Raw genomic sequence first — 144,179 nt, 5'->3', positions numbered from 1 at the left:
AAACGCTCAACGGGATTCATGTTGGGCAATATGGGTGGGCAAATCATTTGCTTGAACTGTTCTTCAAACCAATCATGAACTTCTGTTTGCTGTTTTGCCTGGTCTTTCATCAACTAGCCATCTGAGATATCTCTATGCATCTTCACCCGTTGATGATCTTTGCAAGCTGATCTATGTTCATATGATCCACAGGTACACAATACACCCGAACATCAATTGGGGAGCAGATCCTGCTGGGCATGTTTGTGAGTTGATCAGCCTCTGTCTCCAGTCTTTCTGGCTACTAAGTGAGACCAACAACACTACAGCATACACCACAAGGAAACATCCTCACTTTTCACAGGTCAGACCTACACACAAGCCTCAGCACTCAAAGGGCAAGGATAGGCTGCAATGTACACACACAGTGAAATGCAACTGCATTCAAGGCCTCCATAAAGAATAAGTTATCTACTATCAATCATCCATTCAAGTCAAGTCTCCAATGCACACCATACAATGGTCTACTCTCCTTATTTCATTAATGATGCATTTATTCGTGTTAATGTATGTGGTTTCATATTCTCCTTTTCCAACCCAATTTTTCTGCTCACTGCATTGTTGCCAACTCTCATTTATTTTACAGTAAAGGCCAATTCACACTGGCTATCACGGCACCATCACATCAAGGAGTATTCACACTGTCCATCACATCACAGAACATAAAGTCAGTTCAAGTCACGTGATCTCAACTCACATGGCTGTCCTCAGCCCTTTTTCTCTCTCTCTTCTAGGAATTGCAATCTTCGCAAGATGATTTTCAACTATCTTTGTGTATGAAGTACAACATGCAGGAACAGCTTCTATATTAGAGAAGGAAGGCAGAAGGGTAAAACAATTACATGGAACAGAAGGGGAATATCACACGCTATACAAGGAGTGCAAGGAAGAGGAACCTATGTTTTATAAGTATTTTAGGCACTCAACATACCAGTTGTTTCTTTTTTTGTATATTGAATAGCACCCAGAATTACTATAAAGAACACAGTTTTATGAGCTACCATTACATTCTGTGAAAAGTTGGTTTGTGTAAGGTTAAGTTTATTTGTCAGTCAACTGCAAATTTTTGTGCAATAGTTGTATCTCCCACAATACCTTTCCCTTCAAGATTTATAGTATTTCTTTACATCTTGTATTTAGCTTTTAATAGTTCAGATGCCTTATTTGTACTGGGATTAGCTAGTGAAACCACTTAAATATCGACCACTGATGTTTGCAATACTGTTTCACACACAATCTAGACAGCTACTTAACTATAAATTAGCCTGGCACAAACACATATTTAAACAAACAACTCTAATACATTACTAGATGTACATTTCACAAAAAAGCATTAAGTTACTGTTCCAGTGCCTGAAGGTTTCGGTCCATTTCTTTATGGAACATTACAAATACCTGACAACACATAAATAAATTACACTTACAAATCAATCTGATCCTACCCACAGTATGTTTTTCACTTCAAGTTGCAGCCATACTGCAAGCCATCTCGTTGTAAAATATTAAATACAGCACTGGTATGTATAAAACTGAACTCTATAAATATCATAGAGTGCAAGTAATTTAGTACACTCATGTCATACAATTCAGACTGCTGCCTCATTTCTTAAGATAATCTTTCATCATTTATTATAAAATTATAACTTGTAACAAAATAATGAAACAAAACAATTTCTAGCAAATAAAAAAACAAATAGCTGACATCAACCATGAAAATCACTACAGAACAAAGTATAGAGATGTACACATGGTCATGTATCGAGGGAAATGAGCTTTGGGGTTATGTGATCAACAACGAATAGATGACATCAGCTGTCAAAATTTTCTTCCTGAGAAAACTGGATGGTGCAATGATGTGACATGATCAGACAAGATGGCTAGTGTGGATGTCATCATTTGAAATGCATTTCAGAATGTTTTGATGGGAAATGATCTGACATGGACAGCATGAATTCGCATTAATGGGAACATCTGACATCAGAACTTCAGTGGAAAATTATATTGTCAGACATAGTCTGACAGTGGATCCAAAAGAGTTAAAGTGTTTTTGCTTCATGTAAACAGTTGCAAATTTACTCTAATAGCTGTCTTCAATGGTCTGACACCCAACAATCATTCGAAACAGCTGATAGGCGAAGAGCACTACAACATAACTAGCACTCAGCAGGCACTGCACCTCCTAATGCTCAAAACATTTGATGATAGAACCAGCAGATCGGATTTTTTCCACAATTGAGAGAATATCCTAAAAATCATTTTTCAGGACAGATTGCCACTGCTAACACCTGCTTGTAAGAACATATTTTAACAAAGAGCTACGTTCATGATAGATCAGCTGTAAGGGATGTAAAGATATCACATTGCACCACTGGCCTCTGAGGTTTGATGGTATGAGATCATTTTTGGTGGTAGTTAGTGGAAGATTCCATCTAAGTGAACTGTAACACAGCAATGCAACAACAGCAAATGCGGTAACCCCAGATATACTCACAAAAGGATGGGATGAATTTGTAATGTATTTAATGGAGGGTACATTGAACATTTGTGAAAGATAATTTAAAACTTTTATCCTAAATGTAATTGTAAAAAGTACTCAAATGTGTATGTATATGCCTTTAAAATATATACCTCTGTAAAACTGGTTGGTTTGAAATGTAGCCAGTATGAATTACTCCACTTGCTGCCACTATATTGCTCTAGATAACAGATTTTCTTTTCCTTTTAATTAGTAGAATGGTAGCAGACATACCTTGTTTACCTAAAATGTCAAATTCATATCTACACAGCACTTTATTAAAATTTGTAATTTAATGCTGCTAATTCCCATGGTACAATTTTCCATAAAACATTTTCCGTTAACTGAAATCTGTAAGTGAAGTTGGTCCAGTGACTGTAAAAATGCTATGAGCTAATAACTAATAACTTGGAAGCCATTGGTGCAATGTTAGATCTGTACTTTGGTAAAATATGTTCTTAGAAGCAGGTGTTAAGAGTGGTGGCACTCTGCCCTTTTGAAAAATGATTTTCAGAATATTCTCTCAATTGTGAAAAAGCTGACACCATCACTGAATGCTTTGAGCTTTTGGAAGTGCAGTACTGTGCTATGGATGAAAATCATGTCTCACACTTGTAACTGAATTGCACTTGTTGAAACACGGAATGCAAGTCCTTTGTTGCGCTTTTACTGACAGCTCAACTTGATGCACATTGGGAAATAAGAGAACAAATAAGTTAATTGCACTTATGAGTTACCTGCTAGCAACAATATTGTGTTCTGCCCACTCGTCTAATATAAGGTGCCTAGGAAAGCTGCTTTCTCAGCTTGCTAGACAACAATTCAAGCAAATCATATTAATAGATTTTTATTACAGTAAGAGAAATGACAATACTTAACTTTGTGTATTCACAAAGGTGTCTTGCAAGCAAATGGCAACATGTAAAAAATCAATGTCCTTTGGTATACGTAATTCCAATGCACGCAAAACAATACAGTTCACAAGTCACTGCTGTAGTCTTCGAAGGAGATCTAGTCATCAACCCGAGCGTGGTCAGGTGGAGCGGCACTTATATTCTCTTGGCCTAGATGCCGCACCTGTCTGTGTCATCCTAGAGGAGTCTGACGGTGTCTCTCAGCCCTCTCTGCTCTTCTGTTATTGATCATTGTGCTGGTACTAGATGTTACGCAATATTCAAGGGAACTGCACTTTTAAAATGTGGAATGTTTAAAGATTTTGTTGGGTGGAATGCTGTATTTGCAATTGACTTTAATAATAACAGTAAAAACTCACCGAAATGCTGTAAGACTTTGTTAGGGAACAGTGGGTCAGAGTAACTGTACGGTACGGGGGATCAATGAACTGTAGTAAAAATGCCACTTGGCGAGTAGTGGCTCCCCAGGGAATTCGTTAAAAAACATTATTGAAAAAGCCAAAAGAAAACCGTAAGTATGAAAAGCAATAGAAATTCATACAGCAACATGAGAGGGGACATGCAAAATACATTACTGCCAGTTGAGAATACATGTGAAAATGAAACTTCCTGGCAGATTACAACTGTGTGCCAGACCGAGACTCGAACTCGGGACCTTTGCCTTTTGTTGCCAAGTACTCTACCAACTGAGCTACCCAAGCATGACTCTCGCCCCGTCCTCACAGCTTTAATTCTGCCAGTACCTCGTCCCCTACCTTCCAAACTTCACAGAAGCTCTCCTAAGTTCACAGGAGAGCTTCTGTGAAGTTTGAAAGGTAGGAAATAAGGTACTGGCAGAATGAAAGCTGTGAGGATGGGGCGTGAGTCATGCTTGAGTAACTCAGTTGGTAGAGCACTTGCCCGCGAAAGGCAAAGATCCCGAGCTCAAGTCTCGGTCCGGCACACAGTTTTAATCTGCCAGGAAGTTTCACATCAGTGCACACTCCACTGTAGAGTGAAAATTTCATTCTAGAAACATGTGAAAATGCTTTTTGTGTCACTTGTTTAAATCAAAGTGAACTAAGTTCAGTAGTTGGTAAGACATTGCTTTTTCATTCAAATGTGTCACAGTACTGCTATCCAGACCAAAAATCAAGAAATATGAAATAAGTAAGGCTGCCTACAGTAATATTTACTGAGAACAAAACTTTTAACTGTGTAGCCCTTCACGCTTCAGTGAAGAGAAATACATTTGTGAAGGTGAATTAATGCACGATTTCACTGATGTTTTGTCTGTTATAACTACAAGTAAAATTTTTCCCATGATATGGTTAGTTGCTGCTACGGAGTCTCATTCTTTAGAATAAAATAAGAGATTTTGATATTTAATGATTATGTAATGGAGGAATATGTCATTTCACCACGACTCAATTGAGTCCAATGAACTGTTCCTGTGACACTCAGAAAAATGATGCCATACAGAGGGAACCAAGTGTCAGCCTGATGTCCAGACACGATTTCACAAGAAGGTGTATTCTGAAGGGAAGAGTGTTTATACAGGATGATCAAGAAGCAGAAGAAGTTAGTCAATGTCTCTGAGGGGTGATGTTAGGCAATACTACAGCTCTGAGTAGGCTCCTGCAGGTGCTGGCTACAGAAGAAAACCAGTACAAATGAAAACACCACCACCCAATGGTGACATCTGACCACTACAGTCTGTTTTTCCTGCCGTTGTGCGGTGCTACAGTTGAAGAAGTACTGGCCAGCAGACTCCCGTATGCAACTCCCCACCCCCCACCCCAAAAAATAAATAAATAAATAAAAATAAAAATTTCAGACCCTCTCTCTCAGATGTTCTATGACATTCTCTGTAAACAGCTGTATCATCATGTCAAACACCACTGTCTTCAGCTGCAAATTTTGAGGTGCAGAACACTCCAGTACTAGATGAAGCATCCAGTCACCTTCTACAGTAGCTCCAGGCATCTCCTGAGCTGGGGCCGTCAGACAACTTGGTAACTTCATGCCGCTGGGTCACCTGCCCAGTAACTAAAATGTTTTATAACTAAGGGTGCATGTTTTAGAATCAAAGAACCCACTGATGATGGGGATAAACAAATAATAAAAGCATTTTGCATAAAGCTGGGCCCACAATACCCATACTACTGTTTTTGAATACAGGCCTATTGTAATCAAGGATGGTTTACTAACATTTCGCCATGCGACTTCAGTCACACCTGCCTCTACAAGCCACGTCCAGGCTGAAACTACAAATTGCTGATTCTTCTGCCACTGTCAGGGTCAGCTCTCAGCCCCAACAACTCACTGAAATATATGAAATGATGTAATGTAGTGAACAAATATAATGAAGTATTTCTAATAATAAGGTAAATAATGAATATGAGAGGTAGTATATGATGCAGTGACAATAAGGGAACCTGTCTTTGGCGTAGTTTATTTTGAGAACGCATTTATTCAGTCATCAAGTTTGTAGGAAAATAATTCAATGTGGAAACAGGCATTAATAAGTGGTAGAATATGACAGGCAAAGTACAACTTTTACTGTGATAAAACACCTGTGTGGCACGAGGCAACATTTTGAAAGCCTATATGAACATTGTGGCAGTAGTTAGAAACACTTTACTATCTTCAAGAAAATAATGGTAACACTGAAGGAATATAACAACTTATGTGAGAAGACTGAATGAAATCCTGATTTGTGTAACAACTCAGTACATATATACTGTTATGAACTTTATTTCCATTCATTTGTGACCTTAATTTAGTTAAGATCTTTCATGTGGAATTTTGTTGTATGTGTGTTCTACATACAATTAATCAATATTAGTTAAGATTCATCACCACATTTTCAGGTTTTTGTAAAAATATCCTACTTTACCACAATCACTTAAAAAAAAGAAGAAAAACACGTACAACACCTGAGGGTTGGGTAATTGGAATAATGGACACTGAAAAAGGGTAGCTGTGCCAAGGAAGTGAATCCTCAGCTAGGACTACTGAAAGCTTGGGGTCAAGCTAGGGTAAGGATAATATGCTTCCCAGGACCCCATGCCGCAGTCAGTTAAAATATGTAGTAGAGTGATTTTTTTAAAATTGGTGCCTCACATTAAATGAAGAACATATTGAATGGCGTTAAATTTCTTGCAAAAAATTAGTAAAAATTATTCAGGCATCAAAAATTGTGAAAAACTTAAAAGTTATCTATGCAACTACTTACAACTTTGAACAGGTAATATGTACTCTGAAACTGACAATTATCTGAAAGTCTATAATTTTGCAGTGTAGGTCAATGGCCAGCTTCAGCCTCATGTTCGTACTTACTATTTCGGATTTATATTGTATGGAATTTTTGTATTTGACATTCATTGTTCATTTAAAAATATCTGTGTAAAACATAAATGTTTAAATATTGGTTGTTTCCTAGCCAACTCTACGGCCAGCATCGGAGTACACTGCAGAGTATGCACTGCTGTCCGTGATGTTCACACACACACTATTAAGAGACATGTCCCACCTTTTGCAGTTCTGGGAGACCATCATAAATCCTGGTGATTTCAGTGGAATTATTGTCTTTGAGTAAGAGTAACATTCCTGTTTCTCTAATTGCGTATTTGATTTAGTTCCCTTCTGTACTATAATGTAGCAGCTCTTTCTATCTACGGTCCAAGTTTAATCTTGATATGTTATTTGGCAGTGACACATCATGCTGGAGTTACTTTCATCCTTAAGTTTTGCACACTTGTGAGTATATTTTTGTGAGGGGTAGTAAAAGTTTTAATTACCATTTCAAAAAATGAAAAAGGTACAACATTTTTTTCATTTGTTTGTGTGCAGGTACACTGAAATTGCCATGCCACAGTACAATAAGGATGCTGCTACAGGAGCCAAAATACAATGTTGCATTTGATTGATAAAGTGGAGTCTTGTGCAGTAATTGGTTTCTGCATTTGAAGTGGAACAATGCTGCAAATTTTCATGCTCAGATGGTGGAAGTGTACAGGGATGATGAATGCACTATCATATGACATAGTGGTCAAACAAGTCTGAATAATGAAGAATGTAGTAGCAGAGAATCTTTCTGTGAAGAACCAGGAAACAGAAGAAAAGTTCAAGTCTTGGTGCTTCAGGAGCAGTATATCACAACTGAGTGATAGTGGAAAAAATAAATTTCAGTCATGAAATAGTTTTCAGCTTTTTCACAACTTTTGAACATGACAAAGGTTGCCACCCACTGGGTTCCTCGACTGCTCACACCCATCCAAGAAGTCTGCCAAACCAAGGAAGCAATGGGAATATTGCAGCTATTGCACAAGACTAACCCTCATGTCTTTTTTAGCTGCCTAATCACAGCAGACAAGTGCTAGGCATACTAGGATCCTGAGGCAAAGGAGCAAAGCAAGGATTTGGATGTCCTATCACCAACAAAAACTGTCATCACAGTAAAGGTCATTTTTGGGATTGCCATGGTGTGGTGTTAACGGATTATGATAATAAAGGGCAAACAATGTCAAGAGCATACCACCAACATCTCTTGACATGGTTACAGGAGGCTGTGTAGGCAAAGTGCCATGGTAAGATGTCAAAGGGGTTGTCTTTGATCCACGACAACAAATCTTCTCATAACCCCTTGTGCTGTTGAGTGAATTACATTTTCTGTAAATTATTTTCGATTTAATGTTTTGTGTTTGTCTTATTATGACTATATTTTTACTGGTGTATGTTGGAACGATGTTAACTGGGTGCGAGTTGGATGTATGTTGTCTGGTGGGAAGGAAGGAAGGAGAGATGTAAAGTTTTTCGGGAGTTGCATACTATTGGAATTCATTTCGCTGAGTGAACATTGTAATGGATGGCAGCAAGGCATCTAGAACTATTAAAAATGCAAATTACATACAAATCAGTTTGTTGTCTGTTATTTAAAGGAACATGTCAACCTATAGGGTTTCCAGATCTACAAGAGAATCTGGGTTCTAGACAGGAGAAATTCAAACAACAGATTGAAGGAGATCCTTAAAAAAAATAAAAAATAAAAATGATGTGGTGCCATTGTGGCCAGGATACTTTTACGTTTGGATTTTTGACAGTGTTTAAGTTTCAGTTGACCAAAAAGCATATAATTGTGTTGCAAAATGGAATGATTTTAAACCAGATATAGTTTGTCATAGTACATGTGGATAAGTTTTGGAATGATGCAACATTATGGATGTACATGGTAGTAAAAGGTTGAAGCACTATTACCAAAGTTGACACCACCTACCCAATCCAGGACAATAATAAGCTAAGTACCAATTAAAACATTTATTTTTGTATTTTCTTGGTGCAGTGTTGTGTGAACATTTTCACCAGTTATTTAGCACTGGTAATTTACAAATTTATAAAAAATGGATTGTGATCAGAACAATGAAATAAATATGCCGACGCTACCAGCTTCAAATAGTGACTTTAAACAGGACGTAGCCAATAAAGACATGTTTCAGGACGTGTTAGATGATAGTCAACCAAAACAGTTAAATGAAATCAGTGCAGACTCAAGATTTTTAGACAGTAGTGTGTTACATTCGAGTCCTAACCATGAGAAACAAGTACAGTTGTACGTAAGTGAAATAATGTTGAGTGAAAAACCCCAAACAGTTAAATTTACACGACATGTTTTCTGCATTAATGTTATAAATGGAAAAAATAGTGACAGACTTGAAGAATAGTGAAAAACTTGAAAAAAACTGTCATCAATGGGAAGAAATAGTAAGAAGCTTGAAAAGAAACTGTCAATGGAAAAATTTAGTGAAAAACTTGAAAAATTAAGTCTCACACTGTAATCTCACTAGAGCAGAGCTTAATGCACAAATTTCTAATGTTAAAAAAGACTTAGTTGGTGTGTTTTCTGAAGTGAAAGCTATAGATGACCGTATGAAAAAAAGTAGAGGGGAAGGTAGAGTCTTCAGAGTCCAAAATACAATCTTTAGAGGCAAAAATAGGGGAAATAGACAAGGATCTCAGATCTGAGATAGGTGCTGTTGAAGTTAGGTGTAAAGATGCTGTTGAAGACAATAGTAAACAAGCTGTAACCTTTATAAATAAGCTAAATGAAAAAAATAGATAGTGCTGCCTCAGATGTAGATGAAAAAGTTCAGAAGATAGCTGAGATAACAGACTCAAATGTGTCAAACTTACACAGTGATGTCACTATTATCAAAAAATTAAGTAAAACAATTACAAGATGGGGCTTATCTAGAAACATTCTGTAATGTAGGACACGCAAGCTATCCTATTATGCCACTAAAGTGTTTCCCCGCTGACAATCATTTTCATCCAGTTGAATTTTTGTATTGCCTTGATAGTTTTCTCCCTGGTATGAGTGATGAGTTAAACATTTAGTTTATTAAAAGATCATAAGAAGGGGAAGCCTTGTCATGGGCCAACCAACTTGACTGTAGCAATTTATCCATGGATGAACCTGAAAAGAGTTTCTTGAAAAAGTTTTGTTCCGTCACTGAACGGGCAAGTATAAAGAGTGAGTTTTTAAATGGTCCAATGTACAGGGAGCAAAGAGGGGATATGGAAGAGTTTTGCAAAGACCAGATCATGAAACTTGCACACTTAAACCAATCTTTTGATGAATTAACTCAAATAGATGGACTTAAGAGAATGCTACCAGAAAGAATTCAAATGGGCCAGATGATTCTGTAGACCAGTTCCTATGTTATGTAGAAAAGTTGGACAGAGCATATAACGAGTTTGGTCAACATAGTACTGATTTCAGGAGGCCAAAATGGAGTTATCACAATCATAATAGAAATACAAATCATAATGACAATTTTAATTAAGGATGTAACAACAGGAATGACAGGAATCCAAATAATTTTAAATATTATGAGGATGAGAAGAAAAAAAATTGTTTGGGTATACCAAAAAGGTAAGATAATTGAATTTTACAAAATGTACAAGCATATCAAATTATATTGAACATGTAAGTGTAAAAAGTTGTATAATTGCTGGAGTAATGAGATAGTACACACAGAAGTTTTGGTAAATTTTGAGGAAGTATATGCGATATATATAGCTATTAGTAGAAGAGTACACTTGAGATATTTAGTGTCATGCACTAGTTTTCAAAGTGTTTGTATAATGTAACAAGTGAAAATACAGTTGCCTAGTGAAGTGTATTTGAAAGTAATGAAATGATTTTAGGGAGTGTTACCTTTCTAACCTGTAAGTTGTAGTAATATGATTGTTTACAGTAATGAGTTGTGCAAGCAATGGAATGATTACACACAGTAACATAAAAAAACATATTAATAGTGTAATGTCAGTTTCTATTGTTAGAGGAAAAGCTATACCGGTTGTAGTTTCTGCTGCTATGTGATGTTATTTTGTGAGGTAGATATATTGTGTGAGATGAAGCACGTGATTTTTCTTAGTTGATGATTATTTAGTGGAGTAATGAGTTGATATTATGAGGATATGAAGTGGAGTTATTGTGTTGAGGCAATGATGAGATATTTGATGTATTTAATGAAGTATTGATGTATTACTGATGTAATGAGGAGAATGATGTTAGGTAGGGGCTGGTTAGGGAACCGGTTTTTTCTTACTGTGGAGAAAGTTTATGAAAGACACACACAGACAGCAAGGTTTGGAATGCAAGTTGTTTTTTTTTTTATTTCAAGTAGCAGATGCAAGTAAATACTCAGTTATATTTATGCAGAAAGGTTGATTCTATGTGAAGTGCGACATCTTTTGTAATTAGGCAACATGTCAGTAATCTGCACACTGAAAAGTGATTAAGCATCTTGTTGGTAATTAATGTGAAGAACATGACACTTGAAAATAGGAAGTAAACTGGAGAGTGTCTTTAGTGAATTAACAACTATACCTATACACCACTACTTACTTGTACGCTGTTGAAAGGTAATGAGAAGTGAAAACTGTTTATTTCTGAACTTATGAAATTTTTTATACATAAACTGAATCATAAAGGGCAAGTCAACACATCTGAACACTTGATGGTTAATGTATTCAGTACTTAAAAGTCTTTGTAGTTTAAACTACTTATTGTATCAGACTATATACTTAAGACATATAACTGTTTTGTCACTGTTTCTGAACATCTAATGAGAGGTGGGAGTTATACTGTTATTTTTCTGAAAGCATGATGAGGTATATACTAAGTTTTTGAAACATTTTACCCCAGATGGGAGACTTTATACTGAATTTTCTCATGCTTGATGTGCACCTAGTGTTACAACTACACAGTGACTTATTGAAACATGTAATGAACAACATTTATCTGTACAGAAATTCTAGTTTTCAAGTGTTTCAACACAACCATATCCCATACAAGGACTGGTAAGTATCTTAGTGCTCTTACATATATTTTTTGATGTTTTTGTTATTTATGTAACCCACTATGAGTATGGGGGTGATTCTTGAATGATACTAACAGGTACAAAAATTACTTTGCCATTGAATACTGTGCCCACACCCATAAAAACTGTATAACATTTTGTCATTTTTGTAAATACCTTGAAGATACTGTCTGATATATGTATACTATCCTTTTTCTTTGAACTACTTGTAAACACTGCAGAGTGCACCATGCAATTTTACGTAGATGTCTATGACACAGAACAGTTAAACAAATCCTATTATCACTGAAGTGTGTAAAAGATATTGGGAGAGTTATTGAAATCTGTGGGCATCTGCTTCCCAAAATCTGATACATAATATCATCTGTGTATAGTATATAATTGTGTGTATTACCTAATTGAACATTTTCCAATTATATCTAGTTTTACCTGAGTTTTCAGCCAGAAATGGTATGCAAATTTCAGACAACCCTATGATCTGGGGAGGACATTTTCATTTTTGTGCTTTAATTGTTAGTAACATGACGTGTTTCTATGGACATGCACCATAGTGCTTATAAATATGTTATTTCATTGATGATGTACAGTATCTTAAGCCATGAGTTGAATCAAACTGATACTGAACTTGGCTGTGTGTTTAAAAACACTACATGGTATCCTCAAATGGACTTGAACTTAAATTGTCACAAGAACTTTTAGTTATGTGATGGATTTTACTGTATGGTATTCCCAATTGAAGTTGTGCCATGTTAGCACTCCAGACTTATATTTGATCTACTATACGCATAATCTAGTATCGTGGAACTAAGTAGTGCTTATGTATCACGCAGAACTTTATCAAATGCTTCAACATTTTACTACTGTCTATGCTGCACGCAGTATTTCATGAGCTACTGACAATGTAAAATGGTTTTGTAAGCCATGGTAGTGAAAAAAAGTCACAGAGGACTTGCTTCTGAGATATTGTATCCAATTTTTCGCTAGTGAAATTGGTATCGTGATCTACAATACTGCAAGTGTAATTGTATTTCACAGTTATGATGAAAGTAACAGAAAATACCTTTTTCAAAATAGTATAAACTTTTCAAAAAATTGAGTAACTTTAGGAAGTCAAGTGTATAAGAGAACAAATCATTTATCCTATTATTTTCTCCATCCAAGTTAATATTTACTGACTGTTAGTTTTAGTCTTGTTACCCCTTGTACATAAATATTTGCTTTACAATTTTGTCTTAGTATAAGTATTTTTTTGTTGAATATTGCTAATTAGTATTTGTTCAAAATTCAACAGCATAATCAGGTAGCGGCACCACCATTTAAGATAGGAAAAAGATTCGGTGCAATATTTCAGAGCGCACAAGTTACAGCCCGGCACAGGCCTGTTGACAGTAAGTTACACTTACCAGTGGTTGCAAAGGAGAATGGAGGCCACAGGGCCATAGAACCACTGAAAAGAGTGAATGCAGCAGTTTGCATGGCGCGAGTTACTGGCAGAAAGGGCCTACTGGCCCAACCTAGGTGTTAAGTGTACATGACTCGAAGCAGTGCGTTAGCAAAACAGAGGCTCCCAGTCGCCTATAAATAGGTGCCGGTTTTCTAATGAGGGGGATTCAAGGGTAGCAGCTCTGCTGGATGGTGGGGCGTGGCGTACCACCAGCTACAAGCAGCAGCAGATGGGGCACTAGCATTCCAGTCCACAGCTGGTTGGTGGTTCGACCCTCTGAGGCCAAAGCAGGGTCTGTAGCCAGCCAGCGGCGGACTACTCGACGGCTCGCTACCGCGGGCAGTCTTCTTGGCTCCCGACACATGCCGGAAGCATCTTAAGGCGAGGGCCACAGATGCGGCTGTCAGATCGCAGGTGGTTGTTGTTGCTCATGATCTTAACCACAAGGCAAAGAAGCATACAGCGTGTCGCCCTGCAGCTCCCAGAGAGCAGCACTGAGGCAGTGGGGACAAAGGCCACTGAGTCAGCTGCCAGCATTTCTTGACGTCGTCAAAACACCACGGCTGTACACGGCCGCCATGCAGCAGTATGTTGCATGGGTTGCTGAGGTAGCCCTTCCATGCCAAGCTGTTTTGCAGACAACAAAGTGGCATCCTTGGCATCAGAAGACCCTTTGACGCAAACAGAGGGGGACACGGCACTGTAGCTGGGAATAATAAAACACTTGAAGATCATGGCCGACTTTTAATATGGTGCATTCTGACAGTTTCCATCCACATCCAACATTCCTCCACCGCATGCCAACAGCTACATTTGGCGTCAGAATAGTGGGCGGCGTCTGTACAGTATGACGTTTGAGCCCACCACCTGCATTACAGTCACAGAATGTGGTGAGCGTTGACAAATTTTTCTTTTTGAGTGTTGGACGTTTTCTTTCTTTGAGTTGTCAGAGTAAGTATTACTGTGCTTGGGGCAGTAAGATTTTTTCTTTCCTGGCATTTAATTGCTTTTGTATTGGGTTGAGTATGATGTTTTATTTATCTCCTCCTAAAACGTAAGATGAGATACTGAGCTGCAGGAAGTCAGTTTATTTTTGTACTTAAATGTTTTGTTTCCATGGGATTTTATAAGTTGAAATGGGGCTAGCTGGGAACAAAAGGAACACAATGGCAGAGTCAAGGACATAAGGCGTATCGGAACCAGAAGCGGTACGGATTTTGTTGGAAAAGGTAGCACAATTGACAGCGCACAATACACAGTTGAGAAGTCAATTACCATCTAGGAGTGAGTGGGAAACCACATCTGATCAGTCGTTGTTGCCTAGAGTGCTGCAGCAGGAGATTGATCCAGCTGCCATGAGTTTGATTATTCCGTTTTCTGACAAGGCATCTGGCGATGTGCATTCGTTTGTGGAGGACTTGGAATCTTCAGCTGTGATGAATGGTTGGTCTGATGAACAGTTGTTACATGTAGCCAAGATTAGATTAACGGGTGACACGAATACATATGTAAGGAGTTCTCAGGCCTTAATGAAGGCAAGACAGTTTAAGCAGTTGAAGGAGGGGCTTTTACACAGGTACAAGAAACAGAATAGCACTCAGTACTTCAGGGAGAGGTTGAGTACAATGACGAAGAGACAGAGGGAGATGGTAGAGAAATTTGCGGACAGTATAAGAGAAATTAATGAGTATACTTACAAGTTGGGTCAGAGCAATGAAGCTAAAGGTGTTCTGTTGCAGGAGGCCGAACAGAGTGCACTTGATGTATTTTTGAGGGGGTTACCAGCACATATGGCGTGGAAAGTGCGTGAAGGGACTTCGAAAGGTTTGTATTCGGCCATTCAGCTGGCAATCCAATGTGAGGAAATAGAGGTGGTAACAGGGGTACGTGATAGCCAAACAGTGTTTACAGGGGGTATAAAATGTTATGAGTGTGGTCATATGGGGCATGTGCAGAGGCAATGTACCCAGTCACCGAGGAATAGAGAAAAGGGTGGAAATCAGCAGTGTGGAGGATGGAGAAGTGGAGTTACTAGAGGTGGACAATCTTTAAATGGCAAAGGGGGCCCAAGACCCACCTAAGGGAGTTCCTGTTTAATTTCAACGCTACAAATATGTATGCAGAGGTGGAATGTTCAGTGGTAGGATGCATAGGAACTAAAAAGTTTAAGATTTAGTTCGACACAGGGGCGCAAGTGTCAGTGGCTACTTCGAGTTTAATGGGACAAAAGAAATTAGACCCACCACGTTATAGGTTGTGTGGAGTGGTGGGGGATAAGGTCACACCTTTGGGGTCAATGCCGGTTGACTTTCGCATAGGGAAAGTCCAATTTGATTCATGCTTGGAGGTAGTGCCATGAGTAAGTGAGGGCTATGACATGATCCTAGGAGTAGATTTCTTGCATCAACATCATGCCAAAATTGACCTTGGACAACAAACTGTGGAAATTGGTGGAATGTTATTTCAGCTAGGGGAAGCTGTTGTCGATTCAGAACTGTTGTGAGAGGCGTTCAACATAATGAAAAAAACAATTGCGCCACGTACATTAACACTAAGGCTTAATTCGCATGAGTGAGAGTCTAGTGGCACTGGGAAGTCGCTCTGGGTAAGTGTAGAGTGAAATCTACCTGTCGGTATGGTATGTGTTATTGAACCATTGGAGGATAATGAAGTTTTGGATCCATTAGGTTGTTTTGTGAAACATAGTATTGTACGCATACAAGAGGGAAACAATGGGTGAGTAGTTCCCGTGAACGTGGATAATTTTAGTGCTGTAGACGCGAATTTGGGAAAAGGAGTTTTAGTAGTGAATTTGGATGTACCAGATGACGAAGACTGGTGTTTGAGAAGTAAGCGTAGTGATCAACCACTAACTGCCAAATAGAACTGCATTAATTATAATAAATTGTAACTGTAATTATAATAAATTAAGCACTCAAAAGGGGGAGAAAAAGAGCATATGGAAGAATTGTTGTGGGAATTTAAGGATTTGTTTTTTCCAGGAGGGCCATTACTAGCAACTCCATTAGTTCCGCATAGGATACCAACAGGGAACAAAGCACCAGTTTACCATAAACCATACAGAATACTGAGGTATTTGCAGCCAATTGTGTAGGATTTCATTGATCCGCAGTTTGCGGACTGATTTACAGAGCATAGTAATAGTTGCTGCGGAGTGGATGTTGTCATTGTGCCTAAAAAATCTATGGATGGAACTAGGAAATACAGGTGCTGTTGTGACTACCGATATCTCAATAATAAGAAACTAACAGATGCATATCCCATTACAAACATATCGGAGACATTGGCTCACTTAGCACAGTGCCAGTACTTTTCTACGATGGATTTGACAAGTGGTTATCATCAATTAGAGGTGGCTCCAGAGGATTGTCCAAAAACTGCTTTCTCTACTCCTGGAGGCCATTAACATTACATCAGAGTGCCATTCGGTTTGAAAAACGCTCCAGCAACATTGCACAGGTTGCTACACAGTGTGCTGAGGGGTTTGAAAAGACGGCAGTGTCTTGTCTATTTGGATGACATTATAGTGTTTTCAAGTAGTATGGAGCAGCACAGACAGCAGTTAAAGGAAGTCTTTATGAGGTTAAGAGCAGCTCGTTCGACGTTGAGCCTCGAGAAGTGTCATTTTGCGTTGCAAGAAGTGAAATATTTAGGTCATATCATCAGTAAGGACGGAATGCAAACAGATCCGAAGTTGGTACAGGCTGTAAGGGATTTTCGGGAGCCAAAAACAGTTAAGGAAGTGCAAGCATTCATAGGAATTTGCAATTTCTATCGAATATCCGTGAAGGGTGTTACAGATTTAGCACAGCCACTGACGCGATTGTTACAGAAGGGTGTGAAATTTGAGTGGACAGAAGAGTGTCAGAAAGCATTTGACAAAAGGAAAGAAGTGTTAACATCAAGAAATTGATGGGAAAGAACATTCTGTAGCCTATGCGTCTATGCAACTAAATGCAGCAGAGAGGAAATACTCAGCAACAGAGAGGGATATGCTTAGTGTAATCTATGGAATCACATATTTTAAATGTTATTTATATGGGAGAAGATTTCGGGTAGTGACAGATCAAGCTGTGTTGAAGTGGTTGTTGGGGTTGAAGGATCCATCCACTAGACTCGTTAGGTGGACTGTGAGGCTTAGTGAATTCGACTAAGAGGTGATACACAAGCCTGGAAAGAAGCACGGTAATGCAGATGAACTGAGTAGAAAGGTGGAAAAAGTAGAAGTCATAGGTTATGAACTAGCAATATGGCAAGAATACAGGACGCAGACAAAGATTGTAAATTGTATCAGACACAGCCACAATTTAATACGTACAGCGGTCTTCTGTGCAGGGAAACGAAGTTAGGGCCAAGGGTAGTAGTGCCAGCGTAGCTGAGAGATGAGGTTTTAACAGAAGTACATGATCATGTGTTATCTGGTCATGGTAGGGGTAGAACGACAAATAGGAGAGTGGCGGAGAGCTATTGGCAAAGAGGTAGGAAAGTAGATGTGGATCAGTATGTCAAGAATTGTATACCATGTGCATAGAGAGCAGATTTGCGCCGGAAACAGATACAGCTACAGCGATTGCCAGAAACGACATGTCCATTTTCTGTGTTGGGAATTGATGTCTTAGGACCTTTCAGTCAAACACCATTGGGGACCAGATTTGTTCTGACAATAACAGACCATTTTTCGAGGTATGTGGAGATGGTGGCTATGCCAAACCAACAGGCAGCAATGGTCACACAAGTGTTAATAAATAACTGTATTTTGAAGTTTGGTGTACCGGAGACAATAATTACTGACGAAGGGACTAACTTCACGTCGGATTTAATGAAGGAACTGTGTAAAGAAGTTGAGGACGCACACGTTGCATCCACAGGTGAACGCAAGGAAAGAACAGGTACACAGAACAATTGGGAAGATGCTGAGTTTTTATGCGGATTCTCATCACCGTCAGTGGGATGAGTATTTGAAGCATATTGTATGTGCATACAGTGCAAAACTCCATACCAATACCAATTTGTCTCCATTTGAGGTAGTGTATGGGCGAAAAATGCTGTCACCGTTTGATTTAGTGAAGCTACAGAAAGGAAGGACCAGTGAATCTGTACGTCAATTCGCGAGGACAATTCGGGATGTTTGGAAACGGGTACAAAAGGCGAATATGAAGGCTTTGGAAGGCCAGGAAGACACAGTGAAGCAGAAAGGAAGTTTACTGCAGTATAGAGTAGGGCAATGGGTAATGCTGTGCAGCCCCTATACACCGAAAGGGAAAACGATGGAGTTCATCACGTGGTATCAAGGGCCATACCAAGTAGTTGAAACCACATTCCCCGTTAATGTTAAGCTTCATCTACCAAGTAGAACAATGACAGTACAATTTGGACAGTTGTGGCCATTTAAGGATTGTCCGGATGTGATTCCAGGCATGTCACAGGAAGGAAAGAGGAAAAAACAGAGAGAGGAGAGAGGTGTTAAGTGCAGGGAAAACTGGATCCTTTGCGATCCAGAAAGTAGTAGAGTATTTGTAGTACTTTGTTTTCTTGTTATGTATCATTGGGTTTACGTAGATTAATTAGGCATTGTATACATGTTGTGCATGTTTTCGTGTATTGTTAGCCTGCTGAGGACAGCAGTCTTTTCAAGAGGGAGGAAGGGTGGTGGTTATCACTGTCCTCAGGTCATTAAAAGGGGAGCGTCAAACAGGTTGGTAGAAGTAACAAACTGAGGAGGTATTGCTGCAGTTAACAGCCGGTACACCAAGATGACAAGGGAGGAATTACAAAGCTGCCATACAGGGAAGGTAAACGGTATGTCCAGCCAGGGTAATAAGCACCAATCCTGACACATGCACGGTGCATTTATTTTTAGCCAGGAGGAAAGAAATAGACTGTCCAAGGTACATCGTAGAGCCAAGACTGAACTTACAAGGGGTCGGGATGCACTGGATCTTCTCCACCTACAAAAATTTAATAGTAATAGCAAGTTGTTTTGAACAGGGAGTACTTACAGAAGCGAAACATATAGAGCCCAAGGGGAAATGAATTTTAATCAATGGAACTGTGTGTAACGTAATAGGACCAACTTTCTATCTGCCAGCATCAATTTCAGGAGTCACACAATTCTGTCAAGGCAGAATCTAACCTTGTTAAATCAAACCCTGGAGTCAGGTCTGTTGAGATCCATAAGCTAATTCATTTCAGAGCAAGAGGGGCGCAAATCAGCTTGTGCAGCATGTCGCTCAATATAGGGAAAGGCAACGACAAGTAACTACCATTTTGAGCACCTTTGTGCCAAGTGCCTTCACAGCTTTAACTTTTTTGTGTGTTGTTTCAATTCTGATCAGGCAGACAGCCAATTCCAAGAGGGAACCGACGGTAGTCCAAATCCTAGTGGATTGGATACCCAGGGCGTAAGACAGGTAGGTAAGGGGTTGATGGAGCATTAAGTGGAGTAATCATCCTGTAAGGAATTTTTATGTTTTCTCATGTCATGTGTTTTAAGAGGACTAGACCACATTTAAGTTTTAGTGGTAGTAAATATGTCGTAAGTACGAGTCGACCCGGGGACCGGGTCTTTCTGAAGGGGGTATCTTGCAATAAACCGTTTGGACCATGTATATTCTCAAATTTATGACATCCTTTTTCAATCTTATTTGAAATGTTTTAAACTCCGACTGTATGATATGTCGTACTAACACAATTAACCCCTGTGGGGGGGAATCATATTACTGTACTACAAAAAGATATACTTTTGTTTATGTGAAGAAATGTTATCGTAAGTGTTTTATTGTGCTGCTGAGTGATTTACATTTTCTGTAAATTATTTTCTAGTTAATGTTCTGTGTTTCGATTTTCGTAAGACTATATCTTTACTGATGTACTTTGGGACAATGTTAACTGGGTGCGAGTTGGTTGTATGTTGTCTGGTGGGAAGGAAGGAAGGAGAGGTGTGAAGTTTTTCTGTAGTTGCGTACTAATGGAATGTATTTCGCTGAGTGAACATTGTAACTGATGGTGTCAAGGCATCTAGGACTATTAAAAGTGAAAATTACGTACAAATCAGTTTGTCGTCTATGTTATTTCAAGGATCATGTCAACCTATAGGAGGGTTTCCAGATCTATAAGAGAATCTGAGTTCTAGACAGAATAAATTCAAGCAATGGACTGAAGGAAAACCTTTAATTTTTTTAAAAAAAGAAAAGGAAAGAAAAAGAAGAAAAATAAAAAGAAAACACACACACACACACTTTGAGACAGAACAAATTCAAGCAATGGATTGAAGGAGATATTATATATTCAGCCATTGTTTTTACTTCATGAACATTTAATTTCAATTAAGTCATCCAGTTGTGGATAACAAAGGAGGTCATTTAAATTTCTACCTAGCAATTTCTTCCTCTTCCCTTGAATAAACAATCCATTGTGCAGCATGCATTTCCAGAATGAAAACTAGGTTATTTTTGAGGTGGAATGTTTCCTGAACAGCCAAAATTCAGACTTCACGAAGGACTCTTCAAAGTCACCCATTGTTGGGAAAGAAGTGTTGCACGAAAGGTAAAAATGTAAAGAAAGACTAACACCTGCATCAATACCTTGGTCAGAGCTTGATTTTTTTCCAGGGGATAATTAAAACTTTATAACTACCCTTGCACATAGTAAAGTGTCCAAAAACCATTACAGTCCATAGCACAATCTGCACAGTCCCAGTAAAAAATTTGGTAATGGTAAAAGTGAACAATAAATAAATTTAAAATGCCCTTGTTAAGAGTTTAACTGATTCTGTCTACTATTTCTAAGCCCATGAGATGAAGTAAAGGTGCTGGAGTGGTATGCTCTCATTGCCAAATACACTCAGAACATCTTTTGCTCTCTCACTGCCATGTTGCCCTTTTTGTATAGGGCATCAGGATCTTTAATGTACGTTTCCTGCACACACATACCTAATTGTTTTTTTGTGTCTGTTTTTATACTGCGGTTTCCCACAGGAATGTGGCAAAACATGTAAAGCATGGATTCATAATATTGTGTCATTTCAACACCCATATAAAAACCATGTTTTATGTTTCACAAGCAATGAGACAGACATCCAATTTTTTTCCACCTTAAACTATCTTGTAACCTGCAATAGTCTTAACCATAATAGTGCTGTTATGCAGTATCATGGTATATTTTAACATACCTGCTGCTTCTTTTAATCCTCCTGACTGTAAAATGAGCAAATTTTTATAAAGTTACTTTGCTCACATCTAACAACAGTAAACTGATTTTTTTTAAGTGCCTTATTACAATTCTTTGCTTTTACTTTATTTAATGGGTGTACCAAATGGCTTCACTCTTATGCTCTTTTGGTGGGTTAGATGTTAGCCCTTGGGCATCCACCCAAGCTATTGGCAGTGTTAAGAGTTTTAATCGTTGAATTACATGGAATTCCTATGTGCAGCTAGAGATGATGGGGGATTTGAATCCCACCCCTCCTGAATGTGGGTCCAGCGTCTTAACAATTGTGCCACCTTGGTTAGTAATACTCACTAAGTTCATTAATTCTGGGCAGCTTTGTGACAACTTGATACAGCCGATTTCACAAGTACAGTTCGTCGCAATATCTCTACACTCCCACAGTATCCCTGACGGATTCAAAGTCTTTCTACACATGAAACTAAGACAGTGTCACACCAGTGAAATAATTATGAACATGCTTCAACACACCAGATGTGTCCCATTCCTTGTCTTTGCCTTTTGTTCAGCTTATCAACTAACATCATGGACACATGAAATTAAGTGTTAGTATAGTCTGAAGTGGCATACTAATACAGGGTACATATACAGTTGGCAAGAAAAAATCCAAACAGTATCCAAGGAGTCTCCAACCCATATTATTTTATGTATGTGGCACAAGCATGCACACAGTATTTTTTAATGCCACATTTGGGGAAAAAACATTTCAAACAAATTTCATGCTTTTAGAATCAAAGAGTTTGTGCTAAAATTACACAGTATTCACAATATTGGTTTCATAAATTCAAATACAGAATAGTCATATATTCAGACCAAATAAACCCTGAACACTCATTATGTGCCAAGAGCACATCAATTTTTTTAAGTAAATTGTGAAACGGGAGGGGGGGGGGGGGGGAAAGGCTCTGTACATGAAAAAATATGGTAATTCAACTTCTAAAATTTATTATTTTACAACAGCAATAATCAGTTGAGCTCTTTTGTATGTATCATATGTTTATTTTACTTTCTCTATGAAGGTGAATCCTATTAATTTCATTATGTTTATGAAAAATTCAAAAGGCAACATTACTTTTATTCAGGTAAGAAATAAGTCCACATTTTCTACTCTTGAATATTTCAACTGAATCATAGATGTAATACAGAAAATATGAATCAGTAACAATAACAAAAGGAAAGTCATCTTTGTATTCCATACTTCACAAATTACAATAAATGATAAAACAGGATACAACATACAAAAGCAACATATAACTGAAAACAAAAAATATTGGAAAACGTATATAGAACTACTATTAGAGCAGAAGTATGTGCTACATGAAACAATATATTATAGCTTATTTGTTACTTTGAAATTATTTGTTTATTCTCTCTCTTTTTTTGTTTATTTTTTGCAGACTGCCTCAAGCTATTGTTTATTGTTAACAAAGTCATTATGTTGCTTCTGTCTGGTCAGAAAACTCATCTGCACATTTTGTAAGGTCTTGTATGTAACACCGTATATACTTTTTCTTTTTAAATTCATTTTCATCATGGTCATCAATCAGTCTTCATTTTTTGTTTAGCATTTTTTTTTCCATCTTCAAGGTACTGAGTATAATGATGTCTTGCTATTAAAACAAAGTTGCGCAAATCTTCAACAACAATTGTAGTTATGTCACCATACGTATAAGCACAACAGAATCTTAAAGCTATGTATGATTGTTGTTTAAGATTTTAAACTTTTCTTTTTGTTAACGCTAAAACCTCTTTCCACGACTGCTTGGCCATGGCTTAATAGAAGAAACTTCTGGATACATGGCTAAGCTTTTGTGTGTTTCGTTTTTAAATGACATGAAAAAAAAATTGCCCAGCCTCATTGATTCTTTACGAAAATTTAAAAATTCTACAGTTTTTAGTGTCACTGACGAAATCTGCCTGAATGTAATCATAATTTGCAATTTTCACAATACTGAAATCTGAAAAGCTACTTAGGTGTCTTGTCTTCCTCATACAATTTTGGTCCCCTTTCACTACAGTTATTGATACTGAACATGATAAATTCCTTTCAATGCTGAAGACTGCTGGTGATTTTGAAATAATAACTGATATCATTTTGGTTAGCTTAGATTTTACATCCCTACATAAAGTATTTCCTCACTGAAAACCTTTTTAGAAGAGTATAGTACTTTAATCTGGTTTTCACCAACAAAACCAAGGTCAACTTTTATTGTGGGAGGTTGGTTCTAAGAGTTATTGAGTTCAACTTTTATTGAGTGGACTACAGTTAAATTATTCAACAAATATTGTTTCAAAATTCTTTGCATTAATCGAATAATCACTTTTTTAATATCGTCACTCATGTAAGGGTGCATAGGTTTATCAGTCTGATATGAGTTAAGGAAAAGCTGTGTAATGTCTGCAATATCTAAAGAAGTGTTAAGTTTTACAAGAAGCAAATTTTTTTGGTACTATACCAAATATTTTCAAATGATTTGGCTGGTGGCTCTTAAATTTCCCCTCCTCTACCTGTTTAAAATATATTTGCAGTGCTGGAAAAATTTTTGGTACTCTCTCACATACAGACATTTTCTAACCATTTGTGGGAAACAAATTTCAAATGGAAGCATGTCACATCAATGGTAATAAAAGCCTCTCCTAGCTGGAGAACATTTGAATAATTGTTAAGTGACATGTCTTTTCAATGTCCCAATCTAATGATTCAAACTATAGTTTGAAAACATGTCTAATGCACAAGCCCCCTTATTCATTAGCTGATTGTTATAATAATTGAGGATGTGTTCTATCGGTTTATATGATTTTAAGTTGATGTTTGAGCTGTTCATAGACAATTTTAACACATTTTTAAATCAAAAGGTCAAAACTCAATTTAATAGATTTTCTAACATGTCACTAGCAACAGCATGGCCAAGGAAAACTGATGTTTTGGTATCTTCATTTAACTGAAACCTTACATAAATGTCCATCTGCTTCATTAAACTTTAGGATTCAATGTTTCATCACAGAGGAGAACAAATTCTTTACTTCTAAATCTTTTAGCAGAATACTGTTAAAGCGTGGCGCCAGCCACACACTGCTATGTAAGCGGTTTACTATCCACCACATGTGAAGTTGCAGCAGCAACACTGTCAGGAAACACAATTCTGAAGACTTTATGAATGTCTATATTTGATTTGTATGACTGATAGCATTTGATAGTTCTCAACATGCACAGTATTGCTGTATCCAGCATCCCTGATATCTCCAGGTAAGTCAGCATTTTCGTTTACACTTCTTTTCCAAGTGGACCATCATCCTCTGTTGCATCCAGCTGCTCGGAAGTAGTTGCTGGCTTTGAAACAAATTTAAATGCATTTTTTTTTCTAGAAGACAACATTGCTTTTAAAGTGTCTAGATGTTTCTCATAACGCACGCACAATTTCAAGGCCAGATTCTGCCAAACTGGCAATGGAAGAGTCTTTGTTGCACGAAATGCATTTTGCTGTATGTTTATCCGTGTCATATGCTAAAAGCCGATTATACAATTTATATTCTAGCCAGTTTAAATTGAAGATACATTTTCCACCCAGTGCTATATCATTTAAATTGAGGCAATATTCCTGTGGGGAAGGGGGGACCATCTAGAAACATAAGCAGATAATAAAATATCACACATGGATCATTCCTTATGAATACACCCAGTTTTAAAAAGTTGTTGCACCATGGAATGGATTATTTCTCTCTCTCTCTCTCTCTCTCTCTCTCTCTCTCCTTTTTTTCCACCACAGACATGCATAACAGCTCTATTCTTTCATAGGTTATCATCAGAAATATGTGGCATTACAATTCATTTGTTGAAAAATTTTAAAGGACTGGCAATAAAAAAAATTATTATTAATACTATTGCAATAGTAGTGGTCCGACATGAGCTTAAAATAAAACATTTTAGAAGAAGCTTTAAATACAGATTAGTGATTTCATGAGCTTTTACAGTGTTTATGAAAAGCAATTTAAAAATTGTACTTACCAGTAAAAAAAATTAATCAACGGATCTTTTCATTTACCAGTGAAACACGTACACAGAGTGATTGTATCAGTAGAAAGATGGCGGGAGGAAATAACAAAACAACACTGCTGATCTGAAATTTCTTATTTACCCTCTGACTACAACAAAAATACCCACAAGTTTAAAGTTCTGTATAAACAATCCACTGATGTAATATGTAATTTATGTACAGCCCCAAAGCTCACAAAATACCCTAATTCTGGGTAATTACCCACAATTTGGCAACACTGCTGCTAACCACTTTATGGAGCTTCACAGGAGAGCGAGGAGGGAGGGGTGTGTCTTTCTCTTCTGGCTGTAGATGAGTAGGTGTTGTTATTAGGGTCATATGAGCCAGTCACCACTGTGCTTGAGCTGAATGACTAAGGGACTTAACAGCTGAGGTCATCAGTCCTCTAGACTTAGAACTACTTAAACCTAACTAACCTAAGGACATCACACACATCCATGCCCGAGGTAGGATTCAAACCTGCAACAGCAGCAGCAGCAGCACGGTTCCGAACTGAAACGCTTAGAACCGCTCGGCCAGAGTGGCCGGCCACACTAAGAGCATTGCCATTCATTTTGTGACCATGATCCATTGAAAATAAATTCTGTAGTGATAATACACATGTTTGAAGGCACACAGTTTTTGCATCATGATAATATAAGGAGTTTTTAAGGGGGTATTGAGGAGTTCCAAGCAGTCCTTGGAATTTTTTTCACAGTCAAGGTGGTCTAAGGGGTCTGTACACAACCTGCCAAATAACAGGCAGCATATTCTCTTTATGACTATTTTAGGCGTATGATAAGTTATGGCATGAGAACAAACTCAGATTCCCTCACACCTGAGATGTGTGGCAGGTCTCTCATACATGGTACACTAATGTTTCATGTGTGTGAGTGAAATAAGATCCAGTTCTCTCTATCCATGATTCACTGTTGCAATAAACTGCAGTCACCAAAGTGAACATAATGCACATGGTAGAAGAGGGCTGTTAACACCATTCAGCCACCAGCATGAAAACCTTTTGTTTGCCACCGTAACCAGGCTTGAATAATCTCTATGAGGTGCTCGTAATTGGTCATCTCACTCACTGGACAAAATTAGTTCCAGAAAGCCTACAGATCAGTGAACAAAATAAGCAACATCAAACAGCTAGCAATTCTAATTTCACAAAGGCCTTAAAATAACCACTATCAAGCCTTCTCTTCGGAATCCCTACTCACTACAGTGAAATGAAATTAACTGCAAGTAATGTGAACAAGAAATTACACAGAATTATTACAGAACATAAACATTCCACACAGGGCATGTGGAAAGCAGATTCCACAACATGAACAGGTGAACTGACAGAAGGAATCCTGTTGTTGTACACATCACCTAACACAAAATATTATAGAATTTATCAGGATATTTAAGAGTAACAAAGGAACACAAAATACTTTGCATAACTAAGAATAATATCTGCAAACTGGAAACCTAGTTACAAGTTCTCTGATAATTGGATGTAGCTAATATCTCCAATCAATCAAACTGAAAGTGTACTATTTGAAAGTATAGCTATAACAGCAGCTACGGAATGAAGCCTGAGAAGACAATGAAAAGATCATGAGGACATTACTACAGCGTGCACAAACAAAAGATTGTCAGTGGAGGAATGACCAAAGTAAAATTTTCAAGATGTCTCAGCACAACAGAAGGTGAACAAAACGCAAAGGTAACTATCACACACACAAAATAAAACTGGATTTGACACCAAATTGCCCCTGAAAACAGGAACTGAACACATGAAGGCAAATGGACAGAGTAGGTCAGTTCCACAACACATTTGTACATTAATACTAATTTGCAGCAATCTACAAACACCACAGCACAAAAAACCAAAACCACCACACATCAGGAGATTGTTATGGAGTCCCCATCTAATTAGAAATTATTGTATGTACACATGAGAACCCAAAAATACAAAAGGCAGAACATGGTATACACTCAATTTTCCTAACACATGGCTCACTTAGTACACAGATACAGCAGACAGTATGCATTACCACGTTAAATATCAAAAGTTTCAAATGCTGTGCTTGAAATACACATATAAGGATTTCAAAACTGTGTATCAAAAACACTTTTTATGCTTCAAATTTGAATCCACATCCACAAAGACATCACATTTCATTATTTCATTCACCATTGTCACAAAAAGCTTCCAGTCAAAAGACCACCTCCTAAAGTAGAACACACACACACACACACACACACACACACACACACACACACACACACACACACACACACAAAACCACCTATGCTGAACTACAAACAACAGCAACTGCCAACGGGCTGTGTGTGTGTGTGTGTGTGTGTGTGTGTGTGTGTGTGTGTGTGTGTGTGTGTGTGTGTGTGTGTGTGTTCTAGTTTAGAAGAAGGAGTTTTGGCCAGAAGCTTAACTATACAGCACTATTTTTGTTGTGCATGTCTGCAACTCAGCACTACTCTATATGGTGAGAAGCAATCTATCCTTTTCACAATAAATGGTATTAACAGTCTTGACAACAATGGACACCAGTAAAAGAAAGCATCAACATACATAAAAATATTGTTGTGTAGCTGCACCTTTATCATTCAATTCGAGTTTTTGTGTGGGCTATACAGAGTATTGAAATTTTATAAGTGTTAAAGAGAAAAATTTTACATCCACAAACAATAATCTTTATTTTCAAATTAACAGTTTTGTGGGGACATCACAAATAATTTGCTTGGAACTTTTTCCTTTTTATCTTTTTTTTGCTTTAAGAACAAAATGTCTCACAGTAAATAAATAATCTTAAAATTTGTGTGTGTTCACAAAACCATTTAAAATTTGTTTTGTTATGCTCCAGGTAAGTAACTGCAGTCTGTGGATTGGTTTTCATAATGACAAACAGGTATCGAGACACAGTTTGGTTTCCTTCTACAATCTTCAATTTAGGCCCTTGAAGTTGCAAGTTTTTGTTTTGTTTTTTAATTCTTGTGTTCCAAACAAAAAATCAAAGTCGGCTCATGTTTACAAGTAAGAATTAACACACAAAATTTTTTGAAAACACCGAACAAGAACACTGAACTACTACATTGAACAACTACAATGAACAGTTACACTGAATAGTTACATTGAACAACTACATAGAACAGTTACATTGAACAAGAACACATAACTGAATTGAAACTGGAATTCAATGTAAAATTCAAACACTGGATTTCATCTCATTTTACATTTATAATTAATTTCAGTTTGCATGAGGGGTCTCAAGCATCAAAACAGGTAATACAAATTTCAAATTTCATTTGACTTCGTCTTTGGATTAAGTGCAGTTTGAATAATGGCTGTTTGGCACAGACAAAAAACATTTCTTTGTAACTTATTATTAATATCACATTCATATAAGTTATGCTTTGACTCCTTTGCATCAAATATTATGAAAATATAGAATTCACATTAAATTAATCAGTCTAAAATTGAAAGTAATTAAACAACAAATTTTGACAAGTTAGGTTTCTAATTGTCCTTAGTAGTTCCCTGTAATTTCCTTAACAATTCTTCAGCACAAGCATTCAATTTTTCCAGAAGCTTGTGTCGTTCATCACTTGCTGATGACGGTGCACCAAAACTAGATGCAGCTACGTGCTTTATGTGTTCCATAATTTGAGCATTTGTTGTTACAAGTAGCAATGGTTCATCCCAATCTTTACCATCAAAATCCCACATGCAAGTTCCCAGGGCAACAAGAGCCCGGAAGCTAGCTTCACTCTCTCTGATGTGCGGAAAAACGGCCCCAAGGGTCAGTGCTACACCCGTCAGTGTAGCAACATCTCTGTCATGATTCGCTGCCACACTCAGATTTAGCAAAACGGTGGCCACGGCCATCTAATAATAAAAGATACAATTCATGTAAAAACAATTGGTCTATAAATCCATGAAAACAACTCTAAACACCACAAATGGAACATTAAAATAGAATCCCAGTTTGAATATACAATACACATGAAGACAGATTAGATGTGCTGGAACAATGATTTTATAGAAACATATAGTGTCTTGTAGGTAATACCTATTTAACGAATTATTTAGGAATAAAAGAGAGAACTCACCTAACGGCAGAAACACTGCGTTGTTGACTGATACACACACAAAAGGTACAGAGCTTTGCTTTGCTAGCTTACAGAATGGAATTGCTTCCACCTACAGCTTGAGAAAGCAATTCCATTCTTAAAGCTAGCCGTGGGTGGGTGGGTGGGTGGGTGGGTGGGTGGGGGGGGGGGGGGGGGTGCCAGCACCCATGCATGTTTCTCCTACAGCTTGAGAAAGGAATTGCATTCCAAAAGTTAGCAAAGTAAAGCTCCGTACTGTGTGTGTGTGTGTGTGTGTGTGTGTGTGTGTGTGTGTGTGTGTGTCTCGAGTACGCAGTGCTTCTGCCTTTAGTGAGTCGTCATCTTTATTCCTAAATAATTCGTTATTCACAACCAGAACTTTTCATATATTTCAAATTTGGCAAGGACGAGAAAAGCAGCTTTACATGTGCATCCAAGCATCTTGCCTTCTGTTGACAACAGCAAACGCATTACACCAATAATGTGAGATGTACTCCCTTTGAAAAATGTGATTACATGAAATGTTATTAACTAAACAGAAGAACTGATAAACGACAGTCAAAGACACTCAAATGTCATTATAAATGCCACTCTGTGAATATGCACATCAAGTAAAATGATAAAAGACTGAAGATCATCTTGGGTGTAATGGTACAAATTGGAAAATGCTTGGGTCATAAAGAGTATTACTCTCCGTCACTTCAGAATAAAATTCAGGGAAACTTATAACATAGAAATTCATAGTAATTTGCATATTGTAGAAACTTACAACACTTTTCAAGTCTAAGTAATTTTTTTAAGATAATCCAGTTACATTCCAATCCTATTTTAAAGTTGATAAATGCATTGAAATCTTCCATACTGTCTCTCACAGATAGAGGAATGCAAAAAATAAAATTCTATATTTCAAAATGCCTTCACAAAAGAGCATCCTACTTCCTCCATTTGACACCATACAAACTTTGAATTGGGTTATATTTAAATAGAATTTGTAAGTATTCTGTTACCATAACTGTATATCAGTAAAATGAATTCAATAGACTGAAGAACTAAGTGTTGAGAGAATACTAGTCCATCAATCCAAATTTTCTATGGACTGTTCTGGGATTATTCATTAATACGTCATGGTTGACACATCCCCTTGCCTTGTCCATTGTAAGACCATTAAAATGGAATGAAGTCCTCTCTAAATTTCCCTGACACATCCCAACATATGCCTTATGGGGCCATTTCCTTCCTGATTTCCCCCAATTTGTACGTGTTTCCTGAGGTCTATAAGCCTGTACACACAAAATGTACCTGTTTTTGGTGCCCTCACTGGAAGGATCTGTGCACTGGTGGCTGAACACATCCAACTCATTTGTCACAATATGTTATCCTATATCTGAAACACAAACCACTTCCTACATTGTTTCTCCACAGTTCCTCTCCCCTTATCACCTAGTATTTTACCCCTCACAATTAATATCACCTTCCTCTGCTTCAAAATTGATATTTAAATTTACAAACAAATCCATAAAACTATCATGGGCTTTTTTATGGCATTGTCTAATGCTACCATGTTCAAGGTCATCTGTAAGAATCCTACATATCCATCAGTATTCTAAATCTTTCATTTGGTTTAGTTTCATTGATAATATCATGGTCTTAGTACAGGCAATGAAATCTTATCCTCTTACTTCCCTTTGTTCCACCTTGTCTTCTTCAGTTAGCTAAGACTATTTGCATATGATACTACTGTTATTATAAATCCCATTAGAGAGAAAGACGTGTGGCTTATTAAGTGGTTCTCTGAAAATTGACTCTCCCTACATTTTGAAAAACACGCTAATTCAGTTCTGCACAACTAACAGTCATAACAACAATTTATTTAGCACAGGAACAGGAGTCAGTAAGCAGTGTAGAATGCCTCAAATATTTGGCTGTATGTACTGATGAAAACTTGAATTAGAAGAAGCACATTATTGAGCTTATCAAATAATTATGTCAGCTATTTTCGCTATTCGTAAAATTTCTAGCCTTGGAAACAAACATGTGACCATCCTGCCATTTTGCACATTTCCAGTCAACAATGTCTCATGGAATAATTTTCTGGGGTTAACTCACCACTTAGAAAGTACTGATTGTACAAAAGCAAGCAGCAAGAATAATATGTGGTGTTCACATGCGGTCATCATGTAGGTATCTTTTCAAGGAGTTAGGCATTTTAACTGCAGCATCACAATACATATATTTGCTAATGAATTTCATCATAAACAGCCCACCATAATTTGAGAAGAACAACTATGTCCACCCCTAGAACATTAGAGAAAACAGTGACCTTTATTACCCATTATTAAAGATGCCACTGGCTCAGAAAGGACTTCAATACGAAGTAACAAAATTGTTAATCATATTCCCAATAACTTAAAAAGTCTGACAGGTAGCAAAGCAAGTTTTAAGTCAGTTTTAAGTCAATTTCAAAATCAATTTCTCCTAGACCACTCCTATTTCATGGATGAATTTTTATTTGAAGACTGGTAGCCAGTATATTTAAAAAAAAATTAAAAATTCTTATTTTTCAGTGTAGCTGCACAAGTAGGACTAAAACACAATAGCCTCATTGATTTCGTTTCCCACAAACTGATTCATTCCACAGCATTTCAATAATAAAATCATTCTCTCTCTCTCTCTCTCTCACACACACACACACACACACACACACACACACACACACACACACACATCATACCACACAGTACTGGAGAAAGTAAACCTCACACTATGCCAGAGCTGTAAACAACAATCACTGTGGCCAGGAATGAGCCACTGTTACTGAAATTCCCTCACCAATAAAGAGTCTTCTCACAAAGTATTACGAGCTTTCTGCTCTGACCTGACCACGTGCATTCAGTTATAATCCCTTGATCTGTTACCCTATTTACAGTACTTCTATATGCCTTATATTTACCAGAGTCAGATTACTTAACTTCGCTGTCTCCTACTCTACTGTATTTTACAAAGCAGACTCCTTTGTTTCCAAATTTTATGTTTTTACATTCTCGCAAGTTCTATTGTTCAATTCCTGGTTCCAACAAACTTAGTGCTCTACTTACCAAGTGGCTCAGAATATTAATCTAAAAAAGACCAGAATGTCAACATTGAAGATACTGACCTGCATGTGTTTAGAATAGGGTTTCCTATATCTTTTGATTGCGTCGAGGATACTATCTCTCTGAGCCAGGAACAATTTTCTCCCTTCTTCATGAACCATTATATTACATATTGTACGTAAAGAAAGCACACGCAACACATCAGAACCATAGATTGGTTGCATGTATTTGTCAATTACATTCAGGATGTCGTAACCATTACGGATACTGAATAGCCTTTGGAAAACAGGTTTTGAGCGTACCGCCACCCTCAACAGGTCCAACGCAGGAACAAGACAGTCTGTAAACATATAACACTGTGTTATAGCAGTTAACAAAAGAAACTAAAGTATGGTTAAACATGGATGTAATGTGTTTTGCCACTAACTAACAAAAGAAACACCAATACTAATACATAAGTGTCACACAATACACATTTTGACTATTTTCTAGGTCTCAAAACAAAAACATGATCACTCTCTAGAGGGATACAGCACTGCTGGAGACAGAGATACATTGAACATTAGATTACACACCACTTATTCTGTTACGACATACTAGAAGCATTTATGGTAAGATGTAACAAGGATAAAACACCACACCTAACAGGAAATAAATGAAAATAAATTGGTTCCTTGCAGAGAACAGAGGACAAATATTAGTTAATGTCTCTCGCCCATGTTAACAACCCTTCAAGCTCACGTGTGTAATTCATCAATATTGCTTGGTACCATACACAAAGGGGCAAAATGACAATGAAAACATTCTTCCATCACACACTATACAAGACATCAAATATAAAGTTCATCTTCCACATTGCAATGAATATTTGAAACACAAATGACACACATTTCACCATGAAACATTATTGAACATGGGGTTCCACAGCAGACAACCCCCACATGTTCCTATGCTGACATGACAACATCATCAGCTACGATTGCAGTGGGCAGGGGATCTACATCTATATCCATACTCCGCAAGCCACCTGACGGTGTGTGGCGGAGGGTACTTTGAGTACCTCTATCGGTTCTCCCCTCTAGTCCAGCCTCGTATTGTTCATCGAAAGAAGGATTGTCTGTATGCTTCTGTGTGGGCTCTAATCTCTCATTGGCACTGGACTGTGTATCAATGGAAATGTGTTGCGTGGTTGGAATAATCATGTTTCTTGTTACACCATGTTCATGGTCTTGTCCAAAATAGCTGCTCAAAACTTGCACCATGCCATGGATGCGGGCCAGCTGGGGTGGGGGGGGGGGGGAGGGGGGAGGGGGGCAGTATTATGCTATGTGTGAGAGTCAATTAGGCCTCCCACAGTACCACAGTAATCGATGGCATCATGACAGCTGTTGGTTACATGAACATTATTGCAGATCACCTGTATCCGTTCATACATGATGTCTTCACTGACAATGGCATGTTCCAGCTTGATAACTGTATGTTTCACTTATCCACAATCATGGTACTGTGGTTTAAGAAACATGATAGTGAACAGGCATTTCTGTTGTGGCCACCAAATTCAGCTTTTTTAAACCCAGTGGAAAATGTCAGGATGCTATCGAGTGACAGTGCCATACCTACAAACCAATGGCCTGTAATTTATAGGAGCTGTATGACCTATGAGTAATCATCTGCTAATACAAACCTATCGAATCTTTAAGAACTTGATGAAGCCATGCCATGCAGAATTGCTGCATTGCATTCACACACACACACACACACACACACACACACACACACACACACACACACAGAGCAATGGGAAATTACAGGCTGTACCAGATTCAGGTGAATGTGTGGAGCAAATCATCATCAAGCTTCTCATGGGGGAAAAGGCCTGTGATTGAGTGGAGATCAGTTTTTTTAAATCATCAAATCTCTCTGCATTTTCCTAATATATACTAGTTCCCAAATTTTCCCTCTATATTTTCAACAAAAAACTCAAGGTTTTATGGATAAAAAGGACACACCAACCATTCAGGTACAAACTAAGTACTGAGGGGATTACTTCTCACCATTTCATTTGAATCAACTTTCCACCCTGATGTGGTCCAGAAGCATGAAGCCTTTGTGTCACAACATTCTGCACTGAAACAACTGTGGTGTCATCCGAAGAATGGGTTGCCAAAGCAAGGTTGGCTTCTCACAACGAAACCATAAGAGAGCACAATCTCTGCATGCCCCACCAATGAATGTGCAACACTGGCATTGCCATGCCTCCTAGTGCTTTGCTGGACCTCTGCAATCAATATTTTATTTACAGCTGAGCAGAGGAATGCTCACTCCATTTCGCAGTCACTGATCAAGACAACAGCATTGTTTTAGATCAGCCACCTGAATATTAAATGTCAGGCAGAAAATGATATAAACATTATGTCAAACCTCAGGCAAAGACTGTTGTAAATTTGTGGATTATCAAGTGATACTTTAATACCCCAAAACATCTGCAAATACTCAGAACATTTCTGAGGAAATCGAGTCTATTAAGTTCAGTAATCATCTTATTCATACTGTAATTAAGTAAATTAATATTTTGTGTGTCATAGTTCCACTCAATCTCCCCCACCCCCAAAGCTAGCCAATGAACCCACCCTTGTACTGCCATGTGTATTTTCATTAGACACAACAAATGGTGATGAAATTGTTTGCAAAATAGACTTGCTTTTCCAGCTGCACGGTTACTGTGTGCAAGTAAGGACGTGCTTTCACTGCCTGGTCTTGCCAACTTCCTGTTCTTGAAATCTGTGTATCATATCAAGTGTTTCACCATGTCTGAACCACCACAGGAAATATGTCTAACCAAATTCACTCCATTTCAAGCGCAGCATATTGAATGCCGGCTTCTTGGCATTCAACAACTGTTGTTACTACTCTCGTGCAAAGCACCACCGCCACTGGTTGCTCCACCTAAATTTCGCCCATACCATAGTCAGGAAGCAGAATGGTCAGAATATTAGGCAAAACTGGAGGCCCATTTCACTGCATACAAAAGAAAAGGTATGGAGTTCAATGCTTTCTTCTTGTAGACAGTCTCGAGACTAGAAATCTACTCTGTAGGAATCAGCATCGGTTTCGAAAATGACAGTCGTGTGAAACCCAGCTCGCGATATTCATCCAAGAGACTCAGAGGGCCATAGACACAAGTTCACAGGTAGATGCCGTGTTTCTTGACTTCCCCAAGGCGTTCGATACAGCTCCCCCAGTCGAACAAAGTAAGAGCATATGGACTATCAGACCAAATGTGTGATGGGATTGAAGAGTTTCTAGATAACAGAACACAGCATGTCATTCTCAATGGAGAGAAGTCTTCCAAAGTAAGAGTGATTTCAGGTGTGCCACAGGGGAGTGTCATAGGATCGTTGCTATTCACAATATATACAAATGACCTTGTGGATAACATCGGAAGTTCACTGAGGCTATTTGCGGATGATGCTGTAGTATATCGAGAGGTTGTAACAAGGGGAAATTGTACTTAAATGCAGGAGGAGCTGCAACGAATTGACGCATGGTGCGCGGAATGGCAATTGAATCTCAATGTAGACAAGTGTAATGTGATGCGAATACATAGAAAGATAGGTCCCTTATCATTTAGCTACAAAATATCAGGTCCATAAATTATCTGGGAGTACGCATTAGGAGTGATTTAAAATGGAATGATCATATAAAGTTGATCGTCGGTAAAGCAGATGCCAGACTGAGATTCATTGGAAGAATCCTAAGGAAATGCAATCCACCAACAAAGGAAGTAGGTTGCAGTACGCTTGTTCGCCCACTGCTTGAATACTGCTCAGCAGTGTGGGATCCGCACCAGATAGGGTTGATAGAAGAGATAGAGAAGATCCAACGGAGAGCAGCGCGCTTCGTTACAGGATCATTTAGTAATCGCGAAAGCGTTACGGAGATGATAGATAAACTCCAGTGGAAGACTCTGCAGGAGAGACGCTCAGTAGCTCGGTACGGGCTTTTGTTAAAGTTTCGAGAACATACCTTTACCGAAGAGTCAAGCAGTATATTGCTCCCTCCTACGTATATCTCGCGAAGAGACCATGAGGACAAAATCAGAGAGATTAGAGCCCACATGGAGGCATACCGGCAATCATTCTTTCCACGAACAATACGAGACTGGAATAGAAGGAAGAACCGATAGAGGTACTCAGGATACCCTCCGCCACACACCGTCAGGTGGCTTGCGGAGTATGGATGTAGATGTAGACATTAGTCCCAAATCCATCAACTGCGACACCTTGTTAGATACTAGATAGATTAGATAGATACTAGATGAACATCATGATAGTCAAGTCCATGTTGCAGCAGCAAAGTTTAAATTTTTTTCGTCTCTTGAAGCAGCCTGCACAAACACAAGATGGAAAGACAACCCATTTCTACACGTCACTGGGTATCATCCTTGGTCATTCTAAAGAAGGTATCTGGTAGCTTACATCCATGTGATGACTTTAAAACAACATTCATTTTGAGTCAGTCGTATTGTCATATTGGCTGTAGATTCCTCTTCTTACACAATCGGAGCTGTGCTCTCCCACAAAAGTGGTTCTTCTGATAGAACTATTGCTAATGACTCAAAAACTCTTAACAAAGCACAGTGTAACTATGGTCAGCTTGAAAAAGAGGCACTCACCATTATCTATGGTGTTAAAAATCCACCAATATCTGTACGGTTGGAAGTTCTATTTGCTGACAGATCATGGGCCTCTGATGGCCTCATTCAATGCTGCCAAGCCTGTCACACCTCAGACAGCCCAAAATTTGAAACATCTGGCTCTGATATTGTATAATTATCAATCTGAGCTGTTGTACAGGCCCACTGCCCAACATTCGAACACTGACTTGTCCTCTTCGTTATCAGCTGGTACTGTCACAGCATATGAGTCATCTGAGGAATTATGGTTTCACACTGATTCTCACAATTTTGAATGTCGTCAAAATTTCCCTTTTGATTTTCAGTGTGTTGCTGCTCTGCAGGTTGTTTTCCAATAAGTGTGACATGGATGGCCATGCAGTTTGAAAGAAGCTTCTTACTCAGTGACACGTGACTTTTTCGCATCATCACGCACTACCCACACGATCAGGTGTTATGCTGTTGCATGCACATGTGCCTGTTGTGATTCTTTTGTCTTTATTGCACCAAGATCACTGGCACATAGTTCACGCGAAGCAACTCACTAGACATCATTGTGCTCAGCAGGGGATAGATGTTCAGACTGAGCAAATGACATCTCTTTCCAAAGTTTGAGGAAGACATTGGTCAGATCTGTCTAACCACAGTAATATTGATTTCCACGAGTCTGTTCTGGATCAAGATGTGGTTGTTAGTGTTAGACACTTACAATTCATCACTACTGCAAGTATGATATTGGCTTTGTCTTCTATTTTTGTCTTGAATGTCATCCAGAGGTCACTGTCTCAGACAATGGACCACAATTCAAGTCAGTCGATTTCCGAAAGTTTTGTGGCACCTATGGCATACACCAAGTGCTCGCCGCATCTTTTCACCCTCAGTCTAATGGCGCCACTGAACAGTTCAGTTCAACGTTCAAAAGTCAAAAGGAGAAACTCCAGACCAGCAAAGCTTTGATGATTTTCCTGTCTGCCTGCGACCGCCGCAGGAATAATACGTTCCGCCAAGTTAAATTAAGTTTCAGCTGCAATATGAAGTCGTCTACAATTTGTTTTGGAAAGAAACAGCCCTGGGAGCACAGTTATTAAAATAACCCCATTCTTATTGCAACATCAGATGTTCTGCATGGCTGCAGCAGCACCACCAAAACCAGCTGTGGCGCACTTCCGAGTATGTCAGTGATTCTGCCACAGAATGTCTGTTCACAGACCCAGCATGTTGTTGGGGCCCACACCAGCAGTCAATTCCAACAAGGTTGGCTTTATCCATGGTGGTGCCCATAGAGGCTGCCACCGGCGTTAGTGCCTTTCCAGCTGCCTGACCCAATGTCCATGAACGCTCCATCCCCCACATCATCATCATGCTGCCCCAGAACATCACTTCGCAGTTCAACTCACCACTGCATCTGCATCTCTGGATATGGGAGTGCACTCTGATTATTTTTTTGGTCAGTGTTCCCAGTCACTTTCAAGGTGGATACTGTGTTTTCTGAAGAACAGCGTGCCGAATCAAGATTGGCACCTCGCAACGAAACCACAGAAGAGCATAGTCACTGCATGCTGCCCCAATGAATGAGCAACACTGGCATAGCCACACCTCTTAGAGCTTTGCTACACCACTGTAATTGACAGTCTACTTACGGCTGTCACTTAATCAGACTCGTGCTATTGTGGTTTAAGGAACATGATAGTGAACAGACATTCATGTTGTGGCCACCAAACTCAGCTTTTTTGAACCCGATAGAACACGTCAGAATGCTATCGACTGCCAGTGCCATGCCTAAAAATCAACAGCCTGTAACTTATACGGACAGAGACTTATGTGTAGTTAGCTGCTGGCACTTACCTCTGGAAATTTCAAGAACTTAATGAAGCCATGGCATGCAGAATTGCTACAGGTTATACCAAGGAGAGATGGTAGTGAGAAGTGATGACAGTAATGTCAGCAAGCTTCTCATGGGAAAGAATGCCTGTGACAGAGGAGATTTCCTTCAATATTTTCAACAAAAAATTAACTTTTTTTGTGGGAAAATAGGACACATCATCCATTCAGGGTCAAACTAAGTACTGAGGGGATTACTTCTCACCATTTCATTTGAATCTACTTTCCACCCCAATGTGGCCTGGAAGCAGGAAGTCTTTGTCTCATAACATTCTGCATTGTCAGCCAAACAACAAGGTGTCAAAGCCAAGTTTGCACCTCGCAATGAAACCATAAGAAAGTATGGTCACTGCATGCTGCAATGAGCAATGCTGGCATAGCCACGTCACTTAGAGCTTTTGCTACACCACTCTGTAATCGATGGTCTACTTAAGGATGAGCAGAGCAACGCTTGCCTCAGTACACAGACACCAATCAAGACAACAGCATTGTCTTAGGTAGGCCACCAGAGTATTACACGCCTTAGGCGGAACCTGATGTGAACATTATGTCAATTATACTTCAGGTGAAGACTCTTGTAGATTTGTCTGCATCAAGGAATGCTTTAATATTCGAAGAAATGCAGTGTGTAAAGCTAAGTAAATCATCTTATCCACACTGTCATAAAGTGTACTAATATTTTATGTTTCTGTATTTCTGACTAGCACAATACAATCAATCTACTCTCTCTGCCAAGATCGCAGGGATCTTGCAACCAACAGTGTGAGTAAGTTCTATCATTTTCATTGTGGATCATCCATAAGCATCACCCTCCCACAGTAAACCATCTATCTCACATGTTAACCATTGACTAGAAGCCTCATGTCAAAGATCTGACATGCAGTACCACTCGGCATGTATAGAAAGTTTTCATTTCAGGTATCAACAGTGTGTTCCCTGCACTGTCAGGGGGCTATGACTGGGCAGGTACCTAATGCTCTCTTGACAACAGATTATCAAGACAGGTTTTATGAACGTAATTTGACCCACTTACACAAGAGGTGCTTAAGCTATGATTGTGTAGCAGGTGGAATGTATACAACCTTGAGCGATCTTGCCTGCATGACCTGCACTACTACACTGATGGGAAAAAAAAGGAAAAAAAAATGCATTACCTTCAAGGACTCCGATCAGCAGCACCAAGGTATGATATGTGCATAATACAGAGGGGTTGCAGTGTTAGCAATCATTTGTCATGGACATCAGCAATCAGACACTGCTCAGGAGGTCTGTCTGCGCACCTTCTGCTTTGATGCTCCAGGCACTAACTTTGCTGAATTTGGAGGTGAACAGCATTTACAACACTCATTCTAGAGTACAACCATGCTCCATCGACAACTATGTACTCCTATTAAACAGCTTCAGCCACTTGAATGAGGTCACATAATGGGACTGCAGCAAGCTGAATGGATGTATTGAGAATGTATTGAACACACACACACACACACACACACACACACACACACACACACACACACACACACGTCAAGATTGATGCATTGTGTGAGCAGCAGTGGCAGAATGAACTTCATCCAGGGACAAAATCTAGCCACACTTTGCACCTGCTGTTTCTTCAGGGACTACTGGAAACAGTCTGCTTCAAGCTGGATTAAGATCACACACATCGCTGGCCAGGCTACCACTGACACCACAACAGCACCAAGCATTGCTACTCTGATGTCAAGAAAGAGTTACATGGGGGGGTGAAACGGTACTCTGTTGTCTTCGATAATGAGAGTAGGTTCTGTATGTACACAAATGATGGCTGTACACAAGTTAATTGTAAGACGTGCTCAGCTGTCTATTCCAAACTGCATTTGCCCATGACAATGTGTCCCATCCAATGCTGCATTTTGTGGGGGGTCATCAGTTACAATTCATGGTCGTATCTGGTGTTTCTCCAGGTAAACTTAACCTGTGCCTGCTACATTGTACAGGCTATAATCTCCATGCTATTACCATTTCTTTGACAGGGAAGGGTACAACACAGTCGGGACCCAAGGGCTTTTAGGTGAACACTCAGAAGTCACCAAATGCAAGCAAATGCCAGAGATCATGAAATCTATGCTATACTGAGAGATAAGATATGCAGTGTCAGAACACTTCACAATGGCCTACCTCATGGTTCAGTGCTCGCCTCCTCACTTTTCAACTTTGTATTATATTATCAGATTTACACAACACAACATCACATAAATTTTCCCATAGCAATCATTTAGCAATTACCACACCATCAAAATCACGAGTATTATACCAAACAGCACTTGAAAGCAAATTCTAAATCTGTATCACTACACACCTCAACAATAAAGAAGCTAACAGGAAGTTGAGCCTGAAACTCAATCTAGGGTCAATTAAACATGGAAACACCTATAAATAGTTAGTAGTTAAACTTGACCATACATTTCCATACAAGCATGACCTGCAATTAGTGAAGCAAAAACTGAAATCCAGAAATAATATACTAGCCAAATCAACAGCAACCCATGGAGAAATGATGCAAACACACTGTGCCCATCAGCACTGGCACATAGTACTGCAGAATACTGTGCCCCAGTGTGAGAAATGAGTGTCCACACAAAAAAAGTTGATGTGGAGCTCAGTGAATCGATGATGATCATAAGTGGCTCACTGAAACTGCTAGCCACTGTCCAGTCACCAACATCACACACAAATGATGCAATAAAAAAGAAGACAAAAAAGATATCAAACCAATGCAGTCTCCAAATTCTTCATTATTTACACACAAAGGATCAACTGAAGTTGAGGAAACCTCACCAGAAAATCTTCCAAAGATTAGAAGTTTTTGAGGTAGAAAGGGATTGGCAGGAACATCTGGTGAACAAATACCCTACAAAATGGATTCCTTACTGCTGACGTGATCAGACAATATTCTGGACAAGAATGAACAGAATAAGAACTGGAACAGGTCACTGTAAAAGCTTAACGACAAAGCAGGATATTGCAGATGATCCTTTTTGTGAGTGCAGTGAACTTCAAACTGTAGCTCATATTTTAAATTGTGTAATTTATGTTTTCAAAGAAGAAGGGATTAAAGAAATCCACGTCTCCAGAGAAACCCTTCAGTGGTTTGGTGATCTTCAGTGTGCTATTTGACTGTAGTGTGTATAGGGTATATCTTCCCTCATTAATAGACACTTTTTTCTCAGATTCATGGGATCCTGTACTTTGCAGTTCAGATGTGCTATCTGCTAGCCACAAATAAGTTTGGTAACCATAGGCTGAAACCTCATTTTACACAGAAAAGTGATAGCCCTATATGTTTCACAGGTGTCAACATGTCATTATTAGACTTCCCCTCCATGCATTCAAAGAATGCTTCAATGACATGTGATATCTTCATTAAGTAGTTTCATGAAGAATTTGTTCCATCAGTGATAAAGCACCTGCAATCACTTAAGTTGAAAAAAGAAGCTCTATTAACCCTTGATCATTGTACAGTGTATCAACCTGCTGATGTGTTGTAAACAATATATATATATATATTGTTTACAACACATCAGCAGGTTGATTTTACACTTCTGATTGCAACGCAACAGCATTAATTCAGCCACTGGAGCAGAGCATCCTACGAGCTTTCAACCCTTTTGCTGCTACAGATGTGCTCTCTGTATTCAATGCTGAGCGCAGCTTTGTTGTGGCTATGCTGCTTGCCAAATGCTGGTATTGGTATCTGTACCAAAAAGGGGTCTTCTGGCCTCTATGAAATACTTACCAACCAATTTTTAAAGAGAACTAAATGTAGATAAGATATCAAAATGATACTTGCAGCAAAGAGCAGTTCAATACCTTATTTCATTCTCAAGTTATTGATTTTTATATCCGATGGATGGTCACATGCAACACACCCATTTCTGTCCCTGTGAATCAGGAATTACGTGGTCATAACAATCACCATATTTCATAAACAGTTCAAGATATTGAAAGAAATTTTTTTTTTTTGCAAATGATAGTATCCAAAGGGGCACACATGCCATATGATAAACACTTGAAACTCTTGTTCACCGAGATGTGGAAGTAACTCATCTGCAGCACTGAGAGACTGGTGGCTTGGGATGCATACAGATGTCAATAGCACTGTGGGAAAATCCAAGTGCAACAAGTTACACGCCCACAGCACCTGGAGAGCAGCAGAGCAGGACATGTAGACACACCCACAGCAGCGAAAGACTCAACACTCACTGCCGTTGTGAACTGCTCATTCCAACAGTAAATTCACATGGAAAAATGTAAACCAGTTTGAAATCTGACAACTGTTATGCATTCGGTAAGTCTGGCATAGCAAAGCAGTCTGAAGAAAATCGGCAATTTCTGGATAAAATTATAAGTTTAGGAAAACACAACAGATGAAAAAGGAAGTGACACGGGTTTCAACATTAGTGACATCAGGTCTGCATGTGGTGTTCGCCAACACAATGTTGATCTTAAAAGACCTGAACCACTGGGCAGGCGTCAACAACAAGGAACTGATTTCAGACACCATAAATGAAGAACACATTACTGATGCCGTAGAAAATGAGGACATAAAGTGGTTGAAGATGAGGAATCATATATGATGTTTCCAGTACATACGAGATATATTGGATAACAAAGTGTCAATGTGAATGAAGAGACCAAGTGAACCAAACCATAATGAGTTGTTGAAACTGATGCAAATAAAACAATTTGCATGGAAAAAAATGTGTGAAATACCGCGTAAAAAAGGAAAGGAAAACTGACTTATTTAAAGCAGTGAAAAAATGAACCTACAATAACTTGCAGAGTGCTGTAAATATTTGTGTATTTTTTAGTTTATTTCATATACTGTAGTGCAGAATAGTATTTTATTTGGAGCTCTAGTAGAGTTACTGTTTCGTTTATTAAAATGTATTACGTCTTATATGCTTCAAAGTTAACTGCTGTAGCATATATAGTACAGTATAACATTGCATTTTGTGCTTTCTGAAACTTTCTGTGCATTGCAAATATACTTCCTGGGTTTGCTGGCGGATCATATTGTGTAAATCGCACAACATTTCATCTATGCAACTGCTTGACATATTCAGGTGGTGGTCGTTGCTGCTGAGCATTGTTTTTCATTCCACAGTTCACTCTCTCTATGCTGCGATGCGGGGGTAAAGCTTTCCCATGACAAATATATTATATCGCATGGTAGATAAGCAACTACGGCTAAGCAAAGACTACTTAGTATAAGAGACAAAAGGCATTTAAGACATACCTTCTGGCCAATGCATCATTTCAATCAAAGCGTTCATTTGAGTCTCATCGAGGAGCCTTTCATTAAGTAGCATTGTCACTTGATCAACATGTTCAATATCCAGCTTATGTTCTCCCGCCAGGTTATTGTTAAGGAAAAGTTTATCTGGAAACAAACATGCAGATAACTACATTAAAATTATGATATTTGTTATTTTAACAAAATGCACATCAATCATGAATTATTTGCAGTATGTTTCAATTTCTTTAATGGAGATATTACAAAAGATAAAAACAGACAATGAAAACTGAACACTTCTAAAAACCTGATGTAGAAACAAAATTTTCATGTGTCATTGACAGAGGGTAGGTGAAGTATAAACCAATATACCGAGCACGAAAACATTGAGCCAATAAAACCACATTTGACTAGGTGAAAATATAATCTCTTGTTCTGGACATCACACTGGGCTAGTAAACATTGCAGAAATGATATGATACAATGCCTGCAGTTAATTGACTTTGCACATCAACATATTATGAGCCTGCAGGAGGCTGACTACCGCTTTTACAAAAATGTGAGAGTTAGCTGTGTATCGATGCTGGACATGGTGCAAAGGAGATGCACATCCATGTAGTCCTGATTCCAGATTGAGTATGCATACAGATTCACACTTAGACTACATCATCACACAAGAAGACATGGCTGATTGAAAGGTGACCAGAGCACAAGTTAAGGGCAATTTTGCACACACCGGGATTGGTAGTAAGTTTACTGAAAGATAGGCAACATGCAAAGGTGCTGCTTGCCTCACTTCCTGTCACAAAGTTGTGTTTAGTGATGAGAGAAGGTTCTGTCTTGCTTCAGTGATGGTTATTTGCAAGGACAGTTTCAAGCAGTAGGTACCAAAAAGATCATGCAGTACTATGTTCTTAAGACCAGTCACGGAAGATGAATTTCGGAAAACTATACAGAAAGGGTATAAGGATGATCCCAACAATTGTAGACCAGTTTCACTAATATCAGGTTTCTCAAAAATCTTAGAAATGCTTATGTATACCAGATTAGTTAACTATTTGGACAAACATAACATTCTCATACCCTCATAACATGGTTTCAGAAAGGGTAAATCTACAGAATCAGCAATTGCCAGTCTAACAGTCTAAATTTTACAATCCTTAGATGAGAAAAAGGTTGTCTCTGCAATGTTTCTGGAGCTTTCAAAGGCATTTGACACAATTGGCCATGAAATGCTGATACAAAAATTAAGCAACTATGGCATTCAAGGGCAACCTGGTGAATGGATAAAATCATACTTGTGCAACCGCAAGCAGTATGTATCATTAGGAAACTCATACCAATCAGACACCAAACCCATAAAATATGGAGTGCCGCAGGTTTCGGTAATGGGGCCATTGTTATTTAATGTGTTTGTTAATTATATAGGTGTTGAGGAGGAAGAACAGAAAATATTGTATGCTGATGACATGGCAATACTTAATAGTGACCAAAATAAGAAACAGCTTGAGAGAAGAGCATAAATATCTGCAAATGTCACAGCTCAATGGCTGTTGGAAAATGAACTGGTTATAAATCTAAAAAAAAGACTATGTATGCAGTGTTTAAAAACAAGGAAAAGGCTGTAGACATGGATTTGGAGGTTGATGAAACAAGGCTGGAAGAAGTAGAATCTGCTAGATGCTTAGGTATTCTTGTGGATAATGAACTGAAATGGAAAAAACTATTAATAATGTCTGTAAGAAACTGAGCTCTGTCATATTCTTAATGATGCAGCTATCACAGTATTCAGACAAGAACCTTCTATGTACAATGTATCATGGACTTTCCGAACCATACTTACAGTATGGAGTGACTGTGTGGGGAAACTCAAACAAACAAGAAACAAAACGAGTGTTCACATCACACAAAAAAAAAAAAAAAGCAATTAGGACCATTTTAAGAAGAAAGACCTCTGAAACGTGCAGAAACTGTTTCAAGAATTTAGGTATCTTAACTTTCTCATCATTATATATATACAAAACAATAACGTACATCACAAAAGGTAGTGAGGACTGGATTACAAATGCTAGTGTACACACCCACAATACCAGAAGGAAGAATGAAGTATGGAGCATACCCCACAAACTGGCAATGCTAGAAAAAGGACCCCAGTGCTATTATATCAGACTACTAAGAAGTCTGCCCAAAAACCTGCAAGATAGTGTACTTTACAATGACTTTCCAAAGAAACTTAAAGACTATCTCATTGAAAAAGAGTTTTACAGTGTTGCAAAATACTTATGCCATAAAATTTGTATATATTGTTATTCATTATCAGTGACGTAAAAAGGTAAGCTAAAGGTGTAGAAAAATAAGTGATAATGAATGTTAATACTTTGACATGTCCTATATTACACGTACGTTTACTGTACACAATGTAATCTTGCAAGATCAAATAAAATTCAATTCAATTCCAGAAGAGTGACAACTACTGGAACCTGCCATTCAATGAGATACAGGACCAATTCCATGCAACATACAAAGGGAGCAACATCTTACAATGACCACACACCGATGGTTTTGAGGAGACACTGAACAATGCAAGACTCCCATTGCCTATTGGCTTTTGTCTTGGGATCTTCAGCTGACTTGTGAAAGCATTTTTTCTGACATTCCATCAGCACTAGTGACTGGCACTGTCAAAGCTTCACCCTCCATTGTTGGTGGCTACCAGTGTCAGTTCACCACCAGCAATTAAGACTACACTATGTGATCAAAGGTATTCGGACACCTGGCTGAAAATGACTTACAAGTTCATGGTACCCTCCATCGGCAATGTTGGAATTCAATATGGTGTTGGCCCACCCTTAGCCTTGATGACAGCTTCCACTCTTGCAAGCACACGTTCAATCAAGTGCTGGAAGGTTTCTTGGTTACTAGCAGCCCATTCTTCATGGAGCGCTGCAGTGAGGAGAGGTATCGATGTCAGTCGGTGAGGCCTGGCAAGAAGTCAGCATTCCAAAACATCCCAAAGGTGTTCTATGGGATTCAGGTCAGGACTCTGTGCAGGCCAGCCAATTATAAGGACGTTATTGTCGTGCAACCACTCTGCCACAAGCCATGCATTATGACCAGATACTTGATCGTGTTTAAAGATGCAAACGCCATCCCCGAATGCTCTTCAACAGCGGGAAGTAAGAAGGTGCTTAAATCATCAATGTAGGCCTGTGCTGCGATAGTGCCATGCAAAACAATAATGGGTACAAGCCCCCTCCATGAAAAACACGACCACATTATAACATAACCGCCTCCGAATTTTACTGTTGGCACTACACAAGATGACTGATGACGTTTACCAGGCATTCGCCATACCCACACCCTGCCATCGGATCGCCACATGGTGTACTGTGATTAGTCACTCGACACAACGTTTTTTCCACTGTTCAATCGACCAATGTTTACGCTCAGTACACCAAGTAAGACATCATTTGGCATTTACCGGCATGATGTGTGGCTCGTGAGCAGACGCTTGACCATGAAACCCAAGTTTTCCCGCCTCCCGCCTAACTTGTCATATTACTTCAAGTGGATCCTGATGCAGTTTGTAATTCCTGTGTGGATAGATGTCTGTGTCTTACACATTACAACCCTCTTCAACTGTCGCTGATCTGTCAGTCAACAGCTGAGGTCAGCCTGTATGCTTTTGTGCTGTACGTCTCCCCTCTAACCCCGACCCCCCACCACCACCACATTTCCATTTCACTATCACTTCAGAAACAGTGGACCTAGGGACGTTTTCTGCATACAGACATATGACAAAAGTGACACCCTATCACCTGACCACGATCAAAGTCTGTGAGTTCCACAGAGCACCCCATTCTGCTCTCTCAAGATGTCTCGTGACTACTGAGGTCACTGGTATGAGTACCTGTCAGTAGGTGGCAGCACAATGCATCTAATATGAAAAACTGTTTTTGGGGGTGTCCGGATACTTTTGATCACATAGTATGTGTCACAAGTTCATGACTAGTCAAACTCATTAACTCCAAACTCATACACAGCTATGAAATACTGTCCCAAAACAGCCAAAACAGTTCTACCACTTGTGCGATTGACTGCATGCCAAAGACAATGCCCATTGCTACCACAAAGGCTTGGCGAATATACTAATATGGTTGTTTCAGCATTGTTCCATACATAGTACCTCAGAATTATTTGACTATCGATCTCTAAATGTAATGATTTTATGTAGCCTACTTCACATGTATTGTTTCTACAATAGAACAAATAAATTGGGAGACACTCAAAAAATGTTCCAATTTTTATTTCCAGCAGCACCAGGGACAGAGAAATTGTGGTAGATTTTATTTATGTTCACAGTACAATTCATAATTGATGTTACTGATGAAGCTCAAATGGTAAATTCCACACACTGTCGACATCTGAAGGAATAAGAAGTTTTGATATAAATATTTAATACCATCAACATTTATTTGCTCATGGAAATAAATATCTAGGAACAGAATAACAAGGTTTAGAAAGCAGTGCATATAATTCTTTTCTTTTCCTATTACATCTTGTTGCCTTTATAAGTATCAAATAATTTAAGAAACTGTGTTTTCCTTCCTCAATGGAGGTGACTATTTCATTGTTGAAGAATCTTATTTATGCATGGAGCAGAACTTTTCTTTGTCAAGGTATTATGAAACCTGCATAATTTTTTGCTTTCAGGTATTAGGTCACCAAGCAATAAATAAAACAGAAGAACACAACCCACTACCATAACAAAGGAATATGGTGGTATTATGTTATCTTCAGATGTTAGCAGATAATGCTACTACTTTGTTAATGAAAACAATTTGTTCCAGAACACCATTCACATTGACATTCTGTGCCATTCCTTTACATTGATTGGTGTCAAGAATGCCACCATTTAAAAGATGTTTTAGCATGTTTTGACACGACATTGAAATGACATCCAGAATGACTCGGCCTTAAGTGTACAGAAATGGAGAAATAAGTTAATAACATAAATGAGAAGTTGTGTACCTAAGTGGAACTTAACCTGACTATGAGAAGTGCGACTTCCTCTTGAAGAATTCTCAGATGAATCCAAGATGTTTCATTAATGACATCAGCATCTACATGCAAATGATGTTACTTGCCACTCTTCATAGAACGCTGGAATGTGTTTCACACCAATATCTTCATAAAGCCATTAATAACATAATGGAGAGGACAATGTCCATATCTGTCTGTCATTTCCAGAATCAGTCTAGCCTCTTCATACGCATTATATGAAGCCACAAAAATGAGGATGACATTCTCTCTCTGAAGACCAGTTCTCATTAATACCTTGAAAATTTTCTAGACTTATGACAGTTATTCTGAGCTCTTACACTTGCATTGCGAAACTTATCCACAATACTGTTATACTAACCAATATGCCAGATAAAAGGTCTGTTCAAACTCAGTCTATTTCTCTTCTTCATACAATATTATGAATTGAACTAAATATAATGGGCACATTGTTGAAATTCAAGTTAAATACGTCATATTATGAATTTTTGAACAGTTGACATAATAAGAAGGTACAGTCAACATTTGCTGTTTTGAGAGGTGTAACTATGCACGAATAATTCCTGCAAGGTACTACTGAAGCAATATTAACCATCAAGAACAGAAAGTAAAAATTGTCTATTACATAACAACATATCTGGAGTAACTGCTTACCTTCAATAACTGTCTTATTGAAGACATTGAAAGCAATGCAAGTCCGCTGGGGGAAGTATCCAGTATTCTCATTATCTGGAAAAATACACAAATTGTTTCAGTGCTCACAGTATTTAACAGTGACTTTATCATGGTGATAACAGCAACAATGTGGATAGTATCAACAATGGTGGCAGCTGTGATGGTGGTGGTAGCAACAGAGTGTCAATAACATAATCATAACACTATCATCAAACCGAATTACTTTCATAAGAGAGGGAGGGGGGTATAAAATGGGTTTCAGTTATAAACAACAGGTACAAATGATGTCAGTAAACGTGTCACACCTTACAATAAATACTTAAGCTTTCACGAGCTATTAACATTTACAATACGCCAAATTGAAGTGCGAGGAAGTTTAAACAATGGACAGTTCAGATTGGAATGTCAACAATATTATGAAAAACACAGCTACTCACCGTAAAAATAACACGTCAAGTTCCAGACAGGCACAATGAAAAGACTGTTGCAAAAAAACTTTCAGTCAAAGCCTTCTTCAGAAAAGAGAAAAATGCACACATTTACACAAGCAAGCATACCTCACAAACACACGACTGCTACATCCGACCACTCTGCCCAGACTGCAACAGAAACATGTTGAATGAGAGCAATAATCCAGAGTACAGCAGGGAAGGGAGAGGGATAGCAGGGTATGGGAGGGGAAGAGGAACTGATGCTGCAGGTACTAGAGGTAGCGAGAAGAGAAAGAGAAAGAGAAAGAGAAAGAGAAAGAGAAAGAGAAGAGCAGAATATGTTGCAATGATAACTCCACATCTGCACTGTTCAGGAAAACTGGTGGTGGAGAGGGATATCCAGATGGCCTGGGTCGTGAGGCAGTGACTGAAATCAAGAATGTTCTGTACTGCTGCATGTTGCGCCATAGGGTGGTCCACTTTGCTCTTGGCCACAGTTTGGCAGTCTATGTTAATCCTCATGGACAGCTGCTTGGCAGTCGTGCCAACATAAAAAGCTGAATAATGATTGCAGCAGAGCTGGTATATGACATGCTTGCTTTTGCAGATAGCCTGGCCTCTAATGGGGTAGTATAAGCCTGTGACAGAACTGGAGCAGGAACGGGAAAGCGCTGGTAGATAGACACAATAAAAAAACACACACACAAAATTTCGAGCTTTCGCAACCCACGGTTGCTTCATCAGGAAAGAGGGAAGGAGAGGGAAAGATGAAAGGATGTGGGTTTTAAGGGAGAGGGTAAGGAGTCATTCCAATGCCGGGAGCGGAAAGACTTACGTTAGGGGGTAAAAAGGACAGGTATACACTCACACACACATACACACACATATCCATCCACACATATACAGACACAAGCAGACATATTTTCAAATATGCATACAGAAAGTACATGCTATGGACTTTTACCTCTGCAAACTCTTCAAAATTTCGTGCAATGGTTTACTACATCTAATGCTGCACAATAACTGTGTGAAACATCGAAACAAAATTAAGTCATTTATGGGGGGAAGGTATCAGTCAAAAAGATGTGTAAAAATCAAAATTTTGGGCCAAATTTTTTTTATGAAATCTAATGATAAAGTGTGTCAAAGCAGTCGAAACACCACGTGTCTGCACAGGCGAGCAGTGCAATGATGAAAATATCGCGCACATCGTGGAATGTGGGGAGCACGCCTCTGTAGCAGTGGGTGAAAGGGTTAATGCGGCCGTGGTGGCTTTACTTCATAAACTGTGCGCTCCCCCCTAAACGTAAGTTTGCAACCTGTACTATGGCGCTGCTTCTCTTGGCGCGTACAACTGGCAATGCAGCAATCTCCCGTGTCTGGGCGGGCATGCGCGAACCGCCAAGATAAAAGAATTGAGCTATAGATGAATGGATATCAACTGCATTTTTAAAAAATAGGAACCCCCATTATTTATTACCTATTCAAGTAGTTCGTAAATAAATATGAATGTTTTAGTTGGACCACTTTTTTTGCTTTGTGACAGAAGGCGCTGTAATAGTCAAACATATGGCTCACAATTTTCGATGAACAGTTGGTAACAGGTAGGTTTTTTTCGATGAACAGTTGGTAACAGGTAGGTTTTTTTAAATTAAAATACAGAATGTAGGTATGTTTGAACACTTTATTTTGGTTGTTCCAATGTGATACATGTACCTTTGTGAATCTATCGTTTCTGAGAATGCATGCTGTTACAGCATGATTACCTGTAAATACCACATTAATGCAATAAATGCTCAAAATGATGTCCGTCAACCTCAATGCATTTGGCAATATGTGTAACAATATCCCTCTCAACAGCGAGTAGTTTGCCTTCTGTAATGTTCGCACACACATTGACAATGTGCTGAAGCATGTCGTCAAGCGATGTTGGTGGACCACGATAGCAAATATCCTTCAACTTTCCCCGCAGAAAGAAATCCGGCAATGTCAGAGCCGGTGAATGTGAGGGCCATGGTATGGTGCTTTGACGACCAATCCACCTGTCATGACATATGCTATTCAATACTGCTTCAACCACGCGAGCTATGTGCCGGACATCCATCATGTTGGAAGTACATCGCCATTCAGTCATGCAGTGAAACTTCTTGTAGTAACATTGGTAGAACATTATGTAGAAAATCATCATCATACATTGCACCATTTAGATTGCCATCAATAAAATGGGGGCCAATTATCCTTCCTCCCATAATGCCGCACCATACGTTAACCCGCCCTAATGTTCCACTTGTCGCAGCCATCGTGGATTTTCCGTTGCCCAATAGTGCATATTATGCCAGTTTACGTTACCGCTGTTGGTGAATGATGCTTCGTCGCTAAACAGAACGCGTGCAAAACATCTGTCATCATCCCGTAATTTGTCTTGTGCCCAGTGGCAGAACTGTACACGCCGTTCAAAGTCTTTGCCATGCAATTCCTGGTGCATAGAAATATGGTACGGGTGCAATCGATGTTCATGTAGCATTCTCAAACCAACATTTTTGTGATTCCCGTTTCTCACGCAATTTGTCTGCTACTGATGTGCAGATTAGCTGCGACAGCAGCTAAAACATCTACTTGGGCATCATCATTTGTTGCAGATCATGGTTGACATTTCACATGTGGCTGTACACTTCCTGTTTCCTTAAATAACTTAACTATCCAGCGAACGGTCCGGACACTTGGATGATGTCGTCCAGGATACTGAGCAGCATACATAGCGCACACCCGTTGGGCATTTTGATCATAATAGCCATACATCAACACAATATCAACCTTTTCCGCAAATGGTAAACTGTCCATTTTAACACGGGTAATGTATCACAAAGTAAATACCGTCCGCACTGGCGGAATGTTGCGTGATACCATGTACTTACACGTTTGTGACTATTCCAGCACCATCTATCACAAAGTGAAAGAAACATTCATATTTCTTTACGTACTAAACGAATACGTAATAAAAAATGGGGGTTCCTATTTTAAAAAACGCAGTTGATATCCGTTTGACCTATGGAATCGCTACCTAGCAGGTCAACCATAGCGCCACCTGGTATCCCCCTTCAAGCAAGTTTGTTCTTTGTAGTTTTTTCGTTTGATCCTTATTTTGTGAGATATTTGGCCCGCCCTGTATATTTGTAGCAGCTATCTAAGCTTGCATCTGTTTAATGACTGAAGTTGTAATGACAAATTATGAGCCTCAGTGTAAAAGTATTTTGATTCATTTTTGTACAGGCTGCTGCTGTTTTATTCCAGTGTTCTTTTGTAAAGCTTTTGTTTTCCTGTAGATAAGAATATTTTTACTGCTTAAAAATGGCTTTAGGGCTGGAATTTAAGTAGAGTTAGAGTAACGTCAATGGAGAAAATATTAGGAAAATTTAACGACACTGTGAAATCAAATTATGAACAATACTTAGGATACTCATCTATTTATGCGTAATCCATTAGATTTGACTGTATTGAAGGTGAACTGCCATGTCTGCTTCAGTGTCAATCTTCTGAAAGGTTTCCCTGCTGTTAACTACAATTTTCTGGCTTTGTGACTTCCCTAGATAACTCGCCATTCCTAAATAGCCTCATGGAGCATCCAACACTATCCAGCAATTCATATACAAGTTGTAAACATGTACATTCATATGACAGTTCCTTGGGGTACCACCTGAAGTTACTGTCACATCTGATGATACCTCCCTGTTAAGAACAACAAGCTGAGATACATGTGTTAGAAAACCTTCAATATGACCACAGACCTGGCATAACATTCCATAAGCTCATTTTTTTTTACTAGGTGTGTGTCTGTAACTGCAACTGATTGCCTTCCAGAACACTGTAACTATTATCCATCGTCCCCTGGAAGTCAAGGAATGTGGCATCAATCTGGTTACCAACATCTACTGTCTTCTGTGCCTCATGTATAAACAAAGTTTCACAAGGTCACTGTGTTTCAATTTCTGCATCGATATATATACTCCACAAGCCACATACGACGCATGGTGGTGGCTACCCAGTGCCACCACTAGTCACTTCCTTTCCTGTTCCACTCGGAAACAGAATTAAGGGAAAATGGCTGTCTATATGCCTCTGTACCAGGTCTAATTTCTCGTATCTTACCTTCATCGTCCTTGTGCGAAATTTATGTCGGGGGCAGTAAAATTGTTCTGCAGTTAGTTTAAAATGCTGGTTCTCTAAATTTTCACAGTAGTGTTCCTCGAAAAGAGTGTCACCTTTCCATCAGGGATTCCAATTTGAGTTCCCAAAGCATCTCTGTAACACTTGCACGTTTCTTGAACCCACTAGTAACAAAATAAACAATAATCTCCACAGAGGATATTTTCGTTTTCCAAGAAGTCATCATCACAGATCACAGATCTCCAAGGCTGAGGTCCGTGACGTACTTTTATAGTTGTCCAAGGCCCATTTTTGAAAATGGGAGTGACGTGAGCCTTATTCAACTGCCTGCAATACTTCGTTGCTCTAGCAAACTTATGATAAACTACTCCTAAAAACAGGGAGTGGGAGGGAGCTAGCCTCTAAAAGTACATTTTTTAAAAATATAAATGAGTTATTCATTTTCTAGGCTTGTCATGCTGATAACTCATTTTTATATGTGACATCTAAAATTTATTATATCCCACAGAACTGATAGTTATTCACACAGTACATGAATAACTCTGTACTCCAGATTCCATGAGAACAGAAGTTCAGTGTTCATCTTCATTTCGCAATTATAAAAATCTAAGTGAATGAAGGTATCAAATTTCCTCCAGAACGAATCTTTAACTCAGTAGTGGAGTGTGCGCTGTTACATAACTTCCTGGCAGATTTAAACTGTGTCTCGACTGGGACTACATCTCTGAACCTCACCTTTTGCAGGCAATTCTCTTGATGATAGTGACTCATGAATGACTCACAGTCCACCATCATAGCTTCTCCTCTGCAATAACTCCTATTCCCTGAACTTCACAGTTCTGTCGCATACCCTGCAGGAATAGCATTCCCAAACAAAGGGTATTATGGAGAAAATGGCTTAGTCTCAGCCTCAGGGATTGTTCCTGGAAACAATTCCTTGTAAGTTGTGGCTAAGCTATTTTCACCACAATATTATTTTTTCCAGATCTGTTCTTGGACGATATTCAGAACTGTGAAGTTTGAAATGCAAGAGAGAGATACTCACAGAAATCAAGCTGTGAGGGTGGATTGTGAGTTATGCAGTCAGTCAGGTCACTGCCCATGAAAAGCAAGGTTAAGGGATCAAGTCCCAGTCAGTGCACACTATTAATATGCCAATAAGTTTCAGTGGATTTCTGAATTGCAAACGGTACATTACACTAACATTCACCAATTCACTCACCTCTGGATAAGGTTAACACATTATCTATATCACCAGCTACATGAATCTCATCCTCACGATTATGCTCTCTAGTACTTGGTTCACCGGCAGGGGGTGGAATATAGCGTCTATCTCCTGAAGAAAAATTGAAGAAAGAAAGAACAGATTAGTTAATAAGAATGACAATTTGTGCTTAATGTTTAAACACACTGAACACATACCTTATTGGTGCAAGCAGAATGTATAATAATAATAATAATAATAATAATAATAATAATAATAATAACAACGAAGATAATAACTCCACCACTGCTGGTCCCAAGCCCGGCGCCTCATCTCGCAAGTGATGAGGAAGGAGGAGGGGGAGGGGTAACACCTCGTAAAAAAAACCTGGGTCTATCTGACTCCGGATCGTAGCACACTGCAAGGGCCCTTGCCTAGGGTTACAGGTGAAGCCCGGTCAACAGTCTCAAAGGCAGCAGAGGAATCCTAACTCCCAACTGCAGAGAGAGCAGAAGAACCTAATGGAGAAAACCATGAAAAATAATCATTTCAGGCTAACAATCCAATCTTACCTTGGAATTTATTTCCTACCATGTACAATGTACAATTTCAATTGCAGAATGGAAAGCCCGCTACAAGAAAGTACTACTCCAGGTGGTAACTCTTAAGAGGAATCCACCATTGCTTTATGCAATGCATTGGGACCAAGGGTTCTGGGAAGTTCCAACATCTGCATTAAGAATAAGTCGGAGCATCCTTGGTATCCTCCCAAACTCAAGTTCGAAAGGAAATTCTTTGTAGGCACCTTGAACGTAAACTCATTACTAAAAATTGGTAAACAAAAGGAACTTTATATTTCTCTTAGATAAGCATAAAATACAAATTTTAGCAGTTCAATAAACAACATTTTTGGATGAAAATGTTAGAAAAACCAAAAATCATAGAATTTTTAAGGGTAATCCAGCAATAAAAATCATGAAAGGCATGCCAATACTTGGTACCACTTTCTATGTTCATAAAAATTTCGTAGGCAACATTACAGAATTCAAATCCAGTTCTGAAAGACACTCTTCTCACAGTTAAATGCAAAAATAAACATTATACCTTTATTGATTGTCATGCTCCAATCAATGACAATAAGAAAAAGCTGAGTTAAGTAGAAGCATTCTGGAACTTCTAGAAGAAGACGTCAAAAATTCCAAAATCAAATGATGATATACTAACGGTGGATTTCAGTGCACAAATAGGGAGCGAAAAATAGTTTCGAAAAATACACTCCTGGAAATTGAAATAAGAACACCGTGAATTCATTGTCCCAGGAAGGGGAAACTTTATTGACACATTCTTGGGGTCAGATACATCACATGATCACACTGACAGAACCACAGGCACATAGACACAGGCAACAGAGCATGCACAATGTCGGCACTAGTACAGTGTATATCCACATTTTGCAGCAATGCAGGCTGCTATTCTCCCATGGAGACGATCGTAGAGATGCTGGATGTAGCCCTGTGGAACGGCTTCCCATGCCATTTCCACCTGGCGCCTCAGTTGGACCAGCGTTCGTGCTGGACGTGCAGACCGCGTGAGACGACGCTTCATCCAGTCCCAAACATGCTCAATGGGGGACAGATCCAGAGATCTTGCTGGCCAGGGTAGTTGACTTACACCTTCTAGAGCACGTTGGGTGGCACGGGATACATGCGGACGTGCATTGTCCTGTTGGAACAGCAAGTTCCCTTGCCGGTCTAGGAATGGTAGAACGATGGGTTCGATGACAGTTTGGATGTACCGTGCACTATTCAGTGTCCCCTCGACGATCACCAGAGGTGTACGGCCAGTGTAGGAGATCGCTCCCCACACCATGATGCCAGGTGTTGGCCCTGTGTGCCTCGGTTGTATGCAGTCCTGATTGTGACGCTCACCTGCACGGCGCCAAACATGCATACGATCATCATTGGCACCAAGGCAGAAGCGACTCTCATCGCTGAAGACGACACGTCTCCATTCGTCCCTCCATTCACGCCTGTCGCGACACCACTGGAGGCGGGCTGCACGGTGGTGGGGCGTGAGCGGAAGACGGCCTAACGGTGTGCGGGACCGTAGCCCAGCTTCATGGAGACGGTTGCGAATGGTCCTCGCCGATACCCCAGGAGCAACAGTGTCCTTAATTTGCTGGGAAGTGGCGGTGCGGTCCCCTACGGCACTGCGTAGGATCCTACGGTCTTGATGTGCATCCGTGCGTCGCTGTAGTCCGGTCCCAGGTCGACGGGCACGTGCACCTTCCGCCGACCACTGGCGACAACATCGATGTACTGTGGAGACCTCACGCCCCACGTGTTGAGCAATTCGGCGGTACGTCCACCCGGCCTCCCGCATGTCCACTATACGCCCTTGCTCAAAGTCCGTCAACTGCACATATGTTACACGTCCACACTGTCGCGGCATGCTACCAGTGTTAAAGACTGCGATGGAGCTCCGTAAGCCACGGGAAAGTGGCTGACACTGACGGCGGCGGTGCACAAATGCTGCGCAGCTAGCGCCATTCGACGGCCAACACCGCGGTTCCTGGTGTGTCCGCTGTGCCGTGCGTGGTATCATTGCTTGTACAGCCCTCTCGCAGTGTCTGGAGCAAGTATGGTGGGTCTGACACACCGGTGTCAATGTGTTCTTTTTTCCATTTCCAGGAGTGTAGCAGGATATTATCCAGCCCATAAAAGAACAAACAAAAATGGCACAAGACTAATCAGTCTTCGTAGAACATTTCAGTTGAAGGTAATGTCAACCTTCTTCAAAAAATTACCAAGAAATGCAAAAACATGGATCTCTCCAAATCCAATGCTAGGGGAGTTCCAGTTAGATCATGTGGCTATTTCTAAATGCAATTTTAAAGAAGTCATCAATGCAAAAGTGGCAAGAAACTGGGAATTTGATTCTGATCAATACCTGACTAAAATTAAACAAAAATTGCTCCACAATAAAAACCAGAAGAGACAGCACAAATTAATTAAATATAACACAGACAGGCTCAACATCACCAAAGACTTAATAAAAAAAAATTCAGGAAGAAATTCAAGTAACTAAATCAGGGAAATTGGAAGAAATATCGAAAGAAATCAACAGGGCAGTGAAAAATGTATTTGGAACAACAAAAATGAAGAAGAAAGTCTGGTGGAATGAAATCAGTGAAGAAGCAGTTACAGAAATAACAAAACAGTGGAAGGAATGGAAATGTTCTGGCAAGCCTAAACACCTCGATGAATTTAGAATGCAAAGGAAAGAAATGGCAAGAATAATAAAGAGTGCTAAAATATCTTTTGAGAAATCACAACTTTTGGACATACAAAACCAACTTTATAAAAAATAACTCCCGAAATTCCGATGTTTAAAAGTCATCTAAAGGGCTACCAAGCTCCAAGTATTTGCTTCACGGATGAAAATGGCTAAGTAGGCCTAAGCAACAGCCAGAATGGTGAAATACTAAGGAAGTACCTTGAAAAAATATTGAACTGTGAAGAGCCAAACTGTAAGCAAGAAATTACATATCTCTATGAAAATACAAAAGCAGATTCACCACCTACAGCTGAAGAAATTAAAAAGTAATAAATACCCTGAAAAACAACAAAGCCAGTGGAGAAGACTATTACAGTGGGTTATAAAGTATTTTCAATAACGCTGCTAAACAACAAGGTAGAAGCAACACTTAATAGCCATTTGGGAGAAAATCAGACTGGATTTAGAAAGGGCAGATCTTGCTCAAAACAGATTTTCAACCTGAAGTCTATAATTTGTCACAGACTCACAAACTCCAAAGATATAGTTGTAATATTTATAGATTTTAAAAAGGCATTTGACTCGGTTGATAGGGAAACACACTACATAAAGTGATCATAAAATTTGGCATCAAATCTAAATTAGCAAACCTTATTCGTGAAATGCTCACAGACACCATCAAAAGTAAAGTTTTGGGGTGAAATACCGAAGGCATTCAACACAAAAACAGGTGTAATGCAAGGTGATGGTCTGTCTCCATTCCTCTTTAACTGTGTACTAGAGAAAATAGTAAGAGAATGGAAACAACAACTGAAAGAACAGAAGCTATCATGAATCAGACTGAGAACTAAAAACAAAGGTATTGAAATTTACTGTTTAGCATTTAAGGATGATTTTGTAATTATTTCTGAAAACCTAATAAATGCTGGAATACAAATCAATCTCTTAGAAGAAATAGACAACAAAGAAAGTTTAAGAATATCTGTAGGAAAAAAAATTATAAAATAAAAAATAAAAATATTACAAATAAAACAAAAAAAAATGCTCTGGAACCCCCAAGCAACAGATATTGACCAGATAAAAAGGGTAAATAAATTTAAATATTTGGGAGAAATTATCCAATAAAATGGCTTAGAAAAATTCACTGTAGAAGAAAGATTACATAAAATGGAGAGCACTTATGGAATAACTAGGAATGTCTACAACAAAAGGTGTCTGTCTAAAAATTTGAAGATTCAGCAATACAACACAGTAGTAAAACCAGAATGTCTTTATGCAAGTGAATGTTTAGTACTGAACTACAAATTACACAAACTTGAAGTACTGGAAAGGAAAACCATTCGAAAAATACTTGGGCCACCAAAAAATAAAGAGGTATGGAAACTAAGAAGCAATGAAGAAGTTTATCCCAACACAGAAAACGTAAATGAAACACTATGAAAGAGGAGACTGCTATTTTTTGGACTGTAATACAGAATTAACAGCAACAGGTTAACCAAACATTTGTAAATATATTTGGGACAAGAAGCCAACAATAGCCCGGATTCAAGAAGTTAGGAAAGATTTGGAAAGAAACAACATAAGTGAAAAAGATGCAAAAGAAAGAGAGATTTTCAAGAAGGAAGTGTTTAAAATGGAAGGAGTCCACGAGGGAGAAGAAGACAGGGTCAAAATGGACTGAAGAGAGAAAAAGGATACATAGTGAAAAAATGAAAGAGTACTGGAGGAAAAAGTAAGAACAACAAAGAAGGAAGCATTGAAATTGGTGCGTGGTCCTTAGATGACAGAAAAAAAGAAAGAAAGAAAGAAGAATGAAGATAATGATATCATCAGTACGCTTATTAGAATATTCTAATATAAATGTGGTTAACGTTTTCGAATGTCTAAAACCGTAACGTCTTTGTTGTAACCCAGCTTACTCCCACCTCTTTCTCCCATAGTGTGTCCACTATCACCAATGCGTCACTCTCTTAAAATTTACTGTTGAAATACAAATGCACCAACACACAAGTTTAAAAGCATTAACCCAGTATCTTGCAACTAGCTAATCTCTCACCAGAAGATGTATGAACCTGTGACCCTTAGTAAATGACAAATTTTTTCTGACAAGAAGGTAACATTAATTGCAAAACCTTAAAACAAATTCCACATTTGCCTCACTGTCATTTAAAATACAATGAATTTCAGTTGCCAAACCTGTTGCTGTCATAGTGTCACGATTTACGAGATTCACCACACAAAGGTGGGTTCTCTCACTGTAGGGCGAACACAGAAGTGAAAGGAGAATACTCTGTCTGGTAGTGCATAAACATTATTTCCTCACACCTCACCTAAGTGGTTGAAAGGAGGCATAACACAACCAGACTGTTGGCTTGACCAATCACAGCTTTTTGTTCCACTTTTTTTGCCCTTCTTCCCATTGTTAACATATTGTACATTATGCCATAGGGTAGATCATGCAGACATCCTTGGCTCTCTCATCTACCATCTCATTTTCCCAAATTCCCACATCACCCGAAACCCATCAGAATTACAACTCCTTTCCTGATACTACAGGTGAATAGGAGAGTTCTGGATGGTATATATCTGTCTGATGGGCACAACTACTGAACAGATTGAAAGGAAAAACCTCTGTCTTGATCACAAATTCAAGGAATATGACAGAGCAGCCATTGGATATCCCCTACCCTCCACCCTTGGATATCCCCTACCCTCCACCCTTGTTGGAGTTCCCCTGCTTCCACCCATTCACATAATCTCCAATGTAGCTGCAGCACTATTATAACAAGTAGGTTTAAAAAGCGGTCTAGAACTCTTCCTTTAGTTCAATACAGTATAATCCCACTTTTACATTCTTAGAATTAATATTTTTCCCACCATTTTTATAGTTCCTGTCAAATTTTCTACGTGCACAGTGTTAATTGCACCTGGTTTTTGCATCTACAAATTTATATTTTTCCCACGATTTACACATTATGAAAAAATATTTGTGGAGAAAAAATAACGCTGGCATAATGTTGGCCATCCAGTAGAGTTTACAAACATTACGTGATTAAGTTTCTTGACACCAGGCCACTCTACTCAGATGATTAGAACTGGTAAACGTGAAATAGTTGGAACAATTCGTGCTGTATCTCCCACCGCTGCCAAGCTCTACTTGGTGTGGTGGCTGATGGGAATAATTAGGTTCATTCAAATAAAGATATAGTGACCAATCACAACCATTTCCAAACTGTCTCTACAGCACAAACGCAGTTTTGTGATTGTTGTGATCACTGAGACACCTTTGTTGAACCATATTTAGCACGTTTCAGCATTTGGGCACTTGCAGCACTAGTTGAAACTGTCATTCACTTTGCATTGCTCAAATGTTTTCAGTTTAATTGTAGCACTGATTACACATTTTTCTCATGCTGAGCAAAACTTGTTTCCAGAAATTATTCTCATTGTCAAGTGCAGTGTTAACGTATGTATTTTTTTTTGTGATGTTACACAAACAATCAATGCGAGTGATAGTTTGCGTGCGTGCGTGCGTGCGTGCGTGAGAGAGAGAGAGAGAGAGAGAGAGAGAGAGAGAGAGAGAGAGAGAGAGAGAGAGAGAGAGAGCAGCTGTCTCAAGATTGGAGGAAGAACTAAAGCTTGAAAAACCATCCACAAAAAGAGATCATCAGACAGAATTTCTAATTGTGGCCACTACGCACTGAGAAAGCATTGCAGACTCTGAACTGAAAATACCACACTGAAGGGCAAGATAGCACTAGAATGGGAAGAAGCCCCATCTGTACAGTTGTAGGATGATATTTTATCTCCATGCAGTGTCATGCCTTTTCATTCTCAAAAAATATTCCTATCAAGTGCAGCCCACGTAAAAAAAAAAGAAGAAAAAAAAGGTATCTTATCACTGCCTTGAGGAGTATCAGTGTAGAGTGGTACCTATGGATGCCACACCAAAGGCGACAGAAGATTTTTCTGGTTTCTCAAAGCCATATTAAGTGGTTGCAAATTAGGATATACAATACTATTTGTAATTATTATGCTTCATAAGCCTACATTGGAAATTTAGAAAAGTTACATATTTTTGAATGGTTCTAATATTAAGATTCAGTTAATTTCTAAAAAGATACCACCAGCTAGGATCGCCGTTTTTACTGACAAGATGTAAATGAAGGTAAACAGCCACATCTTTTTTTACAGAAGCCACTGAGTAGGTGCATTAGCACAAATAAAGATGTGAATTCAGAAAGAATAGTCACCTGTAAAAGGATCCGATGCTACTGCTGCTGCTGCCGCCATTCTAGTCGTCACATTCCTGTCCTGAGTATTTCTTATAATAAAATTTGCCACTTGGTCAAGGTATGCTTGGCTCAAGTTATGTTCATGAATAAATTTTTGGGCAATCACCCATGGGTCTTCACCAAGGTTATAGGGTAATTTCAGTGGTGGCTTTCCATCTTCCACATCAATGTTGAAAACATAATCATATTCCTGTAACACAAAAACAGCATCAATATAAAATTACTAAAATGTATTTAATGCATGGGTACCAGTCTTCTGTAGTAGGCATCAGATGCCAAAAACTAAAAAGAAAATGTCAGCAAGTTGTGAAACAAAATAATATCTATAATATCTATGTTAACTGCATGAAGTTTGTCAATTCCAAACAGCTTTGTTGATGTACCATTTTATCTAATGAAATAAATAACAAGTAAATGATGAAAGTGAATCTGAACACACTTTAAATGACTATGTGAAGTGTTAATTTGATTATTGGATTCATTTTATTTTAATACTCCAGTTTAGCACATTTGTTTGAAGTTTAGAATTCAGTAGTCTCAGAAAGTTATTTTTGGACATAATGCGTTTCACATGACAAAATGGGTATTAATCATAAGACACCAAATTCTTAAAACACCCGAACAGTGCCATTTAAATACCAGACCTTTTTTGTCTAAGGAACAGGAAGAAAATTCAAGACTTATATCAGAGAAGTAGCTACACTAACAGCAGGTAATTGCAAGTGGATGGTTTGCCAAATGTACACTGTTAATGTGGACTTAAAATATCCTCGGGTGATAAAATGTTACTTATAGTATCACTCTATACAGAACTGGATTCTTTAGCAAAAATACATTATACTTATCAAGAAGCTTTCTGTTATGTGACTGAGTTAGTGCTAAAATACTTTTGTAGAAATTTTGAAACATACAACTACATTTAGAATAAGAAATATATCCCTCCATACAATAAATGTATTTAGTCACTTTTCGGAAGGGGAGGGGGGGCGGCAGGGGGGGGGGCTTGAACATGATGATCTTGTGCGACTTTGGAGTACAACTTCGTAACAACGCACATAATACCCTCTACTATTTGAGGCTTGACAGGACTGTGGCACCCTATTTCTTGTTTGGTATACTGTTAATGTATTACAGAGCAGGATACATTATCTACGAATCTGAAACTGATTGAACTGCTGTGCACACACTCTACATGCAATTTGTTTACATACATTTGTAAGGTGGTCGTTCTATAATTCTTGCCGAGTGTTCTCAGTGGTAATATGGTTTTCATATTTTTTACTCAATCTGTATATGCTAACAACTGTTTAGTAGCAGAAAATGTTACATGTTCTTGCAATTTTTAATAAATAAAATTCTTTAATTTTAAGTCCCTTCAAGCCTACAGCTTTGAGTATTAGCATTATAGAATACGGTGAGAAAGTTGAAAGCTGGGGCAATTTTTGAGGTTTTTTGGAGGATTTCTTGTCCCACATTGATACATCACTTGAGTAAAGTTGTGATTCTGAGATATAATAGATTCTTGACCAATCCAAACTCAACAAAGTACAGGCCAAACAAACAAAGTGAAACTACAGCATCAATCAGTCAACAATAGAATAATTCTATTTATTCTTAATAAGGTGAAGAAACTCAGTTTCTAGACAGCAGTGTTTTCAAAACTAACAAGCTAAATCGAACGTCAGAAAGCAACTATATATGAGTACTAGAGTAAGAAAACAGAAAAAAAAAATTGGTAGTTGAGAAGATTACATAAACTTCACAAACTCTAACTCTGAAGGTAGTGCCAAAAATGAATCATAAAAAAGTGATGTATTGATTACTTTATACACAGTGCAAAGAGGGAAAAAGGTACTATCCATAATTAAAGAAGAGTTTCATGGATTTCTTGGGCTTCACTTCCTGTTCACTGGTGTTTTGACAGTGGTCTGGATGTTCCACTTGTGACTTATGCTATGACACGGGAGAGGAACAAACGTATTTTGTCCATCATTCATCCGAATGACAATACTAGTATGTCTATTAACAACACATACAAATTGTATTAGTACACTAATGGACAATTTGTTCTCCTCTGTGGAACTTAAATATATTAAGTTCATGGTTTTTATCATAGTTTTGAGTGTGCATCCACATTGACTTGACCTTCATGAGCATGAGAAAGGGTTAATGAGGCATGAATTTGAACCAGGCCTCCCTGTTGTCCTTTCTCTTTCCGTAATAATAATTTTACTTGTCTTTTTCTTATGCATCGTTGTCAATTTTTAACTACCATATGGTTCTGTGTTTTATTTCCACTTTTTAAGTGTTTTATCTACTGTTATCTCATATCTTGACTGTCCCTCCTCATCTACTTGCCCTCCCTGTAACTTGCCACTCCTCTTTTCAAGTACCACCTCCTGGCACATCTCATCCATCATCCTGTGTCCTCTCTCAATACCTAACATTACGTTCATGTTAAATATATCTATTTCTTACATTGTAAATGAGTTTATATAAAGTTTTTATAGTGTTTCTATGATGTTCATTGACAAGTTGGTTTTAACATAATTTAATTTATGTAATGTGTATTTTTTTAATAGCAGAAGAGTTCACATAACTTTTTTATTTTTTGTTTTTATAACGTATGTGGTGGATGAGGTGTTTTGCAGAATTTATTTATTATGCTGCTGCTGCTGTTGCTGCTGCTGCTGCTGCTGCTGATGATGATGATGATGATGCCTGTTGCTACATTCTTTTCTGTTTGATTAATTCTACTGTACCTTTTTCGATACTATGTAGATACCACTGGGTAATAGCTAGAGCTACGTGAAATTCGTTTATGCTATAAATGTGCAATAAAATGCAAAATCAATGCAAATTCATTAAAATTTGCATATTTTAGTGAAAACTCTCACGATCTGATACACTTCAAAATCGGTTGTGTTTATATTAGGTTTGTTTGAGATAGCCTACTTCAGTCCACTCCAGTAAGATCTGACTGTTGCTTCTGCGCATGCGCGAGTTGGATTCTACTCCAACGCTTTGGCACCAATGTTAGTTGGCCGCAGTGTTTGGATATGGCTCTATGGTGTAAACACGTGTATGTAACGTTTTGCGAGTGTTGCGAAGAGATAATAGTGCATTAAAAATGGGTAGGCATAAAGTCAGTTTGCAGGAGCGATGCAATAGCTATCCCAAAGAAGGTTTTCATGTTCACAATAAAAACACTTATGTGTTGCTTTTGTAATGAGAAGCTCAACTGGGAGAAGGACAATTTAGAAAAACACATTAATAGTGCTAGTCACAGGGCAAAAAAAGCGTCTGTAGTGGTTGCAGGAACTTCAACAAAAAGGCAGGCTGCAATTGTGAGATGTTAGACAGAGCCAAAAAAGTGAAAACTGAAATGAATGTATGCACCACAATATAGTTAAAATGTGTTTAAAGGCCAACATACCATTGACAAAATTAGATAATGTTGAAGTTAGGTCCTTTTTTAACAAATGTGTACCCAGTGCTGGTTGTATACCAAGTTCAGATAGACTTCAACGAGAATATGTCAGTAAGTGCAGTGATGAAACGAAAGAAGAAATCAGAGATTCTGTGAAGGATGTACCTATTGTGATTATCACTGACGAAACAAGTGACAAAAATGGAAGGTGCGTATATGCGGTTTTATTTCAGACAATGACCTCAACTTCCGAACAGAAACTGTATCTGGCTTCATGCAACTTTTTAGATGTTGGTAACAGAAGTACCTGTGCCCAGGCCATAGTGGATGCCCTAAAAGACTACAGCATTAAATATGAAAATGTTGTGGGTTTAGTATCAGACTCTGCTGCATACATGGGATGTTGTTTTGAGACACTTCAAGTACTGATTGGAGACCATTTAATACATTTCAAGTGCTGGGCCCACAAAATGAACTTAGTCGGTGACGTCTTTATGAAAGAACTAAAGGAGCTAAATTTTATTGTGAGTAAAGTGAAAATGGTGTTCCTGCACTTTCACAAAATGAAAAGCGCCTACCTTCAGTTTCTCCAAGAAAAATATCCTCACCTGCCAAAAAACCTTTTTCCCGGCCCGATAATCACTAAGTGGAATTCTTGGTTCCATGCAGTGAAGTACTTTGATACATATTTAACAACTATCATCGAATTTTTCAGATCACTGCAAAACAAAAATGCTGCCATTGAGCTCATTCTGGATCACTTAAAAAATGAAGCTGCCTCAGATATAGTCGTCCTGCAATGCAACTTTGTAAGTGACATATGTGCTAGCATTGTTAGTTTCATCACAACACTAGAGGGATTTGCACAATTGTTATGGGAGGAACTTGAGAGTATTAAATCAATACTGAAAAGAAATTCTGAAGGTTGTTTTCAACAGGCACTATTAATTATATAAACATACTCCAAAGCAAGGCACAGAAAGCACCTGCAAAAAAGTTGTCTTAAATCTGCTGCTATGAAAAGTTTACTAAAGCTATGTAAACACACAGCATCAGACCCAGCTAATATTTTTTACGAAAACAATGGCAAGCTCTTCAACACTGCAGTTTGTGGTGCGAAGTTAAATTTGGACAATTCTGCTGTTGTTAATATAACAAAAACAGTTCCACAGTTGAAAGCATTCCAACTGACTGTTTTATTGAGGCATATTCATCATTCCATCAACACCTTATTGACTGTTTGAGGCATGATGAGAAGCCTGATATATTGCAACATCTACTAATTGAAAAGCTTAAATATGATGAATTTGGAAATACTGCTTTATCTGTAATAGTGTGGATGCGGAGAGGTACTTCTCAACATACAATTTAATTGTAAGTAAGGAGGTCAATGAAGCCAGACACTATTGCAACAACTTCAATGATTGCATTCAATAGATAAACATTTTTACATTGGTGTATAGTAAGTGGTAATTTGAATGAGAAATAAAATTAAGATGATGTGATCCATAAACAATCAATTTCCTATTTTCTTCTTCTTTTCGTTATTATAAGAAAACGGGGAATAGTGAAAAAGAAAAATCAAACTTCAAGGTACGAATTATGTCATTTAACTGCATAAAGAAACCAAAAAAGTGAATGCTAAATTTTCGAAATTTGCTAATCTCACGTAGCTCTAATAATAGCCTTGGGGGCCGAAACCTGTTGTGGTTTATAAAACAAAAAGTAATGGGTGCAACCATTTTATTTTAAAAAAAGCCATTTTATTCAAAATCAAGACTACAATTGTGAACCCTACATCAGCATGCGCTATATGCCGTACAACAAAATACCACATTACTTATCAGGAGGAGGAGGAGATTAGTTTTTAATGTCCCATTGACAACGAATGTATATTCAATATACAAAGAGTAGGCATTCACAAGGGCCTTTATCTTCAAAGGTTGCTTCACAGCAATTTATTGGGTACACACACACACACACACACACACACACACACACACACACACACACACACACACACACACACACACACAATCTATAGTGATATCTACAAAGAATATTACAGTACCAGCATTTTTATTTCTTTTTTGGGGGGTTGCCATAGAAGCTTCTATACTCTACTGAGGTAAAAAACTAAGAATTAATGATAAATGGATGAAAGAAATAAAAGGTTGTAACAGTCATTTTTTCTGGTGGACAAGTAGCAATTTGAATCTTAAGTAAGCCATTAATAAGCTATTAAACAGGACAGTGAGAGCTGTGCCATGGCCACTATGTTTACTTTGTGTGTGAACCACAAATGGACAATATGACGTAGAGACAAATCATTCAGTTTGCTATAGTCTAAAGAATACGAACTGTGCATGAAGCTACCAAGTAGATCACATGGTACATACTAAACACGTAAAGCAAGTAAGGTAACAAACCAAACCTAAAATAAAGGTGCAGGCTGCCAATTTAGAGGTTAGGAGACAAATAGCACTCTATGGATCACCATAAAAATTGTATCAGAGCACTAACAGGATTATTTGTACTACAAGAACATTCTAAAGACAGTCATGGCACAGATGACCATCATCCCTTTCAGACTGTGAAATGGAAAACTATGTTCCCCACTGAATAGTAGCCTATTACTAGCAAGCCATAAATATCTCTTTAGTTACTACCAGATTTATTCCCCCATGAAGTTAATGAATACTGAAATAAATTGAAAGAGCCATGTCAGTTTATCATGAGTCAGTAAAACCAAATTACAACTATTGAAGAATGAGTGTGTGCTTGTACAGCACTGCATCTGCAGATACATTATGAAGTTAGAAAGTTTAAGTGAGTCAACAGTTTTTGCACCCAGTCTCAGCGGTGTCAAAACTAAGTGCTGGATGGAGTTGTCACTGTCAGTACTCTAGAAATATTCAGCACAGGTAGTGACAGGCCACACTGGTAATTCAACCCCAGGTAACAATTCAAACCTAAAATAAAGGTGCAGGCTGCCAATTTAGAGGTTAGGAGACAAATAGCACTATGTGGCATAGATCAATCATGTTTGTAGCAATGAACAGGTAATATGTTAATATATTTGTATTTACATTTACATAATTTACATTAATAATAATTACATGAACAACATACATGAATCAGACGAGGGAAATACAATCTTCATTCACCATGTTATGGTAGCACTCAGAAATTTCAATTTAATTTCCCATCATTCACAGATCAAGAACAGCATTAATGGGGGAGTGTCGCCTGGTTAAATTATATAAACTTAATGAGGCACTAACAGTGATGCCAAGTTTGGAAAGAACTGGGAAGGGAGGTATGGGGGGGCCCCCCCTCTGGAATTTTTTTTAGGGAGGTCTGGCAGCCCTCCCCTGGAATTTTTTTGTTAATTGAAATTAAAATTCTCAATTTGTAGCTCTATTGTAGCACTCAAAAAGTAAAAATTTAGGTCTTTAACCCTCAGTAAGAAGGGTGTACGAAATTTAAAAATTCAATCTCAATGACACGTTTTCAAAATATACAATATAAATGTTATTTAAAAGAAAAATGTTAGTGGAGCATGAAACATGATCAATTTTGAAAGGACCAAACCACTAAAAACATCACTCTATTAGTAAGCACAGTGAAAGGAATTTTCAAAGTAGTAAAAACTGAACTTTCATCACGTTCCTTGCATTAAAAAATATATCTTTACTTCTGCTCATACCACAAAGAATTTCCAGGCTCTTTTTTTTAAGTGTAACATAGAAGCCAAATGTAAGCATAAAGTGACACTTCAAACAATCATATTAACAAACAAGTAAAACATTTGATAAAATACCTTTTCGGTTACACTAATCTTCTCTCCATCCTTTGAAGAAACAACAATATTGCGTTAACAAGTACTGCAGGATACATGATGGATAGATTTTTGTGAGTGTATGAGACATGGGAATTCTTCCGTATAGTCCAGTCTGTATTTCTGAACCACACAATCAAACTCCCCCCCTCCCCAATGCCATGCACATTATCAATATAAGATAGCACAGAAAACAGTCTGGAGTTAACTCAACCAGCAAACATGCAGGTGCTCTTCAAATATTATTTTGGGCTCATGAATTAGGAAAAGAAATTCTACCATCTCGTATCAAGTGCTACACATTGGAAAATTAATTTCTTTTCTATGACACACATTTATTGAAAAAGTGAATGGAGAAGAATACCTGTCCACAATAAAGTTCTTTTCCAGCTCCATTTCCTGACCCAACAACTTCTCCCATCTTCTCCCATTCCTCATCTTCTAAGGACCACTTATAACACATCACAGTGTCTCCTTCTCTAACAAGCCTTGTCTGTCCATCTTGTTGACCTGGTGTAGCCAATATTTCTGGACCAGGAAGCCTGAAATCAATAGATGTTGAAAAATAGTCTGTTGCATAGTACACCTAAACAGTAAATAAAATGCAAATGCTAGGCAGATACTTATAGCAACACAAAATACAGCATCTGCTGCACACTTAACTCATAAAAATGTCCACACTATATTTTATATCCAGATACAAACATGAAACTATTATTACTCTCACAAAACTAGCAGTTATCGTTAGTATCTGTGCAAAAATATACATCACTCTTCGTAAATAACACCATTCCAAAGAATCACTGAAATAATTTTCAAAGAAGTAAAAACTGAACTTTCATCATGATCCTTGCATTAAAAATATATTTCTTTACAACTGCTCATGACACAAAGACTTTCCAGGCTCTCTTTTTTTTATTTTTTAAAAAAAAGAAGTAACACAGAAGAAAAGCAGAATCCGAGCAGTACAACAAAACCAGTCTCAGGAAAGCAGTAAGATGGTTGAGTATAAGATTCACTGATGTGAGACAACTCAATTTTTTTAAAACATTAATAAGTTATGTAGAGTCTTTGGTCAAAATCTCCTATGTACTTTGGATGTACTTTCTCTCTCAACATTACGTAATTTTCTGACAGGTCCCCTTTCAAGGACTTATAGATGTTTTACCCATTCGACACAAATAAGGATACCGAGGCAATTATTCGTACACTTTGCACCTACTTACATGCAGTAAGTGTACACCTATTTACACATGAGACACACCTTTATAGACATTTTTCTTCTACTACATGATCAGATTTTGAGTGATGAGGCATCTGCAGAAGAAAAACTAGGATAACAACAAAGATGGATCAATGTTACCGATACCTAACTATTCATTTTTGAACATAATTTGTGAAAACTGAAAATATCTAAATATAAATTAATTTAATAACCTATAAATTGATTCAGTCTTTATCATTGCGATGTATCAGGCAAGTGATTCTTTGAACAAGTGATTAACAACTGCAACATAAAATACAGAAAAATGGCACCACTAGTGTCTCAGCAAACACGTTCCCAACATTGTCAGGTGTTCACTAGGTGGCAGCTACATATAGATGTGCCAACACTTGCACAGGAACGTGTAAAACCAGCTGTCTACTAAAAATATACAAGATTTATGTTCACACACACACCCTGCAAGCCACCATATGGTGCATGGCAGACGTTACTTTGTATCATTATTAGTCAATAGCTTTTCTGTTCCACTCGCAAAATAGAGTGAGGGAAAAACAACGAACTATAGGCCACAGTAAATACACTAATTTCTCTTATCTTGTCTACGCGAGTCTTACATGAAATGTACGTTGGTGGCAGTAGTATCACTCCACAGTCAGCTTCAAATGCAGATCTGTAAACTTTCTCTACAGTGTTTCAGAAAAAGACACCGTCCTTCCTCCAGGGATTCCCATTTGAGTTCACAAAGCTCCTGCTGAGAATCCCAAACACTGTAGCAGTACTTAAGATAGGTTGTACCACTGCTCTATACGTGGTCTCCTTTATAAATGATATGGTATCTATCTAGGGTCCACTACTAAGCAACACAAATGGGCACTGTGGGCTGCTGCCTCTCCAGGCCATTGGTGACAACTGTGGGACTGGCAGGAAAACAGACACTAACATAAGCACACAACGTTTTTGTCAATCACATCTCCTGCAGCCACCACAGTGACTCATGATGCCATCCTAGTCGCTAGCAGCATGGGAGTTGCCACAATCAGCACTGCCATTGTGGGGACTGATACTTCGGTCATAGTTCATGTGCACACTTATCGTCATGGCAGTATTCTTCCACCTTGCAGCTATAAAGGATACCGCCCAGCCAATCAGAACCAGTTCACATCTGAGCCAAGTGCTGACCACATTCTGTTAGTTACTGAGTCGGAGTTCAATTTGCCTCAGCACAGTTGTTGACTCCAAGCCACATTAGAGTCTTTACTCCACGTCTCATCGCAGTTCAAACACCATCACACTGTGTGACGTCCAAGTCTGCACACCACATCTTATCCAATTCTCCACATCAGCCTCAGTTACCTTTGCTCCGAGCCATATCCAAGTCGGCATTCAATGCCTCGTCCGATTTCGCTACTCTGTGCCCAATAGAGCCCATATCTCCGCAACATCCACAACTGCCACACTATTTCCGACCGGTTACAAGCTTCCACCTCTCCAAGAGCACTCTCCTGGACTGTCCTTAAGCCCTGCCACTCTGCAATAATATGGCTGCATTGATATCGCATTTTATTCTGTTTACAAGTGTAAGTAAAGTTCCTTTATCTTGCTACCTGGGGTACAAAAATTATCAAGGGGCTCTCAACCATGACACAAAATCTGCCAACAAAGTGTGGATTTCGTGTGCTTGCCCAGTGCAGATACCCATCTCTGTGCACTACTTAGGACAGTCACTACTACACCCCCCCCCCCCTCCACCACTGCATGTGTGTATGATTTCAGTATGGCATCGATGTTCCCAATCATACAGGTGCAATAGCTGCTACAACGCATGAAACAGAATAACGGAACTTCTACTGAAGCTAAGCTACACGCCTCTCACTACCATAAGCAAAGCAGACCCTATCGCCATTGCTCCCAGCTGAGCCTGTCAGCATCATGCTGACATCCCAACAGCACACCTTCAGCTGGCAGAGCCTCTCAGCCCTATGCCAATATCCCACCAGCCTTTTGTCTGTCTGTTTAACTTGTGTTAGGTCACACACCTGCAGAGATGCCTTCTCCTTGGGTGCCCAACACTGCTTCCAGTTAGCATCTGGTTGCCATCGCCACCTCCATCACCAATCTTCCTGCTGGAGACTACCCTCTCACTGCAATGATGATGGGTCGGGTGCTTCACTGGTCCATGTGTCACCTCTCACTGGCTGCCACTGACTACTGTTGCCAACCTACCATTTCCAAGAGTGCCACCCCTTCCGGGTGGCAGCTGCATCACCTCTGCACTAGCTTTGCCACCTCTTCTTACGAGTGAAGGATTTAGTAGCTGCATGGGATCCAACACAGGCATGTGCTGCGGGCTATCACCTCTCCACGTTACTGGAAATACCACCTCAGGAGAGGCAGGAACGCAGTCAGACAATGGTATAAGCACAAAGTGTTGTCAGTCTCATCTACTGCAGCCACCACAGTAATGCATACTACCAGCATTGCCACTCGTTGTGTGAGAGTCGCTGCACTCAGTGCTGTCAATCACCGATTCTTCTACTGCAGGTCACATACTGTTGATCGTCACAGCAGTATTCTTCCACTAGGCGGGATGCCACCCACAACAGTGAACTGTCAGTGCTCATCTCTTTATCACTCCCAGATTACACTGGCCATGTCCGCAGCCCATCCGACGGAGCCCACCCTTTCCACATCGTCCACTCTGCCTCACCCGGACTTTTTTCCTGTACCGTTTTTGAGTCCTAACTTTCTCCACCAACATGGGCAAACCAATGTTGCCCTAGTAAGACATAACAGCAATGACTATCAGTGGATTGAAACCCAGTACTGCTGATTTAAGTCCGAATGAGTTGTATTCCCTTTATGAGAGCAAACAAAGCTCTTACTATCTGGGGGCACATTAACTGATGTAGTTCTCTCTGTCACGACAAAGAAGATGAGCTACAGTCTCCCAAAATTCTCCCAATAAACCGAAGTTGACCTTTCACCTTCCATACTACCATTCTTATGCGCTCATTCCATTTCATATCACTTTGCAACATGATGTCACTACATTTAATCATCGTGATTGTGTCAAGCAGCACACTACTAATGCTGTATTCAAACAGTAAGAGATAGTTTTCCCTACATATCTGCATTAACTTACATTTCCATACATACACAGCGTGCTGCCATTCATCATGGCGACAAGAAATTTTTTCTAAGTCATCTCATGTCCTCTTACAGTCACTCAACACAACCATCTTCCCAAACACCACAGCATCATCAGCAAACAGCAGCAGATTGCCGCTCACCCTGTCTGTCAGATAATTTATATAGATAGTAAGAGCGATCCTACCACACTTCCCTGGGGCACTCCTGACAATACCGTTGTCTCTGATGAGCACCCTGTCGAGGGCAGCTGGGTTCTATTACTCAAGAAGTCTTTGAGCCAGTCACATGCTCTGCTCTTCATTAACAGTCTGCAGTGGGGCAATGCAATATGTCACATGCTCCCCAAAATGGAACGATATCTAATCCATTTGTTGCCCTTTGTCCATGGTTCACAGAATATGGTATAGGTTATTCAGTTTCTGTATAGTGACAGTTTGAAACCGACTGAATTTCATCAAAGAATGAAGGTGAAATATGGTAATGCATGTATCAAAGCAGCAAGTGCATGAACGGAGACGAAAGTTTGAAAATGGAGTGATGTGCATGGACGATTCTCCTTATTCAGCTAGAGCATATCACACCCTGACTCTAGAAAACACAATAGTCTCTGAAGACATAGTGATGGAAAACCAGTGAGTGACACTGGATGACACTGTAGTAATTATTGTAAAGTACATGCCTCAATAATTCTCACCAAAGATGAAACCTGGGTCCATCATTTACCAATAACCAGAAAAAGAAAAGAACGAGTAAACGATTCACTCTTCATCAGCTCAAACAAAGGTCAAGTAATGAGTTACAACAATAAACAGCTATATATATATATATATATATATATATATATATATATATATATATATATATATATATATATATGATCAAAATCACTTTCTATAAAACTTACAGGCTATTTCTTGTCTCTTGATAATGTTTACTACTTTATTTTATTCTCTCGCTTGCAGTATAACAGATTCGTACTTCTCCAAGTGCAACACAAAAACAGGCTTGTATCCTACTTTTAGGGCTTGCCAATCTCTTGACTAGGCAACACATTCCTTCTTTCATGAGATATATTGATTAAAAACTGCATCAATTTGCTAGCTTTTGGGCCGTTCCATGCCAAGTGGTTTGATTTTGGAAATGTAACCACATGAACATCACAGGTTTTGCTGAAGTTTTGTGTGAACAATTGTAAATATTCACTTCCAGAGATACAATCATTTTTTTGACACCATAGCACAACTATTGAACGTAAACCCTGAGTTTTTGGCAACTTTGAGACACGGTATGTCAAGCAATATTTTCTTGAAAGAGAATGAGGGCACATTGTACAACTCTGTGCACTCTATTAATAGAAATAATTTTTATAAAAGATTTCTTGAGCAATTTTCATATAGGTAATTTGATACAAAGTAGGCTGAAAAATTGACGCTTGAAAAAATGTGAAGTTTAGCTTTTTTATATCTCTGGAAGTAATTGCAGGATAAATCTGAAATCTTACATATAATAATTTACAATACAAGGTTTTAGGATATAAAATTTCATTCTCCTACTGCTTTCCAATAGTTTACAAATTGGAGGCAAAGTTCACAGATTTGTAAAAATGCTAAAAATGGCTATTTTTAGCCCACCTTCCCCAAAAAGTCCTCTGCAAACTATTCCTGCAGTTTTCATTAGGAAGACCATTTTCTAAACCACCTACAAAAACTAGATTTAGTTTACAGTTGTGAGCATATAAGGCTCTAAAAAACAATAGGCGAGGTGTATTTAAAATATGCTCATATTCCGATGGCACTCAAATTAATTTTAACATTTTTATTATGTTCTATAATTATTTAGTACTCTCTAGGGAAGGTGATATTATAAAGTCCTGATGACTAGAAAGTGAGTCATAACTTCTTTTAAAAAGAAATATTTCACCCCGTTTTTCTGTAATGACAACTACATAATAAACTGGTTGTACACTTCAAATTTTAACTTTGCATTACAGATGCACTGGACACTGAATAACACAGTAGTAAAATGGTTACTAATAGCTGCAACACACATGGTTAAAACTGCCTTCAAGTTTTACACCATTGTCACATTGTGCAAGTTTTGGGGAAGTTCATAGCAGCCTGCCTGCCAGTTTTTGGAAAGGATTCATGTAATAGAGAATTCTGAGTATGTCTCTTATTGTGTAATGCTACTGACATGGTAGTTTAATTCCAGATTTAAGTATAGAGTATTTTGTTTCCACAGTTTGCACTTCAACTGATTAAAATTTGTTTAAATGTGTTTTTATGGCTCATGATGACAAACAAAGCTGGTTCCTTTTGAAATGAGAAAACCAGCAACCCCATCACCACAGACCCATGTCTGATAGCTGTGGAACAGCAGCCACTGGTGTGTTTCTTAACCATAGGTCCCCAAGCCTGATATGGTTTCTTTCCACAAGATCCCAAGCCTGATGATACATTTCTGTAATTGTCAGTAAACAACACTAGACGAAGTGTCTCTTAGGATCCTAGCCTGCGTTTTCCATGTTAAGTCCATGAACAGTGATTAATATGTTATTTGTGTTTTTTAACTGTGTGTCATTGTGTTTTATGAGTAGTGACAGCAGCAAAGTAGATTTGTTTTGTGAACAGTGAAAGGTTTTTTTAGATATTTATGAGGGTCATAGTGCGGCAGCCACAAAGTCAAAGATTGTTTTGAAAACCACACTGCATCACTAAGCATGATACTGTTGAGGTGGTGGTATGCCATTGCCTTCCTCCAACCTTCGAACTGACTGACTGTTCACTTGCAGCAGGACCTACAGTTTAACACTGATTCTGATCCACAATGCAACTCTGTATTCTTCATATCAGCTAACATCACCAGAGGCGAAAGAAGTTATGAGTGGCAAATGAAAATCTTAGGATTGACTAGGGATCATGCCAGAGACCTTTGGATTTGCAGTCAGGCACTCTAAGCTGAGCCACCAAACCCCATGAAAATAGTAATGGAGATTAAATATGAGTTTAGAAGTTTTTTGTCAGTTGCTAGGATGGCAGCAAGTAAGTATTCAGTTTATTTATGGATGGTGCACTACACATGAAATCAATGGGAAAATCTATATCACATTGTCAGTAGCACCTGTTGGTGATACATATTATTGTTATTTGAACAGTTACAAAGGCTACCACTGACTGTCATAGCATGAAAGATTAATCTGGAAACGCATGACAAGCTTCAGTGCTAAATTGAAACTAAACTTTTTACCGTTATCAAGAGCATGGTTGGGTCTTGGCATTGGAAGTAACACACTTTCCTAACAAATTCAATAAATGAAGTAGAATATGTACAGTTATTCTTTCAAATGAATATTTTTCTACTTAAATCTGAGGAACTTTAATATCCACAAAGTAAAGAGAAATGCTTTTGTTAAGGAAACATGGCCATATTTCTCAATGAAACATGTTCTCTCTGTTAATCATTCTTTATCCATGTCCAATAGCCACCAACCAAACTGCTGAAATTAAGCATGAGCACAAAATATAGAGGAAAGGAGGTTACATATACTGGCAGTTGTTGCTCTCAATAATTAACATGTACCTCAGCCTCAATAGGATCTACAAAAATGGGTCTAGACAGTGCACACAGCATTTTTAGAACCAAATTGGGACTCTTCTTGCGGCATCATGTACATGTCGACAAAGGAACATAAAACTATTCTCACATATTGCCATTCAATAAGCTGCCTTTAAATATTGAACCAATGTTACCCATTAATTATCCTGTTGTCATACATTTAAGACCTACTAAGTTACAGTGCAGCCACCAAGATAAACTTTGTTTGAACGTCATTCATGATAGTATCCAGGAAATTAACTCACTGCTTGAAAAACTAAGGACATGTAGAGAAATCATAAGACAGCAAAATTTACGACATATAACTACACCTACACCAACTTTGACCCATCTTAAAAGTTTGAGGCATACAATGGCATCAAACCACAACCACACTCACTATCACCTTTCGCATAACTTCTGCAATGCATTAACCCATTATATTTTTGTTTCTTGTACTAGCTATAGGGCCAATCCATATGAAATGGTCCAGTGATGGTTGCTTGACCATTTTTAAATATTTTAATTTTTATAGGTGATTGCCCTGTATCTGAAAAGTTCAAACCAGTTTTTTTTAAATAATTTATCTTGCATCTTTACTGGATGGCGGCGATTTTTATTTGTAGGTGCATGACGATTTTTCAGTCTGGAGACATTAGCGAAAACTTGAATATCTCTGCACTGGGTTAAGTTACAACATTGCAATTGACATGATTATTTTTAGAAAAGTGTCCTCTACCACATTGTCTATTACACAAAATACCCTAAATTCAAAAATAACCAGTCAAAATGACCTCCAATGTTTGGTATCCAAATTTTCAAAAATCCACTTTGCAGACCCAAAAATAACAAACAAGGAGTGATTTGTGAGAGTATTTTTTTCCTATAGTTAGATATCATACACTACTAGCCTCATATAGAGCAAGAACATTTACAATTGATAACTTACAAAAACTCACTATGTTTCTAAAATCCATAAAATCCAAAGTAAGTTTTTGAAGGACACAAAAGCACAACTTCATGACACTAAATGCATAGTGCTAGCCGATTTTGCAGAAAATTTTACATTTGTGATTCAGGATGCAATACAAGGGTACCACTGGGTCAATGCCCAGGCAACAGTGCATCCATTTATTTTTTACTTTAAAAATGAGAAAGATGAAGTTTGCAACCCTTAAATTTGATTTCTAAGTGACTACTTTGAGCACAAGACTTTGGCTGTACATGTGTGTCAAAAGTATGTAATAAAGTACATAAAAGAAAATTTTCCCAAGGTTGAGAAGCTGATATATTTTTCAGATGGAAGTGTTAGTCAGTGTAAGAACAAAAAGAATTTTTCAAATCTGTGCAACCACGAAGTAGACTTAGTAGGAGGCTGAATGGCACTTTTTTTGTATCTTGCCATGGTAAAAATGCATGTGATAGAGTAGAAAGTAGAACAAAATGTGTAGTAAAGCCAGCCTATAGAGATCAACCCCAGACCAAATTTTCACAGTACAGGAAATGTATGTCTTTTGCAAGGATAATACTAAAGGCATTACCTATTTTCTAATCAAGAAAGAAGTGGTTCTGCATATGAAAACAACACTTCAAACCAGATTTGAAAACTGTATAGCAATAAAGGATCAAGGCATTTCCACAAATCCCTTGGCATTGCAGAAAACTTAGTTTGATTCTATGTAACATCAGAAACTGAAATTTATGAGGATCATTGTATTGGTAAAATTACCTCTCTGTCTTTAACATTGAATGACATAGGGGCATGTGTGTATGATGAACAGTAGTGGCTTGCAAAGGTTGAAAGAACAAGTTTGAAAAACAATGTTTTTGTGCATTTTTACCACCCTGCCGGCCCAAGAATATCATTCAAGAAATCTACTAGTGACAAAGTTTGGATACCAATGAAAAATGTTTTAAGGAAACTTTCAGTGCTTGAACTTACTACAGCAACTGGGAGGTCTTACTCTATATCACAGAAGCTGTCTGACGAAATAAGTGTTCTTAACATTCACCACCAGGTTTAGGAACAGTCGCATCTTGAAGGACAGTAATTGAAAATATTTATTTTAAGATTGTCAAAAGAATATAAATGTTAATTTCAGTGATGTTTCCACTTTTTGTATATAATTCAGTACTTACTTCAATAATAATTGATTATATCCCACCAATATCACAAATGAATAGGCAACAGCCATAAGATCAGTTGTAGAGTAATGTGAATTATCTCCTCATTTTCCAAAATTCGTATCATCATATACAAATACTGAAATTTTTATAGTACTTTGCTATCATATAGGTGTACAAACTGTGCAAAAATCATATTTTTATATTCAGTCCCATCTGAGATAACCAAAACCAAACTTCACAAAAAATGAAAATTTTCAAATTTCAAAAATTTATAAAATATTAAGGAAACGTTTGTAAGTGTTTTTGCTCTATATGTGGCTAGTAGTGTATGATATTTAACTATAGGAAAAAATAGACACTCATAAATCACTCCTTGTTTGTAATTTTTGGGCCTAAAAGGTGGATTTTTGAAAATTTGGATACCAAACTTTGGAGGTCATTTTGACTGGTAATTTTTGAATTTAGGGTATTTTGTGTAATAGACAATGTTGTAAAGGACACTTTTCTATTCATATTTTTGCTAAAGTCTCCCAACTGAAACATCGTCACACACTTACAAACGAAAATGGCTGCCATTTGGTAAACCTGAATGGTAAATTTTTTTAAAAAATGTTTTGAACTTCTCAATTATCGGGTAATCACATATAAAAAGATTAAAATATTTTAAAATGGTCAAGCAACTAACTTAATTTTTATTGGACCACTTCATTTGGATTGACCCTACAAGCTGGCTGCCCTCACAGGGAGAGAGGTGTCTTGTCCAAGCCACCAATGCACTACCCCGCCAATTGCATGTTTTCGGTCCCAGCATCGTCTGCATACCACAAAGGGGCCAACTTAAAGTGTGTACAAAGTACATTATACTGGCCGCTTGAATATCCTGGCTTTATATTACCCACACCACCTCTGAATTACAAAGCTCATCATGAAAGTAAGCACATAAAGGTCACAAAGCTTTCTTACAGTATCACAACAACACAGAAGTAGTGAATTGAGTCAACTGACCAGCCAGCACTAGACATGGCAAACAGTCAATATTGATGGGCGAGGGTTCAAGCAGTGGGAAGTGAGGGGGACCGTTTTTGTACAATCTTTAACTGTCTAGTTGTATGACAGTGACAGTAGTCTCACATCACTAATAGAACTCTGACCTACTGAAAGCCTTGATAAATGCCTTCTACTGATACCACCAGGTAGGGATGAAGAATATGATCTTTAAGTTTAGGTGCTTAAAAATTATCATTCCCAAGCAAATTTAAGCGTCTAAATGCCGAATACAGTGTATCTAGGTACTTACAAGTTTTTGTCAATATGTAAATTCTTACTCTTCATGCTCATCAACTTTGAAGTAACCTGACTTCTAAACACTTCTCGTTCTTCACTTGGTGCCATACGTTCTTCATCTTGGGTGAAAACACGTACAGTGCCATCACTGAAACCATAAAAATTATTAATTACTCCATCGTGTTCTCTCTGAATAGAAGATAATAGATATGTTAATGCTACTTCTTTATATCTTCATATGACACGTAAGACCTACTCTTTCACATCTATGACTTTTTCCAATCTGTGAACTAATTTTGATATAGTCAGGTTGTGTAGGAATCCATATCTGTATTGTAACTATGTTCCAAGACTATTAATCATGCTCAGTGACAATTACCAAGCAGAATATTTCAAAATTTCACCTAAACATTACAAGTATAATACACACACAATTTTGGATGATGTTTGGTTCATGGGGAACTCAACTGCATGGTTATCAATGCCCGTACGAATTGCCAATCGTTTCTCAGTCCAAACTCACCACTTTCATGAATGATGAAATGATGAGGACAACACAGTCAGTCATCTCGAGGCAGGTGAAAATCCCTGAATCCATCGGGAATCGAACCTGGGACTCCGTGCTGGACAAGGAAGAATGCAACCACGAGGGGAGGATACATATACAATACTTAGAATCTTAAAAGCAGTATGAGGAGAAGATGAGATGAGCAATCAGCTCTATTTTGCTCATGTAATGTGTGTTGTCAACAAGTTAACTGGGAACCACATTTTGTGCTAAATGGACAGCACTTGCATATGTTAAGATTGGCTGACACATACTTAAATGTTTGGTGCAACCTCAGAAGAAATTGCCTGATAAACTGATAAAGAGACAAGATGGTGCACATCATTGTAATGAATTTCAGTTCTCTGTAAAACTAAAAACATCTCTGGTTATGACAGAGTTACAGTATTTTTTTCCATCATGAAGTATGACTGCTGCTGTTGTAAGAACACTATTTGCCTGATCTCTTGTTATTTATGCCAGCTGAGGCCACATGCAGCTTTCCCCCCCCCCCCCCCCCCCCCCCATTAACACTGAATAACAAGGTGAATAATTTATCTACTCCACAATTACATTTAATGATATTTTCCTTAGTGTAGCCCTATTTTGCAAAGATTAACCCCTGATATGCCCAATAATTACCTTACCATATACAAGGGTTGCCAAGTCAACCAGTCCTCACTGTGGTCAGTAGGTTATATTACAGCTGCAGCCTGTCTTTTTTTCAAAAGTGATTCTTTCCACATTATTAAAAAAAACTCTTTCTTGGTATCCGTCATTGCAGGAGTGTTCCTGACCATAAGAGGGATCGGTTCTTTCCTGCACCCTTTTATTTATTCCCTTGTTCGTTTCAGTTTCTCTTTAGATAGCAGCTATTCCCTGCTAGGTAATACAGTCATTCACTTGCCGTTGATGCAAACTGCCTGTTATAATTCAGTCTACCGTGTTCGTGTGCATAGACCTATACAAACAAAACAAGCATACTCTGCCACAGAAAGATCTTGCTGAGAATCTAAGAAAATACAGATCCTATATAAAATGATTAAGCGGGGGGAGGCTTTTATTCAGTCACTCTTAGACCAGGCTGTTGCAGCAATAAAAAGACAGCAAAAGGAATGGAGGACTCAGAAACAGGCATCCTTCCTGCTGAAAAGTGGGTGAACAAGTTAGATACAAATAAGTCACCATATCCAGATGGAATCACAATTAGATTTTACAGGGTACTTCTCAGCACTGGTCTCATACTTAGCTTCCATTTATCATGAATCTCTTGCTCAGTGGAAAGTTCCAAGTGACTGAAAAATAGGCCAGATAACTCAGATGTGTAAAAGAATGAGCCCGCAAAATTACAGATCAATATCTTGAATGTCAGTCTGCTGCTGATCTAGGGGCCAACTAACAAATGTGACATTAGTGCTCATAAAAACATAAGTTTCATCATATTTCTGTTCTCTTTTTCCTATGTTTCAAATTTTAATACCTTTCTAGTTTATTCTGCGATTGTTACATTGCAAGTTTAACTGCACACTGAACTTCCAATAGTCATTATCTATGTTTGACTTTTGCTGGCATACTCACCTCATGCTCACAGCGAACTGCACACACCTACAGATATTCTAGACATCCAAGGTGTCTACCTCAGACCATGTACTTGGTCCCTCTGATCATTACTGTCAGATAAAGCTAAGGACAGGCTTGGTAAAATTCATAAAACTGCAGGCCAACATAAGGACATTCTTGGAACATAAACAACACTTTTCTGGGGCATTGGCCAACTGAACATGGGATGATATGTATACTGGAAAACACTGTAGATGCTAAGTTCTCGACATTCTGGTTCTCGGCATTCTGCACAGAGTTTAAATTAATTTTCAAGTAGGCATTTTAAAACATAGCCAATTCAACAGCAGCAGCTAAGTAACATGGATGGATAACTGTGGGAATCAAAGTCCTCACAGAGACAAACTTCTCAGTTACAAAATAGCTACCCTAATTCACAATTCCTGGATTACTAAGACAGGTACAGAAAAGCTATTCAATTACAAAATGATATACAATGTAGAAAATAAAAGCAAAAGTAGAGTGGGATACCATTAAAAATGAAAATGGGAAAGTCAGACAATTATAACAACATACAAGTAAGAGATGGGGGTAAAATGATGGAAAACCCTCATAATTGGTAAATTTTTAATGTGGCTATTTCTTTGGTACTGAAGAGTAGCTGCAACAAAATCTTCCTAAAACACATGTAGCACTCACCATGACCCATACAGCAAGTACAATTCTGACGTTTCTCACAACAGAGCTTTAAGCCAGGAGCAGAAAACAGAAATTAGAAAATAAGAATCCATCTGGCTTAGATGAGGTTCCAGTTTGTTTTAAAGACAGCATACAAGCCCGGTATACAAACATAATACATGCGTCTTTTTAACCCTAGAACTGCCGGGCTGGGCCTGTGAGACCCACTGGTTTTTGTTTCACTGAATTTATATTCTTATAGTTGCTGATTTCACTCGAGCGCCCTACTACCTTCCTGAAACATCCGAGAGAAAGCATTATTGTGGTGAATAAGGTTTTTCTTTGTTTAGTCTTTGTTTGGCAGTCTTTCAAAAAGCGCGCGGGTCTGTCAGACCCAGACCGACCATTTACGTAACTAATTCCTGCCAGTGCAATCCCATTTTTATTCTGGTGTATCATTGATTAACTAGTTATTTTGTGAACTATGTGTGATGTCCTAACACTGAATTATCATTGTCAGTAGTCTGCAGTATAACATGGCAAGAGAAAGTCTTTCTTACAGTGAAATTTGCAGAATTTTGTATGATGATCAGACTGAAACAGACGATTCTGATGCGTACCCAGACTTCAAAATAAACAGTTATCATGACAGCAATAGTGAAATAAGTGGTGATGAAGAGGAAGATTTTCAGTCATCTGCCGACACTGATGCACCTGCTATCGCTGATTCTAGTACAGCTCCTCTGACTGACTCAGGTACGTCACCTATACGCTATTACAAAGGAAGGAAGGAAGCTACTAAATGGCGAAAAACGTGTTTCCCACAAAGCGTTCAAACAAGACATCACAGCATAATTACAATGCATTTGCCTGTAAGTATTCGAGCTGCAATTGATGTTCATTCACCGCTAGAATTATGGCAGTTACTTTTTAGCAATGCATTGATTGATACAGTTCTTGAATCAACCAATATCTATATTGATTCAGTTCGAAACAATTATGCAAGTTACCCGAACATGGCTAGGCCTGCCAGTTTTGATGAACTGAAGGCATATTTTGGCCTACTTTACTTAGCTGGAACATTGCATGGCGGTAAAAATGGATATTGAAAACTTATGGAATACAGATGGGACAGGAATTGAAATCTTTCGTGCAAGTATGTCACTGAAGAGGTTCAGATTTTTGACTTGTTGTATCAGGTTTGACAACATACATACAAGGGAAGAAAGAAAAGCACAAGATAATCTTTCTGACATAAGAACCATTCTTGATGTTTGTCTCCAACTGGAAAGTATATTTTGCTCCTTCAGAAAACGTTACTGTGGACAAAATGCTTGTTCCATACAGAGGCACATGCAGGTTCAGGATGTACACTTCTGGAAATGGAAAAAAGAACACATTGACACCGGTGTGTCAGACCCACCATACTTGCTCTGAACACTGCGAGAGGGCTGTACAAGCAATGATCACACGCACGGCACAGCGGACACACCAGGAACCGCGGTGTTGGCCGTCAAATGGCGCTAGCTGCGCAGCATTTGTGCACCGCCGCTGTCAGTGTCAGCCACTTTCCCGTGGCTTACGAAGCTCCATCACAGTCTTTAACACTGGTAGCATGCTGCGACAGCGTGGACGTGAACCGTATGTGCAGTTGACGGACTTTGAGCGAGGGCGTATATTGGGCATGCGGGAGGCCGGGTGGACGTACAGCCGAATTGCTCAACACGTGGGGCGTGAGGTCTCCACAGTACATCGATGTTGTCGCCAGTGGTCGGCGGAAGGTGCACGTGCCCGTCAACCTGGGAACCTGGGACCGGACTGCAGCGACGCACGGATGCACGCCAAGACCGTAGGATCCTATGCAGTGCCGTAGGGGACCGCACCGCCACTTCCCAGCAAATTAGGGACACTGTTGCTCCTGGGGTATCGGCGAGGACCATTCGCAACCGTCTCCATGAAGCTGGGCTACGGTCCCGCACACCGTTAGGCCGTCTTCCGCTCACGCCCCAACATCGTGCAGCCCGCCTCCAGTGGTGTCGCGACAAGCGTGAATGGAGGGACGAATGGAGACGTGTCGTCTTCAGCGATGAGAGTCACTTCTGCCTTGGTGCCAATGATGGTCGTATGCGTGTTTGGCGCCGTGCAGGTGAGCGCCACAATCAGGACTGCATACAACCGAGGCACACAGGGCCAACACCCGGCATCATGGTGTGGGGAGCGATCTCCTACACTGGCTGTACACCTCTGGTGATCGTCGAGGGGACACTGAATAGTGCACGGTACATCCAAACCGTCATCGAACCCATCGTTCAACCATTCCTAGACCGGCAAGGGAACTTGCTGTTCCAACAGGACAATGCACGTCCGCTTGTATCCCGTGCCACCCAACGTGCTCTAGAAGGTGTAAGTCAACTACCCTGGCCAGCAAGATCTCCAGATCTGTCCCCCATTGAGCACGTTTGGGACTGGATGAAGCGTCGTCTCACGCGGTCTGCACGTCCAGCACGAACGCTGGTCCAACTGAGGCGCCAGGTGGAAATGGCATGGCAAGCCGTTCCACAGGACTACATCCAGCATCTCTACGATCGTCTCCATGGGAGAATAGCAGCCTGCATTGCTGCGAAAGGTGGATATACACTGTACTAGTGCCAATATTGTGCATGCTCTGTTGCCTGTGTCTATGTGCGTGTGGTTCTGTCAGTGTGATCATGTGATGTATCTGACCCCAGGAATGTGTCAATAAAGTTTCCCCTTCCTGGGACAATGAATTCACGGTGTTCTTATTTCTATTTCCAGGAGTGTATATCCCAAATAAACCTGCCAAGTATGGGATCAAGGTCTTCATCCTGGCTTTTTCTAAAATGTACTACATAAAACATTTGGAAGTTTATGCAGGTGCACAATCTCAAAGACTGTACAAAGTCAGTAATAAGGCAGATGATGTTTTCCATCTTACAGACCCAGTAAAAGGGTGTGGAAGAAATCTGGCGATAGACAATTGGTTTACTTCTTACCTACTCATCAAAAAACTATTACAAGAAAAGAATATTACTGTTGTTGGTACGTTAAAAAAAGCCTGAAATTCCGTTTGACTTTTTACCCAAAAAGTCTTAAGAGGAGTACTCAAGTATGTTTGGATTTCAAGAAGATATCACATTACTGTCATATGTACCAAAACAGAACAAATCAGTACTCCTTTTGTCGTCAATGCACCATGATGATGAAATTGACAGTGACAGCAGTGGAAAGAAAAAAACAAGAATAATAATGTACTACAACAAAACCTTGGGCGGCACAGACGTCGTCGACGCTGTGTGTGGTGAATATACTGTTGCTAGAGGGACAAGATGGTGGTCTCTGTGTGTCTTTTTTCAGTTGTTTAACATTGCAGCTCTCAATGGCTACATTGTGTTCAAAGCCAACAAAAATGTATCAGTTACACGAGAATACCTCAGAACACAAAGAAAGTTTCTCATAACACCATATTGGACAATGCGCGCAACCCAACCAAACCAAACCTCCCACACAACATTTGCAGGCTTGCCTCTAACCTTGCCAGTACCGAAGAACAAAGAATAGTCGAAAATCCACAACCAGGGAAAAGGGGAAGATGCTACAAATGCAAGGAGAACTCAGAAAAAAGTAGGCTTCCTGAATGAAGTGTATAAGGCAGGGAAGAGTTTCATAAATCAACACTAAAGGTGACCACCAGTACAATGTTGGTTCTAGTGTGTTCATTATTGTTGGTTATTACTAGACAGCGGATTTTAGGTAAAAACCTATTTTGTTCCCAAGTTTCTATTTGCATAAAAATTTGTTCTTATGCGTTTCATGACTATTTATACTTAATAGCGTTAATTCTATAGGACCTAAAAAAGCGTATTTCGACGTTAGTATCTATTTTTGCCTAGTTCGGCTTTAATATCCTAAAAAGTGCCTATTTAATCATATAAGACAGTGGCTCCAAGTTTTTCCACACTATAAGACACATGGAAAAAAATATTTTCTGCCCAGCATGCAGCAAGGTGGCTAGTTGATATGCGCTCATGCTTCGTATTTGCCTAACACTTCGGTCTTTTTTAATTTTTTTGTATCACTATCCCTGTTAATACCAAATATTCTTAATAGGTGTTTTATTATTCATATGTAAAAAATATGATCACGGATCTTTAAGTTAAAACCTATTTTTTTCCTAAGCTCCAATTTGCATATAAGTTGGTACTTACGCGTTTCATGACTAACTAAAGTGAATACCGTTAGTTCTATAGGACCTAAAATTGAGTATTTCAATGTTAGCGTCTAATTTTGCCTATTTCGGCATCAAAATCCTAAAAAGTACCCATTTCGTTAATCTGACAGAGTTCTTATGTTTTCAAAGATTAGAAAAATGAAGTAAACTTAGGGCTTTACGTCTCGTCGAAGGCGAAGGTCGTTAAGAGACTGTTTACAATTCCTTTGCTTGCCTTACTACCAACAGCACTCAGCACAGTTGAATGGTCATCCATCCAAGTACGCACCGAGCGTGACAGTGCTTAACTTCGGTGAGCGAATGGGAACCGGTCAAAGATTGGAGTTACACATTAGAATCGAACGTGGGAGTACTAAATGTTATATTTGAAAATATTTCGCTCGTAGGATTCTGGCCAGCTGTGTATTTTCGCAAATAAACTGTTTCATAGGCCTTAAGCTGAGCACAGATTAAAAAATCACAATGTTAATCATAGACGCCCTCTATAGCTAAATTACTGCCCTTCGAGCATTTTCTCGCTGCTGTCTACAGGCAGTCCTATCAAACTACTCTGTTTCGTGAAAGATATTATACGCGAATTTTCTGGTTCGAGAAATAATTTGCCAGTAGTGAGATGTTTTCATCTGAAGGAACCGGTAGATTCTATTCTCTTGATCAGAAGGGGCGGCCATCTGTCAGGTGCCATATGTCCAGCAACGAGTATGGTACTTCCCCTGCCGCTCCCATGCACCGCAGGGAAAAAAAAAAAAAAAAAAAAAAAAAAAGTCATCGTTCACTTTCTCCCAGCAAAAACAAATCAGTACATTGTGTAGTGACCAACGTGTTAAGTGTTACTGACATTCTAAGTGCAAAATAAATTCTAGTTTCTGTGTGAGAATACTATGCCATACCGAAAACAGCTAGTTCAAAGCCTACTCACATAAGGCAGTGGCTGCAAGATTTTCTGCATTATACAACAGATGGGAAAATTATTTTCTGCCAAGCATGCAACAAGGAGGTTAGTTGATGTTTTTCTTAGATTTCTTATTTTCCTGTCACTTAGGATTCTTTTTTATCGCTATCCTTTAGTAATACAAAATAATCTTTATATGTGATTCTAAACTGCAGTTCCCTTTTCTCTCGTATTAGGTTTCGAGTGTTAAGAAATCTCACTTAACTCAGCATGCAGATGGAATTGCACATAAAGCTAATGTTGAACGAAAGTCAAAATTGAAGCAAACTCTTTTAACCAATAAATCTGGTGAATCCTCCGAAAAAAAAAAAAAAAAAAAACAAGTTCTGCAGTGATTTGTGTCATGCACTTGTGGCAGCAAACATCCCCTTTCGGAAACCAGAAAACGCTATTTTCAGAGGTTTTCTTGAGAAGTACTGCCATCAGTCTATTCCTGCAGAGTCAACTTTACGTAAGAATTATATGGATTCAGCTTACAATGCTGCATTGCACAGAATCTGAGAAGACGTTGGAGAATCTTGTATATGGATTTCTGTGGATGAAACTACTGACAGTCTTGGCTGTTACATTGCAAACCTGATTATTGGCAAGCTAGATCTAGATGATCCATCCAGGGCTCATTTGATTTACTTAAAAGCAGCTTGCAAAAACTAACCAACAAACAATAGCACAGTTTGTGAACAATGAGTTTAAGGTGCTATACCCAAACGGAGTGGATGAGAATAAGGTGCTTCTGGCCGTCACTGATGCTGCTGCATATATGATAGCAGTGTTTCAACTATTAAAAGTATTCTACCCATTGATGCTGCATGTAACTTGTGTAGTGCATGGGGTCAACCAAATAGCAGAGCAAGTGAGGCTACAATTTCCTAAAGTAAATAAAGTAAAAATTTTTGTTAAGGCACCATCAAGAATACAGGTATTCAAAAAACAGCTTCCAGATGTCCCATTGCCGCGAGAGCCTGTTGTCACCTGCTGGGCCATTGGCTGATAGCAGCAGAATACTATAGTACACATCTCTCAGCTGTCCAGAAGGTGGTTGAAAATATACCGGAGGATGCTGCATCCATAACTGCAGCAATGGAGTTACTGAAAGATTCTTCTTTAAAATGGGACTTATCTTACATTAGGACCCACTACACATTTATGGCAAGAATAATTTCACAATTAGAAGGATCAGGGAGACCTATCTACAACAATATTTCTTTGCTTGAAAAAGTCAAAATGAAAATTAATGAAACGCCATGTGAAGTAGGGGAAAAAGTATGGGCCAAAAAGGCAAACGGTTTGCAGAAGGAGTTGTATGCAGCTGCCGACATACTTAGTGGAAAATCCAGCACTCCTGACTGCAGCATTCCTGTTCAACATGTGCCGAAAATGAAGTACGCCCCTGTCACATATGTTGATGTAGAACGTTCTTTTTCAGCGTATAAATTGATTCTGACTGACAAGCGCCACAGTTTTTCACTAGAAAACCTGAAAAAGATTTTGGTTATTTATTGTGAAGGCAAATATGGTCAGAATATGTGAAACTATGAATGTATTAAACCATTGCCACATATTTTTTATGGAGATCTTTATCTTGCAGGAACTCAAAAATATTTGGAGTTATGTTCAACATTAATGTTGTAGATTGCTGTGCTCTGTAACTGTGTAAATATTCATTCTCCTTGTTTTAATGACTAATAAGATGTTCATACTGTCAACACTGTGTATTTTAATTTATTTTTATTTTCTCTGCATCTTTTTATTAGAGCCTATTTTAGGTTTTCTATAGCCTAAATGAACTACTGAAGGAGCCTATTTTAGGTACCTAAAACACACTTTTTTATGACCTAAAAATCCATGGACTTATTACCCACTGTGTTATGTCTGTTATTTTACAGGTATTGTGCGATTTTTCTCTTAGGAAATATATGAGTACATAGCATACAAATCGCCAGTGACTGACAATTTTCTTCTTCTTATCACCCTTGCTTTCTAACACAAACTACTTTTTAATTTGCAAAATGGACAACAAATAAAATGTCTATAAAATGCCACACTGTACAATGTACTTGCAGTGAGACAGTCACAATTCCTTAAATCCATCATCCATGGCGTCTGGCCTGCTGAGCAGCACAGCAGTCCTGGGTCCAGGGAGAAACCATGAAAATCAGCTGCAGTACACCACACGCAAACAGACCCATCCTGCGAGCAGATCGTTGACGTAAGATTCAACGGGCAGGGCCTGCACATTAGTGGGAACCGAATGGCTTCAGATCGTCAGGCCCAATCTATTACAGATACCGGCACAAGCAGCCTGCGGTTTTGGCCCATCGCAGAAATCGTCTAGTGTGGCCAGCTATTCACGAGCCACAGACAGCATGTTGATGAAATGAGACCACAGTGATCAATCCGTGCAACAGATAACTTGTTCAAACACTCTGAGAATCAGTAATAATGAAGATAGGTAGCAACTTACCATAAACATGATTGTCAAGCCGCAGACATGCATGTAGAAAAGACAATCACACTCTCATAGCTATATTTTCAGCCACAGCTTTTGTCAGAAAATTAGAGCACGAACACATTCACACAATCACTCAGACACAACTCATGCCCACATGAGTGTCATCTCCAGCTGCTGCATCCACAGTCTCTCAGAATCAGATCCAAACAAACCACTCCTCACACCTCCCTGCCTTTTGTCAGCAGCTGCTAGGCTAGTGGAAAGAAGTGGTGGCAGCACTGACTGCAAGCTGAGGGGACTGGTAGGAAGGGGAGAAGCAGCAGGAACGAGGAGTAGGGAAGCAGCGCACTTGCTTAGCTGCACCCAGCCAGTGATGATGCACGACACCTCGGTAAACAAACCATTTCATCTACTGCGACAAGAACGAGGTATTTCTAGTCCCCCCCCCCCCCCCCCACTCAAATTTCCCTGATATTTCCCTGGTGTGTCTGAAATTCCCTGATTTCCAGAGCCTGTGGCAACCCTGATTTTCTAACAGGAAATAAAATTCTTAAATATCTTCAACATTTCATGGCCCTGTTAGCAACTGTATGAATATTAATCTTAATTTTAATTATCAACAGATTCAGTTGCACTGCTTACCTAGAATTTACCTAGGTTTCAGTAGGGATAACCCAACCTTCTTCAGAATAACAGTAACTACCATTTGTCCATAGTGAACATCGTCAAGCTAAAACTACAAATCCATAAATTATCTTCAGACTATAAACTTATCTGGAACTGCCTCACCCCACTTTGCGACCCCAATGTGGCAGCCATTAGTGCTCCAGCACAGCACAGCATCACTTATGCAAAATTCAACTCACCCTTTTCTCATGTGATATCCTATATACTATGGATGAAGAGAGACAGGAACATTCCAAATTCCTGGAAAGTGTTTGACACAGTGCCACATTCTAGACAGTTAATGAAGTTCCAAGCACACACAACAGCTTTTCAGATGTGTGAATGGTTCAAAGAAGTTTTAAGTAACAGGACTGCAGTACTGTCAGTTTTTATGGTTTCTGTCATTTGGTGGTTGCTTCTACATTCTTGGAGATAAGAATCCTCTAATGTTACTAAACGAAATGCTGTTTATTTGTTGCCATACACATTTCACTCCTTTTTATTTGCAAAGCATCTTCAGTGGCCTGTTAGGTGGAAGTTCTCACTTAAAGAAATACCCAAAACCGTAATGTTTTAATGAATGCCATTATTATGTAACACTTATTATTGTCACCACCACCACCACCACCACCACATATAAAACAAACGTATTACAAGCCACTGAGAATACATCAAAAATAAAAAGAAGCGAAACATGTACAATACAATACAAATAGTCTTTCATTTAGTTACATTAGACAAACCACATCTCCAAGAATAAAGAATCCAACAAGTTTTCCTTGGTGGTGAGTGTTCTTCAGAGATATAGATATCATCAAGAGTGGCCCAGGAAAGTCTTATAGGACACTTGTTCTCCTTATACAGAAATGATCTGACAGTAAGGATGAGTAAAAATCGGTGACTGTAGCTGATGACACTGTAGGGTACAGGAAAGTGTCATATTTGTGTGCTGTTTGAGGACACAACAAGACCTGGATGTACTTGCTATTTGTTGTGAATTAGTCAGTCACATGGATCCTATGAACTATTCCTTTATAGAAATGGTGTGCAACAAGTCAGTTTACAGGATACATATACATGAGTAGTTTTGATATTCATGAGCACATTTTTTCAATCCTACTCTTGCAGCTAGACTTGAAAACCAACTTCTTTTTCTGGTTGCCAGTTTTTCTATAAAAAATTGTCCATGAAATAGGAGTTGTCCAGAAGAAATGAATTTTTGTTGATGCACACTGAACTCCTTCCTGATTCACCGACCGTCAGGGTCATTTTTTTCCTCTATTGTTGTAGGTGTGTTGGTGACTAATATTCTTCAGATACTGAGTGAAGGAGCAGTTAAAATGCCTAGCTCCTCAAAGCAGCACTTATGAAATGACCACAGGTGAACACCACATATTCTTATAGTTCTCTTTTGTACAGTCTATACTGTAAGTGATGAGTTACCCAAGAAAACAATTAAATGAGACACAGTTGGATTGAAATATGCAAAATATGTTAAGAAGTTGATTGTTTCCCAGACTAGCAATTATATGAGGAGCAAAAGTAGCTTAATTGTCTGAGCAGCTTAGTAACACGCTTCTAGTCTAAAATTTCATAATTAAGTATAACCAAAAATTTGGAGCATTTTATCCTGTGTACTGACTCCTGCTCATGTGCTACATCAATTCTTGGTCTGAGTACTTGTTGCACAGAACAGAATTCAGTGCATTTTGTTGAAATTTAAGAGAGTTTATTATCAGAGAACCACTAATTAATTCATAAATAAAACATCATTAACAATATCTTCTGCCACTTTCTCTCTAATGGAACTTTTTATAACACTGGCATCAACTGCAAGAAGTATCAATTCTGCTTGATGAACATTAAGGAGAAAGGAATTTACTCGTAAAGAGTGAAGCTGAGCTCTGACAAATTTTCAGAGGTTGTTCATTGATACCCTCTCAGTATTTTGGTATAAGGCACCCATTGGCTCTCGTTGCTCATTACAGAGTAATAACACAAGAATGACTTGTTCTGTTTTTTACCTCAGTTGCATTTGTTTCTGTGAAAATACCTTCACCACAGTGAAAAAGCTTATGACATGCAATTACCAAAATGTACAACACAAAACGAGTAATGCAACAACTATCAGACACAAATGTACTGTTATGTGGTTGCTATTACTGCAGGAACAGCTCAGCACAGCTTCATCGTGCTTCTCCACTGCATTCAGTGAAACCATACATGAGGCACTTGTCTATCAGCCCTTCAACAGTAACCTATCCAGAACGTCATGTATCGCTGTTAATGTACAAACAACATCATCACAGAAACCACCCTGAGGCAGAACCGAGGATAGAAACCTGAGAACAATGATTAAATGGGCATTACTGTTGTCAGTAAACAGTACCATGAGTGAATGGAATAAGTGTTTCCAAACAAAACACACTATGCACGCCGTTGACATTTGCACTGTTGTGTACTATTTTGCAGTGCAATAAAGATACAAACCTAAGTGGGGCAAGAGACAAAACCAAATGCAGTAACTCTTTAACAAGCCACCAGAGGCAGTTTGTCCCAAAATTCTCAAGCTCCGAAAATTGTTTTAATTATTCAGAACAACTTTTTGCATTGGGTTTGTGAGATATGACAAACGTGAAAAGCCAGCAATTCCACGAAATTTAAGTTTCGTTAAGAGAGTAACAGGATCCACACCTGGACTTAACAACTCGCTGGTGAGTGAGTGAGTGTGAGCATTTGCATCTGCTCACGCTCTTACCCATGAGTAGAGCACTTGCACTGTGACACATGCACTTGAATGTGCCCCCCCCCCCCCCTCCCACACACACTCCCACACACACACACACACACACACACACACACACACACACACACTTGTCACAATAAGGGAGAAATGCCAACTGTGAAATGGAAGTGCCAGTTTTGGCATCGGTGCCATCTAATGATAGGAATGGGGCGTTGGCATTCTGTGACACTGACCATGTCTCTGCACTGCAATCCGCAGTGCAAAGAAAGTTATCATTTTGCACAAAAAGATGTGTTTGTAAAATGTTTAGTGTATCATATGACACTGAACAGTTGCAGGAACTCAATTTAAAGGTGTTACATGTAGCACCACATAGAAGAATACAGAAATTGGAAATGTGAAAGACCTGAAAGTCTACAACAGGTTTTAAAACTTAAAAGGAAGTTTTCCAAAGAGGAATAAAAATCACGTGAGTGTGCCATGCAGATGAGCTACAATATATCACTACTTGTGCCCTTTCACAGATTGTGATTTAATAAAATAATAATTGGTAACTGTAGTCAAACACTTATGTCCACTTCACATTGAACAATTTTGCTCGGTGCCATTATGAAACATGACAATCATGCATCCCACACAGATTAAGGGAGATGACATTCAGAGCCAGTGCGCAAAATCTTTGTAAAGTGTTTGCTGAATATTCTTTAGTGTTCTATGAACTTTTAGATATCATAGGCACAAAGAGGGGTGTGACATTCTTAGCAATGTTGAATAAAGTGTAGAAAATATAGGTTTGTCATGGAATTTATTAGACTGCATGTCTACAAAGAGATACCAGACACTTTAAGAAAAAAATTAGGGTCCATAATGCAACTGAATTGGAAAATGGCGTAGCTTCCAGTAACCATTTCACACTGGACAATGATTATTTACGAGTTTCTTGTCATCTTTCTTCTATACAGGTTTAACAATCTGCATAGAAAAATTCCCTGCCAACAATATTATGTATTACTGTAACTTTTCACAATTAGGTTTAAATTTTCAGCAAAACCATTTGAGCTTTTGTTTCTTACAAATTTTATAATTCTATTAACTTCAGTTAAGGATGTTGGTGACACTTCTAGTTGCTTAAAATTTTGTGGAATGATAACTTTAACATATTCTCTTGTGCCTTGAACTGAACCATTCAATCCTATTTTTTCCTGCTACATTTAGAAAGTGATTGTTAAACATACGCACAATTTGTGAATTATCAGTCATAACATCATCATTTAGTTAACTGTTATAGTATCTTGTGCACTGAACAGTTGTCCTGTCTCCCATTTCACAATATCCCACATGGTTTAAATCTTATTATCTGCATAATTTCTGTCGACATGCATATTCCTGGACATTTTAATGACTTCCCTTAAAATTGGAAGGAGAGACAGCGTTGGCCGAATTTTGTTGTTTTATTAACCGCTAAATCGATTTTCGGTCACTTAGTGACCATCCTCAGTGCTGTAGGCCTACGTTTATGTGAGCGCTCTAAGCTTGTTGACAGCAGTGCCTACCAATGTAAATTGTATATTATAGCACTGAGGATGGTCACTAAGTGACCGAAAATCGATTTAGCGGTTAATAAAACAACAAAATACGGCCAACGCTGTCTCTCTTTCCAAGTATACCCATTATCTGGTCGTGGTGCACAGGACACTCCCATGGAGTCGCCAATCAATTCCCTTAAAATATTACATTATTTTTGTAGAATGCAAGTAACATCAGATCTTGACTTGTTCTGGTGTTTCCCTTCCCACTTATGTGACATTTTAATAGCTCTAATTATCCACTGTTTATCCTTTTTATGGACTTTCAGGACAACTTTTAGGAAAACTACTTCCAAATACTGACACCAATTTACTGTGGAGAGTACTGAGTTTCACTAGGAACCTTATCCTATACAATCTCTTTTAAATTATTCTTAAATCATTGTAGCCTGGTTTGATTAATAAGCCTCATTACTTTTTTGAAGATGCCTCAGGGTTGTAAGGTGCTAAATTATTTATTTCCATTAATTGTGCATAACCATCAGATGGTTCATTAACAACTGCATACATATTAATTGTTTCAGACTTACAACTGTCTATATAAAGGATCCTGCTAGCCTGCTATGAATGGCAGTTTACTCTAAATGAGGAAAAATCTATGTTAATGCAGGTGAGTAGGAAAAATAATCTTGTAGAGTTTGAATACAGTATTAGTGCTGTTTGACACAGCCACATCTATTAAATGTATATGCGTAACATTTCACAGCAACATGTAATGGATCAGACATGTAAGTTCAGTTGTAGGGAAGATGAATGGCCAACTTAAGTTTATTGGGAGAATTCTGGGAAAGTGTGGTTAATCTACAAAAGAGACCATGATCCTGTTTTGTGTACTGCTCAACTGTTTGGGATCCCCACCAGGTGAGAATAAAGGAACACAATGAAGCAATTTGGAGAAGTTATAGGATATGTTACCAGTAGGTTTAACTAACGTGTATTACGGAAATGCCCTGTTAACACAAAGGGGAATCCCTGGATGGAATACAACTTTCTTTTCACAAACCACTACTAAGAAAGCTCAAGAGATCAGTATTTGCCATAGACTGCAGAAAAATCCTATGGCCACAAACATACATCTTGCGTAACAACCAAGAAGACAAGATATGAGAAAACAGGGCTCACACAGAAGAATAAAGACACTTGTTTTTCCTTCACTCCACTGGTGAATGGAACAGGAAAGGTAATGACTAACAGTAGTACAGAGTACCTTCACCACACTCACCATATAGTGGCTTGCGGAGATTGTATGCAGATGTACCTCCATCCTCAACTGTGGCACAACATCCAAGGTGGCTACACATGTGTGTGCATGTCTGACAAGCATACATGATCAAGTCTTTACTGCAAGCATGGTTGAGCACTTGTTGTGAAACTCTGCAGACTGCACAAGCACATTTATTGTGGATAAATTTGTGCAGGCTTATACATGCAAACATCAAGTCATAAAGCAGTCTGTGGAGTATCATCATATTGAACATCATGAAGCAAATCAATCATCAGTTGCTGCCAGAGTGTATTTGAGTGTATGAAAACCAGCTTTGGCTGTCATTAAAATGGTAAAAAGCTTTCCTGCTGTTTAGAGGAAAGTATCATCACCTGATGATCATAAGGAAATGCAAAATGACTTCTGCACTATTTCCATTTAACAGTCTGCAGTGTTGCACTCTCTCTCTCTCTCTCTCTCTCTCTCTCTCTCTCTCTCTCTCTCTCTTCTGGAACCAAGTATAGTGATTCTGCTATTGCCCTTCATCCATGGTTTCAGGATATTGCGTAAGAAATGACAAACAGTTTTTTACGAGCTACACTTTCTAAATCCATGCTGATTTGTGGACAGAAGCTTTTTTTCTGTCTCAGAGGAATTTATTATATTCAAATCTTGAGTATGCTCAAAAATTATGCAGCAAATCAACATTAAATATACTTGTCTGTCATTATGTGTGTCAATTCTTTTGCCCTTCTTATGTATGGGAGTCATCTGGGCTATTTTCCAGTTACTTGGGACTTTCCACTGGGCAAGAGTTTCACAACAAAAGCAAGCGAAGTATGGGGCAAAGCACTCTTTCAGCTGCTTTTAATTGCCAAGGATGCCTATTTTTTCGCCTTCCATATGGGAGTTTGTGTGGCAGTCAAACAATGGTATGTCTATACAGTTCTTCTGTGTGAATGGTCTTTTATGCGTAAAATTTAAAACTTCAACTTTCTTTTGCTATCTTATGTTTGCCACACCACAATGGTGGACGAGTGACTGAAAAGAAGGCTTTGAACTGTTTAACTATTTCATGGAGGGCCATAATTTTCTTGGGTTCTTGGCAAGATCTTTCACTAATGCATGACGGTGGAATATGAATGCTTTGGCAATCAATCTTTGTAGACACAAGAACTGCTACTAACTTTTGCCTGTCAACATTTCTGAGTTACTTATTGAACCACAAGTGGAACAATCTCTGTTTTCTCAGTGTTTCGGAATTGATGTTATTAAACTACAGAGGTCTTTTCCATCCTTAACCCTTTCACTGCTGGGGACATGTACACACATCCTGAACCGTCATTCCACTGGTGCTGTGGACATGTACACATGCACCGCTTTGATTTTCCTACAGAGTTACTGACATTTGTATGTGCCCCAAGCCACCGCCGAGCTACAGCCCTATCTCTGTGAACAAAAGAGTATCAAGTATTTATGTCTCTTTTCCTGCTATCATTAGCAAAAAACCTTATTTTGATATCTCAAACCATTTGTGAAATATGACACTCGTTATGACCACATAAGTCTTGATTTGTAAGGAAGCAAATGGGCAAGTCACACACGACTGTCTGTCGAATATAAATTTTAAAAACTTGAGTACAATGCGAGATAGCATTCTGTCCCCAATTTTAAGTAAAATTTTGATGGCTTCGTTACATTTCATATACTGCATCGTATGAGCTAAAATCAACCATATGGGGAGTTTATGCACACACACTAAAATTTCATACAATGTTTTAATCCGTCCGATGCAGTGCAGTAAATATTATGAATAACAAAAAGAAATTCAGTCTTTTATCAAGTGAACACACACTATGTGATCAAAAGTATCCAGACACCTGCCTGAAAATGACTTACAAGTGTGTGGCGCCCTCCATCAGTAATGCTGGAATTCAATATGGTGTTCGCCCACTCTTAGCCTTAATGACAGCTTCCACTCTTGCAGGCATACGTTCAATCAGGTGCTGGAGTGTTTCTTGGGGCATGGCAGCCCATTCTTCGCGGAGTGCTGCACTGACGAGACATATCGATGTCAGTCGGTGAGGCCTGACAAAAAGTTGGCGTTCCAAAACATCCCAAAGGTGTTCTATAGGATTCAGGTCAGAGCTCTGTGCAGGCCAGTCCATTACAGCGATGTCATTGTTGTGTAACCACTCCGCTACAGTCCGTACATTATCAATAAGTGCTCGGAAGCAAGAAGGTGCTTAAAACATCAATGTAGGCCTGTGCTGTGGTAGTGCCATGTGAAACAACAAGGGGTGCAAGCCCTGTCCATGAAAAACACTACCACACCATAACACCACCTCCTCTGAATTTACTGTTAGCACCACACACACACACACACACACACACACACACACACACACACACACACACAAAATGGTAGACGATGTTCACCGGGCATCTACCATACTCACACCATGACATCGGATCACCACATTGTGTACTGTGATTCGTCACTCCACACAACGTTTTTCCACTGTTCAATCGTCCTATGTTTATGCTCCTTACAGCAAGGGAGGTGTCATTTGGCATTTACCGACATGATGCGTGGCATATGAGCAGCCGCTTGACCATGTAATCTCACCTCCCACCTGACTGTCCTAGTACTGGCAGTGGATCCTGATGCAGTTTGGAATTCCTGTGTGATGGTCTGGATAGATGTCTGCCTATTACACATTACGACCCTCTTCAACTGTCAGCACTCTGTCAGTCAACAGGCGAAGTCGGCCTGTACGCTTTATATATCTACATACATACTCCACTAGCCACCAAGCAGTGTGTGATGGAGGGCACAATTGGCGCCAAACTATTATTCCCCCCCCCCCCCCCCCCTGTTCCACATGTGGATCGCACAAGGGAAAAATGACTGTCTCAACGCCTCAGTACGATCTCTAATTTCCCTTATCTTTGAATAGTGTTCAGTGCACAATTAGAAAGTTGGTGGTAATAATATATGCTCTACATACTTGGCAAAGATCAGATTTTGGAATTTAATGAGCAGCCCCTTCTGTTTAGCGCATCGTTTATCTGCAAGTGTATCCCACGACAAACTTTCTATGAAATTTGTAACGCTCTCGCAATGGCTAATGTACCAGTCTCAAATCTTGCCACTCTTCTTTGGACCTTTTCAATCTCTTGAATGAGGCCCAACTGGTAAGGGCCCCATACAGACGAACTATACTTCAAGACTGGATCAACTAACGTATTGTAAGCTATTTCCTTTGTTGAAGGACCTCATCGCTTCAGGATTCTCCCAATAAACCGCAATCTAGAGTTCGCCTTACCCGTTACTTGTGTAATCTGATCATTGCATTTGAGATCATTTTGAATAGTCACACCCAGTTACTTGACAGATGTTACTGCTTCCAAAGACTGGGCTTTTATTATGTACTCCTACATTAATAGGGATTTTCACCTTGTTATACACAATAGGTTACACTTACTAATATTGAGAGAGAACTTCTTGTCATTACACCACACATTTATTTTCTGCAAACCCTCAGTGAGTTGTTCACATCTTTCGTGTGATACTACGTTCCTGTATACTACAGCATCATCGGCAAACGGTCAAATGCCACTGTCAATACCATCAACCAGATTGTTTATGTAAATCTTAAAAATCAACGGACCTATTACGCTGCCCTGGGGACACCTGAAGTTACACTTGTTTCTGTTGAAGTCACCCCATTCAGGACGACATACTGCTCTGTCTGTTAGGAAACTTTCTACCCAACCGCATACGTCATCGGACAGACCGTAAGCGCACACTTTTTGGACCAAGCAACAGTGCGGAACTGAGTCTAACACCTTTCAAAAGTCGAGAAATGTGGCATCAACCTGGGATCCGGCATCTAGAGCCTGTTGTATATCATACACAAAGAGGGCGAGCTGTGTCTCACATGACTGCCGTTTCCTAAAACCGTGCTGGTTTCTGCAGATGAACTTCTCAGAGTCTAGAAAGGTCATTATGTCTGAACACAAAACATATTCCCTGATTCTACAACAAATTGATGTCAGTGAAATTGGCCAGTAATTATGAGCATCCGAATTTCTACCATTTTTATAGATTGCTATGACCTGGGCCTTCTTCCAGTCCCATGGAACTTTCCACTGTTCCAATTATGTCAGATAGATGACGCATAAGAATGGTGCTATATTTGTAGCATAGTCAAAATACACTCCTGGAAATGGAAAAAAGAACACATTGACACCGGTGTGTCAGACCCACCATACTTGCTCCGGACACTGCGAGAGGGCTGTACAAGCAATGATCACACGCACGGCACAGCGGACACACCAGGAACCGCGGTGTTGGCCGTCAAATGGCGCTAGCTGCGCAGCATTTGTGCACAGCCGCCGTCAGTGTCAGCCAGTTTGCCGTGGCATACGGAGCTCCATCGCAGTCTTTAACACTGGTAGCATGCCGCGACAGCGTGGACGTGAACCGTATGTGCAGTGGACGGACTTTGAGCGAGGGCGTATAGTGGGCATGTGGGAGGCCGGATGGATGTACCGCCGAATTGCTCAACACGTGGTGCATGAGGTCTCCACAGTACATCGATGTTGTCGCCAGTGGTCGGCGGAAGGTGCACGTGCCCGTCGACCTGGGACCGGACCCCAGCGACGCACGGATGCACGCCAAGACCGTAGGATCCTACGCAGTGCCGTAGGGGACCGCACCGCCACTTCCCAGCAAATTAGGGACACTGTAGCTCCTGGGGTTTCGGCGAGGACCATTCGCAACCGTCTCCATGAAGCTGGGCTACGGTCCCGCACACCGTTAGGCCGTCTTCCACTCATGCCCCAACATCATGCAGCCCGCCTCCAGTGGTGTCGCGACAGGCGTGAATGGAGGGACGAGTGGAGACGTGTCGTCTTCAGCGATGAGAGTCGCTTCTGCCTTGGTGCCAATGATGGTCGTATGCGTGTTTGGCGCTGTGCAGGTGAGCGCCACAATCAGGACTGCATACGACCGAGGCACACAGGGCCAACACCCGGCATCATGGTGTGGGGAGCGATCTCCTACACTGGCCGTACACCTCTGGTGATCGTCGAGGGGACACTGAATAGTGCACGGTACATCCAAACCGTCATCGAACCCATCGTTCTACCATTCCTAGACCAGCAAGGGAACTTGCTGTTCTAACAGGACAATGCACGTCCGCATGTATCCCGTGCCACCCAACGTGCTCTAGAAGGTGTAAGTCAACTACCCTGGCCAGCAAGATCTCCAGATCTGTCCCCCATTGAGCACGTTTGGGACTGGATGAAGCGTCGTCTCACGCGGTCTGCACGTCCAGCACGAACGCTGGTCCAACTGAGGCGCCAGGTGGAAATGGCATGGCAAGCCATTCCACAGGACTACATCCAGCATCTCTACGATCGTCTCCATGGGAGAATAGCAGCCTGCATTGCTGCGAAAGGTGGATATACAATGTACTAGTACCGACATTGTGCATGCTCTGTTGCCTGTGTCAATGTGCCTGTGGTTCTGTCAGTGTGATCATGTGATGTATCTGACCCCAGGAATGTGTCAATAAAGTTTCCTCTTCCTGGGACAATGAATTCACGGTGTTCTTATTTCAATTTCCAGGCGTGTATAATCTTACGGGGATACCATCTGCGCCAGATGCCTTCCTAGCGTTTAAGGATTTTAACTGGTTTACAATCCCAGATACACTAACCACTATGGCAGCCATCCTTGGGTTAGTTCCATAATTTAAAGGGGGAATGGTGGTGCAGTCCTCTAACGAAAATGAGTTTTTGAAAGCTAGGTTTAGAATTTCAGCCTTCTGTTTCTCACCATCTGTTACATTAGCCGTACAGTCAGCAAGAGAAGGTATTGAATTATTTGTAGCGTTCATAGATTTTACATACAACCAAAATTTTTTGGGGTATTTTTAGAATCTGCGGATAAAATATTGCTTTAAAATTCGTTAAAAGACTCTCTCATTGACCTTTTGACAGCTGCTTTCATTTGGCATCATTTCTGTCAGCAGGGCAGTGACTACGTTTGAAACGACTGTGCAAAATTCTCTGCTTTCTCAGCAACTTTGTAATATGTTTGTTGCATCAGGGTGGAACCTTTCCCTCCCCTATATTTTTGCTAGGCACATACTTCTCTAGGACGTGGTGGACAATACATTTAAATTCCAACAAAAGATGCTCAATATCTTTGTGTTCCACAATGAATGCTTGGAGCTGACTACGAAGATATTCATTAATGACATTTATTTGCTTTACCAAACAAGAAAAAAGGAGCGTAGAGTTCTCCCCCCCCCCCCCCCCCCCCCCAACTTCCACTGACATAGAAGCCACAAAAACATTACAGTCGCTAAGACCTCCTCCTAGATAAGCTTCCTCAAAAAGATCACGCTGTTTATCAACAAGATATCTAATATGTTCCCATCTCGAGTTGATTTTCTAACCAATTGCTCAAGGTTGTGCGTTGAGAGCGCTCCTGGAATAACTTTACCTGAGTCTTTGCTTCTGCCCCCTGTGATAAACGTGTAATTTTCCCAGTCAATGGATGCCATATTAAAGTCTCCACCTAACACCAATGGATAATTTGGATATTTAATTACTATGTACTCAAGACTTTCCCTGAAATGTTCTGGGACGTTTGTTGCGGATGCTGGTGGTCTATAAAAACATCCTAATACAATGGTCAATCCTTGTCTGATTGACAGCTTTATCCAGACTATTTCACAGTCCGACCCAGTATCGATCTCAACTGCATTTAAACAGCTTTTAACTGCAATGAACACACTACCTCCCATAGCATCAGTCCTATCCTTCCTAAACATTGTCCAAGCCGAGTTAAATTTCACTGCTATTTATGTCTGGTTTCAACATTGCTGTTTATTTCAGACAGTAACTCGGGGATCTTGCTACAGACACTTCGATAATTTACTAACATGAGGTTTAGCATATTTAAATCCTTTGTCATGACCTGTTTAGGCAAACTAACAATTTTTAAAGTTGGCACACCCACATCAGTGTCAGAAACTTGTAATTTTTCAGGCTAACGGTTTGTTTCCTAAGGGGAGGAACCTAATCTAAGAAACCTCCATGTGCAGACCGCAAGTACTGTGCTATCCATGTAGTTGCTTCCTGTGTGTAGAGCACCCCTGATCTATCAAGGGGCGTCCTACAACCTTCCACCCCATAGCATAGGTTGAGGAATCTACAACCATTTTCATCACAGAGTCGACGTAGCCTCTGGTTTAGATTCTCCACTCGACTCCAAACCAGAGGACCCCAGTCCACCTGGGCACGCTGCAGATCGTCGGTTTGGCTTCCACTCCTCGAGAGATGGAGGCCACCTCCACCAATTTAGCCAGCTGTTGAAAGGACCCAAGGATTCCCTCAGAACCCCGACGACAGGCATCATTGGTGACAACATATGCAACAATCTGCAGCTGGCTGCACCCTGCACACTCAATAGCCGCTGGAGGAGCCTCTTTCACATCCCGGACAAGGCCTCCGGCAAGCACACTGAGTGAACGTTTGACTCCTTCCCCACCCTAGCCACTATGTTCCTGAGGAGATCCATGACCCACCTAACACTGGAGCTCCCAATAACTAACAAACCCCTGCCCCCATGTGCCTGTCTGGACCTTGCTGAAGGAGGTGCCACTATCCTGGCAGAAGGTGCATTCTGATCCAGCTCAGCCTCCTCCTCCTCCTCCTCCTCCTCCTCCAGTAGGACGCATAAGGAAGGAATGCGAAAATAAGTCGCGTGGTTTAGTGGAATTGCCACGAAGGAACACTAATAATCCTGGGAGCAAACCGATCGTTATAGACAGTTTCAAAATCACATAAAACCTTTGATGCTTATGAAACACTAAATCTCTAGCTCGGCCATTATTCACCTGAATCTGAGACATAATGCCTGAAATTTGTGTGCAATAGCTATTCTAAACACTGCTGAAATTTTTTTGAAGCATGTACATTGATTCTGGACTTTTTAAGCAAAAAGCTTGACATACGAGATGCATTCACGTATTAATTTTGATTTTTTTGTAAGAAATTTATTTGTTAATTTACAGCAATTCTATCCTCTTTAAAATATTCCCCATTACATACTATATACTTGTGACAGTGCTTTTTCCAATTCCCGAAATTCTTTAGGAACTGTTTCTTCGGGGTAGTTTATAGGTCTCTTAACTGTGCATTTTTAATCTCATCCATGCTTGTAAAACCGCTGTCCTTTAAGGCCTGCTTTGAAATGTTGATACCACTTGTATTCCCTTGGTTCACTTATAACAGGCTCACCAAAAGCAATATTTAACATCTGTAAAAATTTCACACACTTAATTCAATTCCTATAACAAAATTTAACACAGATTCTCTAAGCTATTTTTATACAAAACAAATAATCGCTGATGCTACCAAAACACATGTAACCTTTTTGACAGCTAACAACAGAGTAAATACCCAATATGCATAACACTGTACACACAGTTTTGAGACATGTTTACGAAGACAGTGACAAAAAGTAGTGCAAATCGGACTAATAGAACACGCAAAATAATAAATTTCTGCTTACTTTTTAAACACTCTTCGTGTTGCAAAAATTCTTAAGTTTCAATGCAGTCCCTCAAAGAAAACTTCTACCTTTTAGTAGAAACGCAAAGTAAGAACAAGCTTCAAATTCTACAAATCGATTGCATTACATGGGGTTCGTTTAATGAATAGCAATAGAGGAACATACAATACATTCACATGAACAGGCATTCGGTTCTATGTTTGTAGTACAATCCTGACTTCCATTCTTATATTAATATTATTTACTCTATAATGTTGTGTTTCGGAAGAAGGTATCGTTTTTTTGTATTCCTTATGGTCTTAATACATTTGTCTAAAAATGAACGCAGCTGAGATGTGTGTGTTCATGGCGTCGCCACAGATTTAAAGCGCACACAGTGACAGTGGCAGGGCCGGTACTATGTTGTGGAACAGCCTGTAGAAGCACCTTGTGACGTAGCTGGGCTCGCAGAGTGGGGGCTCGCTCGCTCTTCAGTTTACTGACAGACTGTACCTGGTAGTTTAAAATCTCTCTAAACTACTATTCACTGATCAACGTACTTCTGTGCTACTCAGCAAAGACTTTCTTTAGTTAGTATGAACATTCGATAATTAATTTGAGTTCGTCTATGCCTTTTACTCACGCCCAGAAAGCTTCACAGTCAGACAAAATTTCAGCTTTTATAAGGTATAATATTTTTGTTGGTACAAATGAACACTATCCCTTCTAAAACATCTACTTTATCTTTTCGATAGAAGTTCCACACTTACATAGTTTTTTGGAACTTTCTACTTCCGTTTAATCCAGCTCTCAGCATCAGGGTAGAATTTGAATATGACATCTTTATTCAAAGGCTGTAAATTCAGTGGCTTTGTTACAAATGCTTCAGCAGTTTAGTGTCAAAATCTAGAAAGTAAATCTGCTTTTGTTCTCTGGGTGCTGACTGGGGAGCATAAATGTCTTGATGTAACCAGCCTATATAGATTATACAGGTTAAACAGGAAACATGAATGGGAACACACAGGGATCATTAAAGTAAGAGAGATTACAGTGCATACCAAGATATATATGCAATTTTTCATCTCACTCTGTAAGTAAAGGAAATAGGACAAGCAGTAACTTTTTCTGGTATGTAACCCCCCCCCCATGCACTACACAGTTGCTTTCAGAGCCTGTATGCAGAGATAGTCTTTGTCCAACTTCTCGTATAATAACTTTTATGCATACTACACGTAATGATTTTCTGTGGGGGCAAGCACATTGAAAAACCTACTACACTCCTGTCAGGGCCACATACAACAACACCAACACTATCACACAGCAATGACCCCTGCCCAGCTATCAGTCAGAAGTACTGTCAGAGTTATTACCTACTCCAGGCACCACCAGTACCTTGTGGTAGAGTTTTCAGTGAAACAACAGCAGTGAGCTATTAGACATTTCCAGGTGTTCATTTATTTCCCCAGCTGACACGAAAACAAAACTTAGTTTCCTAAAAATAAATTTGTGCATTGCTGTTGTAATTTCCTGGTTGGTAAATGTTGACTGAACTGTACACTGTGATCAAGTATCAAGAGCATATCTCGTAGCGACACATGACCGTCTTCCCCCCCCCCCCCTTTTTGGGGGGGGGGGGGCGTGGAATACGTTAGAATCAATAAACAGAAACATACAGCAGTATTTTTTGTATCACACTTACTACATTTTCAGAGAATGTATTAATGCAAAATTTTCCTCACCTCAAACCAACAGCGATGTCCCCATTTGGCAAGGAAGTTGCACACCATGCACTCTGACAAGGTAGATTAATTGTCTGAAGACAATCATCTTCATCCCATAATTTAAGGCATGCGTCTTCACCACAGGACATAAATATGTTCTCGCCGTACGAAAACAAGGCAACACTGAAATTAAAGGATAAAAACATATCAGTACATGAAGGAATAATGTTCAGATTAACATCATATCATAGATTTGAATCCCTCGTGCACATCCATCAAGAATGGTAGTATTTACAAATTTATGAGCACGAGTAATCTGTAATCAATTCGAGTTACAGGACAGCTATCAGCACCAAGTTTGTGACAGCTATTTTCTGCTTTATCCATGAGGGGTAGGCAAATGGAAACCAAACATCGGGCACAATGTGACCATGGACTGATTCTACACAAAAGTAGTCACCACAGGCATTAAGACATTTATCCCACAGGAAGACAAGATGACCAATTCCTGTTTCTTAGAACACAGTCAGCCGCTGACAGATCCTAAACTGCACCCACTCTTGCACTTCCCTGTCCAGCTGAAACCAATGCCCATACATCTGTCTTCAGGTTGTCAAAGATGTGAAAATAGCACTCTGAATGGTCCAGGCAGTACGGAGGATGTTTTAGTGTTTCCCAACCAAATCGCTGAAGCCTATCCTTCGTCCAGTTCGCAGTGTGGGAGCCAGCATTATCATGCAACAGGATGTTTCTGTCCAACAGCATTCCTGGGTGTTTTGACTTTATGGCACATCACAGTGATGTGCAATGACTGTCGTTCCACACTCAAGAAACTCAATGAGTTGAGGGCTCCTGTAGCCGAAGGAGGTGGTCATCATGACTTTACTGTAACCTGTGTACACAGCTTTGGATTTCTTTGGCAGGGGAGATGTTGGCTGTTTCTATTGATTGCCCTTGGGCTGTCCAAATGCTATCTGATGGAATAATCCTGTTGCATGGTAGCACCTGAAATTAGGCATCTTATTGAATGTTGCATATCATACAGTAACCTGCCACAACATTCCCACACATTTAAAAACTAAAGCAGACCTAACCAGCATTCCACAAGAAAATATTCTGATTTACCAAGTTTTAAATAATTACTCCTGTCAACATTCAGTTGTGGTGTCACAAACAATCGTTAACCTAGCTCAAGGGTGATGTGTCACCTTCCCTCTTACTCCACTTGAGTAATGGCTGTCTGATGCTTCCAAATTATGGGGGAGGGCACATCACACTCCTGAAGGTTGGAGTGATAGGATGGCTAAGTTTAGGCAGAGACCCAGTTCCACAGGGTACAATGTGGAACCCATGCCCATGATTATACTGAATAGCTCAAATACATATGTAACACAGAAGGTGGGCAGCAGTATGATGGCAACTGTCCAAGAGGCAGCTCTATTAAAAGGTGTGCAATCTCACTCCTGGCACAACGAGTTCACCCCAGAGAGCTCCTCGGAGAGAGGACAACTGCTCAGAGGATAACAGCACCTAACAGATGATGGGTGGCTTCAAACAGTGTCTAACCCAGGGTGGGTAGCTCAGCCTGACTGGACATACTTTCTGCCTGTATTGACATAAGTGGAAAGTTACAAAAGTACTGTTTCCCTAAGTACTGTTTCCACACACACACACACACACGGTATGGACCTTTGAATAAGAATCCAAAGGGAAAATTTCACCTCAATCTCCAGAAACGGACTACCTTGGTTAAACCATAAAACATTACCAAATTGGCTATCTGTTAATCCAATAAAGGTATACAAATCAGAAATTCAAAAGTTTACTCAGGAGCAGATAGCTACTCAGATCACAATCTACTTGACAGAGAGTTTGCAAAGGGTTTGAAAAGATACATACTAAATTTTGAAACATTTATAGAAATAAAGAACACTTTAAGAAAGTAGAAGACTCTTTTGTAGGAAAATTCAGGGAGAATAAGTGAGGTAACAATATAGACAGGAGAACTTTCAACATAATTTAAATGAGACAATGAGACAAGTACTGCAGTGAGAGAAAAAGGAAAGAGAGGCTATCACATGAAATTGCCTATAATACAGAGAAAAGAAGGAATTGGTAAAATGTAAGTACAGGAAAGGGAAAAAGAATACTCAACAATTTTTAATAATTTAGTAAGAAGGAAGACAGCTAGAGCCACACACAAGTAGATCAAGGCGTAACATAATGCTATTGAACGGTTAGAGAGACAACAGGTAATACTGAATGAATACAGATGCAATCAGGTTTATGTGTAAGAAAGAGGGATGAAAGACTGGCACAGATAGACTCCGGATGGTGAATGACTCACACAGTACAGGTAAGGTGCAAGGAATACATTGAGTAGTTTTATGGGTGCGGGGGGAATTAGACAGAAAACAGAACAACCTGAACTGAAAGTAAAAACTATAGTGAATGAACAAAAGAAGGACTTCAACAGTCTAAAGAATCAATTGGCAGTGACTTAAGGAGAATAAAAATGGAAAGGCTACACAGATGGTCCAGTTTCTAACAAGTTTTAAAAAGTTTACATGGATAATACTCAATGACAGAGTGGTCTAACTTCTTGGAATCAATCATGGTAGAGACTTTTTAATAAGTGTAACGCACTACTGTTTTACAGAGAGTGATGAACTGATTTATATACAGCAAGCTGAACAGAACCATTACAGAAGAGCAGCATCTATATTACTAAAAGGCTATCCCAGAACTTAGTACCAATTGCAGTGAAGTGGCAACAAATATTTCAACATTTCGGTTAGTTATTGATCGAATTTAAAATTTTTAAATGCTGTCATAATCTACTCATTAATCTTATGTTGAAAGTTTAACATAGTACGAAAAGCATTTCAGTTAGAAGTTGTGTGTCTTGAGGCAGCAGAACTGACAGTGCACAAATACATGGACTTACTTCATTCTGTGTTTGAGAATGAGAGCAATTACTGATTCCCAACAAACTTTACACATAATTTCAAAACTTTAAGAAAATATTTCTCACTGATACCCCCACAAAATGATGAAAGGAGAAAAGTTGATCACTTATTACATTTGCGCTGTTCTTGCATTCAAACTTCAGCATAAGACATGATGTTTTAATTTATTACCTCTTTACTACTAACTCTATTCACAACACAGTTTTCAAGACAGTATTCACATATACCACTGAATGTACCTGCAAAATGATATTGTACAACATGCAGTTCAGGAGATATGATCTCAACCACTGATATGTATGAAAAACTAGGTTTTCCTTAAAATGGTGTGCAAATTACTCAGTTTACATTCATTCAGTGTTTCACACTGAGAGCACCTGCAGACTTCCAACAAACTTTAAGCATAAGTTCAAACCTTTCTTAAACTACTACTCACTCACATGCTTGAAGGCAAGTATTTAACATAAAAATGCATTTGTAAAGTAATGACACAGCTGAAGCTGTTTTACACATGGGAGTTCAACACTTTAAGAATCGAGGGTTTATTGGTGATTTCAGAATAGTGGTGGGCACAGGAGATGGTATATTCTAAGACAGAGGTACAATGAAAAGAACGGGCATACTTATGTTGTCATTATTGATTTGCAAGATTTTGACAGAGTAATGTGGGAGAAAATGGTGCTTATCCTATGGAAACATGGCATCGACTAGAGAGAAAAAGTTCTTAAATAGTTATAGCTTATGCCAAAAGCCAGAGTAAAAGTTAAGGGAGAACTAATGGAAAAGAAATAAAAGTCTGGCAGAGATGCAGCCTTTAACCTATGCTATTTAATGTCCACCAGGTAGTGCATGGATGAAATGATAGGAATGTGTATAGGAGGCAAAAGAATGGGAGGTTTGCCGTATTTACCCGATTACAAGACAAGGTTTTTTCCAAATTTGTGATTCTGAAAATACAGGGTCATATTTGCAGATTTAACTATTACTGCTGAAGTCAACATTGTTATGTTGATTAGTAGAGTATATAGGGGGTAGTCCTAGATTTAACAGGGTCATCTTATGTTTAGAGATGAAGCTTTGGCTATTGAGGTCACATGCAGATTTATCTTTAAGAATATGGAAGGGTAGGGCTCAGCAAACAATACTCGCATTCCAACACACTCGATATTTCCAAACACGTCAAAGTGCTTGATACAGAATTTATGTTGCTTGAAAAATCACACGACACTGACTTGCGTGGCACTAGTGCAAGAGATACAAGAGAAACTATGAACCAGCCACTACAACAGTCTATTGCTCTGATTAAAAATTGACAATTTTGTGAAACAAAGGAGGAAATAGCATTAAATTCTATCATCTTACAAACTTTTGTTGTATTTGAACAGGTTTGTAATAAGTGTTCTCATACGTGTATGGATACTGTACAGAAACATTAATGCCGCTTTTTAAGTAACATTCAAAAATAGAAATGTTGTCCTTTAAGAAACGCTAGTTGATTCTGAACCCAGACCAATATTTTATTTGGTTACGAGAGACCGTAATGAATTAGTAAGTGTTCATGTATTAGAATACAGGGTAAAAACATTAGCCTTAGAGCATGATGGTGATATACAGTTGAAACAGGAAGGAAAATTAATCCACAATGAAATGTCTAACACAGGACATAAATCATATCAAACTGACTGTAATTGGATCAGAGAATGAATTACAACCACAAAATCCATTTTTAGTTACTTAAGCTCAGCACTACAGAAGGGTTGGAAGGGGAGTAGTGACACCAGCAGCTAGGGTGATTGCAGGGAGGGGAGTGATAAGCGAGCAGTAAATTATGTTGTGTTGCCAACCGTGGGAATCTATACCATGTATTTTGGCTTTTTATGAATATCTACCACATTTAAACTGCAGTTTACCTGAATCCATTTGTAGTCAGAATCAAACTGACTAAAATTCAACAAATATTCAACAACAGTACTCATTTCTGCAGGAGACACTAAATCTAGGTAGAGGCTAGTGGTTTACTTATGTGTTTCTTGCTTCAATATTGTTTATGGCCGCCAAAACATATGACGAGAATGAAAGGAGGTGTGTCAGCTGCTTCTACACAGCTAATGAGAGAGCGGCAAACTTGTGAAAAGTTTGGAAGCAAGAGACATTGTAACACTCTCACATCAGTACAGAAGCAAAATCAAATACATATTCAGAAAAAAAGCTGTATTCTCAGGTCTAACCATAATGACAACCTCAAATATAGAAACATATTTGGAAGAAACATACAAATATTTCTGACAATGAAGATATATATTCCGCAGTTGTGCATAATTGTGGTGGTGGTGGTGGTGGTGGTGGTGGTGGTGGTGGTGGTGGTGGAGGAGGAGGAGGAGGAGGAGTGGATTAGTACGAAAAACAGGTAAAAAAATTGTCCAAAAATTGATACAAATTATTTATTTTATTTCTCCTAATATTACCAAAATGAGGACAATCAGTAAATGGCATAAGTTTAGAATAGGTACATTTTAACTTTCTGGCAGATACTTTACGTCAATAACATGATTTGTAATTTTGAGTAGTCAGATTCTGTTAAAAATAAATTTTTGTCAAGGAACTTCTTAAAAAGGGGAAGGGGGGGGGGCTTCTCTTACATTCAAGGTTGTCTTATACTATACTCAAGTAAATGCAGTATACTTTGATGACATGGTGCTGTGATCATAATCTAAGAATGTGCTTCATGAAATAGAGGAAGACCTAAATATCAAATATGAAGAATCTGGAATGAAAATAAGTAAAAAAACAGACCAAAGGCATAATACTGGGAAGAAACAGAGAGAAGGCCAAAATCACAATACAGTAGGTTTCAAAATTCAAATTCCTGAGAAATATTACAACAGAGTACATAAAATATGACTGGTGTGAGCTCAAGAATAGCAACAGCTCAGAAAGCATTCAGCAATAAAAAAAAGTAAATCATTTTACAGGCCAATGAACAAAAACCTGAGAAAATGATTAGCCAAATGCTATGGCTGTAGCATAGTTTTAAACGGAACATAGATCTGGATATTAAGAAAAGGTGAGGAAATAAGTCTGAAGGCACCGGAGATGTGGGTATGAAGGAATCTAGAGGGTGTGTACTGGGAAAACAGGTTGAAGAATGAATTAGTGTTGGATTTGGGGAAAACAGAAGCCTCTTTGGTATCGCACATAAAAAAGGAAAATTGTCTACACATCTTGAGAAGACAGTGCTTCCTCCAGCAAGGAAATGAAGGACTGTAAATGGAAAGAAATGGAAAGGAATACCAGTACTGCCTAAAGTATCATAATGGATGTATTTGTGCATGCAGGTGCCAAGAAGAATGAGCATCACCAGATTGCATTCGTTGTCATTGTATGGGATCAGTACCTGGTGCAGTGATAGGGAGTGCCACATGACCAACTATTTGCACAGCTGATAATCTGAACAGTTGCCACCACATACCCGACACGTTACCGCAGGTGGTTGTGACCTATCTTAATTTTCTGTATGACATGTTTCAACAAGGCTACATACTGCCTGGGCTACCATGACCTACATTAATAAGGAGTGTATTAAACTGTTGCCCTGGTCACCCAAGTTCTCCCAATGTCTCATTCATTGAAAACATCTGTTTGTCGTGGGGTACTGACACACCATCACTCACAAGTTACTAAAACTTATGAATTCTGTCAGAGTTCGAGCAGCACAGTATGACAAATTTCTGTCATCCAAGCACAGTTCAACTCAATGCCCAGATGAGTTAGCCATTGTTGCTGCCAGAGAACACAGATCTGTGTACTAAATTTCATATGCTGTATCCCCCATATAACCTACAAGTTCAATCATCAAGAAGCTGAAACTTTTGGAATAGAAAACAAACGCGTGCGCGCACACGCGCGTACAGGTCCACAGTTTGAGGGGAATGGGTTATCTTTGCTGATTCCAAAGTTTTGATACTGTTGGAATTGTTACAGATATTCCACATACAAAAATCTCAAGTGAGACAAAGTAATAATGTTTTGAAAGAAAATATTCAATTAACTGTCACTGGAATACAATGTACGGTAAATGGCAACACAGATATTGTAGAGTTTAATGTATTAAATAAACTAACATGAGCTGATATTTGAAGGTGTAATGAGAATATCACAGGAGGAACACTGAAGAACAGCCACATGAAGTATGAAAACACACACACACACACACACACACACACACACACACACACATTCTGGTTAGGAATCACATCCCATGAGCCAAAATAGATGGCATAGACACAACAGCACCAATAACCATAGCTTGACACTGCCATTGCCAATATAACTACTGCATCTGCTATACAATAAACTTACCTGTAAATATAGTTCTCATGGCCATACCATGTTCCTAGGCATGACATCTCCTCTAAATCCCAAATTTTTACACATGAATCATTGGAACATGAAAGAACCTTTGCTTCAGAGTGTACAGCTAAACCTCTAACACAATCTGTATGACCTGAAAACAAAATATATTTTTATATAACAAAGTTATGTATGACATCTAGGAATTTTGTTACTAAAATACGATAATTTTCAAATGTCCCTACATATAATTAATATTATGGGTAAATGTTGTACAAATAAGATGGATAATTCACACAGGCCCATGAAAAATCTCCAGTACCTACCAGTTTCATTAAAGTCCAGTTAAATTATAAATACATAAAAGCATAATATGGACAACTACATATTTCAAATACTTTGTTGACAGATATCACTGTATATGGTCATCACATCCTTGCTCAATATCAGTGTATAAATTTTGTGAACAGAACAAACATTTCCTCACAATGTTTATTACCATCAATAATTACAAGGGCAATGATGGTTTCCCTCTCAGATCGGAGATGGGATAGGAGTCCACTTCTCCTAATCAAGCCACAACACTGCCTGTTCTACTGCTGGCTCAGGATGACAACATGGAAAAAATGTCTTTCAACATTGACTAGTCCACAATGACAAGTGAAGGATAAAAATAAGGAACAATTCATATACTGATTATATCCTTGTCAGGCCTGCAGCCAGACCACACAGTCATCTTGACACAATATTCAGCAGTCTATTTTGGCCACTGGCTTCAGATGATAAATCTCACCACAATTGATTCCTGCCATGCCTTTTATATACCTCTGAGAAACAGAGCACCTGTGAGATAAACTATCGCTGCAGTCCCATAACATCAAGAGGGGGTACAGCATCCCAGTGGTGAAAACGGGCAGAAACGATAGATCACTACACAGTATTGCCTCTGCCTGACAAGTGAAAGACCATTTTCTTTTTTTTTAATTTTAGATAAAAACAGGGTGATGTTCAAAACGGCTACCATTTGTGTCTGGAATCAGTTCTAATGACATTCAGCAACCAGAATTCTCACCTGGACAAATAAATATTGTATCAAGATGATCATGATCAGACTACACACCCAACGAGAATATAATTAACTCACTTTGAAAGTATTATGAAGTTCTCTGGCAGTTTTTTTAAGTAATATGTTTAATACATATGTATACTTATGACAGGTTGAATAAAACTGATTTGTACAGAACACATTTATTATGAGTCACACTTATCACTTAAATATAATAAATAATCACATGTGTGATCAAAGACTTATTTTAAATTTTAATGATGTAGTCAATACTCCCTCTGTAGCTGTTTGATGTGATGTCAAGCAAAAGTGTGAGGAAGGGACTCAGAGCAAGAAGTGGAGACACTGTTGTTGGCAAACATGAGAGCAACAAGTTCATATACCAGTAGTGTGAAGTTAGCAAGTTGCCCCCATGGCCACCAATGACAGAGTCTTCGCATCTTGCTCTCGAAGCCCCTTCCTCTCATCGCTGCATCACATTACACACAACAGCTACAGAGTGTGTATTCGCTACACTTAACAAAATATCTATTTGAGCACATATGTAACTATTTATTATACTTAAGTGGAAGTTGTGACTCATGCTGTCACAATAGTATGATTACCAAATGCAATTTTAACAAATCATAAAGTACTGAGAACAATGTTAAGGCAGGAGAGGGTGAGAAAGGTAGCTCATCCAGGACAAACCTGCACAGCAAACCCATTCTCCCAACCCACACCAACACAAATTACACTTGTCCTACACCTGCTAGAGACTGAGTTGAATCCACAAAGCGTCATTTCATTGTTGGAAGGTAACAGTGGGAGAGGGGGATTTTATGAGTGGTAATAAAAATTTATAACAGTCCTTCCATTTCCCCTGAAAGGGAAAAAAAAACAATGAAACATTAAACACTAATGTCCCATCAACCACATGACCATTGGACAAGATTTGTGATTGGTGTAAAGAATGGCAGCTAACTCTAAATATAGATAAATGTAAATTAATGCAGATTAATAGGAAAAACAATCCTGTAATGTTTGAATACTCCATTAGTAGTGTAGCGCTTGACACAGTCACGTCGATTAAATATTTGGGCGTAACATTGCAGAGCTATATGAAGTGGGACAAGCATGTAATGGCAGTTGTGGAGAAGGCGGATAGTCGTCTTCGGTTCATTGGTAGAATTTTGGGAAGATGTGGTTCATCTGTAAAGGAGACCACTTATAAAACACTAATACGACCTATTCTTGAGTACTGTTCGAGTGTTTGGGATCCCTATCAGGTCAGATTGAGGGAGGACACAAGCAATTCAGAGGTGGGCTGGTAGATTTGTTACTGGTAGGTTTGATCATCATGCGAGTGTTGCCGAAATGCTTCAGGAACTCAGGTGGGAGTGCCTGGAGGAAAGGAGGCGTTCTTTTCACGAATCGCTACTGATGAAATTTAGAGAACCAGCATTTGAGGCTGACTGCAGTACAATTTTACTACCGCCAACTTATATTTCACAGAAATACCACAAAGATAAGAGAAATTAGGGCTCGTACAGAGGCATATAGGCAGTCATTTTTCCCTCGTTCTGTTTGAGAGTGGAATAGGGAGAGACGATGCTAGTTGTGGTACAAGGTACCCTCCGCCATGCACCGTATGGTGGATTGCGGAGTATGTACATAGATGTAGATTAAACATGTAGGACAAGCTCAAATAGGGGAAAGGATGATAGAGGCAAGCATGTGTCATTTTCAAAGCAACCATCCCAGTATTCATCTAAATGATTAAGGGAAACCATGCAAAACCAAAAGTTGGACAGCCAGAGAGGGAGATGAATCACAATCCTTCAAAGAGGGTATATGGTATTTTAGCACTGTGATACCTTGCTCCCAGAGTTTGGGGACTGGTCCAGACAACATGGTAAAAACTACCAACACTTACAATAGTCATATCTAACTGTTAGGAAAACAAGCGGTTGGTCAGTCTTTTTATTAACGAATCTAACAGCAGCCTGCATAAAATTTAACTTTACCATGGTGTGTGTGTGTGGGGGGGGGGGGGGGGAGGGGGGAGGGCTCACCAATAATAATAAACAATGAAAGAGGCAACCACTCTGAGGACATGTTAGAGTCTCCTTACTAAATATTTTGGAAGCAGGCTCAATACATTACAAAATTTTAAATTACATGCTGCACTTGTCCCATTGCTGTCTAAAATATAGAGCAGAGTCTAGGTAAGTTGAGGGTTGCTACTGAATCAGCAAATAAAATACATATTGTTAAAATGTTTACTCAAGGTGATACTCTACAATTTCCACAAATTAGCAGACTATTTCATCACAGAGGATAGTAGTGTGTGGTTGGCAGGAAATTCTTCATGTCTAGGTTGTTGATTCTCAGCTTCTTGTTTGTCACTTCTAATCATTTGCTTTTCCAATTGCACATAAGTCTTTTACTTGCTAGCTAGATGGCAGAATGCTATGAGATGGGACACCAAATCATTGTTGTTCTACATGAAACACCCTTGCTTCTTTGTTGCATCACTTTATATGAACATGTCCTTGTAACCAGCAGATTACATTCTTTTGCTTTAAATCTGTATCCGCTGCATGTGTCATGGACTATGAGTAACATTTATTCTGCTCGACACACTATTTGGACCTACTGCTTTTAGGACACAAAAACACAGCAGATGAGAAATTTTCTGCTGCAACGGCTTCTCATCCACTCCAGTGCCCAATGAACAACACACAATTATGTGCCTTAATTTGTTAGCTGTTCATGAAGATAACAGCTGAACTATGTACCAACCCAGGGTACCCCCTTTCTCAGACTCAGCAGCACATATGGTGATAAAATCTTTAATTTCCCATAAAACTGAAGAAAATCACTTAAATATTTATTCTGGAGCTCTATATTTCTTGTAGTTATTCAGCCTCAAACTTACATCGTGTGTTTAATGTAGCTGGGGCATCAGTCCACCCCACCCCTCCCCCACCTATCCTCCCTGGCTCACCATCTTGAAGCCACAGACTAACACCGTAAGATATTCCTTAGAAAAGATTCCAGAAAATTTTGTCGCATATGGTGACTTTCTAAACAACCACTCAAAGTTTGGTTAGTTGACCAGATCAAACCACAATGACCATGGCAGTAATAATACTTTCAGGGTCTGTCTAGCTAGGAGGCATCACAATGTGTGGAGCAGTGAGTCACTATCATCTGTACAGTCTGACGAGTACCTGTTGACAACCTGGTTGACAGTATTTACAATTTTGATCCCTACATAAATAGTGCCATAGTCCCTGCAGGATCTCTCTTACCATTTATAGAAATGCAAAATACAAATCCCTTACCAAATTGCTGGGTTATTTTTACAGTTTTCAGTTATTTTATGTGCTTTGTTGTTAGATCTTTCATCAACGGTAACCAGAGTAACTTCTTGACAAAGATTATGTCTACTAATGATACAAAATCATTATAATTTTAAATAGTGTACCCCACTCCCCCAATTTGGATCTTTGAACTGTTAAAAACATTATGTGAACAGTTAAAGCACCAATATTTTTTACGGTGAAAACCTACACCCATTACTTGTCAAAAATCTCCCAGGCTTTGAAACAGTTTGGAGAAGGATGTTAAATCTCCAAGTAGTGGTGTATGCATTTATGAGATTAAAAAAAACACAATTGTCTCCTTTGTATGGCCACCTCCAATAGTACAAGGGCTATACATAAATTTATCTCCAACTGGCTGTTAAAGAGTTATATATAGATTATATACAATCTGTACCTATATGTTGATATTACTTCTCCGCATAAGCATTCATGTACTGAACCCCATAACATATGACGGGCGTTTAAGTCTCCCCATAGAAGAAATGGTTGGACGAGTTGTTCTGTAGGACCTGTTAGGGCCTCAGAGTCAATTACATCATGTGTAGGTAAATATAGCGAGCAAATAGTAATCCTCCAACATACATGAACTTCAGCTGCAACCACTTGCAGGTCAGTAGCTAGGGGGAGAGCACAGGAGTGGTGCATGTTATTGACAAAGTGACCCCCTCCCTTGGCACTTTCGCCAGTCAGGTCATCCTTGCAATAGAGAGCATAGCCCCTTATGAGAGGGTTATCAGATGCTTTAAAATGTGCTTCCTGCAAACCCAGGCTTTTCCTGTACCAGCACTTTGAGTTCCCTCAAATGTGTCCTAAAGCCATTAATGTTCCACTGCAGTATGGAAGCCATTTTAATGGTGAGATTTAACTCTGTCTTTGCCTTCTTGTTCCACCGTGGTGATGAGACGGGAATAGAGGGAGAGGGTGCAGTCACCTGAGGGACTCACTGGTTCCCTCAAGCAAATGTCAACATCCATACCAGCGATAGTATGATCATCATCAGATCCATCAGACAGCAACAAGGTCACATGGACCAATGGCTTCGGAACAGACCACTGGCCATTTGGCATTCGTCCCCAGCTTGGATTTTAGGGGACGATGACAAGACTGGTGGAACAGAAACACTCTGCTGGATCTCTTCAGATGTCTGCCATGAGGGTTTACCATCTACATTGAAATTATGTTCGGCAACTTTCAATGCTTCAGCTATAGGGTGACTGGGCTGTGGGATCAGAGGTGCGGGTAGATGTTACGATGCTCAGCAGTCATAGTCATGGTGCTAACACTGACCTTCTAGCCAGGATTCTTCAATGCCACGGCAAAAGACTTGATGAAACTTGGTGGCTGTGTGGCCTTAAATTCCTTCTTTGCATCAGAGTACAAGACACACTGTGTGACTAATTCCCTGCATCTTATTTTCTTCAGCAAGGACAGGACAATCCCTGCTCCAAACAGGATGGGCCTGAGAGAAATTAAAACACCTGGATGGCACAGTGCTTTGAAAGCCTTGTATGTGCACCTCACTGCCACATCATCCACACGTAGCCCAACCATCACAACCCATAGTGGTGTGACTGCAGTGTTGGTACTTGAAACAGCACATTACATTTGGGACTTACAGTCTTACGTTAAGCCGGAGAAATCCTGCTGCAAACACTCTGACAACTTCGGCAAACTGAATGTCAGACTAAATGATGCTGACTTTTGGAGCTCCCATCAACCTTTTTCATAAAGTTTTGGACTTCAGTCACCCATGCACTTTCCCATTCATGTTGCAGTTCTTTTGTATCCATATCCATAATGTCCCAGCATGTGACAATACCCTTAACACTATTCAACTCAGTGTGAAGCTCCCTGATGATGGGATATTCTATAAGTAGCTTGGCATTCAACAGCTTCTGTACTTGGAGAGCCCTCATAGCCTCCAGCAGAAGAGTAACATTCCACAATCTCTTCATATATCTACATTGATACTCTACAAATCACATTTAAGTGCCTGGCAGAGCATTCATTGAACCACCTTCACAATTCTCTATTACTGCAATCTCTTATACCGCGTGGAAAGAACGAACACCTATATGCTTCCGTGCGAGCTGCGATTTCCCTTATTTTATCATGGTGATCAGTTCTCCCTATGTAGGTCGGTGTCAACAAAATATTTTTGCATTTGGAGGAGAAAGTTGGCGATTGAAATTTCATGAGAAGATTCCATCGCAACGAAAAATGCCTTTCTTTTAATGATGTCCAGCCCAAATCCTGTATCATTTCAGTGACACTCTCTCCCATATTTCGCGATAATACAAAACGTGCTGCCTTTCTTTGAACTTTTTCGATGTACTCCGTCAGTCCTATCTGGTAAGGATCCCACACCGAGCAACAGTATTCTAAAAAGTGGATGGACAAGTGTAATGTAGGCAGTCTCCTTTTCTAAGTATCCTGCCAATAAAATGCAGTCTTTGGTTAGCCTTCCCCACAACATTTTCTGTGTGTTCTTCCAATTTAAGTTGTTCGTAATTGTAGTACCTAGGTATTTAGTTGAATTTATGGCTTTTAGATTATACTGATTTATCGCATAACCGAAGTTTAACGAGTTCCTTTTAGCACTCATGTGGATGACCTCACTTTTCATTATTTAGGGTCAACTGCCAATTTTCACACCATTCAGATATCTCTTCTAAATCATTCTGCAATTTGTTTTGATCTTCCGATGACTTTATTAATTGATAAATGACAGCGTCATCTGTAAACAACTCAAGACAGCTGCTCAGATTGTCTCCCAAACCGTTTATATAGATAAGGAACAGCAAAGGGCCTATAACACTACCTTGGGCAACACCAGAAACCACTTTATGACTACGAACTGTGACCTCTCTGACAGGAAATCACAAATCCAGTCACATAACTGAGACGATATTCCATAAGCACGCAATTCCACTACGAGCCACTTGTGTGGTACAGTGTCAAAAGCCTTCCGGAAATCCATAAATATGGACTCCATCTTAAATCCCTTGTCAATAGCACTAGACACTTCATGTGAGTAAAGAGCTAGTTGTGTTTCAGAGGAACAATGTTTTCTAAACCCATCTTGACTGCGTGTCAACAGTTTCCTTCGAGGTAATTCATAATGTTCGAACACAATATATGTTCCAGACTCTTGCTGCATATCGACGTTAACGATATTGGCCTGTAATTTAATGGATTACTCTTACTACCTTTCTTGAATATTGGTGTGACCTGTGCAACTTTCCAGTTTTTGGGTACGGATCTTTCGCCGAGCAAACGGTTGTATATGATTGTCAAGTATGGAGGTAATGCATCAGCATGCTCCGAAAAGAACCTAACTGGTATACAGTCTGTAACAGAAGACTTACTTTTATTGATTTAAGTTGCTTCACTACTCTAAGGGTACTTACTTCTACGTTACTCCTGTTGACAGCTGTTCTGGATTACAATTCTTTTGTGAAGGCATTTCAGAAGGCTGTGTTTAGTAACTACTTTGGTAGCACTGTCTTCAATAGTATCTCTATTGGTGTCGCGCAGAAGGCATTGATTGTTTCTTGCCGCTAACATACTTCACATACGACGAGAATCTCTCTGGATTTTCTGCCAGGTTTCGAGACACAGTTTTGCTGAGGAAACTGTTATAAGCAAATTTCGAGCTTTTGTAGATCACCAAACTTGGGGATTTTGAGTCAGTTTAAATTTGGCATGTTTGTTTAGTTGTTTCTGCAAAAGTTTTCTAATCCGTTTTGTGTATCAAGGAGGATCAGCTCCGTCGTTTGTTAATTTATTTGGTATAAATCTCTCAATTGCTGCCGATACTATTTCTCTGAATTCAAGCTACATTTGGTCTACACTTACATTTTTAATTTGTAATGAGTGGAGATTGTCTCGCAGGAAGGCGTCAAGTGAATTTCTATTTGCTTTTTTGAACAGGTATATCTTTTGCTTATTTTTGAAGGATTTGGGGATTACAATATTCAATCTCGATACGACAACCCTGTGTTCACTAATCCCTGTATTGGTTTTGAGGCTCATTATTAACTCAGGATTATTTGCTGCTAGGAGGTCAAGAGTGTTTTCACAACTGTTCACTATTCGCATGGGCTTATGTACTAACTGCTCGAAATAATTTTCGGAGAAAGCGTTTAGCACAATTTCGCATGATATTTTATGCATACCTCCAGAATTAAACATGTCAACATATCGAGGGTAAATTAAAGTCGCCACCAACTATTATCGTATGAGTTTGGTACATGCTTGAAATCAAACTCAAGTTTTCTTTGAACCTTTCAGCAACTGTATCATCTGAATTGGGAGGTCAGTAAAAGGCTCCTATTATTAATTTACTCCAGTTGCTAACAATAATCTCTGCCCATACTAACCCACAGCAAGTACCTACTTCAATTTTGCGACAAGTTGAACAAATACTAACAGCAACAAACACGCCACCGCAAACCGTGTTTAGCCTATGCTTTCGGAAGGCCGTTAGATTCTTCGCAAAAATTTGGATGAGCTTAACTCCGGGCTTAGCCAGTTTTCTGTGCCTATAACGATTTGAGCGTCAGTGTTTTCTATTAGTGCTTGGAGCTCTGGTACTTTCCCAACAATAGATCTGAGTTGTCCTGCAAGTCTGTCGAGACCTTTACAGATATAGAATGGTAACAATTTTTTAGAACTGTCCACAAGTTTCATTACAACAAAAATGTTATCCACCACAGGATGTTGTATGTTACTATGCTTACTGTTGTTGACAGAGATGACCCAGATGCACTGGCCACATGAGGTCACTTAAGAATTGAGGCGTTAGTACTGCCCAGTGCCCCACTCAAACCACTGGGAGTAGGAACATGAGATTTAGGTGTAATGGTGTCCCCATAAGCAGTTAGGGAAGAATATCTGCCCAGACAGAGAGGGAAAGCCTTATACAACTGAGGTATAGCAGGTTCCCCAGAGGTTGCCGGCAATCACTGTTCCACCTCAACTGCCATGCATCTCATCAGCACACCACACACATTGAGACTGAGGGTTGGTTGTTTGTTGTTATAGAGATATGTACCATCCTCAAGATTCAGGTGGTCAAGCCAAGATCCCCATTCCCTGTGACACACCACGTTTCACGGCCACGCCGCACAGTGGTTGCTGAAGCATTCCCAGAGGTTATCGTGACAGAGCACTAGCAACGCATACCAGTTCAGAGCTCAGGAATCCCAGAGTCGCAAAGCCCGTTCCCAGCAAATGAATGCTGAGCCCCGGAGAGCATTAATAAATCACTTATTTCACTTACACTGTGATTTCAACAGTCATGCTGCAATAACATCACGTCTCTTCAATAGAGCGCCAATTCGGGAAAGAAATTACATCAAGTCATATGGTCAAAGATGTTGATATACAGACAAACACTCAGATAATGTTAAGCTACATAGCCTATCATTTGAATGCTTTGCAATACACCCCTAAATTGATTTAAACAATCTTTCTGTATACAAAAATGAAGTGATGAATATTATTACAAAACCAGGCTCCCGACGGAAATTCAAAGTCTTTTCTCAATTTCATCAAATTTGAGGCTTTTTCTCAGTTTTTAAGGTTTGATGGTTTGGTTGCCTCCCTTCCTTGTTGTATTTGATGTATTTTGCCAACTCTTCACAAATGCTATGTAACAAGTTTTGTAAGTGCTCCCGATGTTTTCTACTGTATTTCTGTTTTTATACATGATAACAAGGGAAAATCAAGTGCACTCTCACACATTTTATAGTTGAAAATTAATTTTTTCCTCTACATTTCATTTTATTTTTAGTGTGTTTCTTGTCTTATTAATCTATTTTAGAAATGCATCATAACACTGTGTAATTACATTTTACACTTTTCTCAATAACATTTTTACGTAACTATGTTCACCATATTAGGACTTCATAAAAACATGTATCCTGCATTTACAAGGTAGTGTCTTGTGATGTATTGCTCAACACTGTTGTGCTGCAGTGCTGCCTGTATCATTTTGGAGCATTTTGGGTTTTCTATGTTTTTTCATCAGTTGCAACATATACGCAAACAAAAGATTAATGTTGCCAAGTTCTGTATGAGTACTTAAGTCAGTGTGATATCTTTTGAACAGATAACAGATGCATTTTTATGCTAGTCTGTTCAACGTACATTTTCCTATCCCGTCCCCCAGTACTTTATGACTACATCGTCACAAAAGAAGCTGTATGCTATGAACAGATGTGAAAAGATGTTATGATATGAAGCTTACAGTTGTTATTACTGGAATGTGCTATCACTGGTAAGTGCACAGGCAGTCTGACTTGTGAATGTATTTTTACACCAACAGCCTTATTTCTCATGCACACAGAGTGTTACCGTGTTGACTTAACAATTAATGTGAAGAATGTTAACATTGGTATTCAGTTCACATAATTTACATCACTTCAAGAAGTACAGTACTTCACACTCATTTAATGTTACTGTATTTCTACAGCAAAATGGCTTAGTTTTGACTACGAAGTTTATATATGTCAGATGATTTTAAAGTCCGACACATGCTGAAGCAAAACTTATGTAATATATTATTTTCACCATTGTTGTACTGTACTACTGCCTATATGACATATTTATGCAGTCCTGTACATACGAGGATCATTGCAAAAGTCATGGCAACTATTTTTTGTCTCAAAAATGGTAACAAATTAAAAAATTATGAACAATGCAAATGGAATGTTAGTTCATAAGTAAACAGTACATGTACAGAGATAGATGAATGCACACACTGCCACAAAAATAAAGAACAAGAAAAAAGACGAAAAAAGGTTGTCACACTAAATGCGTCTCACTGTCAACTGCAATACACAATAGTACATTACAAACTACACGCAATCCATGGTATCAGGAGCCTCCCCAAGAATCCAGAGTAAAGTGACACTAGATGGCAGTCGTTTCCAGGAAAACGAAGTGTGAAGAGAGACCACAATGTAAGTTGAGCAGCCATTCAGGTGCTAATCCCCCGTACTACTGTCACTCTTTCCTATAATGACATCTATGATGAGCTATTCGGGAGGAATGTCCTGAACATCTACACAATGTATTAATTCTTCAGGACAACGTGAGAGCCCATATGGCAGCATGTGTGCGGAATCTGCTCATGCGATGGTGATGGAAGTACTGGACCATTCACCACATTCGCCAGACTTATCACCTTGTGATTACAGCCTCATAGCAGAACTGAAAGAGCCACTGTGTGAAACATGAAACCAAATACGTAAAGACACTGCCACAGCAGTGACGCGAGAGATTTGATGACTCGCTCATGGTGAAGCCATGGATATTCAGCACCTTCCAATGTTGGCAATGTGTGATGGATTCGTTGGGAGATTATTTCAAGGAACTCAAATGATGATGATTGGTTTGTGGGGCACTCAACTGTGCGGATGCTAATGACCGCACATAGTCCCAATTTCTACACAGTCCAATCTAGCCACTGTCACAAATGACGGATGATGATGAAATGATAAGGACAACACAAACACCCAGTCCCCAGGCAGAGAAAATCCCCATCCCGACAGAGAATCGAACTTGGGACCCCGTGTTCCAGAGGTAGAAACACGAGCCACTAGACCACGAGCTGCAGACTCTAAGGACTCTAAGATGTCACAGGTCTGTGTTCCTGCCATGTACTATGGTGTAGTGTTGCAACTGACAGCACAAACGTCTGAAGCAACAAACTTTGTTTCGTCTTTTTCTCATGCATTATCTTTATGACAGTGTGTATGTTCATTCACCTCCCTAAATGTAATGTTTACATATGAACTAACCTACCATTTGCATAGTTCAGAATTTTTTAATTTCATACCACTTTTGAGACAAAAATTAGTTTCTATGGCTTTTGCAATGACCCTCTTACACTCTGTGCTTCATTTTTATATTCTTTTAACTTTTGCAGCAGCACTTGACAATGATACAAAAGCTGAAACTGCAATTATGTAATAAATAATTCTCACAGTCAATGGCGAATATGATGTCATTTAAAAATATGCTTCATGAAAAGAACATTGCCTTCTGTCCAGGAATTCCTATACGAGTTCATGAAGCATCTCTGTAATACTTGTGTGTGAACTGAACCTACTGGTAACAAATATAGTAGCAAGCCTGTGAACTGCTTCAATATATTCCTTTATTTCAACCTGATACTCAACAATTTGTCACTAGTGTGCTTTACGCGGTATCCTTCATAGGTAAGCTAAATTTTCCATATTTCTCCCAACAAACCAAACCTGGCCATTTACTTTCCCTACTACTGACCTTATGTGCTCATTCCATTTCCTACTGCTTCACAATGTCATGCCTTGATATTTAATTGAGGTGACTGTGTCAAGCAGCATCCCACTACTACTGCATTCAACCATTGCAGGAGTGTTTTTTCTACTTGCCTGCATTAACTTACATTTTTCTACATTTACAGCAAGCTGTCATTCTCACTCCAAACAAATTCTGTACAAGTCACCCTGCAGCTCCCAATAGTCACTCAATGACACCTGTACACTACAGCATCATCAGCAAACAGTAGCAGATTGCTGTCCACCCTATCCATTAAGCTCATTTATGTATGTAGGGAACAAACTTCACAGCTGAAGTTTAAATTTAAACACCTGTGGCTGTTTCTTTTGCATTTAATTTGTTTACATAGCCAGTTTTGGTGTTCCAATTACACCACCTTCAAGTTCCTGCATAAAAAACAACAGTGACAACATACTCAAGTTAATATACATGCTAATAAAAGGAAGGTAAAAAATTGAGAGATTAATAATATCCAAGGGAACTGACAGTAAATATTTGCCAACAGCCAAACTGTACATGATGTTACATCAACGTTAGTAAACCATTCAAAAGGAACTAGAAAACAGTTATAAAATTTTACAAATATTAACTAAAAAATAGAACATCATACAACAGTAAAAACTAATCTCTGTATGGGAAGTCAGAAACATGTCAACCTCAGATACCTGAGGTTTGTCATACTTAATAAATAAAAAACTAAAATGTAAAACAAATATAACACACTTTGTCTGTATCGGATTCTCTAACAATAGGTGACACCATCCTCTGACCTGTTTCTTGCAAGGACTACTTTTCATATAGATGCACATTTTGTTCATTTTTTTGCTGTCTGATTTCATTCAATATATGCTTTCATATGTTTACCATTCTGCACAGATATTCCTGTCCACTTTTTTACAGTTACTTCAGGTATCTGCACTCTACCATTCACCCATGTACCCATTGATTATCCACTTATTGATCTATTTTGGTTCTGCCTAACCCTCATATTACATATTGATACTGTTTTCTGCAAAGCGGTAATTTGTTACAGATTGTTATATTAGTTTAACATTTTAGTTTTTTATTAATTATGAGACACCTTAGATATCTGAGGCTGACATTACTGACCTTCAATACATAGATTAGTTTTACTGTTGTATGACTTTATATTTCTCAGTTAATATTCAAACTTTTTTATAGATATTCTCTTTCTACTGTGAATGATTCACAAACATTGATGTTAACACACTGTACGCTTTGGCTGCTACCAAATATTTATACTAAATTACCTTGGACATTTCTTATCAATTTTCATACTGTCCTTTTACTAGCATGTTTATTAACTTGATTACATTGTAAATGGTTGGCTTAAAGATGATGTAAGGGAATAATGAAACTGGTTGCATATAAATTAAATGAAAAAGATATGAATGCATGTGTTTTAATTTTCATTTCATTTTGAACAGCTGAAGTCCTTGTAACCATCTATTACATACATTGACATACTGGAAGGATATTGCCAAAACATGCATTGTGGAAGAATGTAGGGAACAATGTGAGAAGGGGGTATAACAAGGGTAGCTAAATGTGTGTCTAGGCCTGTAAAAATAACTGATTTAGAGCAGAGAGAAACATGAAGGATTAGGATGAGGAGATTAGTGTTTAACATACCATCGACAATGAGGTCATTAGATATGAAGCATAAGCTCAGATTAGGGAAGGAAATGGAAGGAAATCAGCCATTCCCTCTATCACCATCCCAATATTTGATTTAAACGATTTAGGAAAGTCATGAAAAACCTAAATCAGGACAGGTGGATGTGGTTTTGAAATGTCATCTTCCCAAATGCGAGTACAGTGTGTTAACCACAGAACCATTTCGCTCAGTATAAGTATGAAGCTGGGGAGGGATTAAAGGAGATATGAAATAGCAGTGGGGTCAGAATTAGGAAATAAGGAGGAAGGCAGGCATAGCTTTAGCACAGCAGCCAGTGGAAACAGACCAAAAGGACTGCTGGAAAGACTGTGGAGGATCTAGGAAGCAAACATACAGATAATTAGCAAAAATACCGTGCTTCTCACCAAAAGGGGATATATGAGGTCATTTACCATCATGTGGAGTCTTTGAACACCATTACTACTCCATTCTCACCAAAAACTTACTACTGAGCACCAATACCTTCACCATCTTCGTTAGTCCACGATTTTGTTGACACATACCTGTCTACGAACTACATCCTATCAGCCACCTGCATACACTGAGTTAATAAAACAGTATCACATTACATATTTTTATTATTTCACTATCACCACTTGCCTACCGTATTTCACATAATGTCTTTCATACTAACAAACTTTTCTCATGGCAACAGATTTGCTTCCCTCTATCATGCAAGTTCTATGCTACAACATTTCATATCCGCGCACTTCTTAACTCTCTTGCACTTTTATATATTTCTTGATGAAGGTTGCAACATAACTACCATGTCTAAGTCTGCATGCCCTATCCCTGTAATTGGTCTTTGCCATTATAATTAAAATTGCAATGAGCAATGTGAGTAAGCCCAGGACCAGTCATACAAACTGCATCGCAGCAAATGTGGGCAAAAAGAAAGTATCACACAGCTGCTGCTTACAGTTTGTTGTACACAGCATTACAGCAATATAAGCCTTGAACATTAACACATACTACAAATTTACCTCTAACACTAATGCACACCAATTTTACCTGTGGCCAGTCACTAGTGCTTCAGCTTTACAATACTGATTTGGTTACATTAGGAACTAATATGATACATAATGTAACACAAGATGACCTCCAATTCTTGATAAAAGAAGTGAAAACTGTTTTCACTCTCAAACTATTGTTCAGTATTCAGTTAAGAATAAATGACAGCTGTGTCCCTTTTATGTGACACGAAGTTAAAATCTTTAGCCATGACTTCTTAATTCAATTACAGAAATATACAAGGTAAATTCCATATGAAAGCAACCTTCAGCACCAGCAATTTTCCAGACGTAATCATGCTGCCTCCAACCCAAAATCCTAAATACAATCATGCACAAACAGCTGTGTTTTGTCTTACAGCAGCCCTAACATGTTAAGAATTCTGTGGCACCTACACTACTGCAAAGTCAAAATAATACTTCCCATTACTATATGGTACCTAATATATGAGAGCAGGGATTTGCATAAAACTTAATGCTGCTGCAGTCTGTGGCAGTATTTAAATCGTGTATGGTTCAAAATATTGTATACAATGCGAAATGCAGCCTAAAATCCTGTCTAAGCAGGCCCAATTACACAGCTGCTCCAAACTGATTTTCATAAAGCAAATGGTAGCTGACAAAACCAAATTTCAGCAAATTCCACTTGCTGCACGTGTAACTAACTAGTCTGAGGAAAACTAAGTAAATGTTGAAACAAATTACTCAACATGAGATTAACAGGTGAACTTCACGCAATGTAGTTATCTGTTAACTTATACGCAACAAAGTTCTATAATGCTCTCTCACTGCAGTTATTTCTAGCCATGGCTACAACAAAACTTTGTTAAAAAATGTAATATGTCAAATAAGTGAAACCATGAGCTGATATCTAGAAAAGGTGTAGTTTACCATACCTAGGTTGGTACTATATCAGTTTCACATAGCCATTGGAGTATCATTTCACGTATCCAATGAGAAATGAGTCATTGTATTTTGAGCACCAAAACTGAAACCATTTAACATTCTTTCAGATTATTTATTGGTCCATTTGGGCATGATAAACTGCTCTAAATTGTTGCTGTACATCTTCAATACTATTCCTGCTATTTCTTGAGAATGTAGTTCACGATAAAAGATGACAGTTCTTTGTAAATGGGTATAATCTAATAGATTGTTACTACTGTACTGAACAGTAAACCAAGATTTTATTCAGTGTTTGATGTTCTTGACCAAAGAAATATGATTACAACTACAAATCAAAAATTGTGAACAATGAACAACATAACAAAAAGTAAAAATAAAAATCGAAGTCCAGGTTTTACAGCCACTCAATTGCTTGAATGCCAGTCAGATGCAATTTTTCGAGGGCATGGGTTAAGGATCCTAGGGTATTGCACCATTTGTACAATGGCTTCTGGCTGAATACCTAAGACCATTCACAAATTTTAGTCTTCTTGAAGACTGGTGGTAGTCTAATTCTAATATGAAACTAAAAAAGGAAATAAGCCAACACTTAGTGAGAAGTCCACAGAACGTACATCGTTCTGTGACTACCTCATCAAAGCATGCAGCCTTTTTCACTTTGGAAGGGGAGGAGGAGGAGGAGGGGGGGGGGGGGGTGTACATAAACCTTTCTGCAATTCCAAAGTTGTAAATGGTTGGGGATATAGATCCTGTTGCTAATTCCACTTTATGGAGAGAATCTGAAGAAAGTGAACAGAGGTTATGTAACTAACATTAATTTGCACTATAATTTTAGATCTATATCAAGGTCACAAAATTATTTATGTAACTGTGGTAAATATCTTATCAACTTCTTAACTCACAACCACAGCTATATATATAAAAAAAACGCTGAAAATTTAGTGGTTATATTCACATCAGGATTTCACAAAACTGCTTCAACTCATTCCTGTGTAACGAAAACTGTACTGCCTCCATCCTAGTGCCTTGCTTAACCACGTGTCGTGCCTGAAGCAATAGAAGAAAAAATGACAATGGAGAAATTGATGAGCATAAGAATTATTAAGCATGCCACAGTGACAGTCACCACATGCATTGCATAATACATTCTCAGACTATCATGTGACTTATAAGATTTAATCATCTCGACACCTGGCCGCAGATAAACCCGGGCATTTGTTACCACCCATCAGCTTTGACCATGAAGTCATACCACAATCCAAGATCCAACACACATTATTTCAAAATAGTGACCAATACTCAGAACGTTTCCATGGTGCACAAACGTGAACATGAAGTATAGAATCATACAAATTATTAACAACAGACACTGAAACTAATGGAACAACTGCAGAAAAATGGTTTTGAGTGGGGAGAAACTAACATATAACATAATAACAAAATCACATTAATAGTGAAATGCACAAAACAGTGACAGTAACAAGGTACAGTGAAAAATCATGAAAGCTACCAAAATGCAGTACTGACGGCTGGAGTTTAGGTATATAGCTTTACTTGAAAGACCATAATCAATATAGAAATCCTGAAAGTAACTCTACTAGAAACCTAGCAAAAAATCACAGAAACTAACAATGCAGTAACAACAAAACCAGTCAACTTGTCCACAGTACCACAACACCAAAACTATCTCATAACTAACACCTACATCGGCAAAACGGTCTCCACAATACCCGCAACCCACAGTTCAAGATAATTACCAACAACTAACAACATAACAAACAAACAAAAAAATCAAAAAAATTACACTAATACCACATTATATACAGACAATATGCACATTAGCACCAATACCATTCCTACTACAGTAAAAAAATAAAATGATCCTTAACACAAAAAGTCAGCAAACACAAATCTAAAAACAATATGTCATCAACACACGCTCTCAACTAGCAAGTCTAGAGTTTTACAACTAGGAACCCCTCTGGACAAAACACCATATGTTGTTCCACCAACAATGCCACATACACTGGTCTCTGATCCACGATGCATCAATGGTGGCCAGTTGCACACCTTCCCAACTAGCTTAACGTGTCACATACTCTGCAATGAAACCAAATAACTTTAATAACTATATAGGGATCAGCTTGCTGTCCATCATCGTGACCTCCAGGGACCTACTTGTGAACTTCATTGCACATCCGCAACTAAAAAAAAATTACAATTAAATCTTCAACCATACACACCACACACTTTCAACTCCAAACCTGGTAAAGAACCTATTTAAAATAATTCACATTTACTGATAAATCAAAACTGCACATTTCTGAATATACACTCAGGATTATTTTCAGATTTAAGTATTTGAGTCAGTAACTCCTCTTGTCTATTCAGAACCTCATGTTAGAGTACTCAGTACTATTGAGTGATCAAAACACACCATGCAATTAAAAATGTGCAACTGAAAATCAACAATGAGACTTCCCTTAAATATCAATACAGTTGCTGATTCTCACAAGCAGAATATGTCAACTATAGTGAAAGTATCTATTGCCAATAACTGCCAACATCAAAATAACTCACTAACAAACTGTCACAAGCTCTCCATCATCATCATCATCATCATCATCATCATCATTAGCAAAGAAAACCTCTGATAGCATGTCACTTAGTTGATTTCTTGCCTGTGTACTGGGATATGTAAACATCACTTTCTACAGGCAATGGCATAATTTTTATCATGTGCAAGTATTCAACTTCAGTCAATCTAAAACTTGATATTTCATACGCTATGACCTAACACTGTGAATACAGATCAAAAATACTATAACTTTAGCGCTAAATAATGTTTACCATATTTTTAAAGTACACCACTAACAGCTACAGATTGTAGCTTACCTTGCAATGTGTCAATCAGTGTGCCTTTTAATTCCCAAATCATTATATTTTTGTCTGCAGATGCTGTTACAATTATTCCAGTAGGCATCTGCACTGCAGCCCATACAGTTGCTTCATGTCCAGTCAGTACAACAGTGGGTTCTTTGAAGTCAAATATATTCCAGAAGGCAGCAGTTTTATCCCAAGATGCACTAAGAAGTGTGCCTGGAAGTATGCCCGGTTGCACAGAGCACACTGCAAGAAAGATTTTTATTAAAAAAAAAAGGGTCATGCTGCATAGTAAATCACTCACACCCACATTTCACTAAGTCTTCTCATGTTTCCCATGAGTAGTGTTACAAAGCATGTGGCACTAAACACTGGGAAGGAGAGGGAAGGGGGACACAGAGGGCAAAGCACAGTGGCTAACACAGGCAAAGATTGTGAACAGTTAGCAGGCCCACACATCTAAATGTTTTAACTGTTAACTCTCACAAGTGGTCTTCTCACTGTTGTTAAAGGAAGTAATTCATATAGCCTAAGTTTCTAGTTGGGTCACAGAACAAAAATGTGACTGAGGTGCAAACAATGAACGGCTCAGCATCAATTGCCAATTACGCTATTTCTGAAAACACGATGGTGATTACATTGGAAAATGTGGGAACAATACAGATTTCTCTTTGGTAGAAGATGATCTGCCCATTCTTCAACTGGCTAATCAAAACACAGAGGAGGAGATTAGTGTTTAACGTCCCTTTGACAACGAGGTTATTAGAGACGGGGCACAAGCTTGGAGTAGGGAAGGAAATCAGTGATGCCTTTTCAAAGAAACCATCCCAGCATTTGCCTGAAGCGATTTAGAGAAATTGTGGAAAACCTAAATCAGGATGGCCAGACGTGTGTCTGAACCATCGTCCTAAGTCCAATGCGCTAACCACTGCGCCACCTCGCACGGTCTCAAAACATGTATTAAACATAAAAAGTTACAATATGTATAGATAGTAAATCCCGCCAAATGTGTAATATAGATTACTTTCACCTAAACAGAATAGCAACCTAGATGGTAACATTTTTGTCATGAATGAGTGCCAAGTGCAGTGTAGCAGAGGCAACAAAATTACCTGTTGGGAACCTACATGCAAAATTGTGACAGTGGAGTTTCAACGCAAAACTCAACGAAGATCTGCAGTCAACTACATACCAGTCCTAACAGTTCATTTCTCAACAATAGCATGCAGTGATGATTGAGTGCTTGGGTAACATTCTTCTCTGCAATAACATTGCCAATCGTATATGTGGGCACGCACAATCCTATGTATTATTTCTTAGAGGCATTTTTTGTTGGTATGTCATATCTCCCATATTACTTAATCAAAATTAAGATTGAGACATCATTTTCAAGATTTCAATCATCACTAACAACAAAAACACGCTAATAATTTAAAGTTATTGTATTCATTAAAAAAGCTATTTCAAACAATTTTTTGATAAAAGCAATGTACACAGTGCAGCCTATTGACAATCTGTTTAACAAATATGCACAGCAGCTGTAGCAGTTGCTTAGATTATGTACATAAGCACAGTCCATCACACAAGTTCGGCCACACATATTGATGTAAGGAATATAGAAGGCAGCATCTACTGACAATCTAAATTTTGCTCTCATGCACAACAGCAGTTAGAGATGTTTTTATCTTTCTTTCTTTCCTTTTTTCTTAAAGCAAGCATTGTGTACTGTGTGAAGAAACTGAATTGTATCCATGTTCTTAATGGAGCACAACATGCAGACCAAAAGGGAGACCACCAACCTGAGGGCATTCTGCAGCATTGGAATGTGTCACAGACCACAGAAGAAAACAATGAAATGATTGTATGGCGTTGTTGCCAAGGAGATCCCCATCAGGTTCAGCCAAGTGTAAGTCTTATTTCAGTTGACGCCACATTGGGTGATTTGCGTGCCAATGATGAGGATGAAATGATGGTGAGGATGACACTTGGTTTGTGTGTCGCTCAACTGCGCTGTTATTAGCACCCGTACAAATTTACAATCTAGTCCAATCTCGCCACTTTCATGAATGACGATAAAGACAACACATACACCCAGCCCCCGAGTGGATCTCCAACCCGGCCGGGAATCAAACCTAGGCTCGCTGCATAGGAGGCAAGCACATTACCGCTCAGCCACGCAGAAGAATTAATATTGGACAAAGTGATGAACAAAGATAACTTCGACTTCAGCAAGATACAGAAGCTCAGTGTAATTGCAGACAGTTCGATTCAGCATATCAAAAGAAAAATGGTATTATCATGTTAATTAGAAATCTTAATGCTAATAAGAGATTAATCAATGGCGTAAGATTAGCGGTAACTCAGGAAAGTAGCTCATCACTGCTAAATTAATTGACTTCGATACAACTGTGCTCATACCCACATTAACCTCACATCATCTACACTAACCATGCCTTTCCAAATGATAAAACAATTACCAACAAATACAGCCTTCACTGCATACATTAATAAAGCACAAGGTCAGCTACTTCATAGGGCAAGAACTGCATTTACCAGAACCTGTTTTTTCTCATTTACAGTTGTATGTACCTTTTTCAAAAGTTCACAGATTCCATTTGTGCTGCAGAATCATACAACCAAAAAGTAAACAGTGATCACATTATAACTGCTAACATTGTTTCCAAAGCATGTTTGGTAAAATAAGGAAGTTTGAAAAAATAAAATTAATCTGACACAGGCAAGGCCTGCTTTGTATTTGCTTTGCAAGTAATCATAATATATATCGATGTTAGGCAATGAAAACCCCTTAACTTCCATTTTGTTAAATTTTGCAGGAGAAGCAAAAATGGTTTCCTAGAAAATGATACAGAAAATGGTTTCCTAGAAAGTGATACAGAAAGTTGCAATTTGTTTAACTGTGTAGTAAAAGCCTAGTTAATTGACAGATTACAGAAATCCGTGCACTTCCAAATCTCTCTTTGATTATGGAGTTACTGGTTACTGAATTTACAAGGTTTTCACAGACAAATGGATTTACAGAGTTTTCACTCCCTAACATTGATATAATGAAATCAATTCTTTACAATGAGAGGATTATTTGTTATTACTGTTTACAATGTAATACTTTTTTACGTATAAATACCTGTATTTGCTTATTTCTCCATTACTATATTAACCAATCAGTGACTGATCAGGATAGACTGCAAATTATTCACACCAGCCAACTAGTTCTAGTGAAACTGTTTCGATTAAATGCATAAGCTTGTGGGTCTAAATAATACTGGCCCATTCAGACTTGCACAGTTCTTTGCATTACTTTTTCTGACAAAATCATGTCTAAGACATTATACATGCACATACATACTCTTTGGTGCATGGGTGATTGGCAAGGGTTCTTTTCACTATGCTTCAAATGGAAAAACAATAGTCCTGACAGCTGGCCACACTGTTGCTGTCATGGATAGGCTACACATACAAAATCACACTATGTGTTTGGTTTTGGTTGATAAAGTAACCACACAAATACCACTTTAACTGTGCTCTTCTTTCACCATACAGACCATAGGATATCTGGAGACTTCATACATGTATGAATAACACAAGCTGTAAATCATATCTCCACTGCACAGTTAACACTCCTTTTGACTCATTCCATTGCAAACACATGCCTGCATTCACAACTGAAAACTGCTGAACACGTGTGAACACCAATAAAGCTAACACTTAAAGGCAAGTGAAAAACGATGTGAGTTATTTGCCACAAGGCAAGAGCAGCACAACATCTGAAGTTTGCCGTGGATGCACAAGAGGCAACTATTCTCTACGACTTTAGCGAAGCCTTTGACACTTTAGCATTTTACTTGCCTAACTTAGCACCCTAAATTTTTCGCCAAGTGCAGTGAAATGGTTTCGCTCATGCATGACATCTCACCAGCAATGCGTCAAGTCCAGCATCTTAAAGTCACAGTGAAGACAGGTAGCATAAGATGACCCCCTTCAGCCCAGAGTTTGGTACTAGATCCTACACTCTTTCCATTGTACGTAAATGATGTGTACAACTGCAAATACCACATGTACGCTGATGATGTTCAGTTGTATTTAAGTGCAAAAACAAACCAGAAGACAGCCATCCAGAATTTCAATACCAGCCCATGTGCAAAAAACCCAACCAGTATTGGCTGATCATTCTGGGCTCATTAGCCTGAATTATCGGGAATCCCTACCATCTTTGACCCTAAATGGGACAAAAACCAACTTCTCTCCTTCAGCAAAGAGTCTAGGAGTAATAATAGACTAAAATCGGAATTGGAATGTGCATGCAACTGCTGTGTGCAAGAAAGCAACAGCATCTCTCCACATCCTACAAACATATAAAAATCTCTTCCCTCTTGACCAGAAAAGAACCTTTTACAAACATTTATACCTCCAATTATTGATTACAGCCAAGTGATCTAGCAAGTCCTTTCTCAGGAAAGCTCACAGCATATGGAACTGGTTATGAATGTGTATTTGTTATATGTGATGTCTGGGTCTTTGATCATATTTCACAATCATATGAACAGCTAGCCTGGGTTTGTGCCGACAAGCACAAAGATTTCCATATCCTCCATCTTCTCTACTGTCTTGCCAATGAATACTGTCCCTCATCTCTCTCCTCGACCTTAACACACTTATCTGAACAACATGGCAGAAACTGCCCTTCCCACTGGAGCAAAATCCTTTAAGTCCTACAGCACTGTTCAGCTACTTTCTGGAAGCCCTTCTCACTGGATTGAACCCCACTCTGCTATAACCTCCCATATCATATTAGAGAACTGAGTAACATGCCCAGCTTCTGAAGACAGTTACATATCTACTAAAGCAACCATAAGGATTAACACTGTCCCTGTACACACTCATTGCCCTTGTACATCCTTCTTTCCCACCAGATCGTCCTCATTTCCCAATATTCTTAGGTGGTGCAATCTCCTTAAACTTTCTTTCCCCTAAACTTGCTATATCAGAAACCATCTGCCTTGTACACCTTTTATCTAACATTACCACTACCACTGCTATCACAATTAGTGGCAGCAGATGCAGTAGTACAAGTACTGCCTCGATTAATTTTATCAGTTCTTGACTGCTATTTCAGGAACAAAAATCATTTTAATACTGTATGTCACATTAAAATTCTGAATTCTTAGGAAACACTGACATAAAAAAAGGTATCGTATATTTGAAACCCTGATCCAATGTACGAGGACAGATGGCTCCAAACAGAACTGGTTACCTAATAAATAAGTAAAACTATGTACCAACAGCTACACTAAAGTGTCAACTCACTATCTGATGCAGCCTTAGAAAACAATACATATCCATCCAAATTGGATCAAAGAGATGGTATCTACACCATGATACACAGTTACACCCAAACCAACATAAACACTATTTTCACCTCCAAAATCAAATTTCAATTAAACAATCTGTGTTTGATCAACTACAGACTGCACTTTCCAGACCAGAACACACACACACACACACACACACACACACACACACACACACACCTCTTTTTGTCTTTCTCTGAGAAAGACAATCACTATCAAGGCCACCACTACACAAAAGAAATATTTATACCTAAACACAATTATTCTGGAACTTATCTTATAACAACAAATAATATCTGTAGCAATAGTGTATGGTATACTGAACGATTTGATACAAAGTGTTCAACAACGGATCGTTACACAGTGTTTATAAACATACCTGTATCGCTATGGGAGATCAACATAAGTAGGGGTGTATTGCCACTTATTTCAAATACACGGATAATTTTGTCATTGCTTCCAGTAACCACGAAATCCCTGTCAGATTCATCTGTGACGACACATACAGAACATACGAAGTTGCGATGGTCTTCATACGTTATTCCAAACTCAAAACTACGTCTGGTCCTGTGTAACAGGGGAAAAAAAACAATATAATTGCATTTATATGTGCATAAACACATTGCATATGAAGGGTGTGGCCATAAGACTTATAATTTTGACTTGTGGTTATAAATATCACATTTCAAGCAATTATATATTCTAGTATAGCTTCTAATTTACAAATAAAAGCGTTTCACACATCCGAACAAAAATATGGACGATAATGCCTACTTTACAATAACTTACTGGTCACATTCCCACAACTTGGCTGTACAATCTCGTGAAGCTGTTATCAAATTTCCGGAGCGCGTCGTGCAAATAGCACGTACGTCTGCTTTATGTCCAGAAATTGTGTAACTCAATTCAAATTTTGTTTTCGGTTGTGACATTGTTGTAACAGAACGCTATTTAACGCACTATGTTAAATTCATAAAAGACCACTACACCGAACTCAAAGTTTAAATTTCCATCCCGTCACCTACACGATTCGCCACTGTTATGATCTTCAGCGTCTACCGGTGTCTACTGTCAGTGCAAAGAGCTTCATACAGATGCTACACAACACACATCGAGCCGCAACGAGAATTAGTTTGAGGTGAATAGATTGACAGATATGTATATAAATTTTGTGCCTTTAATCAATAGTGACGAAATCCTCAAGGACTCCGAACATATCACATAAACAGACATAAGGTACATATAATATATGGCATCAAGCCGCATTCCACGGACACTTAAAACTTGCACATGCATAATATATATCAATGCGCCAGCAACTTTGCCTCTGGAATCATCCTACTAGCTCACTGTCGTGCCAGGTGCCAAAACAGTCATGAAAGTTAGGAGACATTGAACTTCATATAACCATACATTTTACTGCACGATCGAGAAGCATGCGTGTACAAGTACTTTGTGCAAAAATGAAGGATCGTCTGTATATAAATTAGCATATTCGATAAGCTGTTCAAGTTGCTTGAACTTTGATCGACTATCAATCATACAAGCTTATGCAAGCACGCTAGCAAACATTAAAATGCTTGCGTCAAAAGTAAAAACACTGACAGATTAGATGGTTTATCTATAGATTGTTGTCATTGTTTCACGAAACCACTGAAGTTTCTTGTAAATCCGTCCATGAAAGAAGGAATATTTCCTAAATGCATATAAAATATAAGGTAATGTCTCTATACAGGGTTGTCCATTGATAGTGACCGGGTCAAATATCTCACGAAATAAGCATCAAACGAAAAAACTACAAAGAACGAAACTCGGCTAGCTTGAAGGGAAAAATCAGATGGCGCTATGATTGGACCGCTAGATGCCGCTGACATAGATCAATCGGATATCAACTGCATTTTTAAAATAGGAACCCCCATTTTTTATTACACATTCATGTAGTACGTAAAGCATTATGAATGTTTCTTTCGCTTTGTGATAGATAGCGCTGTAATAGTCACAAATGTGTAAGTACATGGTATCACGCAACATTCCGCCAGTGGGGACGGTATTTGCTTTGTGATACATTACCCCTGTTAAAATGGACAGTTTACCAAATGCGGAAAAGGTCGATATCGTGTTGATGTATGGCTATTGTGATCAAAATGCCCAACGGGTGTGCGCTCCGCTATGTATGGTGCTAGGTATGCTGGACGACATCATCTATGTGTCCGGGCCGTTCGCCGAATAGTTACGTTATTTAAGGAAATAGGAAGTGTTCAGCCAGATGTGAAACGTCAACCACAACCTGCAACAAATGATGATCCCCAGGTAGGTGTTTTAGCTGCCGTCGTGGCTAATTCGCACGTCAGTAGCACACAAATTGCGCGAGAATCGGGAATCTCATAAACGTCGCTGTTGAGGATGCTATATCAACATCGATTGCACCCGTATGTAAACAAATATGCAACAGCCAGTAGTGACACTAGTAGTAATAGTAGTTTATTCATCCATTGACAGTTTTCATTTCACGGATTTCGACAGAAAATACATAGTACACTAAATAAATAACACACACACTCTTTAAGGGCATATACAGATGACATATATCTCACAGCAAGACTAATTTTACAGAAGAGTTGGAAGACAGAGTTTCACATACCATAACTTTTGAAGCTTCAGTGAAAATAACTTATTTATAAATGTTGGGAAAAATACACGCAAATCAAAGAAAAAAATAAGTAAGTCAAATAACATCAGTTTAAAGACTGGGTACTCTATTCTGAATCAGGTATTTATTTTATTTATTTATTTCGTGTTCCATAGATACATTTGGGAACATATCCCTGGATATAGAACGTGTCAGGTATTTTACACATTATTGTTTTGTGAACAGATACATTGATATTCTCATTAGGTTAAAGAAACTGTGAAGTTTAGCGTATACCCTTACAT

The 144,179-nt window shown here is 38.9% G+C and overlaps 1 protein-coding gene across 1 annotated transcript; it reads right to left on the bottom strand.

Moving 5' to 3' along the window:
* Positions 1-28,239: 28,239 nt before the first annotated feature.
* LOC126299497 (phospholipase A-2-activating protein) lies at positions 28,240-142,461 on the bottom strand. The gene is made up of 13 exons (XM_049991442.1): positions 142,035-142,461; positions 141,625-141,812; positions 135,892-136,125; positions 116,623-116,767; positions 109,313-109,477; positions 82,372-82,506; positions 71,343-71,520; positions 63,666-63,897; positions 56,155-56,268; positions 50,317-50,391; positions 44,605-44,748; positions 32,833-33,110; positions 28,240-29,454 (listed from the first exon to the last, which is right to left on the bottom strand). Exons 1-13 carry the CDS (start codon positions 142,175-142,177, stop codon positions 29,086-29,088), a joined length of 2,400 nt encoding a protein of 799 aa, XP_049847399.1. The 5' UTR covers positions 142,178-142,461; the 3' UTR covers positions 28,240-29,085.
* Positions 142,462-144,179: the final 1,718 nt, after the last annotated feature.

This window comes from Schistocerca gregaria, chromosome X, assembly GCF_023897955.1.
Source record: "Schistocerca gregaria isolate iqSchGreg1 chromosome X, iqSchGreg1.2, whole genome shotgun sequence".
Classification (NCBI taxonomy): domain Eukaryota; kingdom Metazoa; phylum Arthropoda; class Insecta; order Orthoptera; family Acrididae; genus Schistocerca; species Schistocerca gregaria.
This window is presented reverse-complemented; position numbering and strand designations above follow the sequence as displayed.

What these genes read in the sequence shown, in the direction of transcription:
- LOC126299497 (XM_049991442.1), bottom strand. Translation starts at nt 142,177, where the DNA reads ATGTCACAACCGAAAACAAAATTTGAATTGAGTTACACAATTTCTGGA. An exon ending in AAGTTGTGGGAATGTGACCA is followed by an intron (nt 141,813 to 142,034) that starts GTAAGTTATTGT and finishes CCTGTTACACAG; the next exon opens with GACCAGACGTAGTTTTGAGT. An exon ending in AATGATGCATTGGCCAGAAG is followed by an intron (nt 33,111 to 44,604) that starts GTATGTCTTAAA and finishes ATATGTTTACAG; the next exon opens with ACTGTCTTGTTCCTGCGTTG.